This window comes from Lepidochelys olivacea (genome assembly GCF_965140295.1).
Source record: "Lepidochelys olivacea isolate rLepOli2 genome assembly, chromosome: 2".
Classification (NCBI taxonomy): Eukaryota; Metazoa; Chordata; order Testudines; family Cheloniidae; genus Lepidochelys; species Lepidochelys olivacea.
This window is the reverse complement of record NC_140412.1, coordinates 32,029,984-32,174,162: the sequence shown is the minus strand read 5'-3', so window position 1 is coordinate 32,174,162 and position 144,179 is coordinate 32,029,984. Positions and strand designations below refer to the sequence as shown.

The 144,179-nt window shown below is 40.0% G+C and overlaps 1 long non-coding RNA gene across 2 annotated transcripts; it reads left to right on the top strand.

Moving 5' to 3' along the window:
- Window positions 1-48,558: 48,558 nt before the first annotated feature.
- LOC311517132 lies at window positions 48,559-109,595 on the top strand. Of its 2 annotated transcripts, none has more exons than XR_014710606.1 (5): window positions 48,559-48,647; window positions 102,492-102,588; window positions 105,269-105,324; window positions 105,618-105,689; window positions 109,262-109,595. It is a non-coding gene; the product is annotated as an uncharacterized lncRNA (long non-coding RNA). The 2 variants fall into 2 exon arrangements; XR_014710607.1 differs by lacking the exon at window positions 48,559-48,647 and adding an exon at window positions 87,262-87,344.
- Window positions 109,596-144,179: the final 34,584 nt, after the last annotated feature.

Here is a 144,179-nt window from a genome sequence, read left to right as displayed (position 1 = left end):
CAGTGATTGATATATGCCAGTAATAAAGCACTTCTGCCTTTTGTAGGATAGTTCATCGTTTGTGAGCCTGTCCCTGATGTAGGCTGATGTAGAAGAGTGGTGGAGCGCTGGCCATGCCTGCTCTCTATCCTTCCCACTTAGGGAATATCATGCATAGGGCATGCACACTCCCTTCTGAACAAGGAAGACAAGTATGACACGGCTTTCATGGGTGAGAAGTTTCCTTGTGCATCCCTGCCCTCTGACCATGCATATAAGGGGTGGTTGTTGTCTTCAGACATAGTATGAAAAATTGTGACTGTCCCAGCAAAAACTAGGACAGATGATCTCATTATTCTTGTATAATTGGCAGAATTAAGAAGGGCTACCGCAGAGGTATAGCGGTCAAAGTGACTGGAGGCAAAAACTATCAAAGACGTCCTGAAGATACTGAGGTTGACTCACAATGGCTTTGGACTGACCAAACGAGAAAGATAAAGATGGACCCAAATAACTCATTTCTAAATCTAAAGTCTGATCTGGGGAGCTGTACAAGAATGGGACAACACAGCCATTTTGAGATTTCCCTTGTTATACTACAGTTCCCATCCCCCATTTTTAATCTAAATGTGAAGTTTGTTTAGCTTAGGAAAATTATTAAAGTTTAGTTACAGCCATCATCCAAGTCAAGGGGTTAAAAAATAAGGAAAAAATTGTTTATACAACCAAATGACCTGTGATGGGGACAGTAGGCATAGGACAATGGAGGCAGCAGAAGGTGTTACAAGTAGTTGTAATGGGCCACAAAACCATTGTCTTTGTTAAGTCCATGATTTTTAGTGTTTATGTCACTGCTGTAAATAATGCAATGCACATTAATAAAAAAAGCTATCGCCACAAATCCTTTGCATAAAATCTCCCGATTTCTGAACATTAAGCCTCAATGTATGATAGTACCAATTAGGATGGTGACATACTATGATAGTGGTGTCAGCTCTTCAGCTATCCTTTGATGCGAGGATGATGTCTTCCAAGGGGATTCATTGGTGGGTTTTTAAATGGCTGAGAAGCCCAATTTGTGCTCTGCAGATTTTCCCACAGATGTGACACGTGCAATCTTGGAGGAAACACACTTGTTGGCTGGACTGTTGTGCCCTTTCTTGCCTCCTTTGTCGCTTCTCTGCCTCATGAGCACGTCTGTTCTTTTCAAAATGAGCTGTGGCTTGGTCTATGGTGTGGCACCGCTGTGATCTGTTCCGCACTGAGTCCTTTGTTGGGTTGATGCCTCCCTTTTTAATAAAGGGGATGTGCCAACTACTGGTGGGATGTAGTTAAGCAGAGCAGCTAACACAATCCTAAGGGTCTGAATGTGTCCACTGGGTATACACATGGACTCCACTGGTGTGGAAGAAAGTGCTAATGCAACACATACATGATCTTTGTTCATGAAGTCCACCATTGAATAAAGCTGTCTTCTTACTGAGATGTTTCAGTCCTGAGCAATAACATATTGTTTTGGCTTGCAGAACAATCAGACATTTTCAACAGTAGCAATTCCTTGCTACTGTTCATCAACTGAATGTGAATGCTAAGTTAGCCTGACTGTTCTTTTTTCCTCATCATAAATGTTACTTGAGCTACGTGTTGCATTAAAAATACAAAAGATATAAGATTTTGTGGGCTGATAAAAGATCATCCAAGGCTTAGAGAGAATAACCAAACAATAACTTACTTCAATGGTATTTTTGGTTTACGATCTGCAAAGTTGGAAATATTGGAACATTTCAGCTACACTTCATGATTCATAGGCAGCGTACTGGTGGGAAGGCCTCAGTAAGAAGTGATATACTTTGAATGTTGTTGTATTGTTTTAAATTCAGAACTAAGCTATGACCCTGTTGTAGATGTAAGACTTGAATTTTTTTCAGAGATCATCCCATTTACTTTAAATCTGAACTATTTTAGCCTGTGTGATCATTTGGTAAAGGTCATTTAAATGTTACTTTCCTCTTGCTCTTTCAGGTTTTCGTTTGTTTGTTTTTGTTCTAAATAATTTGTACAACAAATCACATAGTATCTTTTTCAGTTCAACCCAAATGGACAGTTTCTATTTAAAAAAAGGGAGTTTGTACAAATGATGGATGAGGCTCTATAATTATGATATTTAAATAATTTACATAGCTGACTCACTAATTTTATAAAGAAAATGTGTTTATTTCTATCTGCCAACCTTGCAGATTCAGCCCGAGGTCTTAAAGCAAAGCTATGACCTTTCTGGCTCAAGCATCCTCACAAATAAAAAACTGTCTGCAAGTCAAACTCTGCGCAGGTTTCAACTGTCCTCACCAGTGGAACTCTATTGCCTAGGGTGCTGAACAGGTATAATCAAGGGCCTAATTTACAGAAAACAGGCTTTAAAGATGGCCCTGGAATTTGAACTTAATTAAAAAATATGTTGATTATGCACAAGCCAAAAGAGATCAATCTATTCTCCCAGAGTTGCACTGTGTCTGCAGAGTTGACATTTTCTTTTAATGGTTAAATGAAGCAGAGATGACTGTGAATACACATAGGAAACTGACCTGTTGAGCACTCCCATTTTCACAATCTAGTACTGCAGTTCAACTTTGCATTTCCTGACTTGTGAGAGCATAAACACCTTAATGTTGAAGTAATACTAGTTTTTGGCCTGAAATACATATGTAGTACATATTTAAAATAAACATTTTTATGACAACTGGAGGGAAGATTCCTATTTACATAGTAACAGAAGACTGTGTGAAAGATTCACATCAAACCTCAAAGCTAGATGAAACCAGGTGTAAGCACCAACTGGTTCCCACAAATTGTCCTCCTTCTCACAGGCATCCCCAACATATAACTGTAGGCTCTCCCCCGAAGTGTGACTCAAGCCTGCTCCCTGGTGCTTGCTATTTGGAGTAGCTTCTCCCCTCTCCTCGCATAGGTTGGATCCTGGCTTCTTTTTTGTTACATCTGGGGCCTCTACCTCTGGAGGTCTTTGACGGGTCATGTAATAAATGATTTATCACTGAGTTAAACAAGCTCCAAGCCAAATGCAGGTGTTTATTGGACTAGGACATAATTAATGCAGAAGGAAGAAGTAATTCTGACTAAATTTGACATAACCAATGAGAGACCTGGAATGCTGTACAATCGCTGATCAACAGCTGGGTGGTTGTTTCCCAGTACAGTAACTCCTGGTTGTTTCCCAGTACAGATAATGTCATCCTAGTTAACATTGTTTTGCTGTTACGTTGCTGATCAATTAGAGAACATGCTCGTTTAAATTTGAGCAAAGCTCCCTTATAATGTTGTTTGGAAGCTACCTGCTTTGTCCACTGTGTGCAGAAAGAGCAGCCTGTTGGAGCTAGCTGGTGGGGGCTTTGAACCAGGGTGGGCCAGGAGCCCCCCTATCAGCTCCCCTAAGTTCCCTGTGTGGCAGCCACCCAGCAGGCTATCAATTGCTGTGCAGTTCAGGTGTCCCTCCCTGCACTGCTGTGTGCTGCTCCTGCCGTCTGCCTTGGAGCTGCACCGAGGAGCCTCCTGCTTGCTGTGCAGAAGGGCGGGGGGAGGGGGGAAAGAGGGGTGCTAATGTCAGGGTGTCCCCCTCCCCCTGCTCCTGCCCCCCCTGCTCCTTTACCCCATTCTACAGAGCCGGGGTGGGGGGTGGACACAACAGGGCTCAGGACGGAGGGAGCTTGCTGGTAGAAACTGCTGTCTCAACTTGCTGATCTACTTAAAAAGTCAACAAGGAGTCCTTGTGGTACCTTAGAGACCTACACATTTATTTGGGTATAACCTTTCATGGGCTATAGCCCACTTCATCAGATGCATGGAGTGGAAAATACAGTAGCAGGTATAAATATACAGCACATGAAAAAATGGGAGTTGCCTTACCAAGTGGGGGATCAGTGCTAACGAGGCCAATTCAATTCAATTAAAATCCCATATTTAATCACTCATACCTTTTGAAATATTCATCCTTCTGTCTGAAAGTTTCCAAGCTTAGCCTCTGTCTGAAGACAGTATTTTTGGAAAGGATATGAAGAAACACTTCAGTTGTTTTTCAGTGAGAAGGGAAAATAAAAATACACTTCTCTCTTTGGGAGGCAAACCCTTCCCGTGCCTCCCCTCCCCGCCAAAAGAAAACCTTGCAAACTTTGAAAGTCCTACAGACCACCAAACAGCTAAGACTTGGAAGTATCAATGTATGGCCTTGTCCTGGAGGAATGCTTTTTTAACTTGATAGAGTTAAGAATATTTGAAAATCAAGTACAGAAACATGTACATTTTTCTTTTTCCTAAACTCACTAAGTGCACTGTTAAGAAGGATGCAGTGCGTGACTCACAATGGTGCTACAGCACTGGCCTTCATAATTATCTGAATTCTATAACTCTTCTTTAATAATAACTAATTACATTTGGACTCCTCACGAATTGATCTCAAATCACGTTGATAAGCAAATCAATTCTCTACTAGTATGTGTGTGGCAGGAGGAAGGGGAGAAATGAAGAGGATTGTGACTCAGAATCATATTTTCTCCTTGGTCTGCTCATATAGCTTATAGATACTCACTGCCCCTTACTCAGGCAGACTGCAAAGTGACATTTTAGTCCTAAATCTATAGACCATAATTGCCGATAATGGTCAAGGTTTTCACGGGCATGTAGGGCAAAATATATTCTTGTCCAGGGTTATTATAGAGAGTTAGAAAGAGAGATAACTTCTAAATGGTAGAAAGAGCTGAGCCAATAAAGATATTTTGGACAGATATGACACAAAATACAAGATATTACACATATATTTAAGTGGAAAAAATATTAGTTTATATCATTGGAGAAAGGAAAAAGTATGTGATCATATAATGAAAGACTATCATAATGCTTATGCATCCTGGGACAGAGTTATGCAGTTTAAATTTTGCATTTCCTGACTTCTGAGTGCTTAAATTTGTGATATTAAACTCAGATTATGTTATCCTTATGCATATTGAGCACTACTTTCCTCCAGATGTTGTCCCATTAACTTCAAACATTTAAGTGTGGCAGAATTTGGTCTTAAATAGAAACCTGTTACTTTCCAATTGTGAAAGGTGAGCTTTATGAATATTATCAGAAACTGTAACTGATCATCAACCCTTCTAGAAAAATAATTTCTAGACGATGCCCAGTAATGTGGATCCACTACAGTTCTTACAGGAGAAGCAAATTAATATTGTAAACCAATTCCTGACAGGGCAGTATAGGGGTGCCTGTTTTCTCCATTGCTTGGGGCAATGCCATCTCCAGAACTGTCCATAGCAGTATTAAATCCTCTTGAAATCTTCTGTACAACAGTAAAAAGAAAAGGAGTACTAGTGGCACAAATAAATTGGTTAGTCTCTAAGGTGCCACAAGTCCTCCTTTTCTTTTTGTGAATACAGACTAACACGGCTGCTACTCTGAAACCTGTACAATAGTAAGAAAGTTTCAGTTTTTCAGTCAAGGAGGGAATACCATTTTAAATAAAAAATCTTCTGATATCACTAAACTGGCAGTTGTGCTTTTTGTCTGATGTCAAAGAAAAATATATACATAGATGATTTAGAGGATTTTTAATTACAGCACAGCCATTTTTTACAATTCATTTGGTATGTTTGCTGTAATTATGCATCTGCTTTTCCCCCACTCACTGGCTAATACAACATCTTTGATCCCTCCCTCCCACCCAGCACTGCTGCACAAAGGTAAAGAAAATCTAGCCCTTAGGAAGAATGACTGTAATTGCCAGCTACAGAGTCCATACAGTGTCTGCAATGGAGCTTGAAAACAATGCCTCTTCCTTTCCCTCACTCCCTGTTTATGCATGAATATGCACTCTGGTTTCAATACATTTTCCCACTGTGCAAATACATTGCTCCAGAGCACTTAGGGCAGGTCTACACTACAAACTCGTGCCAGCATAGCTGCTATGTTGGCCAAAGGCGTCATAAGGTGTCTCATAAATATAAAGGGAAGGGTAAACCCCTTTGAAATCCCTCCTGGCCAGAGGAAAAACTCCTCTCACCTGTAAAGGGTTAAGAAGCTAAAGGTAACCTCGCTGGCACCTGACCAAAATGACCAATGAGGAGACAAGATACTTTCAAAAGCTGGGAGGAGGGAGAGAAACAAAGGGTCTCTGTCTGTCTATATGCTGTTTCTGCCGGGGATAGACCAGGAATGGAGTCTTAGAACTTTTAGTAAGTAATCTAGCTAGGTATGCGTTAGATTATGATTTCTTTAAATGGCTGAGAAAAGAATTGTGCTGAATAGAATAACTATTTCTGTCTGTGTATCTTTTTTGTAACTTAAGGTTTTGCTTAGAGGGGTTCTCTATGTTTTGAATCTAATTACCCTGTAAGGTATCTACCATCCTGATTTTACAGAGGTGATTTCTTTACTTCTATTTACTTCTATTTCTATTAAAAGTCTTCTTGTAAGAAAACTGAATGCTTTTTCATTGTTCTCAGATCCAAGGGTTTGGGTCTGTGGTCACCTATGCAAATTGGTGAGGCTTTTTATCCAACATTTCCCAGGAAAGGGGGGGTGCAAGTGTTGGGAGGATTGTTCATTGTTCTTAAGATCCAAGGGTCTGGGTCTGTAGGCACCAAGGCAAATTGGTGAGGCTTTTTACCAAACCTTGTCCAGGAAGTGGGGTGCAAGGTTTTGGGAAGTATTTTGGGGGGAAAGACGTTTCCAAACAGCTCTTCCCCAGTAAGCAGTATTAGTTTGGTGGTGGTAGCGGCCAATCCAAGGACAAAGGGTGGAATATTTTATACCTTGGGGAAGTTTTGACCTAAGCTGGTAAAGATAAGGTTTTTCATGCAGGTCCCCACATCTGTACCCTAGCGTTCAGAGTGGGGAAGGAGTCTTGACAAGGTGTAATTTGTGACCGACATAGCTGTGCCAGCAAAAGCTCCTAGTGTAGATGCAATTATACTGGCAAAACTGTGTTTTTGCTGGTATAGCTTATTTTGCTCGGAGGGGCTGGAATAAACAATAATGGCAAAAGCACAGTTCTGCTGGAATAAATTGCATCCACTCTAGGGGCGCTTTGCCAGTAGAGTAGATCAATGCAGCTACACCGGCAAAGCCTTCCAAAAGTAGCTCTAGCCTTGTAATGGATAGTCCTTTGTTAGTTCTGATGCACCTAGGGTGACCAGGTAGGAAATGTGAAAAATCAGAACACTTTTTTTTCTGGAGGGCAGGGTATAGTTGCATATATAAGACAAAGTCGCTTATATCGGGATGTCTGGTCACTCTAGATGCATCCCAGAACAGCAATCCCAAAACACAAGGAAATTGAAGCAAGACAGGCTGGTAGATGGTCAATCAAAACATATAACAACACATGAACTAGTTAAGTTAGTCACCGGCTGAACAAAACGTAACAGTCCAAAAGTAGCAACAAGCCCTGAGTAACTGTACACACCCAATGCTATATACACACACACTCAAACACTAAGTTCAGGAACCAGAAAACAAACAGGGTAAGAGAAAAGGAAGCAATACGCAGGAAGGCAACACACACAAACCAGTCATCACATCCAATAAAACTGGACTAAATTAATCCTTGGCAGAACTCTAGTGTCGTCTTTGAAGTTCCACCAGGGATGAATTTAGACCTCTGTGATTAAATGTGTGTACTTTTTCTCTGACATCCCAATAACTTTTTTCACAGATACAGCCGTAAACATAGGCAGCATAGTATCAGATTATGAAACTGGGAAGAAAGATCTCATAATAAGAGCGTTAAAATGTGATAACGTTTTAGTCTTTGATCTAAAGAGTTAGCTCTACCGTGCTGCTTCTTGAAGATACACCTGGCACGAAGGTTGAGTATTATCTGAAAGAACTAAGAATTTATACACATCTGGCCTCTAGTGCATTGCTATTTAAAACCTCTTTTAGCACTAAAATGACTAAGGATGCAGTTGGAGAGAGAGACAGCCAGCTCTAGTTGGACAAGTTAATATTGTTCTAAACTAAGCCCAGCAGAAAACAGGGGTAGTGAAGAAAAATAATTGTTTAATGGAAGGATTCTGATGCTCAGTTCTTCTTTTCAGGGCAGATTCTTATTCTCTTACACACACTGAATTTCATCTTGCTCCAGGAATAGTCTCATTACTCCAGGAGCACTTCCACTGAAGTCAACCTGTCCTTCAAAGTGAATAAGTCTGTTGGAATCTGGCCCTTTACTGGTAACTAAGATAGATAGGGATGCCTCATTTACTTTTTCCCAAGGAAGGTATTTTTAAACATAATAAAGAAGACTGATCATCTTCAGCAGAGAAAATCCTCACGCTCACCCTTGTAATTCTGTCATAGTCTGGCTTGGGTGCTGAAATACTTGATTTCTAGAAAAAACGCCTAGTAGGCACAATCATATTTTCCATGCATGTTTTTAACTAAGCTCCTCAGCAGTATTGCTAGCTCAAGAGAAAGAGCAGCTTTAATACTCCTCTGTACTTCTACACAGTTTCCTTTAATAAATGTAGTGAATAATTAATTTCATTCTTTTGATATCTCCAAAGAGATAGTATGAAAGATTTCATAACTTTGCTGTAAAGGACCGCCTTAGGTCTGAAGAGCTATTTTAGTAATTAATGCTTAACTGAAGCTGAACATATTTCAACATACCTTTTAATTATGTACTTCAGATAAATATTGTTGATAATATCAGCGATTATTCAGTGTTATAACGATGTGTCCTTTTGTATTTCAACTTTCAAAGTGAACTTAAACTGCTCTTATTGGAGCTACATAAGGGAAAGTGTGACTTGTATATCAGGTAGAGGGCAACAATACTATGTAGAACTGTCTCCAAAGCAAAACTGAAACCATCACAATGATATATTTTTACCTCCAGGGCTGAAGTCCCATTATTATAATGATATAGGATCCATTCCAGGGCAACCTTCACAGAAATGTATGGATGCAGTTTGGCTTTCCAAATACAGTTTCCTTCAGTGGGAAGATTTAATTCTGTCTTTCATCATGTTGCTGATATAATTGTTTCCTGGGTAGAATTCTTAACCTAACATTAAATAGCTTTACCTCCCAAGGAGGAGATGCTTTCTTGACCTAATCTTCATTGTTGTAGAAATACACAGTCTTTTGTTTCTTGGGTAGAGTTCATAGGCATCAATAACCTAGCTTTTTTTCAAGGTAAATAATTTTTTCTAGGTAGAATACCTACCATCACAATAATAGAGCACTGTTTGGCAGGGAAGGATTCCCAGCATGGTAATTACAGATGTGCCAAGAGTACAATACACATCTGAACTGAAATGGAATGATAATATATTTTGCTCATGGTTTAACTCTGGTACCTGAATTGTTTTAGATACCAAGTATCCAATATAACATTTTTACGGGATAAGGGTGTTCTGACAATGCTTTAAAATAAACAGGTTCCTAAAAGTATACTTTTGAAAAAAATTATCTTTATATTGAGGTGTTGTAGCTTTGTTTTATGGTGGAATTCCAGATATCAACTTCACCCGTGATGCAGGAACCACCTTCTTGGAAGAATCCTCTTCATCACCATGATGTAATTTAGCCTCCAAGATTAAATTCTAATCTTTGCTTTGCTTGCAAAAACAAGCACTGCCTCCAGGGCAGAGCTCTTTTCTGTGTATTCACAGCACTCTGCCCCCAAGGAAGCTTAATGCTTTCAGGACACAGCTTCTAACGTACCAGCTTTGTAGATTCCTTTCCAGGGTAAAGAAGATCTGACTTCTTAGGCAGAATTCATAGTATCAACATGTGATTTTTCTTAGCATACAGAGCTAAAGGAGCTTTCTGCCAAAAAGATAGTTAATGTCCAAAAAGCTTATTAATATAGGAATTATATGACTTAGCATCTCGTCCTCGGAATTCTTAACCTCATAAAAAGAAAAGGTCACCTGTGAAGGATGCATTGTGCATTAGTGATCTAAACCTCATGCATCTGTGACCTTATTTTTGAAGTACAAGATTCTGGGAGATATTAAAGATTCTTACATTTTCAGGCTGGCAGTTGTCATTCAAGGGACACAGGACTTCTGAGAGAGTACTCACATCATCAGATACCATCTCAGTAAACCACCTGTGCAGCCGAATGATGATAATGCTGAGATGGGCTCTAGGGGTACTCAGAATTGGCAGTTGGTGAACCAGTGCAAAAAATTTAAGACCGCCCTTGCCACACAAATATCTACTAATCTGCTAAAGTGAACCAAAATTTTAGAAAGCTCGGAAATAGTCAGTTGACTTTTTCTTTCCCTTATTTTCCAAGCCTTTGCTTCTGGGCCTAGCCAGGTGGAAACATGTGGTACTGTAATACTGTACAGTAGTAATGACTAGTTTTGCAACTTTTCCATCTTGATTAGAAGCAGTAAGCTTTATTGATTATTTATGGGCATTGAAGTCTCCAGGTACTACTCAATCTGGATTCAGGACCCCATTTCTCTAGGCCTTGCACACACACAGACAGACAGACAGACACACACACACAATTAAAATAATGTTCTTTTCCCCAAACAGCTGAAAGATTAAGTAAGTACTGTGACTTAGAATATACAAATTTAACATCTGTTTGCAGATATGCTTAATGGTGTATGAGCTAATGGTGATCCATTCTTAGAACTTGCTATGTGCAAGTTGCTTTTGTGACCTCTATTGATAAGATATAATATAAAAACAAAAATATTTACTCACCTTTGGGGATTACAGAAGCCTCTCAGCTGTTATACTTATGTGTGATAGAATGGACAAACCCCACTGTGAGCAACATGGTATTAAGGAACTACTCTGGGCCCAGCCAGCCCCACGGTACCACACCTGTAGGAAATGCTACAACTGGAGGAGGAGTTAAAGGCAGAGGAGCAGCTCATTTGGTGGCAGCCCAGGGAAGAGAGCAGGCCTGCAACCAGCAGAGGGGAGCTGAGGGAAGGCAGAAATCTTTCCCTAAGACTGTGGTTCTCAACCTATTTACCATTTTGAGCTGCATATGCATCTCTCTACGTGTTATGAGGGCCACATCCGCACTATATATATGTGTATATATATATATATATATACTATCTGTATGGCCCTGAGAATGTCACAGGGGCCACACGTGTGTGCTGATTGGGCCGCAAGCGGCTCACAGGCAGACATGCCAAACTCATGAAAGAAAAACACAGAAATTGGTCTTGTTTTTAGCTTAATTGGCTTGGGGGTTGCTTGTTGGCTAGTTTTTGGCTTGTAGCTTGTTGCTTGTTTGACTTGTCCCTTGTTGCTTCTTTTATTTGATCATCTCCTGGCAAGCAGGGGCAAGGGGCAAGCAGGGACAAAGGAGGGGAGACAGTCAGGGGTGCACAGTGGACCCACCACACTCCCAGACTGCATGCTGTGGGGATCTAGTCACGTAGAGTGTTGGGGTTCGTAGGGATTGGCTTGATTTGAGATGGGATTAGCTTGATTTTGGGCTTATTGTGAAAGTCGGGGTGCTTATTTACTGCGTGAAAGTTGGCAACTGTGCCCACAGGCTGCAGGTTGAGAACCACTGCCTTAAGACAACTGCCCAAAGGTCCCTCCCTGAGGGAGGGGAGGGGCTGCCACAGAGACAACCCAAGAGGGAAGCATTACCTTCTCCCCCTCATCTGAACTCTGGACTTTGGTAATCCCCTCTATTTTTTGTTTGGACTCGTCTCCTGCACTGGAGGAAAGCCCTTGAACTGAATTGGCCCAGGAGGCTGGGCCATACCACAGGAGGAGGCAGTTGCCATCTGAGAAAGGGAGCTACCATGCTGCACACCACCACCAGAAGGTGCCAATGGTGAGCGGGCACCCTTTGCACCACCTCAGCCAGGATGGTGACTATTGGGACAATTACAAGGGGGGTGGAGACAGGAGGTGGCCCAGGAAGGGCAGCCTTAAGCAGCCTCAGCTGTCAGATCACGAATAGCCTTCAAAAGGCCCTGAGTTGGTGGAGTGGGAGGGCCTAGGCTCATCTACCAACAACCCCACTGCAGGTCTCAGGCCTTAGCCCTGACCACTAGGCAACACTACCTGACCAACCAACCCCTGAATTAGGAGTGTCACATTATGAAATGCATTTTTCTTTGGAAGCAATTTCCAAGACTTGGGACTATATTATGTCCCATTAAAATATTTTGGACAAATGTTTTTGGCATGGGCTGAACCTGTTTATTGAGAATGATTAACTCCCGTGGATTACTAGCTGTTCCTGTGTAACCAACCTTAGTTACTTCTCTCCTGCTCTTCAAAGACATCTGGCAGCTAGTGACTAACAGTCAAACACAAGTTCAAACAAAACTGCATGACTGCCAACTGCCACTTCTGAACTGTCTGGAGAATATGATGGAAGCCAGCTGCTTAACTTGTCTGTCCTTCTGGGGATACAAGGAATTGTGGGAAGGCATTGGAAAACTGTCAGCATTTGAGTGATTTAGCCTGCATCCTCACTGCAAAGTCAGCTGGTTACCATCCCAAGTGAAAGCAGAATCCAGGCTCTAATCTATGTCCTAGCCATGCCAGCTAGCCTGGGTTGAAAGCACAGCTAAACTTGGGTGAGAGGTTTCTGTGTGCAGTTGGATGGGGCTTGGGGAAACACTGAGAGCCCAAGCTAACTTTGAGGTGAAGATATTATTTTACACTAGTGTAAACTAGAATTAGCTCCATTGAAGTCAATGAAGCCAAAGCCCTGGGAGAGCTCATCTATATATTCTCACCAGCCTAATGTAGAGAAATACTGGGGAAGAGTTCACCATGATAACTGTGTAAGCATCAGTGTTTCTATGAGGCAAGCCAGAGGTGAAGCAAGAGAAACATACACACACAGTCATACTCTACATTGGCTCTGTGTGCCAAGAGAGGAAATACTTGGGAATATATAATATAGACACAGAGAAAGAGAGAGAGTTTCAGTATATTTTGATGTTTTCCTTCAATTACAATTAAATATAAAAATATGCCTTTGTGAGTCTGCTGCCTGTCCTGGTAGAATGGAAAATATATTGTAACTATACCATACCAAATGTTTAATATCTATTTGCTGAGAGCAGTTCAGAAGTAAAACAGGGCAGTAGATACACCTGCTTCCTGTACGTTTGTTTTCAAAAAGGTTTGGCAGCAGAATAATATTTAATAAAGTCAGTTACAACTGTTCATGCTTGTATTTATTTTAGACGCAGATTATAGTTAATGTCCAAGGTTTTGCTCACTTCTGCAGGAAACTGGTGTAAATGTGGAGTAACTACACTAATTTTAGTTGAGTTATTCGGATTTATAGTGTTGTAAATGAGAACAGACTGTGCTCCAATATCTGTATTTTGGTAGCTTGGCAAACATCCTTATTTTGTATGACTGTTATCCTAAGTACCAAAGATGCTAGGGATGCGTGAACCTCATGGACTTCAAAGATCTGTGAATCGCTCAAATTGTTTTGAGATTCATCAGGTTTACAAAATGAGCTTGAATTCAAAAACCTTTTCATCTGTAATGTAAATCTTCCTTTTTAAGGGTGATTTAATCACACCAACATTCAAACCAACCATGTTTTTTCTAGCTAAAGTGAAGTCTCTGGTATACTTTCAATTGACATAGAAGAGTGTGGCACAAGTGGGTGCCCTGTGTATGGTGTACATATAATGAATTTTAGTCCCTTTGGGACTACTTTGCACTATGAACAAGTTAGACCCACTCCAACTTGTGTTCTAATTAGCTGCTTAGGCTGCTGACTTTTGTTCTTTCGAATTGGCCCAAGGATTCAGAGGCTCCAAAGGTTACCCATCTTTGGTGCCCATCCTCTGGTCTTGCACAACATACAGTATGGCCAGACTAGATGTTTTGGCCCTATGTATCTATTTTTATTCCCATTACAATTTTTTCTCTTTCCCCTTCATTGCTTCTTTTCCATAGTTGCTCTATACTTGCCCAATTTTTCAACCTAACTGGATTTTTCCTGAATATTTACATGCTGTGTTTGAAGGACATTTTAAAACTAGGGCTGTCGATTAATCACAGTTAACGCATCTGATTAACTTAAAAAAATTAATCACGATTTAAAAAATTAATCACGATTCATCGCACTCTTAAGCAACAGAATACCAATTGAAATTTATTAAATATTTTTGATGTTTTTCTATATTTTCAAATATAGTGATTTCAATTACAACACAGAATATAAACTTTACAGTACTCACTTTATATTATTTTTATTTCAGATATTTGCTCTGTAAAAATAATAATCAAAAGTAATAGTATTTTTCAATTCACCTCACACAAGTACTATAAGGCAATCTCTTTATTGTAAAAACACAACTTACAAAAGTAGATTTTTTTTGTTACATATCTGCACTAAAAACAACACAATTATAAAACTTCAGAGCCTACAAATCCACTCAGTCCTACTTCTTGTTCAGCAAATTGCTAAGAGAAACAAGTTTGTTTACATTTACAGGAGATAATGCTGCCTTCTTATTTACAATGTCACCTGAAAGTCAGAACAGATGTTTGTGTGGCACTTTTGAGGCTGGCATTGCAAGGTACTTATATGCCAAATATGCTAAACATTCGCATGCCCCTTCATGCTACTGCCACCATTCCAGAGGACATGCTTCCGTGCTGATGATGCTCGTTAAAAAAATAATGTGTTAATTAAATTTTTGACTGAATTCCTGGGGGGAGAATTGTATGTCTACTGCTCTGTTTTACCTGCATTCTGCCATATATTTCATGCTATAGCAGTCTCAGTTAATGACCCAGCATGTTGTTCATTTTAAGAACACTTTCAGTGCAGATTTGACAAAATGCAAAGAAGGTACCAATGTGAGATTTCTAAAGATAGTTACAGCACTCGACCCAAAGTTTAAGAATCTGAAAGGCCTTCCAAAAACTGAGAGGAGTGGGGTGAATGGAGCATGCTTTCAGAAGTCTTAAAAGAGCAATACTCCGATGTGGAAATTACAGAACCTGACCCACCAAAAGAGAAAATCAACCTACTGGTGGCATCTGACTCAGATGATGAAAATGAACATGCGTTGGTCTGCACTGCTTTGAATTGTTATTGAGCAGAACCCATCATCAGCATGGACGCATGTCCTCTGGAATGGTGGTTGAAACATGAAGGGACATATGAATCTTTAGCGCATGTGGCACGTAAATATCTTGCAACACCGGCTACAACAGTGCCATGAGAATGCCTGTTCTCACTTTCAAGTAACATTATAAACGAGAAGCAGATAGCATTAGCTCCTGCAAATGTAAACAAACTTGTTTGTTTGAGCAACTGGCTGAATAAGAAGTAGGACTGAGTGGACTTGTAGGTCTACAAAGTTTTACATTGTTTTATTTTTTAATGTATTTTTTTACACAATTCTACATTTGTAAGTTGAACTTTCATGATAAAGAGATTGCACTACAGTACTTAGTATTTTTTCAATACACTTAATACATTTCTTTTTTACAGGGCAAATATTTATAATAAAAATAAATATAAAGTGAGCACTGTACACTTTGTATTCTGTGTTGTAATTGAAATAAATATATTTGAAAATGTGGAAAATATCCAAAAACACTTATATAAATAGTATTCTATTATTGTTTCACAGCGTGATTATTCACAATTAATTTTTTTAATCACTTGACAGCCCTATTTTAAACCCACAAAATTCAAGCTCCTTCGGTATTCTACTCTGTCAGACACTTGGGTTTGATATAAAATGCCTGAAACCATTTCAATGTGAATGCTTTTCCCCACATAATGGGATCCTTCAACTTTATCTATTCTCACTAATCTGAGAATCCTAAACATTAGCCATAAGTCTGTGTAATATATATATATATATATATATATATATATTTAGATCTCTAGTTCTTAGAGAGATAAATGTCCTCTTCCTTTACTCTGTCAAAGAGAAACATGATGAAAAGTGTGGTGGGCCTTAGAAGTGAGAATAGTTAGGATTTTGGGCTATGAAGCTTCTATCTTGCGGATTTGATCATATCACTTGCTATCCTAGTTATGCTGTGTACTGAAAATGGGTAATGAATACTTCAGGAGATTTACTTGAAATGTCACTCTCTGTAATGACTTTCTCTGTTCACAATATATCATTACAGAAATAATATACAGAATACATACTTCCTGGCAGAATTTTGGGCTCAACTTGCATTGAGCAGTATTTATGTGAGTACTCTGACTGAGTTCAGCATGAGAGCCTTATGTGATCAAAAAATGGGAATCTTCATAACCATATTTGGATCACTGACTTTTGTGTGACCATCATAATCCCTCTTTTATTATCATAGTTTGGTATTTATGCAGGGCAAAATTCCACTCAGAGCACAAACCCACTGAAATAGTTGGAAATCCATAATATGCAAAAATTTCAAAAGGTCACAATAAAGACTTAAAAAGTACATTATTGCAGATAAGTCTTTTAATGAGTTAAAAAGAAGTCCCTAAATGAATGGTAAGACTCCAAGCAGAGAGAAGGCACAAGAGAGCAAAAGGGATGCTTTCCTTTTAAACAGTGGCTTGCAAAAAAAATGTAAATGTTTGAATCAGCATAAATGAACTTTTATTTATTATTTTCCATTTGTCATCTAATGACCACACAACATATTTAAAAACAAAATAAAAATGTTCCTTGTTCTTGGCCTCTGAATGCCACTGTCTGCTAATTATGTGAGCTGAAAAGACCTCATAATATTTGTTACTTAATAAGAATATTTTTAATACTATATAAAAGATATTTCACTCACAACCTTGTCTTCAGAAGAAAAAAATGACTGCAGCAGTTCCATGACATGTTGAGCAGATTTTACAGTTAGAGTACAGTAACTATCTTCTAAATCAGTACAAACTTTTCAAGGTCAAAAGGAATGGGACAGACAGTTGGTTGCAGACAGAGTGAACAGATTAACCAGCGCGGACAGAATTCCTTGATTAAAAAACATTGAAGACTAAAATAATGTAAAGTGAGCAAAGTATGCGGTTCTAAGAGGAAAATAATAATTATGTATATACATTGTAGAAACAAACTGCCCAAAATCTTGAAAACAATTTTTCTTTCGGTAAATTAGACAGAAACAAAAGTTCAGGAGTCCAGGAAACCATTTTTTTTCTTTTTGAAAAACTACCAGACAGAAAAATTAGAAGGAAACAAAATGCTCACAGTTCTTCACATTCTGTTCCCCTAGCTATCTCCTGTAAGGAAAAAATAACAATTTTGACTCTTTTGGGGTAGATTTGCAAAAACATAGGGTATATCTTTTTTAACTGCTGAGTAGGTCTATTAACCACCCCTATTAATGTAAAATGTGAAGTGATGCAAATGTTAATAATTAAGGTTTAAATATTTCACCCAGTAGCATTATTTTATTAAAGGAATGGAGGAATTATAGTAAAAACTTTATGAAGATATCACAATATATACACTTACAAGTATAACACTTATTAAATTAATACACATTAATCTATAATCTCTCTCTGTGTGTATATACACACCTCTTACCCTGTCCCTCTTACCCTGTCATTGTTCTCTCTTTCATTCAAAGAGAGAACAATGACAGGGTAAGAGGTGTGTATATACACACAGAGAGAGATTATAGATTAATGTGTATTAATTTAATAAGTATTATACTTGTAAGTGTATATATTGTGATATCTTCATAAAGTTTTTTCATTCATATGAATGAAAGAGAGAACGACAGGGTAACAGGTAATATATGCAATTGTATGCAAATACAAGAGGTATTAAGTACTATTTAGCCCTTATAAAAGGCCTGATTCAAAGCCAACTGAAGTCAATGAGATTTTTCATTTACAATTCTGTCACAGCTTCACAGTTCATAGCGTATCTCTATAAGACAATGAGAAGACTACAACTAGTATAAAACTTTCAGTTCTGTATATCTCTATTCCAGAGTTTTGTTGGTAAATTAGAGAGAACTTGGAGAAGAACAATAAAAAAATTACTAAATCAGTGAAGTGAGTAGTGAAGTTGGAAAATGTTTACCATCTTTCCTAAATGGTTAGTCATTTGGGGTGTCTCAATTTAAATTAATTTTAATTCAGGAACATTTATGGCCTGGGTTAGATAGCAGGTCAGATAAGATGATTTCAATGGTCTTTTCGGGCCTCATGATCTATGCATTTTGGGGTGTCCAACTCGTGAGAGAGAAATTAAAAGAATATGTGATTTTTCAGAGTGTGGGCGCTTTCTGAACATGATTCTTCTTTAAGATGTGGCAAGGTGGACACCCCAATACAAAGAAACCCAAAATCACAAGCTCCTTTAGAAAATTTAGACCTAAAATAATCTTATTTATATTTAGCAGTTTTACCCAAACAACTAAGGAGTGAAGATTAGGTGTCATGTACTTCAACATCAACAATGTCATAGTGCAGAAGCTACTGTCTCATTCTCACAAGAAGGACGAATTAACCTCATACTTTTCAGGAAAAATGTTGCAGCATGCAAAGAGTTGCCCAAAGAATTTCATTGTCACATGGTTTAATGAAGCTGCTGTCTTGCATTGTTCAGTGGTGTTTCTTCATAATACAGATGAAGAGGCTGAGACTAAAATTACCTTGCGTGCTATCAGTGCCACAGAGAGAGGTACTACTAAACTCAGGATTTTTGCACAAAACACAGACGTTCTAGTACTTTCTCTTAGATGCTACTCAAGAATTCGGTAAGATTTTGTTTTTCTGCCTGGTACTGTGGAACAGAATTGCTGTATAGTCCCCATTTCAGGACCTGTTCCTCACACTTGGATCAGGTTTCCATTCCCTTTCAGGCTCTGAAGCTACTGTAAAGTTGTCTGGAAAGACCAATGAAGGCATTTGATTCAACCTCTGAAGACTCCTCACTCTGATTGCTTGGAACAGCTGAGACAGTCACTAATGAGGTCATAAATGCACTGGAGGAGTTCATATGCTAAGTTTACCATTTGAAGACCAACATTACAACACTTGCAGAGCTACGCTTGTGGATCTTTTCAAGAAGCAGATAAATGTAGAAAAAAATATTCCTGCTGTCAAGATAGCAAACTACCAAGCAATGAAATGATTCTAGGATGATAGTTTGTATCCAAAACTACCAGGGGTGCTTGAATGATTTGTACAGTGGGGGTGCGGAGAGCCATTGAACCAAACTGCAAAACCTGTATATGATGGAAACTTCTTCAAGTCAGGGGGTGCAGTAGCACCCCAGAACCCGTAATTCCAGCACTTATGAAAACTACCCTCCCCTATCAGACATGGATGGGTCTTAGAGGATGGAGTCTTCATACCAGTTGTGTATGAAATACTATGCACTCCCAGATCAATTCTTCAGTTAATCAAATGCTCATGCAAAGACCAGATGCTCACCACTCTGCAAACATTTGGCCAGCACCCTGCCTTGTATGGAGATGTGTGAGTGCATGCAAATGAGGAGCAGTGTGACAATGTGTGGCATAGTAGGGCCCTAGATGGAAATGACACTGACGATGACTTTGATGAATACATGTTTTCTATCCTACATGTCAAGGCTACTTCACTAGGATTAGCCAAGATCAACGTCTTTTTGATGTAAGAAATGCCTCCTTGGGTTAAAGTATATATTTTTTTAAAAAGTTGATTTTTTAAAACATTTTCTTGAATATATATCTACACAATTGTTCTAGGCTTGTCATGCCTGGTACCACTGTGTTTCAGAGAGAGAGAGAGAGAGAGTGTGCTTGGGAATGTTATCCAACTCAAACCATTTCTGCCAACATTGTACTATCAAAATTTCTACCAACCGGAGGACCTGGAGCTGGGAGTGGGCAGCAAGTCCACTCTGCTGTGCTACAGACAGTGAAACCATTGAAATTATGATTCTGTAGATGTTTATTAATCAAATGACACCTCCCTTAGCTTTCTATCACTATCTTGTCCACGAAATGAGATTTTACTACATTATGCTCTGAGACTATAAGAAGAAGAAGGATTTAGATGTTACATCTGTTTTATAAGTGAGGGGATGATACTGAGGAAAAGAAAATGTAATACTATGTTGGAAGTAATAAATGTTGTGCCCTTTTTTATCAACGTTCATTTAAGGAGCTCAATGTCCTTTACAAATATAATTTCAGCTTCACAGCAGTGACAGCACATCTGTTACATTTTATTAGAGCTGTGCAAATAACTGATTTTTAGATTCACGAGCAGTTCTGGGGTGGGGGGATCTTTTTTGGGGGTCAAACTGAAACTGTTTTTTTTTTCAGTTAACAGAAAAAGTTAGAAAAATTTCATTGCAGTTCAGTTGAGAGAGACGCCCTGCCCAATAGCCTAGTGGTCAGGGCTCTAGGAAGGGGGCAGAGGTGAAAGTAACTTAAAGGACTTACCGGTACTCCAGTGTTCTGAGCAGGAGGTGGGGCCTTGACCGGAAGGGCCCGTGACCTCAACCAGAAGAGGCGGGGCTTCTAGAACCCCAGGCCCTTTAAATGGCCACCTGAGCTCTGCTGCCGGAGCCCTGGGGTAGCGGCAGTGGGGTTCTGGCGGTGATTTAAAGGGATGGGGGCTCCAGCCGCCGCTACTGCAGCAGAGCGCCGGGCTCTTTAAATCACCCCCGGAGCCCCGGGGGTTCTAGCCACCTCAGTGGTTTGAGCATTAGCCTGCTAAACCCAGGGTTGTGAGTTCAATCCTTGAGGGGTCGATTTAGGGATGTGGGGCAAAAATTGGGGATTGGTCCTGCTTTGAGCAGGGGGTTGGACTAGATGACCTCCTGAGGTCCCTTCCAACCCTGATATTCTATTCTACCTGGGGGCTCCAGCAGCAGGGCTCTGATGGCAATTTAAAGGGCCTGGGGCTCCAGCTGCTGGAAGCCCCAGGAAGCTGGTCAGGTAAGGTGTACTGGCTCTTGCCGGTATGCCATACCAGGGAGTACCAGCTTACTTTCACCTCTGGAAGGGGGAGACCTGTTTTCAAGTCCCTTTGCAGAGCAGAGATTCAAATCTGAATCTCCCACAGCCAAGTGGGTGCTCTAACCACTGACAAATAGGGTATGGATGGGGTGGTAGTGGGGGATATTAGCACCTTCCCCTTTGGCTTTGTGAATGATACCTAAATCCCCTAGTGAATCTAGCCCAAAAAACCAAAATGCTTCATTTTGATAACGTAGAAGGGAATCATTTCAACACTTTCTTTTTTGTTTCAACTGAAATAGTTAATCAAAATGGACACAAATTCAGAAAATATTTTTGGCAAGCCAAATCTGCATTTTTCAGCAAAAAAAAATTTGTCCAGCTCTACTTATTATTACTCTTATTTAATAATTGGAGAAACCAAGGAATAGTAGTGTGAAGTCATTTGCTGATGACTGCACATTAAATTAGTTACTGAGCCTCAAACTGTAACTACTCAGCGTGAAAAATGTGGTAGAATGTGATCCATATAGTTGCATAAAAACATTATCCTGAAAGAGGAAGAAACGTTAAAAAGGAGAAACAGCCATGTTCACATGTAAGTTTTAAGACTATCTGCAAACACCATTTATATTATATAACATCCTGTCTCAATGCTTTTGGGGCATATAGTAAGCACCATGTTCAAATCATTAGCCTGCTTCTCAATAGCTGTTTTTGTTTTTTTTTTTAATCTTGGTTCTGGTAAAATATTGTTTTCAGCTAGCATGTTGCTAGTGGCAATTCTTTGTAGTTGTCTTCACATTTCTACTTTAAAAATGGTTTCACAAGGTAGAGTTTTTGTAATGTGCTACATATCTCAGTTCTAGGACGTGCTCAGGAAAGGAAGAGCATTCAGAGACATATGCTGTTATTTAGTGATAATAAAAATAAAATGGTATCTTTTCAAGTGACAGATTATTAAAATAATAGCATCAGCTGATATGATGCTGGTACTAACCTATCAAAATGACAGAACAATCATACCCAAGTCTCTCAACAGCTTGATATAGACATGAAATAGCTAGTCTCCAATATCATCCCCAAAATGTCAAGTATCAGAGTGGTAGCTGTGTTAGTCTGGATCTGTAAAAGTGGCAAAGAGTCCTGTGGCACCTTATAGACTAACAGATGTATTGGAGCATAAGCTTTCGTGGGTGAATACCCACTTCGTCAGATGTACGTAGTGGAAATTTACGGAGGCAGGTATAAATGTACAAGCAAGAATCAGGCTAGGGATAACGAGGTTAGTTCAATCAGGGAGGATGAGGCCCTCTTTTAGCAGTTGAGGTGTCTCTTCCTCCCTGATTGAACCAACCTCGTTATCCCTAGCCTGATTCTTGCTTGCATATTTATACCTGCCTCTGGAAATTTCCACTACGTGCATCTGACGAAGTGGGTATTCACCCACGAAAGCTTATGCTCCAATACGTCTGTTAGTCGATAAGGTACCACAGGACTCTTTGCCGCTTTTACATCCCCAAAATGGTGTTTGCAATGTGTCCTAGTTTTGTTCTTTTTCATTCAATTTCCTAGTGCAGTAGTTAGTTCTCAAGATAGAATTAAACATTAATAGAAATGTCCAACAAAAGGCCAGGCACAATCTTGATACAATAACGTTAGGTTTTATCATGGGCCTAATTCAGTAGACTGGTATATATTAAATTCATAAGATATACATTTGTATGCAGTTTGGCTTAAGAATTATTTTGCACAAGGCTATTATATCAGAGGTGTGGCAGAGCTTTAATATTCTCTTTCTTCATGTATTGTATGCAATCTAATCCTCACTATTTGCATATATATTTTCTAGTTGCAGTTAATAACTTCCATTGTACTAGTCATAATAAATTGTGTTTTAGATTGTTTCACATAATTTAAAATTTGAGACAATGTGAGACATTATACTAGGACACAATGCATACAAAATTTGAAATTAAAATACAGTTTTACAGTTTCATGTTTCTGTTATCAACTGCATTTTATATAGAAAATAACCATTTCCAATTTTATATGACTAAGGATGTATATTATTTATGTAACTTAATCATCAAGGTACTCTGGCTATCTCTAATATCCTTATGAAATTACCCAATATCAATTCTCCATTTAAAACTAAAAGATACATCCCAGTTTTCTAAGTAATATTGGACAATTATTAGAAGAAAATGGCAGAAATTTCAAGTTCATATTATTACCTACATTAATTTTACCCGCTGTTGATGATTTGTCTCTTTGCTTATCAGATTTCCAGTCCTGCTGGCTGTAAAAAAAGTCTAGTGCTTCTATAGTGGACAAATGACATGAACATTTTTGGGAAGTCTTACCTAAGGAGAAAATTACTAATCTTAATAATGTCTTCTATGATAGAGATTTGGATAAATGGCTTTTTTTTTTAATACTTAGGGTATAACAGCGTGACTTGCCCCTTTAAGGGAAGATGTATCCAGCCCCAGTTGTTACATGCACAGTGCACCTCCACAGGTGGAGAAAATGAGCAAAGTGATGTGACAGATGGACTATATGGCTAAATCAGGCTGGGGGAGGGGAAGGAGAAAAGAGAAGTCTGGGGAGAGAGAGAGACTGACTCTAGGCATGAACACCTAGGAGTTGTTATTTGGTGGAGAGGAGAGAAAGACATAGAGTCTATACAGAGAATCTCCTTCTAGGTCCCAGGTAGAGGGCTTGGCAGTGCAAGCTAGGAAGGCTGTAGTGTGGATAGCAAGTCTGCTAGAGAAAAGCCTCCGTGAGGAGATGACTAAGAACCCGGCCGCAAGGTTTGAGATCTACCTAGGAAGGCTGGGCAGGCGTTTTTATGTTTTCTCGTGAATCTTGTCAATAAACCCAGAAGGGGGTGGATTGGTTTTCCAATCATCTTTCTAGGACTTTGTGTTATGTGAATGGGCCAAATTCAGAGATGAAGGGTGTTAGCCGACGGCCAAGGATGTTTGGTGAGGTGCCAGCTATGCCCGTTTATACCATCCGTGACTTTAACCGCTAGGACGCACTGTCCCTTCGCGGCGGGCAGCCCGGGCTAGGCTGACGGATGCCCCAAGGTCCTAACCACCCGTGACTTTAACTGCTAGAACTCAGAGCTCCTTCGCAGCGGGCAGTCAATACTGACTGACAGGTGCCCCAATGGCAGCACTAAGAGCCTCTCCACACCCGTGACTTTAACTGCTAGAGCTCAGAGCTCCTTCGCAGCGGGCAGCCAGGGTTGACTGACAGGTGCCCCAAGAGTTTGCCCCGTGGAGGCAGCACAACTCAACGCTAGGCTCTTAGTACTCTCACCTTATGGCCAGGCTTTAGAGCCAAAACGGCTGAAGTTCTTTAATTGTGTTGGCTGCTTTACAGTAAACCAGAGAAAACAAGTCAGGCTTATGCACAAATGGTTACCAAAATTTATTAAGCTAGATTCTAATCATGTGGTTACAAAATTGCTAGTGCCTACTTATTTAAATGTAGAGATGTTACACACACAAACAAGTTACAAAACTGAAGCCACAATCCCAAAGAAAGAAAACAAAGTATAGAGCTCTATTTCAAAATATGTGTACACTTTTAAAGATAGGAGATCAGGTGTGGGTGCTTCTTACCCTCCTTGCATCTCTCGATTCCAGCGGTGCCAAGCCAGGATCGGTCACTCAATTCCGCGGAAAGACGAATAAGGGACAAGGCTTAGGGACCCTCTTAGCTGCAGAAGCCTTGGGAGGCTGTCACTTATCTGACCAGCAGATAGATAGTGAAAAGCACTCAAAAATCATGGTGCTGTAGGTCCCCTACTTATACCTCTGTACTCCTTTATTCTCTTTCTCCTTTCTTATGCCAAATTGAGGCTGGTCTGTCGGGGTGCCGCCAGCTTTCGCAAGAGTAGTTTACACTTGCAAGGGAGAGAAACAATAAGTGTCGACTACTGGACATTTCTTTTATTAGGGTAAATATTTTCCCACCTAGGATGTTGGTGTGTGTGCATCACGCTATTTAGTAGGGGCTAAGAGCCATGTCTGTCACAGGGCCTCTGCCTGCTGTGAGCTTAATCGTCCTATCTGTTCCCAGAGGCACATTGTAGCAGCACACTTGTGCTTTCACAGCTTCAAAGGCTGTGCTGGAATATATGTTAAGTGCCCTGTTCCGGATCCTCCTGTGTTTCCAGCAATGCTGGTCTGAGAGGGGGAGGGGGGGGCTGGCTGTCTGGCTACAAAGGGTAGCATGATTATCAAGTCTATATCCATTACAGTTTGTGGTGTCCCAACAAGCTGTATTGCATGTGAAAGATTGGTCTTGAAGAAGTAGGATGTAGGCATTCTGACTGTGTTGAGGTCAAATCACCAAAGAACAGAACCACTCTATTAGTTAACCATATATGGAAAAAATGGAGTACAAGTCAATGTTGCTATCTGGGAAATTGTGATTGCTTAGGAAAAATCTAAAGTACCTTTGGGTTATGAATCTCTGTGGTTTTGAGCAGAAATTCCATCCTTGTCCTTACTGATGAATTTTGTGTCAATACAAATACACTGCCACTACAAGTCCTGGTTTTGATGTATCTGCATTTTCTGAGAAAAGATGCATTTTATTGAAAAATTCCTGACCAGCGCTAATTAAAACTCTATGACCTGTGGGACCCATTATCTGTTCAGTCCTGAGTGCCCTCTGCTACACGTTTGGATGTCATTGCAGTCTAAGCTTGCTCATTTGACATCTTTAGTGTTTGACCAAATTCCATATCTGAGCCGGTGGACAGTCCTGACATCTTTCCTTGCTCTGGTCAGCAGCATAACTTCCTGGGAGAAGTTCCAAGAGACTGTTGAGTGAGGTTCTGTAGACACTCTGTAGCCAAACTTGCAGGAATCATATGTAGGTTAGGCTGAAAAACATTAAATAACTTTGTTATATTAGACAGAATTTGTCTTGATAGAAATTAAGAGAAGTTCTCTAGTTACTGGACTCATTCTTTGTAGGGCTCCGTATTCATTCTGACAGAAAAGAATAAATATGAGAGCAGCATGGAAGGGGGGAAAAGCTAGTCCCATATTCTTTTTTTCTAATATCAATCACTCAGAGGCACTGAGACTGCAGCAAACACCAGTCATTAATGCTGTAAAAGTACACTGCTGAAATGCCTTTGGAAGCCCTGCGGTTTCAGGTGGGAGGACTCCATGCTGATATATCAGACTCTTTCTCAAAGTGAGAAAGTCATGCAGAAGTCAGGAGTACTTACTATTTCAACTGTTTCAAGAAGAAAAGTTACCATAGCAACAGCTTCAGGAACAGTGTGTGCTATCAACATTTCTGACAGACTTAAGGTCATTTGCAGACATCTTTAACTCTGCCCGATCCATTTTCATACAGTCCACTGACAAACTGGAGTATTGTTCAGAGTGTTCACAAGAGGGTCTTTGGGCCACGGGAAAGGAAATCTCAGCTTTCATTTTAAAAAAGCAGATTTATTGTACTTTTCATTTATAAATGTACTGACAAAAAAAGGAATTGGTTTTTAGCATGAAGGCTGCCCAGTGACATCTTGTGCCCTTCCAGAATGTCGAGTTCAGCAAAACTCAAGCCTCTGGAAACTTCCCAGGAGCAGAGGCCTATGAGGGAAGGAGTGAAGCTTCCAAGGGGAGTTGACAATAGTTTTCAGGTGCAGAGGGCACAAGGGAATGAGCAGCTGTGCTGATCCATTTTTTCATAGGCTGGGGGGGGGGAGGAGGGAGCCCTTTAGCTCTAAGTCCTTCTTTCGTGGGGAGGAGAAGGGGAACGGAAGTAAGGAGCATGGACACGCAGCGGAAAGAGCAGGGATGGTGCAATAGCCGCATCAGTTCCAATGTATGGAGAATCAGCCAGCGCTGAGGGAAGGATGCTGGCCTGTTTTATGGTACAATATGCCTGGTCATATTTATGTGCAATTGGAGCCCCTGATACAGAACATGCTGCACAGATTTGTCATGAGCAGTAATGAATCATAGGTAGCTCACGTCCACTGATATGGATAGCGCAAGAAGAGAGATGAAAAGATACAGTGACATTAGGAATAAAACATAGATAAATGAAGCTTACATGAAAAAGATCTTGGATAATTTTAAACTGAGAAAATTCAAAGGCAAATCTGAAAGGAAAGACATGTCAAGATATAATAGCTGCAGTCTTGTCCTACATTTAAAAACTGTTAGGAATTCCTAAGAAATTATAAGAAAATATATGTTCAATTTCTCTAATAAACCATTGTTATTCCCTTTATTGTCAGGGTTGCCAACAAATGCAGATGGGTATTTGGCTATAATGGGTTCACAGAATAGTAATTCTCCACATTCAAGAAGGTGTCAATGGAGAGAGTTTCTATTCTTTATGTGACTGGTGCCTAGAATGGACCACAATGAGATGCCACACTCAGGGCAGACTTCAAGAAACAGGGCAGGCACACCCCAAAAACTAGATTCACCAAACCAGTAACAAAATGAGCTTCTGAAGCACCACACTAGTTAACAAGAAGCCAAAATACAATCCCCTTTAGGCATTCCAGGCCCTGATTCTCATCCAGACAAATTGGTCTAGTATAGTGAAAGGTTACTGAAAACCCTATTCACTCTATGTGAGGTTCTACCAATCCCAAAGGATCAGATATTTGCCCCTAGGACAATATATATTTCAGATCCAAACATCACACAATCAGCCTTAGTAAAGTAACTAATAATTTTTTAATAATAAAAAAAGAAAAGAAGGCAGTTATTGAATGGATAAAAGATCATATACATTGTAAATGATTGCAAAGTCCTTAAATCAGATTTTTAGCAGTGATGGATGAGTCTGCTGGTCTGCAAATATCTCTCTGGAAACTTCCAAAATATTGGAAAGTCCTCAGTCCATTGTTCAAAAAACTCCTTTTGTTAGAAATGCACAATCCAGAGAACTGGTGCAGGAAAATGGAGACATTTCAGCTGCAACTTATACTCTCACATGTGCCTGGAAAGTTACTGACCGAAAAAATGCCTGCAGCCCATGTGCATGGTAAGTTACTGGCAAAGATGGAGTCTTAGGTCACATGTCCACATCACACATCCTTACATGTTTTGTTGAATCATAGGGAGAACCATTGGCTCCATGCTGTCTGAGGCATCTTCAGGAAGAGCTCATTGAATAGTTGATTCCCTTGAATGGCCCATCAACACAGGACTTGGGGGAAGGATAGCTCAGTGGTTTGAGCATTGGCCTGCTAAACCCAGGGTTCTGAGTTCAATCCTTGAGGGGGCCATTTAGGGATCTGGGGCAAAAATTGGGGACTGGTCCTGCTTTGAGCAGGGGGTTGGACTAGATGACCTCCTGAGGTCCCTTCCAACCCTGATATTCTATGATTCTGTGACGGGCTAGACTAGATGTAAATCTACTTTGTGGGTATCACCCAAGAACAAAACATGTTTGAGGTTACATATCAAATATTCAAAACTTCATATACAAAGATGATACATGTATATAAATGTGATGTCATAGTTAGCAGATCACAACTTTTCCATTGATACCTTACACAACATACTTTGCATTTAGTGGACTTGTGGAACAGTGGTAGCAACAATGATATAAATGGTCATCTTCCTTTTCATACACCAACACAACTTATTTTAGAATAGATGAGATATTCTTAAAAGTATCCTGGATCTGGCATCAAGTTCTCTTGGCACAGTACTTACTTCTTTAAAGCATGAGTGGTTCAGTGACACCTACAGCTCAAGTACCTTTGAGACTTAACCAGCAAAGGAGAAGGAGACTTATTTTAGCATGTTAGGGAATTTGGAATACATTAACCTATTCTGAGAATTTTGCATGTTGTTGAGTTTATCCCTACAGCTACTTGCTTTAGCTTCTAGAAATCATTTTAGCATAGAGGGATGATAGTTATTTGAAGTGATCCTCTCAGCACACTTAATAGTATTAAAGCAAACAGGAAATATATATTTTACATGCTAAATTCTGAGAACTGATGTTTACTATTTTGATTTTCTGTCCCTACATATTCAGATTTTTAATTTGGGAATAAGTATTTTCTATGGTGTAAATAGAAAATTATGGTGCACTGTACATTTTAATTGGTATTTCATCCATTTTTTCTTGGGTTTGTAAGGGTTTTAATTGATATTACAGTATTTGAACAGGAAAGTACCCTTAAAGACCCAATTATCTAACCCCTATTTTTAATCCCAGCAGCCAAACTTCCCTTTCTAATGAAATGCCTCTTCTCCTTTTTCTGTTTACTCCCTGTCTGCTGCACCCAATTACCTCAACTCCTGATTATCAAAGCATATTTGGTGTTGCCCATTGATATCTAATAATTGAAATTCTTCTGTTTGTATATTTTTAGACTTTTTTCTTTCAGATAGATATCTGTTGCTTAGATATAAAAACTAAAAAAAAATCCCAAACCTCAAGAGATTCATTGAAGCTATGACACTGCTAAATAAAGGGTAATGGTCAGGATTCAGAATTGCATCCATAAGGTCAGATCTACTTGTAACAGGGTGAGCTGAAGAGCCTGGACCAAATCAACCCTGATTACAGAATGAGCCCTACCTGAGGGGAATCAGACAATTTCCTATGAAGAGGAGAAGATAACTGTAGCAAGATGGGAAGTGGTTGTGATGAGATTAGTGCCTATAGGCAAGACCCCAACACGAGAGGAATTGCTCCAGATAGGAAGGGTGGGGGGTAGTCCGCTAGGGCAGTAAGGACTATAACCAGACCAGGGGAGTTTGGGCTGTAGCTGGCTGGAGGGAAGATTTTTATTTTCATTTCTGAACTTTAAGTTAATAGATCAGACCCTAAGGAGGGCTGTTGTGACTGGACTGGAAAAACCCTATGCGGTGTTGATTTGGAGATCCAAGAAGGGAAACTGAAGTGAGGGGCTGTGTGCAGGGCTGCCTTGAGACCACTAGGGGGCATTGTGAGGACGCCACTTGTCTACACTACCCATGAATGTTTTTAGATTACCATTGTGACACGCTATACCTCAGGGGAGAGCTCTGTAACCCCCATATTTCTCATTGATATATAATTGTGATCGTGCATATAAAGCATGTCATGTAAGGTATCAGGGGAAAGTTAAGATGTGCTGAAAGTCATTTTTCTATCTAAATATGTATATCATCATTGCATATGAAATTAAAGAATTGTGTTGTATGGTTTTCACTAAACTGTCTGTGGGTTTGGGAAGCACCCAGATACTAGCTCTCCAGAGACAATGAAAAGGGAAGAGGTAACCAACGCCTGGATGGGTGCTGAACAGACATCACCAGTCATTGTCCAGCAGAGGAATTACAATTCAATGACTCACTCACAGGAGACACCCAGGGGTACTGATTCATCTTGTGACTCAGCAATGCCCTCCAGAAATGCCTGGACTTGTGTTCTCCAAGCACATGGATTCCTGGTATAAAATAGGACACCAGGGCTCATTGCTTGGCCTTTCTCCTTTCCCCACCTGAACTGCAAGCAACAAGGACACTCAGAAGACTGAAGACTCCAACAGAGGGGACTGTGCCAGGTTTCAAGGGTGAAATCTGTGAACTATGAACTGCAATATCCAGTGGGGTGGGAAAAACTGCTTAATCTAGATGTTACCCAGTCTAATAGGGTTGAGAGTTTAGACTGCGTGCTTATATTTTATTTTAATTTGGTAAGCACTCTGACTTTTTGCCTATCACTTATAATCACTTAAAATCTATCTTTTATGGTCAATCTTTTGTTTAACTGTTTATCTTTACCAGTGAGTTTGCCTGAAATGTTTTGTGAATCTGCTCAGGTTTACAAAGGCTAGTGTATATCCACTTTCCATTGATGAAGTGATGAACCAATTAACAAAATTGCACTGCTCATCTTGAGCAGTGCAAGGTGGTATATTCCTAAGGTACAAGGTTGGGAGCTGGGGAGATTTGGCTGGTGCCTTTTTCTGTGTGATTCATGAGTGGCTCTGAGAGCATTCATGCAATCTAGCTGGGTGTGGGGCTCCACAAGTTGTAGTGCTGAGTGATCACTGTGCCTGGAGGGTTTAGCAAAACATTGTGACAGACAGCCCGGGTTGGAGAGTTAAGGGGGCACAGCAGTCCCAGGCTGCACCCCAGTGATCCTGTCTCAACCATTTTAGATCTCATTTAATTAAAATTATAATTAATCAGGATAGAGCGATCTTTCCAGAGTGGAAAATGGGGGTAGTGAGGGGAAAATGGGGGAAAATGAGTGGAAAATGGTCACATGGCATATTCAGTGTCTCTCAGTCAATAGGCATGTGGGGTTTGGTATTTAATATAATTTTGCTCTACACTATATTTATAGTGAATCCAGGGTGCATAAAATAATTCAGGTGATGTCTTAGAAATACATCAATAGGGTATTCTGTTCATCATTTTCAATCAAGTGTCGATGTCTGGTGTAGAACACTGAAGGATATGAAGCTCTTTGAAGCCAAATCTTAAGAAAAGATACAAACTGTTACCTTGTGTTAAGCCTGCTTATGGCTGAGCTCCAGTGGAACAAAGGGAGATTCAGAAAATGTTTTTGATTAAATAGGCAATGATTTAATAGATTAAACCATTGCCTCAGCATGATGCTGGGGTTTTGAATGAGACCTAAAATATGAGTTCCTGAACCACTGTGCTCATCAAAGATACCATGGCCCTTTTCATGAGAGTAGAATCCTAGCATGGTGTCCAGGCTCAAGTCTGAGATGGGTTATTAATGTATATTCCGAATCCCCAGATTCTGTCTGAAGTTTTTCTTCAGTATTTGTTTGGTTAAATTTATTGAACCTATTAACAATCTCTGGGGGATGAAATTTACCCCTCTCCCTTCATTTCCTGCTCCATTTCTCAGTGGTGGCTGCAGTGATTGGGAGTTATGGTGCGACTCATTATGATAGCTATACTCTGGGGAGCCCAGGATTGCTGTGTCTGTGTGCTCGTGGGGATGTTAATTTCCCTTTACAAGGCTGGACTGTGGGCATGTGGTGCCGTGGCGCCTCCACTTCTGCATCCAGCTGTGGAGCTGATTGGGTGTACAGAGGGATGCAGCATGTGTGCTCTCCAGGTGCACCTGGAGCTCTGGGACAGATTATGCTTCCTAAGGGAAAACCTCTCTTAGAACTTCTCCCGGAGCAGTGCAGAGCCACCCCACCCCATAGTGAGATGTCCCTATCTAAACCTGCCTATATCAGACATAAACATGGGCGTAGCTTCAAAGACTGTTAGCTCTGAACATTGCTGAATTTGTTTTACCCTCCTCTAGGGTCCGTGTGCAAGTAAACAATGCCCCTGGGTTCTCTGTAAAGCACACATCTGGTGCTTGCTGCAGTTCTTCAAGGAATTAATCCTGCAAGCTGCCAAGCGTCTTAAACTTGTAGGAACTCACTTGTACCTTGAACAGTTGAGTACTAAAGCCTTGTCTACAGACAGTTTTGTACTGTACAAGTATATGTTTGTTTTCCAAGCTGATATAATTATAACCGTACAACCCCCCCCCCCCAATGTGGTGTAGTTTTACTGGTATAAAGGTTTCTGTGCTAGTACGGATTATTTACCTTCTCCAACAGCAGAGGTGGTGAATGTACAATTCCCGGGTCAGATCCTGTTAATTGCTTAATTTCATCTGGCCCCTGGCAAGTCTTGGCACACGCTTGTGAGGATGGAGCCGCAAGCGCTGGCTCACCCTGCCACGGGAAGCCCCGAGCCTTGCCCCACCCCATGGGCCTGGAGCTGTGAGCGCAGGAAGCCCCAAGCCTTGGCGCCCGCCCAGGTGGATGAGTTGAATGTTTTATATTTCTCTCTCAAAAAACCCCTAAATTAAGTTGCTTTTTACTTGTGTGTGGCCCACGATTGATTTTTTTCTGTGGGCCAATGGCCTGTGATAGAAAAAAGGATCCCCACCCGTGTCTTACTGGAATAAGCTAGTATAAACCCCTTTTATATAGCATCCATTCTAGGCATGTTGTTACACTTTAACTATCCTGGTGTAGAACTACACACTTTTGTGTGCAGGCAAGCATTAAGTAATACAAACACAATGAAATAGGGTTGTTGGGGGTGAGAATGACTGACCAAATACTTTTGGTCAAAGAGTGTCACAACCCAAACCCAGGAGATATTTCTATTCCTCTGCCCCTTCTATGGCCACTCATATTGAAAATTCTGGGCCTAGTTCTCTCTGCCTTGTACCTCGTTCAGTCACTCACCCTGTGAACAATGGGTGATATTGTTAAATGCTTCCAGATCTGAATGGCTGTTTTGCACTCATGATGTCATCACTTACTCTTGTGCAAAATGAGCAAAAATTATCCTTCTGGTTTGGTAGGATTTACCAAGCACCCTACAAGGTGTACGGTGCAGGATCATTATTGTCTTGTATTTTCTCTTTCACTTCATACCGAGGTGATGCACTGAGTCCAAGGGATTGTGTAGCTTCTACAAGATACAACTAAACCTTTTCTGGTCCTTGCCGTGCCTCACTTTGAAAATACGACCACACTGTGCAGTGCCCTATGGGATTCAAAATGGGCTTCTTTTTAAAAAGTGGTCTGCCATGTGATAGTATAATTACTGTATTTTGGGAATACTGGTGTAAAACTAATATACATTGGGACCCACCATAGTAGCTGAAATACTTCTTTTGTCATGAAAACAACTCTTCACAGACTCAATTTAGATTCTTGTGATTATTTCCTGTACTGGATGGGATTGGTTTCTATAAATGTGATTAAAATGGTTTTGGCTCACCTGTGAAACATAATGATGGAACTACAGGAGAGCAATTGACCATAGATATCTGAGACCTCACAATAGGTGCAGTGCTGCTTACGGTTTAACTCTAGTTAGCACTACAAGAGGAGTTATGATCTGTCCATGGTCATCACACTAAAGGTATAACTCTTTGGCAAACATAGACAATTTCCTCATGAAAACTTATTTCAAGCCAAAAAAATCTTGCCGAAAGATTTATCTGATGTCACATCAGGATAAAAGATCTGCTCTGAAGATTTTGGAAGACAGATGGATCCTTTCAGACTAGCACCAGTCCCCTTGTGGTCTAAAGGTAAATGTGACTGTATTCTTTGTGTCGTCACTGAATCGCTGTCCCCAGAAAGACATTGCTCTACACTGAAGAGTACATAGTTTAGTAATGGCTAGAGAATTAAATGGCACCATGTTTTAGCAATGTGTCAAAAAGCACCTCAAAAATTATTTTCCCCAACCTGAAAATGTCATATTTTTTTTTAGTTAAAGGGCAGATTTCCAGTGCACTTTCTTGCAGAACTGTGACATTTCTTGAATTTACAGTAAGGTTATATTTTGCTACAGCATTTTTTTTTCTTTATTTTAAGCACCATGAGTAAGATTGAGATTTATGCTGTATTGGATCACTGTTAGATGTTCTGAAACATTTGTGTCTCCAGAAACTTTTGCAGTCTGCAGCTTTAAATCATGACCAAACAACCTACATAGCACATTTCTTATTGTAGATACTGTGGTCACTACATAGAGCCTCCTCTCATGTGGTTTCAGACTTTGGAAGTTCACCTGGTCGTGAAAATCAAGTCTGTATCCAGATTGTCTGTACTTTATCATTTACCATGAGGTTACTACATGAGTTTCAGCAGCAGAGTATAACTTTCTTAATTTTGTTCTTTTACTCTGTATGCATGAAAGCTGACCACTTATTGGCCATAAAAACCTCTGTTTATTCAGCTATTCAATACAGTTAAGCAAATGCCTATCATACTGTAATTACAATTTAACATGTGCTTTTTTGATTGCTTTATCATTTCGTTTGGTTCAACAAATTTATTTTTAGATAAGTGTCCAATCACTTACCATATCGAATATCAACAGGACATTTCAGTTATTCTAGAGATCATTAAATGTGATATCCCAAATGAAAATGGTGATTGTGAGAGTACTTTAAGCCATTTGAATTGTAGTTGCATTTTCCTTACCTTTAATGATACATGCTATGGTGGATTATAGAAATGTATTGATGAAAGGCGGAATGGTGAAGTAGTTTAAGATTCAGATTCTTGTATTAATTTCCTGGCTTATTGCAATCAGTTTTCAAGTGAATCCCAGCATGCTAGATGAGACTTCATTTAAAAAATACTTTATAGGTCACAACCATTTTCATTTGTCAAAAGGAAAATTGTAAACTACTTAAAATGTAACTTCTATTCACAAAAACACAAAGCATCCCTACTCCTATTTATTGAAGATAATGCCAAGAAGACAAAAAGTTGATTAGAGTGGCACAGTCACACCACTGCAGAGTAAATAAGTAAATAAGTGTTTGCCAGCATTTGCTTGTTAAATTGGCCATAAATGAGATTGAAGATTGGTATACAAGCTCCTAGGCCAAAAGAAAGCATTTCTCTCTCTCACCTCTCCCCCCGAACAAATAACAAAGTTAGAGGAAAGAACAGCTATATAGGACTAGCCAGATCACTATTAGAGATTACTGAGAACACTAATATTTCTTATCATGTGGGTGAATCGACTACTCAAATCTTCCAGTTGGGCACATGGCTAGACTACCTAACCACATATTGCCATCCTTGTTGCTCTTGTTCTCCTCCCCCAACACCATTCCCTTTGATTCTTTTTTTGTTACCATCACGGGGTGCATCTTGTTTTAAATTTGTAGGGTGGGATTTTCAAAAGTGTTCAATGTCAGTGTAACTCTGCTCCCATTAATGTCAATGGTCAAACTCCACTGATGTCAGTGGGAGCAGTTATGCTAACGCTGAGCATTTCTGAAAAATTCTACCTGTCAGGTCTTTGGGGGAGTGACTGTCTTACTATCATCTTTGTACAGTGAAAAGCACAATGGGGCCCTGATTCTGATTGGGGCCTCTAGGCCCTGCCGTATTTGATACCTACTTTTTACTTAGGGGGTCTTGCTCATGCATGCACAAGTGCGGGAGATAGGGGTCCACTGATTGACTTATGTTGAAGCTAGATATATAACAGTTGCACTCATAGAATCATAGAATCATAGAATATCAGGGTTGGAAGGGACCCCAGAAGGTCATCTAGTCCAACCCCCTGCTCGAAGCAGGACCAATTCCCAGTTAAATCATCCCAGCCAGGGCTTTGTCAAGCCTGACCTTAAAAACCTCTAAGGAAGGAGATTCTACCACCTCCCTAGGTAACGCATTCCAGTGTTTCACCACCCTCCTAGTGAAAAAGTTTTTCCTAATATCCAACCTAAACCTCCCCCACTGCAACTTGAGACCATTACTCCTCGTTCTGTCATCTGCTACCATTGAGAACAGTCTAGCTCCATCCTCTTTGGAACCCCCTTTCAGGTAGTTGAAAGCAGCTATCAAATCCCCCCTCATTCTTCTCTTCTGCAGGCTAAACAATCCCAGCTCCCTCAGCCTCTCCTCATAACTCATGTGTTCCAGTCCCCTAATCAGACTCCTGTAAATATAAATGATATTGTGGAGTGGATAGTTTATATTATTGGCAATGGATTGAGGAATGTTATATCACCGGGAAACTTGCTCCAATTTGGCTTAGTTTATTATTGACCAAAGTCATTACCACTACCAGGCTGTTTGGTAGCTATGTTGTTTGAAATGGATTGCTGATAGGGCTCGAACTGAGTTAATACAGGTGGTACATTCCATGTGTGATTACATATCTACACTAATGCCTTTCTCTAATTGGCTGGGGCTAGCAGGGGTATGCCTTAGGGTATCAGAGAGCCACGGTATGAATAAATACTGCAAGTCTGTGTTTTTGTGGATAATGGGTTAAAGTCATCTTTGGTGGAACTACTGTTTAACCAGGCATGAATTTAACCCAACATTGTAACTTTCTAAATTTTATTTTTCACTATTGCTATCCTCCCTGCCTCCTCCATCCTGAGTTCTTTCAGCAGTGAGAGAGTCTAAAGAGTATGTAAGATTCTTCAGGCTATAATATATATTAACACTGCTATAATTAACACTGGTTTGTGTTGGCAGATGTCCATTTCACAAAACCAAGATATGAAAGTCACTTCAGCGTAGAGTCACCTTGTGCAAGACTCAGGTTCCTCGTAAGAACTCCAAACTAGAGCTCAAGTTCATCCTATTAGAATATTTTATTTTCACTCTCAGCAGCATTTCCAAGAACACCATTGGTAGACACTGATCTGTCCTAACACTAGATGTATTTCCTCCAAGTCAGAACTGAAGTACAGGGTTAGTATAAAGAAATCTGCTCTTCCTCTGCTTGTGCCATACCTGTTTGGCATCAAACTGGGGGGAACACAGGGACCATTATGTTACATTTTAACTATCATGCATAGGTTGCCTGCTTACTGAAATATTTATAAATTGAAGATAAATACCATATCTTTATAACAAAGGACAGGTTTTTTTACTCAAAGTCTAGATTCATCCACTACTCTTGTTTGTGTACACTTCAAGGATTTTTCTAGTTCACTGAAGTACAGTATAATAGTGAGAGTGTGAACACTGAATGTTCCCAATTTTTCATAACTAGAGAGACATATACTAAATGATTTGGAGGTAAATGACTTTTCATAGTGTTTAATTATACTTGGTGTTTCTTAGTTCCTGCAATTATTTAATGGTTATCATTGTGCTGAAGTATAACGAATGAAGAGACACAAGTTCAAGACTATTTTAATTCTGCATATCACTTGGAGTATGGCTGAACCTGATGATATCTGGGTTTGAATTTCATCCGCTAAAGGTGGTAAATCCAAACTTTTCCCCTGTTCCAAATAGCATTGTGCAAAAGTTGTCAGGCTTTGTCATCTGTGGTTCATGCAAAACAATATTTTGGATTTGTTTCATGGGGGATTGCTCTGAGACTAGCGTTCTAATGAATCCCAAAACTCAGCTGGCACTTCTGCATTTCACTTGACTTCATGGCAATAAGGTGTTGAAGCTGGACACAGATCAGACCAGGTTCACTCAGAAGGCTCATGATCATGAGCTCTGGTGTTATAAAGAAATTGAGTCCAGGTTGATTTTTATGTCACCTCATAAGTTACATATAGCTCCTGTCTTATAGCTCTTCTCAAACACTGGTACCACACAATTGCAGTTGCTGATGTCAGTGTCACATGTCACAATGCTATGTTTGCTAAACCTGAATTATTGTTTTCCCCCAAAACCATTCCTCCAGCTCTATTTTGTATTCTTGTCTGCAAGGGTAACTTGTGCTTCTTTTCTTTTACTTGTTCACTGCTTTGTCCCCTTGAATTCCTGTGTACCATATTTAAGAGCCTAATAGTTACAAAGTTTCATTCACATGGAGGCACTATACAGATTATCAATAATAATTAGGAATGGGTTCATTAGAGTCTTAGTTTTTGGAAACACTTTGCAGTATTTTTGCAGGTTTGATAAGAGTTTTCCCTGGGATTTCCCACACCCATCCACTAAAAGTTAGATTGGCACAAGCGGCCATACATACTGTCCCATACAATGTATGTAATGTGGCCTTTTTATTAGAATTTTTCTCACTATTTTTCCTCTTCCACCCACACCACTCACTCTCCCTTTGTCTTGTCACTCTACCCCCTTCTTTAACCCTATATTTTCTCTCTGCCTCTTTCTGTTCACTTCTCAGTTTTTCCACATCCCCTGGGAGATTTACCCAATGTGGGGGGAGGACTCACACCCATTTCCTCTGGCAAACTCCAATGGGATGATGTCACAGGATCACCAGAGCCTCTTCCTATAGATTTGACTGAGGGTGTAAGATGGTCTATCCCACTGACTTCAGTTATCTTATTATTTAATTTACATCATTGTGAAAAGCAATTCTTTATTGCGACTCTTTGATTCATAGTTCTGTATTTAATCCAGGCAAGCACTTTGTGTCTTACCCACAGTTAGTTACTTCTTCTCTTAATATCTTCTGAAGAACCTTATAAAAGCTTTAAGAAATCCCACATAAATTGTATATACTTGGTCACTTTTATCTCCTAACTTATTTCTTTACCTTGACAGAAGCAAATCTTTATATCCCGCTTAGACTCTCTCAGTAAAACTGATTAAATCTTGTCTGAATTCATGGTAGTTATAATTAAAGTGAACATTAATGGAATAGACATTAACACTGTGTGTGGTCAATACTAAACTTAATCTGCTCTGTAGGAGTTACAGAATACATTCATACATACTAAAATGGCATGAAATCATGCAAGCTTTTATTGTCTTTCTTTTTAAAAAAGTGTAACATGTAGTGCCAGGTTTCCGACCAGCGACTTTTATAATTAAAATCACTTATCTTTAAAAAAACTGTGAAAAATTGGTAAATAACTTATTAATGAAAGATAAATGCTATAGAACGAAATACCTCTGTTGTTAAATCATTATAGCCATGTTTGTAGCAGGTATTAAAACCTCAGGGGAAGAAATTTCTTTACAAGGAACAGTCACCTTCCTCTTGCTCAAGGGTTGACAATAAATGTCATAAACTCATAGAATCATATGGTTAGAAGTGACTGCAAGGGTCATCTAATCTAACCCCCTGCCAAAGTGCAGGATTTTTTGTGTCTAAACCAACCAAGACAGATGGCTATCCAGCCTCCTTTTGAAAACCTCCAGTGACGGAGCTTCCTCAACCTCCCTAGGAAGTCTTTTCCATTGTCCTACTGTTTTTACAGTTAGGAAGTTTGTCCTCAGATTTACTGTAAATCTGCTATTCTGCAGTTTGATCCCATTGCTTCTTGTCCTGCCCTTGCTGGGAAGAGAGAACAACTTTTCTCCAACTTTTTTATGGCAGCCTTTTGAGTATTTGAAGGCTGCATGTCTCTCCCAGTCAGTGGTGGGACAGTTGAAAGGAAAAACCTTAAGTAAACAGAAGAAGGCAAGTGGGATTTCTGTTGTTGTTGTTGTTGTTGTTGTTGTTTTTAAGTCACCAACAAAGGTCTAAAAACAATGGAACTACTAAAATATTTGCCGACTATCACTCTGATCACTTTGTCTGTACACTGAATTCTTTTCTTCTGCTCTTAGCCTTTTGGAGTCAAGGGCTTGTTGTAGTATGTTCTTGTACTGCTGTGACTTTTCTTGGTCCATTATGGCACTGATGTTAATACGAGGACATCCCTTTACTTTAGATCTGTGTATTTTCTTTGGTTGAAGTTTGACCTTGCTGCATACCACAGAGTGTGGTCTGTGTCACAAACAGTACTTTGATAACTGTGGGTAATGAGGATGCTGTTAAGGTTGGCATGCCTTGTGATGATAAGATCCAGTTGATGCCAGTGGCCAGATCTGGGATGTTTCCAAGACACGTGTTACAGCTTTGTCTGGAAGAATGAGTTTGTTACATGGAGATCGTAATAGGAACAAAACTCTAGGCATCTCTTACTGTTTCCATTCATTTTACAAGTTTTGTGTTGACTGAGACAGTTAATTATAGAATCATAGAATATCAGGGTTGGAAGGGACCTCAGGAGGTCCAACCCCCTGCTCAAAGCAGGACTAATCCCGAACTAAGTCATCCCAGCTAGGGCTTTGTCAAGCCTAACCTTAAAAACCTCAAAGGAAGGAGATTCCACCACCTCCCTAGGTAACGCATTCCGATGCTTCACCACCTGCCTAGTGAAAAAGTTTTTCCTAATATCCAACTTAAAAATCCCCCACTGCAACTTGAGACCATTACTCCTTGTTCTGTAATCTTCCACCACTGAGAACAGCCTAACTCCATCCTCTTTGGAACCCACCTTCAGGTAGTTGAAGGTTGCTATCAAATTCCGCCCCCCCCACTCTTCTCTTCTGAAGACTAAATAAGCCCAGTTCCCTCAGCCTCACCTTGAAAGTCATGTGTTCTAGTCCCCTAATAATTTTTGTTGTCCTCCGCTGCACGCTTTCCAATTTTTCCACATCCTTCTAGTAGTGTGGGGCGGAAAACTGGACACAGTACTCCAGATGTAGGGGTAAAGGAGCCCAGGAGAGCTGGCTGTATTTTAAAGAATCCTTATTGAAGTTACAGGGACAAACCATCCCAATGTATAGAAAGAATAGTAAATATGACAAGCGACCAGCTTGGCTTAACACTGAAATCCTTGCTGATCTTAAAAACAAAAAAGAAGCTTACAAGAAGTGGAAGATTGGACAAATGACCAGGGAAGAGTATAAAAATATTGCTCAGGCATGCAGGAGTGAAATCAAGAAGGCCAAATCACACTTGGAGTTGCAGCTAGCAAGAGATGTTAAGAGTAACAAGAAGGGTTTCTTCAAATATAATAGCAACAAGAAGAAAGTCAAGGAAAGTGTGGGCCCCTTACTGACTGAGGGAGGCAACCTAGTGACAGAGGATGTGGAAAAAGCTAATGTACTCAATGCTTTTTTTGCCTCTGTCTTCACAAACAAGGTCAGCTTCCAGACTACTGCACTGGGCAGCACAGCATGGGGAGGAGGTGACCAGCCCTCTGTGGAGAAAGAAGTGGTTTGGGACTATTTAGAAAAGCTGGACATGCAAAAGTCCATGGGGCCGGATGCGCTGCATCCAAGAGTGCTAAAGGAGTTGGCGGATGTGATTGCAGAGCCATTGGCCATTATCTTTGAAAACTCATGGCTATGGGGGGAGGTCCCGGATGACTGGAAAAATGCTAATATAGTGCCCATCTTTAAAAAAAGGGAAGAAGGAGGATCCGGGGAACTACAGGCCAGTCAGCCTCACCTCAATTCCTGGAAAAATCATGGAACAGGTCCTCAAGGAATCAATTCTGAAGCACTTAGAGGAGAGGAAAGTGATCAGGAACAGTCAGCATGGATTCACCATGGGCAAGTCATGGCTGACTAATCTAATTGTCTTCTATGACAAGATAACTGGCTCTGTGGATGGGGGAAAGCAGTGGACGTGTTATTCCTTGACTTTAGCAAAGCTTTTGACACCGTCTCCCACAGTATTCTTGCCAGCAAGTTAAAGAAGTATGGGATGGATGAATGGACTATAAGGTGGACAGAAAGCTGGCTAGATTGTCAGGCTCAACAGGTAGTGATCAATGGCTCCATGTCTAGTTGGCAGCCAGTATCAAGTGGAGTGCCCCAAGGGTCGGTCCTGGTGCCAATTTTGTTCAATATCTTCATTAATGATCTGGAGGATGGTGTGGATTGCACCCTCAGCAAGTTTGCAGATGACACTAAACTGGGAGGAGTGGTAGATACGCTGGAGGGTAGGGATAGGATACAGAGGGACCTAAATAAATTAGAGTATTGGGCCAAAAGAAATCTGATGAGGTTGAACAAGGACAAGTGCAGAGTCCTGCACTTAGGATGGAAGAATCCCATGCACTGCTACAGACTAGGGACCGAATGGCTAGGCAGCAGTTCTGCAGAAAAGGTCCTAGGGGTTACAGTGGGAAAGAAGTTGGATATGAGTCAACAGTGTGCCGTTGTTGCCAAGAAGGCCAATGGCATTTTGGGCTGTATAAGTAGGGGCATTGCCAGCAGATCGAGGGACGTGATCGTTCCCCTCTATTCGGCATTGGTGAGGCCTCATCTGGAGTACTGTGTCCAGTTTTGGGCCCCACGCTACAAGAAGGATGTGAAAAAACTGGAAAGCGTCCCGTGGAGGGCAACAAAAATGATTAGGGGACTGGAACACATAACTTACGAGGAGAGGCTGAGGGAACTGGGAACTTTGGCTTAACAGTGAAATCCTTGCTGACCTTAAAAACAAACAAAAATATTTTAAACTGCCACTTTATAGTGCACTACAAGGAGTCAGAGTCTATCTCCCAAAACAGCATCCATAGGACTCTTTGTATGTATAATGTATATCCTGCTGCCACACTGTTCAAAAACTTGCTCCTATCTTTAAAGGTTTCACTCTTGGCAAGTGCTGGAGCACAAAATTCAAAGGCTAAAAGGAACAATGGAGCAAAGGAAAAAATAAGATCACAGATAAAGATTTTCTGTGATCTTTGGAGCTGACAACACCCTAGTGGATTGGCAGAAAGGTATTGTAACTATGGTTATCCTCAGAGTCTGAAAATGGAACACTTAACATCCAATAAAATTATATTGATTTTATGCATCTAGAAGACCTCCAGCACTGTGCTAACTTGATGCTGTCTTTAATATCTGGAGGCACAGAAAGTGAAATACTTCTACATGTCACTCAAATTTTCAAAACTAAAGTGCTGGCAAAAATATATCGATGCTTCTGACCAAGAGGAGTCACCCACCATTTCTAGCTAGGTTTTTGGTGTGGGAATCTTATTAGATTGTTACTGTAGGGACTTATGAAAGGCAGGGATCCTCTGCTGGTCCTTTGCACAGGGGTGACTGTCCCCCATAGAGAGCACAGTACACCTGTGCTCAGTAATCTACACTCACTGCAGCTTCCAGGTGTTAGTTTAAGGCTCTCATTGGTTGGAACCGGCCTAGCTGAGAGACCGCTCTTCTCCCCAGCCAGTACTACTCCGGTTCTAATAAGCAGAAATGTTCAAGCTAACCGCTCCCTGATTTAAAAGGAAGAAGGGCGGAGGCAGAGCGTTCTTTGAGAATACTTGCTCCACCCTGGCTCATAGTGCTGGACTTTCAGGGCATGCTGCAGTGCATGCTGGCGGTGGTTGAGGAGACGATGGAGTGAGGAGTAGACGGAAGAGAATGGAGAGAAATGATGATTATTGCAGGAGAATATTATCGTTGTTCTGCATGGTGACTAAGGATGCATTGATACTTTCTGCGGTTTGAATTATAGAACTTTTTAGTTGTTTTAAAACTGCCTGGAGCTAGAATAGACCCTTCCAATTAAATCTAAAGAATTACAATAAATAAAGACAACAGAATAAGAGTATTTATAGCTATGCAAAACAGTCATTATAATATTTCTTACAGCATATTCCCAACAAATTCCTCAGGTGATCTAGGAAAGAGCAAACATTTTTATTTATTATTTTCCAGTAAAATCCTGTGTGGCATATGTGTAGCACATAATGCTAAAACCTGATACAAAAAGCCATCCACCTTTCTGCAAAACTGAACAGCAGCATCCGGTGGCTACAGCTACATGCCAAACTTGGAACTGTAAGAAGATCTAGCACAAAGGCAACTCCCACTGAAGTACGGTCAGCAGCGGTGGTTTAACCTTTTCTGCTGCCCTCAGCTGAAACTAAAAATGGTTTTTCCCTAGTGCATTCCACTTAAGTACGGAAGGTAGGGGGGAAAAGAGCTTGTTCTTGCCCCCGCTCCCCACCCCTCACTGTAAGCTACTTCGGTTGCTGGTGACAATTTTGGCAAACAGGCAAAACGGCAAGCGTATGTGACAACGAACTGGGCAGAAATAATCCCTGCAATAATTCCATTGAAATCAATGGAGGTAAATCAGAAATTAAGTTAGTCCAGTATCCAAGGGATTAGGGACCCATTTTCCCTAATTTTCCATTTTGGTTTTGATTTGATTCAGTCATGTTCTTTGCTATAAATCACTGAATGGGTCCATAGCAAAGAACAAGACTGAATCAAATCAAAACCAAAATGGAAAATTTACAAAAAACAACATGTTTTTATTCCTCTTTCTCTCCCCACAGGATACCTAGCTGCATCTCTAGGCCCCTAAATACTTTGGCCTTTATTGTATTGCATAGGGCCTGTACACTGGGGTAAACTTCACCCATAGAGAAAATATGCTATGAATTAAATTAAATTAAATTTCTCTATTCAGAGAGCTGGTTCTCAGAAATTTAAAATACTTTTCTGAGGGTTTCTATACTACCCTATATTTTTGATGTGACTGGTACTACTACCTTAGACTGGAGAGCCAAAGACACCAACCTCACTGCAAGGAATAGAAAATAAATGGTGGAGATGGGTAAGTATATGCATAATATGCAATAATATATATTCTTCAGCCACTAAATGTCTTTTTGTGATGCACAGAGTCCCTGGTAAAAAAGGGAGAGAATGCTGGAACTCGGGCTGTGTATAAGGCCATGTCTACACTGTCCTGCAGTTCAGACTATGCAAGTGCAAATAGCAGTGCTGAAGTGCTGTGCTGTAATTCCCCTATGTGAACGCTGTGGATGTGAACTAAAAGGTTCCTAGTTTGCACTAATGTAGTCTTGTGTCAAGAAGACTCTGTTAAAGTGAACTAGGAACCTTTTTGTTTGTTCCCACAACATGTATATGGGGGAGTTACAGAGCAACAATATATTCATACTGCTTTTCACCTCCCTGTAGTCTGAACTGTGGGGCAGCGTAGACAAGCTCTAAGTCTATTTGTATGTGTTTACAGTTTCTAGTTTTCATTAATAAGCACTTCCTGTTTAAGAAGAGCTCTGATTCCATATATCATGATGGGAATCAGACTATAGTTTAGGAATATTTCCTTTTCAGATGCTCTCTGTAAACGAAGACCACTAAACTAGGGAGGAGTTTTAGGCAGTCATTGTGCTGGTGTGAATGTTTATATGGAGGATATATTAAAATGTCCACTTTTAGAGAGATTATGGGACTCAGAGATATTTCCTGTTGCTAAAATGGAAATATCACTACAAATGGTAATATCTCTAGAACCTCAATGAACTGTCTAATTGCATCCAATTAATTACTGGATATGCACATATTCTGTTTAATGGATAGGGAAACAACAGCTATAAAACAAAACAATTGTTTGTTAGAATAAGAAAGCTCCTTTCCCCCCAATTAGATAGTTGGAAGGCTTTTCCCTTTAAAACTAAAGAAGTTGAAATTGTTTGTGACTTTAAGAAAGGAGAGCCAGTCAGAGCCCACAATAACTCCTGGGGTCTGATTCAGGTCTCATGTACACTGTGTATCTCCATTTGATTTTAGTAGAGTGAAGTGACTAGAATTACACTAGTCCTTACGTCTGTTGTAGTCAACAGACCTACCCCCGCCTCTCTAGCTATAGTGACAACAACCTTTTAAATACAAGTAGTAGAATACCTGGAAGGAATACAATAGCACATCTGCTAGTGCACACTGGCTGGTGTGTGATGGAAACAGACATAAATGATTCCCTATAAAATCTAATTTTCAGTAGTTTATGTGGTGCATATCTCTGCTTTTCAACCATACTCGTGGCTGAAATGTGAAAGCCCCATGTTCAGATCTTACAAGGTATCTTGTCAGTACTTACTGTACTGACATTTTTCTTCTAAACTTTGCAAAGCATCTGATCTCTATTTTTCATTAGTGCATAAGCCACCTACTATGTCCTGTTAAATGTACCACAAAACAGAAACATACAAAGCTATAGAAAAAGGCTTTCACCTCCTCTCACCTGTTGTTTGAATAGTGTGAGTATCCCAAGAAGTTCAAAGGACTTATGTCATTCAATACTGCAGTGTACTAATAGAATGTTAGGTTTTTTTCCACCTCTTAATTCTGACTATACTTGTCCTAGCAATAATCTCCTTAGTTCTCTCAGTACAAGGCAGCTGACACATAACCTGTGTCCAAGGGATGAAGGACAAGAAGTCTCATGAAAAGCTATTGCCCATAGGCATTTCTGAGTGTCCAGAAAAAGCTGAATTATTCAAGGCAGAGCCTGTTAGGTACTGATACTGTGGGTCAGTGCAGTACAATCTGCAAGATCAGTGCTAATTATAACTTTATGGTGTAGTCTGTGGACAGTCAGCTAGCAATACAAAATATTATGGTATCTCGAATAATCATGTTCATTTTAATGTTTGGATAGTTCCAGAAGATTTTTCAGTAAAGCTCCATGGATGATGATGGTTTAATTAGCATTATTATAGCAATTTCTATTTATTTATTTAAGGCTAATATTGTACCTAAGCCTGATGCAGCAGTGCAGAAGCTAGAGGAGACTCCTCCACACACAGTCAGCATGAGAACAAGGGACAACTACAGCTCTGAGACCTAGAGAAGCAGCTCAGTGGAGAGTGAGTAGGGTGGAGTAGGGTGGTGCTGTCTATACACCAGCCAGCTGATATAACTGATGCTGTGCAGAGTGTATAGGGGAGTATGCCACACACTTTAAATGGCAGTGATAATTTATCCTCCCTTTCCTCCCAGTGCAATGGGGGGCCTTAGGAGGGGTTGTGCCTGGGATCGTGCATTTATGCACTATTCCTTACTATGGTGCACGTGCATAATATGTAGTCTGGCCCCTAACTGATGTAATTCCTTTCTTATTTTCTTTCAAAAATTGTTATAATACCCTCAGAAAGGAAAGGCTAATGAATGTCCCTATGTAGCAAAAAAATAAAAAACAACAAATTAAGGCTTGTTTGTTAATTGCTAGAGAGGGAATGGGGTGCTGCACCAGCTAGAGCAAATCAGATGGGAATTAAAAGTAGAGAAGGGGAAATAAAAAAAGGGAGGAAGCAAGCGAGTGTAGACAACCTGCTGGGAGAAAAGATCAAAACTCAAAAAATACCCTCCATGAAGGAGCCTTGAAAAAAAATCTAGGAGTGTTTTAATGAGAAGCTTTTTCAGCTCAGAGATTCCAGTTGCTAGGTGTCTGAAAGAGTGTGATAATGAAAAAACAACAACAACAAAAGCACATCAAGCCTTTTCAATATTTTTTTGCACTAGGATACAGGAAACACCCAAGGACTACGTATTTATCCACTGAAATGCACTGTTATGCACTTTGGGTTTACAGAAGCAATACATAAATGAAAGCATGATCTTCAAGGGATCCTACTTAAGTGGCACTGTTTCTAATTGTTAAGGAAGATAGGGTTATTATAACGAGAATCAGCTCTGAGGGATACCAATTATTACTAAATTAAGATTTCCTGAGGACATTTGGTTTAATCTGTTTTAGACTGCCCTGCTTTGGCAAAATAACCCTGAGTTGGAAAAGCTAATACTCTGTACTGGCACTCCGATCCCGTGATTTTTATAAACAAATAGATAATATGTATCATGACCCTGATGCTGCAGCTGTTACTCACAGTTCCATTGACTTCAGTGGAATTGTTTGTGTTAGTAAATATTCCGATGAATTGGGTTGCAGAACTGGGTCAATAGATTTCTACTTAAAATTCCATCTCTTGTTTTTTTAATAGCACAATGGTTGAGCACTCTCAGAGCATGATCCAAGAGTCATGATTTAGCTGCACAAAATTGTTACAACATGACAGACCTGACTGGCTTAGGCCTGGATAAAACTCACAGTCACAAGAAGACGCTATGCTTGGGCTCTGAGGGGACTGTGGCAATCTGGATGGTCCTACATATGGTGCTAGAAAAGCTGAATATTAAAACTGTCTCTCAGGCATCCTGAGACCTCACAACAGCAACTAGCAATTACAAATGTCAGCATCCCACAAGGAAAGTTTTCCTGGCTAACTGCTAATAGGCCCTGGATTCCAGTACATAAATCCAGCAGGAAGGGGGCTGGCAGACACTAAGCGGTTCGTTCCAGGAGGCAAGAGAGTTGTGCTAAATAACTCATTCCTACCATTGACCACTAGCTGCTGGGGTCTGATACTCTGAAGCCCCAGAAAACTTCTGCTTTTATTTATTTGGCCTCAGTTTCAAAAACCTGTGATTTAGACTTTGCCCTTGGTTGCTATGGTGAAGATGCCAAGTAATTTCATTGATGTTCCTAGTTTATGGTTAACTTCAGTCAGAAGGATCTGTCATCTTACCCTGAGGGCCAAAAATGAGGTGGGGAGAGCCTTTCCTCTAGTGAAAGCAGCTGCCACCCACACTGCCCCATTAGAGTGACGGAAGCTGCCATATTACTGTATTTGTTCCTAAAGTAGGTGGAAATATTACTAATTATTACCTTGTTGCTTCAGACCTAAAATGTTATGCTAGTGTAGGGGGGGGAGAGGGGGGAGGGCAGGTATTTGTAGCTGACTTTGCATCCGTTGACTTTGCACTGGACTAACTCTAAATTGTAAACTATTGTAAAGCACATGCTATTACTTCTAGCATACGGTTACTTGTGTCACATATCTCGTGGTCTGTTACAATACTGCTGAAGATGCCTCTGGGCAGGAGGAGAGGGGAAAGTGGTGTGAGAGAGTGCAGATTTTAATCTAGTGGATACAGAAGGGTGTGACTCAGCACTGTTTCATTTTGACTTCAATGTTCCTTAGTCTGGCGCTATCCATGTGATTAAACTAGTAACCATTAATTCTGCTTGATGGAACAACAGTATTGAACTTCGGATCCCGCACCATCAGTCTGATGCTCAAGTTTTAATTCTGCTTACAATGAAAGCAAGTGAAATTGCACTGGACAAGACATAGTCATTAATTAAATCCATATTCCCAGTCGATGTAAATCAGCATAACCCCACTGAAATCACTGATTATTACTATATTACTTAAACTACGAACTACACTTGTTTCTTCCCAGTAATCAGAGTGCCTCACAAATATTGACAAATGTATTCTCACAACACCACTGTGAAGTAAGGAAATGCTGTTGTTCCCATTTTACAGATAGGGAACTGAAGCACAGAGTTTAATAGCTTGATCCAACTCCATTGACTCAGTCTTTAAAGGGCCATATTTTCAAAGGAATATAGGCACTTAAGGCATCTAATGGGATTTTCAAATGTGCTATCTGCATCTTTAAGTGACTAAATTATTTAAAAATCTCTGAAAATCGTAAGTGATTTGCCTAAAGTAAAAAAGGAAATCTGTGGTAGAGCAGGAAACTGAACCGAGGGCTCCGAACTACAATATCACCCTTCCCTTTCCCTGTCAGAGCAGTTCCAAGTAAAAGGGGTTGCAAATCAGGCCCTTGATTGTTTTAAGAAGGGATAAACGTTTTTTTAAGAAGCACTTTAGCAGGAGACTGGTCCCTTTCAAAGTAATAAATAAGGAACACCTGAGAGTTTCCCACTAAAATCTGCACAATTGTAGCTATAATATACTTCATTGTGACAAGAACAATGGAGAAGAAAATTTCAAGATGATGGAACACATTTAAAACCTATGCTCCAAGAGCTGGCATCTGGCCATGTGAGAAAAGAACCAATAAGAAAAGAACAGAAGCAACTGGAAAAAAAGATTGATAGTTACATAGCAGAATTTAAAAAAAAATCAATAATCATGTCTGATAACTGTCTTCATGTGACTTCCCAAATGCAAATACTTTTATCATAAATGTACTTAAATGATAGTATATAAGAATGCACTCAATAGATGAAAAAAAGTAATACTGATTCAATACAATTGAACTACAATACAAATTCAATAGAAATCAAAAGCCAAATTGAAAGAGCTGATTTGGAAAATGCACGTTTTTCTTATTCAGTAATTCAGATATTAGTGGCTGCCCTTGGGATGCCTCTGTTGATTGTAGCTGGTATCTACAGCAATGTTTTAAAAGAAAAACAAAATATTATCCCCAGAGATGGCTCTTTGTTGTTGTCCTTTTAAGCAATACAAGAAACTCAGACTATAAACATTTTAATTAATCCCCAGACACATTCTCCTCTTTTCAAGATTTAGATCACAGGCATGATACTGATGCCACTCCAAGGAAAGTGTGTGCTGGGAGTGAGGAAGTAATGGATACAAGTGACTGGATGACTGAATCATAGGAGCAAATTTAGGCATATTATGGCCAGTTTTTTGTTAGCAGATGGACCTGTCAGTACAGTGTATAATTTCTACTTTCAGGATTCTCATCAAAGACTTTAGTGGATGTTAGGCCACCATCCCTGCCCAAACAACCTCCTGCCTTCATATTCTTTCCATGTTTCATACAGGCCCCAAATGTTCCTTATGTGTTTCTTTTTCCTCTTCTGCTCCTCCTGCAATAGACTTCCTTATCCCCCAGTATGATTCACTGCATGGCACCATCAGCATCATGACCAGGGGCATCTGCACAATTCATGAGGCTGGGCAATGCATAGTAAAGTCTATGCAACCTACCTAAGAGTCAATCAGAATTCCAGGGCCTTCTCCCAGGAGGATGCAGAGAGTGCTCTGTCTTGGTGACACAAAGATGAGTGGGGTGGGAGTAGAGGCAGAGTGATGGAGTGGCTACACTTCCCTCCCCAATGCACAGAAAAGCAGTATAAGGGCATTTGCAGCTGTGTTCCAAAAGCATTGGGAGACATTCTGCCTCCTTAGGGCAAAATGTCTCCTGGTGCTTGTTAGGATATAGATATTCAGGCCTGTCTGTAAAGGCCTATACTCTAAGAATGTAGGTGTATTCTTATCACTTGGCTAGTTATAGACGTATAAAAGAAAGAATCAAAATCACTGTCTGCCGGTGTAAGGGCCTTCTCTTACTGTGACAGTCTGAGGCCCTGTGGTTAGGCTAAGGCCTTTGGCTAAGCAGCAGAGGCAGCCATAAGCTAGGAAGCAAACAGTCACATCCTCACATTCCAAACTAGTCACATTGAAATCAGGTGCTATTGGGCTGTTAGGAATACAATCCTGTCCTGATAATGCCTATCGCCTCCAGAGAAAGAGAAGTGCCTAGAAAATGCAAAAGGAAACTTAGTTTGATAGCATCCTGTCTGGCAAGAACTCACTCATCAATAGCTGGGATGTGAAATCCTCACTTCTGTATGGTCTTGTCATTAAAGTTCCCACTTTGCTATTGTTTGTATAATCTCTGTCTGGTTCTGTGATTGTTCCTGTCTGTTGTATAATTAATTTTGCTGGGTGTAAACTATTTAAGGTGGTGGGATATAATTGGTTACATAATCATGTTACAATATGTTAGGATTGGTTAGTTAAATTTCAGGAAAATGATTGGTTAAGGTATAGCTAAGCAGAACTCAAGTTTTACTGGTTTCAGAGTAACAGCCGTGTTAGTCTGTATTCGCAAAAAGAAATTGGTTAGTCTCTAAGGTGCCACAAGTACTCCTTTTCAAGTTTTACTATATAGCCTGCAGTCAATGAGGAAGTGAGTGGGAGTGGGTGGGTGGGTGTGTGTGGGGGAGATGGGAACAGGGAATGCGGGTAAGGAAATTGGAATCATGTTTTGCTAAAGGGGGAGATGGGAACAGGGAATGGGAGTGGGGAAACTGGAATCATGTTTGGCTAAGGGCAGGAATGGGAACAGGGACACAGGTGTAAGGCTCTGTGGTGTCAGAGCTGGGAAGGAGGATACTAAGGAAGGAAACTGGAATCATGCTTGCTGGAAGTTCACCCCAATAAACATCGAATTGTTTGCACCTTTGGACTTCAGGTATTGTTGCTCTCTGTTCATGCGAGAAGGACCAGGGAAGTAAGTGGGTGAAGGAATAAGCTCCCTAACAGTGCTCACCCCGAAGTGGCTCCACAGCACTTCTTACTATGGGCATTGTCTTCCAGGCAGCTCCAGAATCCAGTTTTCACTCAGTTCTTGCTCAGGAAAACTTGCACCGAGATCACTTTTTCAAGACTCTTCTGTTGCCTCATTAACTTGGAATAACTTCCAAAGCCCCTGCTAATATACACCAAACTCCTTCTACCTGCAATTTGTGAAGAAATAAAGCAAACCCCCCACAATTTGTGTGCCGCATTAGAGCTCTTTTCTTCATGCCATTCTCTGTATACTCTGTCTTGTTCTTTGTCTGTTTCCATGGCATCTTTAAATTGTAAACTTATTGGGTCAGAAGACTATTATTAGTTTCGGATGGAGCTCTTACCATAGAGCAGACTACACTTACAATAGTTTATTAATGATTAATAATTGGAATTAAAAAAATTGCATGTAATGACTGCTGCTACAATCTAGTGGGGAAATAAAGCATATCTTTTAAGATGGATCACACATCAGTATTTTCATTTTCTTTTAAATATGAGGCATGCATACCCACATTCACTTTATTTGTTTTTTTTACATGACAAAGCTGGCTCAAATACACAATTACCCAAAAATGAAGTACCCCAGGTGAAAGTACGCTATTCCAGTTGAAAACATTAAAGATATTTTAATTGCTACAGACCTCCATGGGAACTCTGATTGGGTCACTTCTGATATCATATGAGATGCAATAACTAGATGTAATGGGTTTAGGTAAGCCTTATTTTTGAATTTCTTTGTTTTTGTCAACTCTACATTGTCATTAATATTTTTCAACATCTCTTTGTGTGTGTGTGTGTATGTGTGTGTGTGTATGTGTGAATATAGCAGGTGGAATGGATTAAATCAAGGCAGTTTAAATCAGTGATTTAAATCACCAAGTGGAAAGCCTTCATTTAAATTATCAGTTTTAATCAACTTTTCCATTTGTACATCGCTTATTTTTTGAAGAAAGGTGCATTCTCATTGGTTGATACAACAATTTAAACATGTTGATTTACAACTAAATACAACATTTGAACTAGATTTAGTAAATTTTTTGCTACCTATGGGGGTACACTTTAACTATACACATTTAAGAAATTATATGGCTTAATATTTTCAGCTTCTTATTAATTGTACATTTTAGTATGTTAGAAAATGGTGAATGATATATTGGGGGTTATTTACTAGATAATTAACATGTCAAGTGTATTATCATGGTAACTGGAATTTAATAAAACACACAAAACAGCATATACAAATAATTTTCTTGCTAAACACAACAATCTTAAATGTTTTGGATACTTTGACGGGGTATACAAACCCCACATGGGGCAGGAAGAGGTTAAGGGATTACATTGGGTCCAGCCAGCACTGTCCTGCCACACCTACAGCCAGGGTTTCATCTGGTGGAGGAATTAAAGCCCTGTCTATATATGCAGTGCTGCAGTGACGCAGCTGTACTGATACAGGGGAGTCGCAGCAGTGCGTCTGCTGAAGATGCTGCATGCAGACGGGAGAGAGCTCTCCCATCGGCATGAAAAAGCCCACCTCTGTGAACGGCAGAAGCTATGTTGGCAGGAGAAGCTCTCCCACCGACGTAACACCATGCACACGAGTGCATAAGTCAGTGTAACTTATGTCACTTGGGGAGAAGAGGGGAATAGTCACATCCCTGAGCAACATAAGTTTTGCTGACATAGGCTGTAGTCAGACTACTGTACCCCTTTCAGGAGGCTGGTTTGTCTTGCATACTCCCGATTTTCACTTCACTTAAAAACTACTTGCTTACAAAATAAGACGTAAAAATACAAAAGTGTCACAGAACACTATTACTGAAAAATTGCTTGCTTTCTCATTTTTACTATATAATTATAAAATAAATCAATTGGAATATAAATATTGTACTAAAATTTCAGTGTATAGTTTATAGATCAGTATAAATAACCAATTGTCTGGCATGAAATTTTAGTTTGTACTGACTTTCCTAGTGCTTTTTATGTAGCCTGTTGTAAAACTAGGTAATAACTAAAGCAGTTGATGTTCCCCCTAGAAGACCTCTGCATACCCCCAGGGGTACATGTACCCCGAGTTCAGAACCGCTGGGCTAAAAGACAGGGAAACAGCTTATTTGGTGGCAGACCTGGAAGAGAGCAGACATGCAACCAGCGGCTCCAGCAGCGCAGAGCAGAAGGAAGGCTGACATCTCTAGGGCCCTCACTGAGGGCAGGGAAGACCCACCCCAGAAACAGTTAGAGAGGGCAGCATTCCCCTCTCCCCTACATATGAACCATGGACATTGGAAATCCCTTTTTACTTTCTTGATGTGGACTACTCCAGCTGGGGAAAGTCTGGGACTGAGCTGGCCCTAGGAAGTAGGGTGAGGAGATAAGAAGTGGCCCAGGTAGAGCAGCCTTAAGCATCCTTGGTTCCAGATCACTGGTAGCCCCAAAGGGCCCTGGGTCAGAACGCAGTGGAGTAGGAGGGCCAAGGCTCCCCTACCAACAGCTCCCTGCCAGTCTTGCCAGCCATGCCCAATTAGTCATTGATTATTTCAGGTCAGCATGAGAAAAATTTTAAATATGCCTAAGTGAAAGTGACTGGCTCTTAAAGTTCCTATTTGCTTAAGTCTCTTGAAGATGATACAATGGTCTCCTAAGTTACTTACACTGTCCTTCAAATGTTTAAAACTAACAGATCTCATCTCCTCCCTCCTCATTTTTATGCACAGACAGGAAGAGAAAGAAATGTTTTCCTGCTTCTTCAACTCCCAAATGATTTCTGAACTTTTACTGAAGTCGTCCAAATGAAGGAAATATTCTTTCCTTGCCTGCAGAAGAGGCTACTGCTGTCAAAAGCTGGTTTAGCACTTCAACAAACTCAGGTTCCAGAATGCTTAGCTTAGCTAGTGACTTCCACCCATTCACTGTGGTGTGACTTTCTTTAAAGCCTCATCAGCAAACATGTACAGCTCGAATAGTTCACTTCCAGCTCTGAAATTTATTATGGTTGGTATGATTGATGAGTTGCCAATGTCATAGCAGCTACAGCAGCAGCAGCATCTTCAGCAGTTAGGCATCTACCCTGGTTCTTTGGGTTGGAAATATTGGCAAGAAAATGAAGTGGAGTAATGATCCACCCACTTCTTTACTGCCCACAATTTAACTTTGCTGTTTGATATTTCTTCAGTGTCTCTTGATGTTTTTTCCAAATTTCAATAGCATCAGCAATAGGCAGCAAACTGAAGGCATTGCAGATGATGGATGTTCAGAATCCCTTACTGGACTGTGAAAAAAAAGTCCCCACTCTGAATCACCATTACTCAGTGCACTGCTTTAAAAAAAAATGAGATTGTAAACGAAAGATTCCTCTTATTTCAGCTGTTTGTCCCACTGTTTACATTGTATTATTTTATTCTAAACCAAGTTTCACAAGGCAAATTATTAACAAACCATAAGGATTATATACATTTATTTAAAACTTTATCTCTAGCAATATACCAAACAGCTTGACTTTTTATGTTAAAATTCATGAATACTTAATACAGTTTTACTTTTAAACAGGAAATCTTCACCAAGGATGTCTGATTATAGTGAGCAATAAAAAAATTTCAGAAGTTCAGCAGTAACTGTAAAAATGTAATTGATATATACTCCCACAACATAATGATATTTTGAAAAAAATATGAAATTAATAAGTAATCCACCAAAAATACAAATTTATGACAATAATCTAAGTCATCATTTACTAGCATACTGTGACATGGTAAGCAGGCCATAAGAATGGTGCAAAACCAAGTTCACTAACCAGTTGAACCAGATTGTTCAGACATGTCCACATTATCTTCTTCAAAGACTCTGCCTTTTGAGAAGCATTTTTCATAATGTTGTTTCATTCTGATAACCAGGCCTTAAATCTCTTTGTTGCACTGATCATACTTCTAATGTGTTCCTTTTTGTCTCAGAGGTACAGGAATTTCTTGAAAATATTCTCAAATAGGGCTTTAAGAAAAACCCAACACAACCTATAGCCATGCCCCCTCCAGTTCCCAGTTGTTGAAGTCAATATTAGAGGTTCCACTCTCAAGAATATTGTTCCTTCCTCCACAGTGTCCTGCTTTGACACCAGTGTTATTCCTTTCTGGTTCCACATTCTGTTCCATCTCTCTTGCTACATAACTTCCCCATCCCCAGAAAAACAAAAGAACTCACAACCCAAGGCATTTGCTTGTGTAATCTGCATGCCTTTTGTGCTGCAGCATTTTATTTGTTTAGGGACAGAGAGGGAGGCAGTTGAGAAATTAACAGATTTCTGTTTGTTTGTATCTCTGTCCGTGTACACATACAAGGAGACAGAGCAAGGCTATTTACCCGAAGTGCCCAGAACCATCCAGAAGCAAGGGCTGCTGGTTACAGAGCACATCAGTGTTTTTCCATGAGGTGGAGAGTAGGTTTCCATGGTGGATGGAGTCATAAATATTCATAATTTGATAACTGAGCCAATCAGAGCCCAGGTAGGGAGAAGGTATAAAATAGGAGTACTAGACCACCAAGGGTGTGCTTAGTCCATGACCTGATGAGATACATAATGGTGTCTCCTGGAGTCAGAGGCTGAGTCCCAATGCCTGGGATGATGTTGCCAGTCTCTTGTACCCAATAGCATAGTCTCTGGGTCCACCACAGGATCAAGCCCTTAATACAATATATGATCTATTGTGCCATATTTATAAAGCTTGACCTCAATAGTTAGATGTTTTCCCCTAATTCTTTTTTCATATAGAAAATCAGCCTTTAACTCAAAGTTTTTGGTAGAGCTTCAGTTGTGGATTCAACATTTTTTTTTTATTTAAATGTTTTAATAGATTAAAATAAATTTAAACCTTAATATATTTTGTATTAAATTAAGGTTTTATTTTAAACTGATTTTTTAAAAAGAAAAAGTTTATTTTGTTAGTTGAATTATACTATCTGAATTTTTATTCCGCCCCCCCAAAATATTTTTTTTATCCATCCATGGATAAAGGTTCCATTTACATGGAAACTTTGGGTTGGCTAAAGTGAATTTACTGCCCTTCTCCTAGTACTTAAAAACAATTTCCATAGAAAAGCACAAGGAGACCCAGAATTTAGTCATTGAAGATTTTCAGCAAGGATTGCACAGGTTAACCTCTACACATTCAAGTCCAAAAAGAACAAGAGGAATTAACTTTTATAAAGATAAAGAAACAACAAAAAATAACAATAATTTCTACAATATCACATGGCTACTTAATAATCCACATACATTATCTTCACACATATACATGAACATACATAAAGAAAATAAATTAAATCTAGATAGGTCAGTCCCCACATAAACACAGTGAGAAGTAACTCAGAGTTCCCAAAAGCTTAAGTTGTGTTCACCTGAGTCTGAGTTATAGTCTTCAATCAGCAAAATCTATACAGTTTGTTGCATCAAAAACACTGCAACACTCTTGCTTGTAGAAACCTCCAACTGCAATCCATGGAGACTCTTCCTCCTCTGCTGAAATCACTTAGTTAGCTAGTTCGCTAACTAATTAACCAACCAGTCAATTTAAGTATATAGATTTAAAAAAAAAAACTGTTACAAGAAAAACACAAAAACTGATCATAGCAAAATATAAATGACTCTTTCCCCATCATCACATTTAAATAAGAGAAGAGATGATGAACCATACTGGTTGCCACAGGTTAACTAAAACAGTTTGGCTAAAACCAAACAACATTCAGAGTATACAATTAAAATAAAAAAAAAATAGTTTTCCCTCCCAATTTCCCCTTTCTCTACAGATCTCTTCAAGAGATATCTCCCTATTAGACACATGGGTTACATACACTGTACCAACTACCTGATCTTCAAAATAAATCAAAGCATCCAGTTAATAAATCCACTTTGCATTAGCATTGTACTGTAATAATATCCTCCAGATGAAATTAAATAAATATTGCCTAAGACTTGTTCCTTACAGGGAATCTGTGGATTAATATTATGTTGCATGGACAACGAGGAGGAGGAGAAGGGTCATTCAAAGCATTTCCACCTTTAAAGAATATTTACTGGCCTATTTAAAAAGGAAAAATGCTGTTATTATAGGAGGAAAGAAATGTATTATAATAATCTTTCCACGGTATATCATAAGGTGCTGGTTTATATTTGGCTAACTCAGTTTTGCTAATTGATACAATGAAGCTTTCATAAATAAGATTAGACTTCAAGGTATTATCTTGGTAACAATGTCATATCTACTCATTCCAGCTCACTTGCAATAATGCCTGTGAGCACAAGGGTATGATTCATATTTTCATATTTGTGAATAATGCCTCTGCATATTCAGCATGACTTTCATTACATTTATTGAAACTGCATAGGAGGGTGACTTTTGCACTGAATGTCAAGAGCATGTTGTGCAACTATTTTTTGTCAAAAACTCTGCCTACTTCTTAACATTTTAAACCAGCAACACTGTACAAATATTAGGGAGGTTTCAAAATTAACATAATACCCTGGCCGCAGGTACAGAGAACTTATCATTTTCTGGGCCTCAATTCTCTATTTCCTTGAATCTTGGGAACTCATTTATTCCCTTGAAAAGTGAGTTCCCAGTGGGCATATTTGGGAATTGAGGGCACACAGAATCTCACAGGATTGGGACTTTTTTCCATATGGTGTTAGAGATTGTCTACATGAGTCTGAGAATCTTTGAGGAGACTGAAAGTGTATGGCAGACAGTTAACACCTCTGCATGGTTATAGAGGAGGACATAATACAGTGAAATATTACAATATGTGTGATGAGGTATTTACCTCACAAAGGTGATGTAAGGGTTAAGGTGAGCCTGAGGCCAATTAACCTACCTGGATGATCCTGGAGAGTGGGCCATCCCCAATTAAAGATGAAGCCCAGCTGGGGAAGAGTTGGGTGATGCTATAAAGAGAGAAGGTCTAGGTCAGAAGGGAGCTGCAGAGAGAGGGAAGAACTCCTTAGTTACTCCCCTGGTAGTAAAGAGACCTGTGGTGAATAGGAAGTCTCCTGTAGGCCAGTAAGGAAACCTGTGGCAAGGAAGGTACTTGGAAGGTACAGGTTGGAGCAAGCTCCTGTGGCTGATCCTGATGCAAGGGAAGAAACTGGACTTCAGCGGCAAAGCCCTGGGAGGTCATGATTGTTACAAAGATCCCAGGAAGGAACTGGGGGAAAAATCCTGAAGAAAGGGTAGTAGTAGGAAAACATCCATCAAAGTAGTGGCAAGGTGCCTGAAGGAGCAAACCTTGGCGGCTCATCATAGGGTGCCTGGACTGGAAAGCAATGTAGAGGATGGGTCTGCGTTCCCATAGCAGCAACTGGATAGGTGTCATGAAGCCCCCTAATAGAAGGGAATGAGGACAGTTTAAATTTCGGAGAGAAGGATGTTAGGACCCCACAGAGCTAAGCATTGAGGCTGAGGAACAGATGTAAGGACATCAGATTGTACTTTCTGTTACTCTGGAAGGGGAGGAACTAAAATATGTCCCAATTGGAGAGCTGAGTTGTGAGGAGACTGTCCTGGGACTGTAAGCAGGAATTGCTAGAGAGGAAAGAGTTGCAAAGGCATGCCTAGTCATGAGGAGGGTGCACAAGAGGTGAATCCACTCTCCTACAGTAGGATGAGGACAGAGACTAACCTTCTTTTATTAAGAACATGCTGGTTTTCACCCACAAACACATGCACTGGAGCTATTTCTCAAAGCATGCACAGTGAGCTCAATTGTTACATGTTGTAGTATCTAGGATTTTGTTCATACTGTTGCAAAGTCCAGATTTGATGCTCCACTTGTCAACTCATGGTGGATAGTCTGTTTGGCCTGTGCCTTTGGGAGTGTTGGATGTATGTCATTTCTGTCTTTTCTGATTTGCAGCTCTGCCTTCAACTTCTGTTTATCTTAAGTTCCTACCATGGTGGCCCTATCACAGGACTTATTATTCTAACCTTGTCTTCCTATTTTTTTCTTTCTTATGTACATTTTTCTGTACACTCAGTTCATCAAACAGATTTTGAAATGTGAAAAAAAATGTATCTAATTCTGGGATACAGATTTAGGCTTCCTGGAGTCCTGCTTCCCTGAGGAAGATAAGGTAGGAAGGAAATATGGCTACAAGGACATTTTGGGGGGCTTAATTTAAGGGTCAGACTGGCCAGGTATGCTAAATAGGAGATTAATTATGCTGCTAATTAGCTGTGCCTGCAGAAAAAATGTGCCCTCCACAGATGAAAAAGAATAGACAATTAGTACCTGTAGCATAACCGCACTTACCATATAGCACATGCTTTACCCTAGGCCACCACTAACTATATCTGCTTGCAGCTACAAACCTTGCTGTTTTGGTACTGTATATGAAAATGCTTTAGGAGATGGTCGTATGCCATGGTGTTGTAGCCATGTCAGTCCCAGGATATTAGAGAAACAAGTGGGTGTGGACATACCCTTTTATTGGACCAACTTCTGTTGATGAGAGAGAGAGAAGCTTTTGAGCTTACACAAAAATCCTTTTCTCCCTATGACTGGTCGGGTGTTAACAGGCCACTTCACCTTGAATGGTTCCTTGAAATATGTGTTAACTACTGTCATAAAAATAAAGGGAAGGGTAACCACATTTCTGTATACAGTGCTATAAAATCCCTCCTGGCCAGAGGCAAAACCCTTTCATCTGTAAAGGGTTAAGAAGCTAAGATAACCTCGCTGGCACCTGTCTCAGAAACTCTGTTAAGTTAGTAAGTAATCTAGCTAGAAATGCGTTAGATTTCCTTTTGTTTAATGGCTGGTAAAATACGCTGTGCTGAATGGAATGTATATTCCTGTTTTTCTGTCTTTTTGTAACTTAAGGTTTTGCCTAGAGGGATTCTCTGTTTTGAATCTGATTACCCTGTAAGGTATTTACCATCCTGATTTTACAGAGGTGATTCTTTTATCTTTCTTCTTTTAAGAACCTGATTGATTTTTCATTGTTCTTAAGATCCAAGCGTTTGGGTCTGTGTTCATCTGTACAAATTAGTGAGGATTTTTTATCAAGCCTTCCCCAGGAAAGGCGGTGTAGGGCTTGGGGGGATATTTTGGGGGAAGATATCTCCAAGTGGGCTCTTTCCCTGTTTTTTGTTTAACACGCTTGGTGGTGGCAGCATAGGTGGCAGGGTTCAAGGACAAGGCAAAGTTTGTACCTTGGGGAAGTTTTTAACCTAAGCTGGTAAGAATAAGCTTAGGAGTCTTTCATGCAGGTCCCCACATCTGTACCCTAGAGTTCAGAGTGGGGAAGGAACCTTGACAACTACTTATGCTAAACAATCTGTTCCACCTTGTATTTAGGTGTGACACTCTGAGGCTATCACTACACTACAGCTTAGTTGACATAAATTATGTCACTCAGATGTGTGAATTAACCACCCCATGAGTGATCTAACGTATGCTGATTTAAGCGCCAGTGTGAACTGCGCTATGTTGGTGGGAGAGCTTCTCCCGCCGACATAGCTACAGCCATTTGTGGGGGCTGGAGTAATTATAGAGTGGCTACACAGAGTACAGCTGTGCCACTGTAAACTCTCTAGAGTAGCCATAGCCTGAGTAAGTGTCCCACACCTGAAGAAGAGATTTGTGTAAGCGCTAAAGCTTGTCTCTCTCACCAACAGAAGTTAGTCCAATAAAAAAATATTACCTCACCCACCTTAGGATATGATTGAGCATTTATCTTGTGGGTACAGAATTAGGTCAGCAGGTGACCTGTATCTGTGTATGGTGCTTCCCTTAGTCTCTGTGGATCAGATCCACAGCTGGTGTAAATCAAGTTAACGTCATTGTTTTTAGTGGAGCTATGCTGATTTACAATAGCTAAGGATCTGGCCCTGGAAGTTGGAAGGTGGATGACTGAAGGTGTGAGATGTAGCTATTACTAGTCATTTGGGTGGCTTGGAAAAGATTTGAGGCCAAAAGATTTCTCTGTCCATGTACACTTAAAAGACCATAGTACCAACCTTGCCATATTAAATATCACATGCCTGTTTTATACTATAGTGCTATGGATGGTATCCTATGGTGACAAATCAAAAACATTGTTTACACTGCAACAGGGTGACCCTCACCTCTGGTGTTATTGTGCCAGATTCAGGAAGAAAGACAAGATATGATGGATGTGGCTTAATTGGGCAGTGACTTTATTAATTTAACTCAGTTGAAAACTATTGAATGCAATAAGGCATTCCATGCTGGTTATGATTCCTTTCTTAATTGTTTCCACCTGGTGGAGGGCTGCTGTCAGCTCCCCACCCTTCCCCAGCTGCTAACCAGACCATTGCTTGGAACTCTTCATATGATGGTTAAAGGGCTGGGCTAATGAGGCTATCTTCTTACTATATCAGACATCAGGAGCTCTCACCCCATTCCCCAGCGTTGGTAGATGATGTTCCTCTAAGTCCACTTCCAAATCCATTTTATCAGGGAATCAGACACCCTATGGAACTAGTACCTGCACTGGACACTTAGCCACTTGCTAAGCTCTGATAACTTTCATCCTTATATCCTGACTTATCCCACTGTGCCCTGGAACTGCTGTGGGGAAAGCTAAAAAAGACAACCACATCCCAGCCACTCTGATGGTGAGGGGAAAAATTCCTTCCCAGTCCCTAAAAAGATCACTAGTGCAATTCCCACAGCAGACCACAAAACCTTGTCTTATGCTAATGCCAGTGGTGGGAGGGTGAGAGCTGCTAATAAGATCTGAGTGGGGACTCAGGCTGGAGGGATAGGGTTTGCATACCCTCCCATACGTACATGGGGGTCAATGGTTTATCTGAACCCCACAGGTCCACCCACCCACTCAGGTGATGCCTTTCCCACCCCATGGGTGAACCTTCTCTCCCAGTCCCTCATGGGGGGACTGTTAAAGGAGCCACTCTCCCCTTTTGCCATCCCTGTACCAGTGTAGACTGGATGAAGGGGTTGCAGTATATTTTTCCAAGGAGAGCCTGCTGTGCTTTTTAAACTGTGCTGTTTGAATTGTTACATCTAACTTGCTTGGCATGCAACTCCGGTCCAATGACAATTCACTTAAAACACAAGGGCTGTTAAAATGCTTGTGCTGAATCCAGTGGGGATTCCACTAATCCAGCTCTATGCAGAGCAACCACTCAGCACCATGGCGAGAGCCGGCCAAGTCTCCTGATTTTTTATATTTTGCAATGCACCCCACACAGTGAGTACTGAGAACTGCAAACATGGATTCAAAACAGGCAATTAGGGTAGCATGAGTAACCTTTAGAGGATAGCTATTATTAAGCATCCAAAGGATTGTGATGTTGTTTCAGCCAAATATCCAGAGCAACATTATAATATGTATTCTACTGGACTGTGCATGCAACAATGTGTCCTTGTTATGAAATTTTTTGCTGTGGGCCCTGATCCAAAGTATATGAAGCCAATGAAAGATTTCCGTTGGCTTTAATGTGCTTTCAACCAGGCTATTCATCATTTAAAGCTTTAGTTTTGCTTAAAGATAGGTTTTGCCGACAAATCACTGAATAATGGGAATATATTTACTTTAAATTATTTTACATATCAGTATCTTGTTCCACACCTGGTACTGATGTCCAGGGGAAGGGCATGACACTGCTGGACTTTTGAAAATGTGGGCCCTTTTGCTAGGTTTGAGGCCAGTTTGGTCAGGGTCTAAAGCGTATCAGGTAGTTTAATTAATATGGTTATTTCTCTGACTTCTTAAATCATTAATGCTAAGTAAAGAAGTGTCACAGTTTCAGCACTCTGGTGCATATGGCATATTGGATTTACTATTATTATTCATATAGTATTGTGCACTCTATACAGTCTGTCCAGCACTTAGTCCAGTGGGGCCCTGTTACACTGCTGTAATAGATGTAACAAATTCACATTACTTGGCTCCTGTTCTGCAAGGCCTGGGTCCTGCAACTGATGGCATTAGGAAAGTCAATAGGGATCTCTGCAGGTGCAGCAATCCACCTGCATGGAGCCCCAGTGGCTTGTTGCATACTATCAGTTGCAGGGTTGAAGTCTAGTTTTACTGTAGATGTAACATAGTGATTGAGAATAACAAACTGCTTCAGGAAGGGGTATAGAAAGTGAAGGGTTGAAATAATAACATGCAGCTTGTCAATTTTAGCATGTGGATGTCTTTTTTTTTATGCCATTAATTTGTGATTTTCATTTGTTTTCCCCTTTCCCCCCACTTCACAAAAGATAATTCACTTCTTGTGAGTAACACAGTATACATGAAGCTTTAGGGAGGATGGTAATGAGGAAAAATATTCACTAGTTATAAAGGGACATATATTGCAGATTTTTTTTTTGAAGGTTTACAAATCCTTTAGTTTGCTTAAAGGATCTTTCGGATTAAACATTGTACATCAGTAAAGGGAGTGTAAACTAGCACTTTCCAATTGTCCTCTTTGAAAGGACTAGTCAGATAAGTACCAAAACTACACAATATCTCTCAAATGTATTGTCTAACTTCTTGTGTTGAGAGAAAAACACACCACAAATTGATATTTTTATGGAACAAGTTTGTGGTTTTTTTTCTTCATCACTTTATAAAAAATTCTGCTCTTCAAATTATACTTATTCCAAATTTGATTTCCATGTTATCTGCAGCATTTCTCACCATAGGTCAAATTCTGATCCATGTTGAATGTGGTGTCCTTTTTCATCAAACCTCAAAAATTATATGATTACATTTAATGAAAACCAACACATCAGCTTAAATAATGTATTGCCCCAACATTCTTGGGGTGTTAGTTTGAAAGAAGAGGATTAAAGTTATTCTGGTTATATGCTGAGAAATCATGCTCCTTTGTATAATTAGAATGCTAAGCATATTTCTATAGGGAGCAATTTAATATGAAAAGATAGATGCAAAGCCTTCAAACCACGCTGTATCTGAATAAGCCTCAGACTTTGCAGTCTCATCCAAATATTTTAAAAGGGCCAGAATGGATGCAGGAAATCTATATTACTTTCATTTATTAGCTCTGTGATATCCTTGTTATGCCACAAGTGTTCTCTCTGAGAATTACATTTTCCTTTTTGTTCTAATTGCTTTTTGATCCTAAATAAATGACACACATCTGTGGTACTTTCCTCCACTCACAAACTGTTTCAGTATTCAGTACATCAGAAGTAACATACAGTATGCTGTGCTACAAATACTTACAAATAAAATTCTTGTATAAAATTTTAGCAAATTCTAAATGAATTTGTCAGCAAACGTAATAAATACAACAATATACCTATCTTAACTAGACCTTTGGAAAGTGTCTGTCTCATAGAATTTGGGCCTGCAGTCTCCACTGCAGTCCATGGCAAAGCTCCCATTGTGTATAAAGGGACTATGATTTGACCCTTCATGTGGAGTAGGCATGGTATAAGAACCAGAATAGTACAGAATAGAAATGTAGTCAAGGCAAGATTCGTATCTGGTTAGTCACCATTTCCACGTGGTTACTGAAAACAGCAGAGAACACTCTAAAAAAATATGAATTGTAATTTGAAATGGGAAAAAATGTGATAGGAATGCTAAACATTAAAGAACTCTCAATAACCTCTTCAACAGCCAGTTTCAATTATTGCCATTGTTCAAAAAGCAAGAGATTCATCTTATTCCTTATGGCTTAAAACAACTAATGTTAGATGTTCAGGTTTAAGCTGGTGATCCAATTGATTGCTTCAGGTGTTGCAGAGTGGATGGCAGACATACCACCAGGATATGATTGTTTGGAACATTAGTTAACAAGATTTTCCACAGTTTGAAATCTGTTTCTTCAGCCACAAATAGGATTGTGTTTCAGTACCTCTTTTATGGAGGAGGTAGCCACATCTGCCATGTGATGTGTGGGTACAGTTCAAAGTAGATTATATTTTCCTTGGGAGGGAATAAGCATTGGGTTTTGCAGTTGGGTCAATCATGAAAAGTTTGTTTGGAATGTTAGCATCCATCCACCTTTCTTGCCATTGACCTTCAGAGGGCAAACCCGGAGTCTTTGAACTCTTGCACTGAAAGCCAAAAAGTATTCTAGATTTGAGTGGGAATCTCAGTATTATTTAGGTCTTCATGTATTGGGAGATCCTTGCTCCCTCAAATAGTATGGAGTTTCATAACCAGAATGTATCAATTGTAAATATTTTGATAGACTAAACAGGGAAAATGGGAGTCGATAGAGGATTCTGCAATCACTTGGAATAGAGTATTTGTTCATACTCCTGATTGTAATTGGTGATAGATGGAAATTGCTAAAATCATTTACTTGTGATAGTTATAGGCAATGCGATATCATAAAAAACTTCTGTTAACTTTACAAAACTATAATATTTTAACAAGTGGTAGGCACTGACAGAAGAACTTCCATGCATGTGAAGGTTTTTTAGTTCATGGGTGAAATCCTGGTTTCTTTGAAGTCAGTAGGAGAACCCCTGTTGACTTCAGTAAATCAGGATTTCATCCCATATCTTTAAATTCCATACACATGGGAGAAAAAGCAATATGCAACAAATATGGAACCATATCATTGTTAATTAGATAATAATTGTACTGCGTTTCCAAATATGTAGAGTAGTTTAGTGTCCTAAAATGGGAAGGGGCAGATGCTGTGTTGTGGTTCCAAAGCTTTAGCCAGCCATGGGGGAATTATCCCAGCAAAGAAGGATCCTCCAATGGTGTAGAGATGTTATAGCAACTCTCATGCCATTCCCTCCCAAGGCTACTCTGTAGGCAAGGGCTACAGCAAAGGGGGAATGGCTGGAAATTCCGTTTTGCCCTGGTAACTCCCAGTTACTGTGTCAACCTCTTTAGGGTGTTGACAGTAGTTGATGGAGTCATATGTAACCTGTTTATATTCTCCACAGCTCCTCTCCCTCTTTACTGTACTAAAATAGAAATGTCTTGTAAACCCATTAGCATTCTAATTCCTGCCATTAGGTTTTTAATCGTTTATACATATATGAGAAATTCACAGTCCCTTTCTAATGCTGTCACAAAAAGCAGACCGTACTGTGGGCTCAATTCTACTTGTGCTGAAGCCAATGGGAGCTTTGCCATTGACTTACATTGAATAAAGATCAGGCCCAAGATCTATTATTAAAAGAACAGAGTGGGGAATTAAGAAAGGCAGTGGAATCGTCAACTCATTAGTACAGCAATAACCCAATTCTAAATTAATTGACTGGATATGCCAGCACACCACCTATATTGATGTTCACATTAGTTAAGACTTCTAGAATAAAACTGCTTATTAGCACAGTTGTAACTTTTAATATTCATAGAGCAGTAATTTTTTGCGCACTCTTTAATAGTTTTAATTCCAACGGGAGTCATTCAGCAGTCCTTATTCAAGCAGGCTCTTTCCCACCATTAGTTTTTAATTGGAGTTTTAACACAATTAAGAATTGAAGAATTTGACCCAGTATGGCTTAATTTTCACAAACATCATGTTAATTAATATCAAGTAAAATACTGTGAGCATTCACACAAAGAACATCATTCAAGCAAGCAGAGAATCTCTAAAGAAATGTGCAGCTTTATTGGAGAAGATACTAACATACTATGGCCTAATAGACAGAAATGAAACCAGCCAGCTGACCAAGTACAGAATGTGAGATATTGGTATAGATATAGAAATACTTGGTGTTTTTTTCTTAAGCAGCAATGAAAATTTTGTACCCACCTTTTTTCCCCTGCAAAGGCAAGTCTACCCTGCTAATTTTCTGTTTCTAGTGCTTGTCATAGCACTAACGGTGGTGTCAGGAGATCTCTGATTCTGGAATGAACAAACATCGGGCCTTATTTGCTAGAGTTTCAACCTGTACCACTCAGTGAGATTCTGCAAATTCTGGAAGAGCTCAAGGTTATACTAACTAACAGTTGGACCCATATCCATCCTTACATAAAGGTAAGGCAGTGGATCCAAACTCTGGTTAGGAGCTGTGTTCATATTTGAATATTGTACAGCCCCAATACATTGTTGAAAATAAATAAATAAATACATACTGAGTATTTTCAATTTCTGCCTTCATGAGGAGAGTCTTGTTTCTAGAATTGGGAAAATCCTTATTATTTTATTTTTTGCCCTGGGCGGGGAGGGGGGCAGGGAGGAAGAGATAGTAAAAACAAAAAATGTTTGTCTTTTTGTTTTCAGGTTTTCATTGAAAAACTATTTTTTCTGGTTTATGCTTATTCAACCTCCCCCACTCCATCCCCCAAAATCAATCAAACATTTTCTACAAAAAATTTCCATGTAGCTGAACAAATCAATTAAAAAAATGTTTTGGTAAAAATTTTTCAGTCAGATCAACCATTTTCTCTGGGAGAAACAATGCCTAGGCCTTTGGCAAGAAAGTAGTAAAAAAAAACCCAGCATCAAAACAAGTTGTTTTTTTCTAGTTTCTCCTCTTTCTAGAGAATGTTGAAGAGAAAGTGATGTCATCCAACCCTAGCAATAGCTCAGATTTCCTTGAACCCAGTCAGTTGAAGGTTTAGTCATAGGGTTTAAGGCAAGATGGAAACACCAGATCACAAATGTGGTATTTGGCATTCACTGGAGATGTTGGCTGATCATGTACTGTCTGCAATAGAGGAAAATTAGGGGCATCATATGCTATGTGGGCTGCACTCTGATTTGGTGGTATTTTACATCCACTTTGCACAGGTTTTAAATGATTATACAAGATGCCAGTAAAGAATTGGGCCCCAATTGTCTACAACTGATTCCTTAGTTGCTTTTCAGTACCATGACCCTGAAGTGTCATTGGCATAGTTCTTCCTTCTCTGAGATGATACCCAGAGTTGGAGTTGAGTGGTTATTCATCTTCCTCTGGGATCTGGCTGGGTTCTGTTCTGTCATCCCTCTTGGTCAACATGTTTGTGAGGGAATGAAGAGAGAGTATGGGATAGTAAGCCAGTAGTGACTGTGGTGCCTCCAATAGGTTGAAATTACTTATTTCAGCATCTGTACTTCATTGAATTATGCTAATACAGTTGGCTGGTTTAACCAGTGTTTTGTCCAATTCAGGGTGAAGATGAGGGTGAATTCTCAGAAACTCAGTGATTTCCTCTCCCTGGATATCGGGCATTATATTTATTAGTATCAAGTACCCCTTCTTTGCCTGTAGCTTTCATTGTGCTGATCTCTATTGGCTGCTTTGCAGTCTGGTTATGCCTGTCTGCCTGTTTGTACACCTTTAGTTTGCATATAATTTGCTAATTTGGCCTCATATACATTTACACAGAAGAAATGCCCAACAAAGGAAGATACACAGAGTAGTGGCTTTGGTTTGTTTGATTTCAGTTTGGTTGGTAAAAAGGCCTCTGGATGCACAACAAGGACTACGCTGTGGATCAACTAGGAGAAAGCCTCAGTGTTCACTCGTGGGACAGAAGACTACATGGAAGTTCTCTGTAGCTCAATAGTGGCTCATGGGCTGAAGTGTGAGAACCACAGCTCTATGTCACCAAGTCCTCCACCCCAAAAAGTTATTTCTGTATATAACCTGGAGGATTATTATACTTGAAAGCTGAAAAAATTGGTTCAATCCTCAACTTCTTTCTGCATGTGGTTTTAACTGAATCATTAGAGATTCTTGTCCAAAATACATACATTAGAATGGGCTAACATGTTTTACAGTGCCCCTATATTGTCAGCATGTTGTCTTACCTGTAATCTGCATCTGATCCTTGCTATTACAACATCTATCTTTAGCAGAGAAGAATATATCATCATTTTGATTTCTTCTTTTATAATATATGTTGGGGAAAAAAATTGAAGCAATTCATTCTAGCACCATGTGCACACTTCACATTTAGATAAAAAAAATTGAGCAGGCAGTATATGGAAGATGCCAGTTTTCTAAATACTAGCCTCCTTAAGCATTATTTAATAGCTTTCCGATGAAAGATTTATAATAGAATGGGCTGTTGACAAGGGACCAAAACTGCTTTCTACTACACTGGTTGATTTAGATGAGTGTGGAAGGAGTTACTTCTTCATACACAAGTAGACATGTCGGATACCATTAAAAGGCTCATTTCTGTGAGATGCTGAGTGCCTCCTGAGGAGTATTGAGCACCCTCAGCTTCCATATGCTGCATGACTGGAGATGCCCTTGTGTGCAAACCATGAAACTTTTGGGAGGCATGATGTGAGGTCAATGCATTAGTCAGGCATACCTCTCTGTTAAAGCCTTTTCTTTCTATGAACTGAATTAATGATTCTGCGTTAACCTGCAATGGTTCAGCTCCTGTTGCTACAGTTTCAAGCTCAGGGTGAAAATCATCTGTAGTGCTTTTCTCAAATGTAGAGGCTCCAGTAACACATGGACACCAAGTACAGTGGCCACATCCACAATCCCAAGTATAAAGTCTTACCCATACTAATAGTTTTATTTAGGAAATGACTAAAGTTACAATTATCCATGCCTGTATAAATCCTACAAAAACTTTTGAAATGGTTAATACTGTTAACTTTTGAAATGGTTAAATACGGAACTGCTATTAAGGGGGAAAATTGCACTTTCAAAATTTGACCCTTACTGGTTTCTACAGCAACTGTAACCCTCAGAAAAAGTAAAAAACACTACGTATTATAGAAGTTTAATGGTGAGATAAATAAGAAGACGTGAAAGAAATATAGCTGCAACTTCCTCCTCCCCAACACACCCTCTTCCTTCTCCCTTCTCACCACTGTTGATACTTTGCATCTCCCCTTCTCCAACACTCTCACTTCTCTCAGTGATCTCACCCTGACTCCTCTTGCCCCACTCACAGACCTTCTTTTTCTTTACCTTTTAATCTCTCACTCTCTTCTGATACTGTCCCTCACAATACAAGCATGAGCAGGTCTCCTCCATCCTCATTCATAAATCACTCAATCAGTCAACCAATCCCCTGACCCTAACTGCAGTTCTAGTTACTGCCCATCACATTTTTTCAACCAGCTTTACTGGAGATAAAATAATATATTTATATATGTGGGCATGGTAATTGTGAAGCACTTTTTTATTTGAAGTGTTTATAGAAAACATTATTAAGAATGTTATTAAAATGATTTTGAACATTTTTCATTTACCAAAACCCATATTTTTAAAATAAATAGTGGGGGTAGGAGTGGGTGGGAGGAGGTGAGGCATGATTTCCTTTTGTGAAAAGGAAAGATTTTGTCTATATCAATAGTTTTTGACAAAAATAATTTTGTATTTCTAAAAAGGTCATTGACTATGGAAAAGCCTTTTTATTTGAAAAAAATGTATAATTCCAACACTAATCTCCAGACTCAATTGAGCCAACTGCAATTGTTGCCTTAGTTTCCACGTCTAACACCTTTCTTTCTGGTTTTTGCCTTTTTCATTCCAAATAAACTATCCCACTAGGGTCTCCAATCATCCCTTCCTGCTAAAATGTAAGATTCACTACTCCATTCTCATTGATCTCTACCCCAAGTATGGCCACATCAGTCATACCTCCCTTCTTGACATCTTGTCTTCCCCAGGCTTTCATGACTCCTTCTTCTCTTGGCTCTCCTCCTATCTCTCTGGTTCATCCTTTTTAGTAAGTTATCTGCCTCCCCTCTCTCAGGTCTGCACACAGGATACGATATCTTATCTGTTCACCTGCCTTCAATTACCATCTTGTGTTAATGGCTCACAAATCTATCTTTAAAAAAAGAAAAGGAGTACTTGTGGCACCTTAGAGACTAACCAATTTATTAGAGCATAAGCTTTCGTGAGCTACAGCTCACTTCCTCAGATGCATATCGTGGAAACTGCAGCAGGCTTTATATATACACAGAGAATATGAACCAATACCTCCTCCCACCCCACTGTCCTGCTGGTAATAGCTTATCTAAAGTGATCATCAGATGGGCCATTTCCAGCACAAATCCAGGTTTTCTCACCCTCCACCCCCCCCCCCACAAATTCACTCTCCTGCTGGTGATAGCCCATCCAAAGTGACAACTCTTTACACAATGTGCATGACAATCAAGTTGGGCTATTTCCTGCACAAATCCAGGTTTTCTCACATCCCTGGATTTGTGCAGGAAATAGCCCACCTGATGATCACTTTAGATAAGCTATTACCAGCAGGACAGTGGGGTGGGAGGAGGTATTGGTTCATATTCTCTGTGTATATATAAAGCCTGCTGCAGTTTCCACGATATGCATCTGAGGAAGTGAGCTGTAGCTCACGAAAGCTTATGCTCTAATAAATTGGTTAGTCTCTAAGGTGCCACAAGTACTCCTTTTCTTTTTGCGAATACAGACTAACACGGCTGTTACTCTGAAATCTATCTTTGTGCCCCAGGATGGTCTTCCTCCATCCACTCCTGCATCTCCGCCTGTTTCTCTGACATTTCTTTCTGGACATTGCCCCTTCAGCTTACACTAAAACTGAACTTAAAAAATCAAGTCTTTCAACCCTAGCAATAGCTTTTATAACTAATATATCTAGGCATTACTTGTACTGACTAAAACTGAGTGAATAACTGATTTTTCCAGGAAAGATCCTGGGGTGTTTGTTTCAAACTGGTACTGAAATTCTCTAATTTTTCTTGCTGGAAAAAAACAAACAAGGAAAACATTTCCGGTTGAACAAAATCTCTTGTTCAACCTGTTCAACCTTTCATTTCTTTACACTTTGTATGTGTATTTTGTCCTTTTAAAACAAAATTTCAAACAAATCTAGCTAACTTTTGAAATCCTTTTCAAAATGAAAAGTCAAAACACTACATTTAGGAAATGTCAAAATGAACCATTTTTTGCCTGGGTTTTGAACTTTTTCTCATTTTGTATTTGGCCAAAACTATTTGCCAATTTTGAGCTGAATTTATGATAGTTTTAATCTCCCTGAAACTGCACTTGTTGGTGAATTAAAAAATTTCATGATTTTCTAGTACTGACTAAATATAATAGTTTCTGAAAATTCTGCTTTTGCATGTGCAGCTGCTTGAGATGAAAGTGTTGATGGGTCTATAATAGGATCAAAGTAAGCATGGTTAGGATTAAAAAATAAAACAGAACCTTGCTGCTCTTTTAGCAATGATGGCTCACAATAGTCCTTGAAAGTGCTTTCGTTTGTATTTATTTTCTGGCATTTCCAAGGTGCTCATCCCCACAGCGCATCCTAGTGATAACACTTTCTGAAAAGCACAATCACAGTTTCCTGAAGCCTGAAAGAATTAAATAGTTCAGGCACTAAATGTCAACATATACTTAAAGAAAAATTGTTCTCCCTGCTGGGGCATGCAAGTGACCTTCACAGTTTAGTTTTTCCCTCTGTAGTAAGGATCTATTAAAGTTAGACTTTCAATCTAAAGAATGAGGAGATAAAAACCCAACACGGAGAAGTGATCTCCCTACCTGTTGTCAGTTGTTTTATTGACATCTTTCCGCTGTCACTGAATTTAATTTGAATACTGTTGACAAAAGGAGAAGAACTCAATACTTTCTCTTGAAATAAAATTGTATGTAACTCTTCAATGGCATAGAGAAAAAAAAAGTATGTATACACTAATCTCTTTTGGGGCTATTATGTGAGCTCAAATCTTTACTAAAATCATTAAGTTCAATGTATGCTGCAAAAAATCTTCCCATTTCATCCAGAAATTGTAAAATGCCTAAATATCCCTTTCAGGCAAAAGCCTTGATCCCTAGGTCTTATTAGTACAAATTATAAGGAAATATAGCAATGGATGTTAAAACACTGAGAAAATTTTCCAGTATGCTTGCAGGTTTAAGATTAGAGAGAGAATTCAGATTGCTCAGAGTCAAAATTAGAGCTTCCCTTTTCAATCCATATAGGACACTTCCCCTTAAAGAAGTACTTCTACTGTAAATGTTTTAGCCATTTTGTTACACATCTTTTCATATGTGGAGCACAGATATAGTAGTTTAATTTTGTCATTTTACTTTAATCCATAATGATTAACTCACATCTTTGATCCAATATTTTAGTTTTCCTTCATATCAGATATTATAAATTATTGAACAACGGGACACTGAACAAAGGACAGAAGAAATTCCCATTTGGTTACATTACTGCCTGTTTTTATCAGCTGTTCAATATAGTGACTATAAATACACTGGCTCTATAGAAAGCCACACAGGATGTTGAAGTAAATGTTACATAATCTATGAAGCATCAATGAAAAAAAGGGGAAACTTAAGAAGAGATTCTCAACAGAATGACAAAAGATAAATACCATCTGAAAGATTTGAACAAAGTTCCAATAGCCCCACATTTTATTAAATGTGTCAAAACCAAAAAAAAAATAAAATTAAATATATCATTACAAAATCTCTTGACACTGCCCCATCTCTGATCCAGTAGCAAAAAAGATAATGTTAATTCAAAACAAAACCAGAAAATATTTTATAGATTGGTTGTGAGAAAGTCCATATAAATCATACTTTTTATCCAGGAATTGACTCATCGAAGATCATACCATGTAATTTGTTTTTAAGCAGAATTCTCTGTGAAGTCTGCTAGAAAATGCTTAAAAATTCATGGCATAAAATAACCCTTGAAACGATCTCTTCACAAAGCAAAATCCCTTGAAGTATTTAAGGCATGTTCATATTTCATGGTTTCAATATAAATTTCCCCACATTACTCAATCATAAATGTTTTCTGGATGCAGATCTAACTAATTCTACTCCTTTGGGGTTTGTGCTCAGGGGGATATGTTGCTCTACAGGGAGAGTGAGAGTTCTCCCACAATATTTACCATGGTGCACCATGCATTCTTTCATGGCCAGCCAGTTCTGAAAGACATTGCGGGAGTGGGAGATTCTAATGCCAGTGGCTGCTAATAGAGTACGGGGAGCGGTGGTGTTCATAGACTGAAGTTGCCCAAGGCTTCTCTGTGGGTGACATAAGAGCTGCTGTAATTGGGCCTACAGATTTGCCCTAATTGTGAGCTCAACAGTGAAAACTGAGCAAAAGTTTTTTAAAAAGTCACAATAACCAATAACAATAAATGCTGAGGGTGGGGGAGTGGAAAAGGGAGACAGACTGAATTAGCAATATAATATAATTAAAATACTACTAATATAATTAAAAAACTGTTAAAATCATGCCTGGTAAACAAAAAAAAAAAAAAAAAAGGGTGGGATTGGATGTCAATGAACCAAAATTGGTGCCTCAGAAATTAGGCCTAATTGGGGAACAAAATCATGAGAAGATGGACTATTCTGCCTGTCACTCCTTTTTGGGGTCCTGAAGAAGAGAGAGTGTGGGGAAAGCTGGCTAGTGTGACACTGACTGACTGAAAGACAAGAGAAGGGGAAGCTTTTCATAGCTGCACCACTGCCACTTCTCCACACCTTCTTCATCCTAATCTTGAGAGATGTTCCAACCAGACCAGACCAGAGAAAAGAACACATATGACACCACCACCTGTATTGGATCCAGCTAAATCCCAACCATCCCCTGCTCCATGTGTCCTTTCCTTTTCTACCTCATTTCTTTTCTTTCCTGCCTCTCTCCTGTTTCCTTCTATTTAGTGTCTGGTTTAGCTGGCCAAGACTGTATATTTTGCAACAGTGTCATAATCAGGTGACCAGAAAGGGCACTGCATTTAGCTGCCCAAACATCTTGATGCTGATACAAGTTTGCCAGGCTTCGGAGTGGCGGATAAGACTGTGTGCTGTGCATGTGTTTTGCCAGCCCTGAGGTTGCAGGTGAGAGTGAACACCAAAGAGAGAAGTTGCATATTCTGTCTTTGCTGTTCTTTTCTTTCCCTTCCTGTGCATGTTTGTTTTGTCTTCTAGAAAACAGGATTGGACTTCAACAACAAAAGCCACAATGACAGCTCCAGGCTGTTTCAACTAACTCTTCCCCTTTTTTCCCCAAAACGACAGTTATCATATAAGACAGTGTCAGAAAAGGTTGTGTTTTTTCCCGCCTTCTAAAAGTTCTCTACAGCTAAAGGGGACAAGGAATGTTGTTCGAATACTTAACAATTTACATCTTAAATGTTTTAACTGTCTTTTTCTTTTATGTGTTTTTAATAAAACATTTATAAGTATTTCAATACTGTTTGCCATGGTACTAAGCAGGCTGAGGTCTCTGTATACCAAACTGTTTAATATTGGACAGGAACAGGGTCATATTAACCCCTTTGACTGTTTGCATCCCTTTTTTCCATCTAAATTAATATAACATGGCCAAGGACCAGGTTCAGTCTGTCCCTAGGTGCATGTAAATAATAAAATAACTCTAACAAGGATGAAAGGAAATATTTAAATGGAACAAGAGGGACTTTATTCTCTGGATAGAATTGTAATATGTTGGAACTGACTGACTTCCACATGTATACCATAGATATCCCTAATTCAATAGGACAAATATCAAATGCATAAGCCAGCAATAAAGTTATGAGAAAATATATCAAGCCTCAGTTTAGTGAGGCACATGCTTAATTTTAGGTACATGAGTGGACCATTGAAGTCAGTGGGATATTCACTATGCTTAAAGTTAGGACTATATTTCAGTACTTTATTGAATCAGGGCCTATGCGACCATCCAAGATATAACTCCTGAATATTAGAATGGATGTCTTAATCTTCCAGTTCATGTCTCTCATCTCCACTTCAGTCCTATCCATCAACCAACATTGAATAAAGAAGTCAATTGCCATAATTTATTTTACTACAGATGTCCGTAATTCTATTGGTATCACATGCCTCAGCCAAAAAATAGGTTCTTGAGCCTTTATTCATGTTTCTGAAGTACAAACAGAAGCTGGAATAGTTATACAGTTAGACATATTGCAAGTTGTGTATTTTAAAGGAATGTCAGAAAAGTGAAAGCATTCTTGAAGAATGTCTTGTTAAAGGTCAAAGCAATTACAGCACATTAAGAACTTCACTGCTCAAAGAAAAAGGCTCAAGAGTTCATTGTTAATAAGAACCACTTCAGTAAGAGGTATAAAATTATCTATTAATCTAATGTCACTGAGAAGCATAATTTTGCCCCTTTTTGACCTGAGTGGCTGGTCAAAGTTTCAGAGCCCTGGGGATGTTACAGTTAGAAGTAGAAATTGATAGAGTCTGGTATTTTTCTTTGATTCAGTTTAGTTTACTTACAAAGAATGTACAAAGTTCTGTGCCTCTGAGCAGAGAAGAAATCAATTAGCAAGAAACAGCTTCTTTTGCTCACAGTGCTAAGAATCCTCTTTGCAGCCTGCATCCTGACACAAAAATTGTCCCCAGGTTTCTTCCAGAGTCAGCCACTGTGCTTTCAGCTTGCTCCTTTGGGCTGTCTCTCCCTGTCTCACTTTCCCAGTTTTTTCTGTACTGCCCTCCCACATACACTTACTGAATCCCATACTCATGGGCAGGTTCTGTTGTATTAATTTACATGGACTAGAGGGGCCAAAGATGTTACCATAACCCAGTCATTGTCCAACATTAAACAGTGTTCAACAAGGTCCACGGTTTTTTATACAGAGACCTCAGTCTGCTGCGGGACATGGCAAACACACCATTAAAAATCCTTTTAACCTTGTATTGAAAATAAAGAAAAGATGGAAAAACAGTTCAAGCATTTGAAGTGTAAAGTATTAAGTAAGGCTTTCATTTTAACAATTTCCCTTGTTCCCTATCTCTTTAGCTGGAGCTAGTTTTAGAGGGAAAATTTAAAAAAAAAACACCTTCGACAGTCTCTTATCAAAGGTGGTAATAATGGTCCTTTTGGGGAAACGAGAAGACGTTAGCTGAGATGGGCTGGAACTGTTGTTGCAGTTGTTGTTAAAGTCCCATCCAGTTTCATCCCACGTGGTGTTTGGGATTCAGCTAGAGCTAGTAGAGGTGGCAATGGCATCTGGGTCCCTCTCGCTGGCCCAGTCTGTTCAGGAGATCTCTCAGGATCAGGATGATGAAGGCCTGGGATGCCAGGAGATGACAGGGGTGGCAGCAATGATGGTGAAACTTGCTCCAGTAGCCAGTTTATCTCCCCAAGTCTGTCCTTAAGGACCCCAAAGGGGAGTGGTGGGTGGAATCCCTCATGCCCACATAATTTTGTCCATCAATTAGACCTAGTTTCTGACACACCAGTTTTGATTCATTAATTTTTGAATCCACATTTCTTGTTTAACACGCATGACCTTAACACTGCCCTTGAGTTGTATCAGTAGGCCTTTTTTTTGGACTAATTCAGTTTTTCTTACTTGCATTATACCTTTCCTGATCAACTTTTATTACAGGTTATTCCGTCATCTTACGAATTCCCCTCACTTCTTATAGTGGAGCTCACAAGCAAGGAAAATCTGTAGGCCCAATTATTACAGCAGTTCATGTGCTCCTTTTTTCTTAGGTGGGGGTTTTCATTCAACTCATAACAAGGTTCCACCCAGTTCATAGCAATATAATAGAAATTACACATGACAGTGACTGAAATAATAGTTTATAATAGTATTACCTCCTTCACCAGTAAAATAGTAGGATTGGGAGGGAAAAGATTGAGAAGATATATTAAAGGAAAAATCCTGCAAACTTCTATTCATATGTGTAGTTCTTGTTCATACAAGTAGTTGCATTCACCTCAGTGGATTGAGTAAGAGTGTGAAGACTGGACCAAATATGACATGAATCATTATATTGCTGCGTATTTGTAAGTTAAGTACAAGACCAGTAGAGCCCAAAATATTGCAGCTATGATAAAACAGAACTTTTCCATATTTTATGTTTTTTAAAAAGTTTAATATTATTCACTTTCATCATAGTCTACTTCAGATTTGATAGCTAGAAGGGAGTAGGACTAGAATGTTTCTGACATAGTCTGCATCATGTCATATCAATGACATCATATCATGTCGAAAGACACTGATAAATTGGAGGGGGTTCAGAGAAGAGCCATGAGAATGATTAAAGAATTAGAAAACATGCCTTATAGTGATAGACTTGAAGAGCTCAATCTATTTAGCTTAACAAAGAGAAGATTAAGCGGTGACTTGATTTATAAGTATTTACATGGGGAATAAATATTTAGTAATGGGATCTTCAATCTTGCAGAAAAAGCTGAAGATAGATAAATTCAGACTGGAAATATGGTGTAAATAGTGAGAGTAATTGGTGTAAATGATGACAGTAATTAACCAATGGAACATCTTACCAAGGGTTGTGGTGGATTCTGCATCACTGACAATTTTAAAATCATTGGATTTTTTGGATTGGATGTTTTTCTAAAATATATGCTTCCTGAATTATTGTTGTGGAAGTTCTATAGCCCTTACTATACCGGAGGTCAGACTACATGATCACAATGGTCTCTCCTGGCCTTGGATGAATCTATAACATAGACCATTAAATTTGTGAAAAGCTCAATAAGGGGATGTTTCTATGCAAATAGTAACCAAACAATTTAGTAAAAAGCAAATTACGGTGCTTAGTTTGGTCTCACATTGGTGTAAATCTGGAGTAACTACACCAACGTCAATGTTATTAACTTGGTGTAAGAATGAAGAGAATCAGGTGGCAGATTAGTTTAGAAAACACTATTTGGTTAAAAGTCATATAGATTATTCTTAAAAATCAAATTTCCTTATCTAAATTGCTGTGATGATTTTTATGATTTGTCTATGTACAGATAGTGAATTCTGGTTAAAGCTACAGCATGTGGCAGGAGAAATTCTTGTTCCTGGAACAGGGCCAAGTGAAGAGTTATTAAACTTTAATGATAGTCCATTAAATAGAACATCCGTGGACACAGAGATGGCTGCCACTTGGGGCAAATCAATGTTTGAAGTCTGAACTCCAGGTGGGAGATAACTAAGCAATGGATCGCCTGCTGAGGGACTTTGATAACCTGACAAAAGAGACAGGAGGTTGTTGAAGGGCACATGACTGACTCCATGACTCAGAGGAGAAGCCATGAGCTGCAGGAGAATCATCCTGGACACCCTAGGGGATTCTGACCTAAGTGAAGAGTGGTGAGGAAACTGAGTAAGGGAAATGCATGTAGGTTTTATTATTTTTTGTTTGGATCTTTATCTCTTTAGTGCTATTCAAAATACAGAGTAAATGTGTTTAGAAAGCTTTGTAAGACTATAGTTACACCTATCAAGTGTCCCTGAAGATGTAATCCAGAGTGCCCACAATGTTGGAGCTCTGGGAAGAGTGTATTTAAAGCAACTGGTATATCAGGGTCTAGTTCTGTGGACTTCAAGATCTTAACTCTCAGGAAAGGGTGCTAGACAGTGGATCTGTCTATAAACCCCCAGCCAGAGGCAGGGCCTGGACTCCACGCAGACTCTGAAAACTTAAAACACTTGGGGCCCAACATTGTGAAATCCAAACCCAGAAGCCTGGTGAGTGTCCAGGAAGGGGAGATTTACCAGGGCTGTGTGGCAATTACTAATAAGATTTTTAAGACATGGGACCTGTGAATATTTTTAGCTCCATGAAATGCTTGTAAACACTTTCTTTCCCAGTATTCATTATGGGGCATTCAGACAGTGCTGATTAGTTTTGATTGGTGAGTAACGTCTCATATTAAGAGAATGAGGAGTACTTGTGGCACCTTAGAGACTAACATATTTATTTGGGCATAAGCTTTCATGGGCTAAAACCCACTTCATCAGATGCATGCAGTGGAAAATACAGTAGGAAGAGATATATATATATATATATATATATATACAGAGAACATGAAAAAATGGTATTGCCATACCAACTATAAAAAGAGTAATCAATTAAGGTGGGCTATTATCAGCGGGAGGAAAAAAAAACATTTGTAGTGATAATCAGGATGGCCCATTTCCAACACTTGACAAGAAGGTGTGAGTAACAGTAGGGGAAAATTAGCATGGGGAAATAGTTTTTACTTTGTGTAATGACCCATCCACTCCCAGCCTTTATTAAAGCCTAATTTAATGGTGTCCAGTTTGCAAATTAATTCCAATTCTGCAATTTCTCATTGGAGTGACCAGGGAGGTTGACGTGTTGGCCGACTGGTTTTTGAATGTTATAATTCTTGACATCTGATTTGTGTCCATTTATTCTTTTGCATAGAGACTGTCCGGTTTGGCCAATGTACATGGCAGAGGGGCATTGCTGGCACATGATGGCATATATCACATTGGTAGATGTGCAGGTGAACGAGCCTCTGATGGTGTGGCTGATGTGATTAGGTCCTATGATGGTGTCCCTTGAATAGATATATGGACAGAGTTGGCAACGGGCTTTGTTGTAAGGATAGGTTCCTGGGTTAGTGTTTTTGTTGTTGGTGTGTGGTTGCTGGTGAGTATTTGCTTCAGGTTGTGGGGCTGTCTGTAAGCGAGTACTGGCTTGTCTCCCAAGATCTGTGAGAGTGAGGGATCGTCCTTCAGGATAGGTTGTAGATCCTTGATGATGTGCTGGAGAGGTTTTAGTTGGGGGCTGAAGGTGATGGCTAGTGGTGCTCTGTTACTTTCTTTGTTGGGCCTTTCCTGGAGTAGATGACATCTGAGTATTCTTCTGGCTCTGTCAATCTGTTTCTTCACTTCAGCGGGTGGGTATTGTAGTTTTAAGAATGCTTGATAGAGATCTCATAGGTGTTTGTCTCTGTCTGAGGGACTGGAGCAAATGTGGTTGTATCTTAAAGCTTGGCTGTAGACAATGAATTGTGTGATGTGGTCTGGATGAAAGCTGGAGAGATGTAGGTAAGTATAGCGGTCAGTAGGTTTCCGGTATAGGATGGTGTTTATGTGACCATTGCTTATTAGTGTCCAGGAAGTGGATCTCTTGTGTGGACTTGACCAGGCTGAAGTTGATGGTGGGATGGAAATTGTTGAAATCATGGTGGAATTCCTCAAGGGCTTCTTTTCCATGTGTCCAGATGATGAAGATGTCATCAATGTAGCGCAAGTAGAGTAGGGGCGTTAGGGGACGAGAGCTGAGGAAGCGTTGTTCTAAGTCAGCCATAAAAATGTTGGCATACTGTGGGTCCATGCGAGTACCATAGCCGTGCTCATACTAGTGTTTCTATTCCCTGACAGAACCTGTGTATGTGTGTGATTCTAAAATTAGATTTCTTCAAATCTTTCATATGCTTGGAAATTTACTTTATGAAGTAGAAAAGTGAATATGAAAGGTGTTTGGACCAAATGTATTTAAAAATCCAAACAAGTACTTATGGAATAATTTAAGTTATTCACACAGCAATACTGAAAACAACAAATATTTTTGAACATGGGGTTTGGGGGAAGCATTACTGGAGGCATCCAAGATAAAGCTAAGCTCACTTTAAGTTAGTCAGATGGGAAATAAGTGAATCTTATTCAGAGATGGGAAACTCCAAACTATTTTTAACCTAACAATGGCTTTAATTTGTAATTCTGGAAGACTGGATGAAAAGGAAAATATTCCTTGACAAATTCATAGCATTCAGTGCATATATCCACACTTACATAGAACAACTACTTATATATGGACTATTGTTTTCATTTAGAATAAATGTTTTTTTTCCTTTCAGCATCAACTGAAACAGTTACAAAATGTTTTGAAAAGCTTGTAGAAAAATAATTATTTTCTGTCTCCTATCCTGTGTTAAGAAAAAAAATGGGTTAAACCATTATTATTACTATTTAGAAAGGTCAGCATGATTAATAGCATTGCATGCCTGTTTATAGTCTCTTTGTATAGAAGATTAATTTAAAACACAGACAAGCAAGTTGCTGCTATCAGAAACTTCAGTTTATGGTATTTATTCATCTATATCAATAAACACAACCAGAACAGAGGACAGAATGAAACCTCTCTGAGAGCTAGACCAAACAAGGACTTAACCTTTCTTAAGTCTTGTCTACAGTGCCCTGCAGTTTGAACTAAAGGGGTATGAATAGCAGTGTGCGCAGAAGTGCTGCACTGTTACTCCCTTATGTGAATAGTGCAGGTGTGAACTAAAAGGTTCCTAGTTTGCATTAGCACAGTTCTCTTCAAACAGCCATTTCTCTACAATGCACCTAAGTGTTAACAGCTCGCACAGTTCACTGTTGTATTTAGTCTTGCCAATGGATGGTTTACATATTGAACCTGATACTGCTCCAGGTCAGTCTATATGACTTTTGCCATTCACCTTAATAGAATCACAGAATATCAGGATTGGAAGAGACCTCAGGAGGTCATCTAGTCCAATCCCCTGTTCAAAACAGGACCAACCCCAATTAAATCATCCCAGCCAGGGCTTTGTCAAGCTGGGCCCTAAAAACCTCTAAGGATGGAGGGTCCACCACCTCCCTAGGTAACGCATTCCAGTGCTTCACCACCTCCTAGTGAATTAGTTTTTCCTAATATCCAACCTAGACCTCCGCGACTGCAACTTGCTCTTTGTTCTGTCATCTGCCACGACTGAGAAAAGCCTAACTCCATCCTCTTTGGAAACCCCCTTCAGGTAGTTGAAGGCTGCTATCAAATTCCCTCCTCCCCCACTCTTCTCTTCTGCAGACCAAATAAGCCCATTTCCCTCAACCTCTCCTCTAAAGTCATGTGCCCCAGCCCCCTGATCATTTTTGCTACCTTCTGCTGGACTCTCTCCAAATTGTCCACATCCTTTCTGTAGTGGGGGGCCCAAAACTGGACACAGTACTACACATGTGGCTTCACTAGTGCCGAACAGAGGGGAATAATCACTTCCCTCGATCTGCTGGCAATGCTCCTATCAATGCAGCACAAATGTGTTAGCCTTCTTGGCAACAAGGGCACACTGTTGACTCTTATGCAGCTTCTCATCCACTGTAATCCCCAGGTCCTTTTCTGCAGAACTACCACTTAGCCAGTCGGTCCCCAGCCTGTAGCGGTGCATGGGATTCTTCCGTCCTAAGTGCAGGACTCTGCACTTGTCCTTGTTGAACCTCATCAGATTTCTTTTGGCCCAATCCTCCAATCAGGGGCAGCAGGTTTGTATAATTTTTGGTGATGCCCAGAATGGATCCAAGTCCTGCCCCGCCCCCGCACCTGCCTAAGGCTCTGGGAGGGAGTTTGGGTGTGGGAGGGGTTCAGGCTCTGGGATGGGGCGGTAGGTTGGGGTTCAGGAGGGCGTGTGGGGTGGGGTGTGGAAGGGGGTTTGGGTGCTGCATGCAGATTCTGGGCTGGGACAGAGCGTTGGGGTGCAGGAGGGGGTGTAGGTTTGGGCCAGGGATAAGGAGTTTGGGGTGCAGCAGGCAGGCTGCCCCGGAGCTGGCGAGGGGGCCAGAGAGGAGGGCTCCTCCCAGCCCTGTCCCCACCAGCAACAGCGAGCTTTGGGGGACGGTGGACCCTTCCCCTCCCACGGCACAACACTCACCCAAGTCCTCCCCACCCCCCATCAGGGTGCTACTCAGGAGGTCGAGCCAGGATAAGCCCCCCACCCTCGGAGTTGACTTGGAGTCACCTGCTGGGGGGGGAGGGCTGCTCTGTGCCTCCTTCCCTCCTCCCTCCGCAAGCACAGCAGCTGCCTCAGCCTGCCCCCTGGCACCTCCCCTTGTAACGGGCAGCAGCTGGTGAGGGAGCGCACCTAGGGAAGGCAGAGACGCTCAGAGGAGTTGCAGAGGGGCGGCAGGCAGGGCCAGGGGAGAGACCCGGCCCAGAACATTGGTGGATCCAGGCTCCCTGGGCTGTAAATTTGCTCAAACCTGGGCATCACGGGCCATACAACTCGCCGCCCCTGCCTCCAATTTGTCGAGGTCACTCTGGAGCCTATCCCTATCCTCCAGCGTATCTACCTCTCCCCTCAGCTTAGTGTCATCTGCAAACTTGTTGAGGGTGCAATCCATCCCATCATCCAAATCATTAATGAAGATGTTGAACAAAACCAGCCCAAGGACTGACCCCTGGGGCACTCCACTTAATACCAGCTGCCAACTAGACTTTGAGCCATTGATCACTAGCCATTGAGCCCGATGATCTGGCCAGCTTTCTGTCCACCTTATAGTCCAATCATCCAATTCATGCTTTTTTAACTTGCTGGCAAGAATACTGTGGGAGACCGTATCAAAAGCTTTGCTAAAGTCAAGATATCCTATGTCCATCACAATACAAGGGTTGGAAATAATCATCTCCCATGCATCAGCATTACAAGCTAATGATCACTGCTAGGGTCAAGAAGGATTCCTTTCTCCACCCTAGTACCTCCCAAAGAGAAGTATAATGCTTCAGGAGTGGCATTCCCTCTTTCCATGTATACATGTTGGATTTGTGCAGTTTATGTAGTCTCTGCTTCCTGTGATTGAGAGGTTGAATGCAGGGGGGTTGGCCTACGATTTTACTTTTTAAAACCTCTCTGACAGAAAATCAGATTGGTTGCAGTAGTTAGAATCATAGGACTAGAATGGACCCCAAGAGGTCATTTAGTCCAGTCCTCAGCACTCATGTCAGAACTAAGTATTATTTAGACTATCGCTTGGCAGAGCTTTCTGTACTGATCTCCCCTCTTTTGTAAGAGAATGATTTCGGGCTAGATTCTGGCCAGCCCTTATACAGATGTGCAGCAGGAAACGAGGCAGGAAGGCACTTCTCTGCCCTTAGTGAGATCAGATTTGCATTTCCTGTGCTCAGATGACTAGAACTCTTGAGATGCTCCCCAAAGGGACGGAGCAGGGGTGAGAAAAAACAGAGCCCCTTCTCCCCCAAGCTCCCAGTGTACTATCAAGCTTTGGTTAAAGGGGTGTAGTATGTTGTACTCAACCCAACACACCAGGGAGTTCAGAGGGAATGCCCCCCAGTGCTTTCCTTATGGCAGAGGTTCTCAAACTGTGGTCCACAAGTTCCATTCTGGTGCTCCGTGGATAGTTCTCTCTAAGGTGCACAAAGTCATGGTTCCACAAATTAGGTTCCTGTACCCTGGAGAAGACACACATGTAAGGTGAGGTGGTGGCCTTGGCCTCAGTTCTGTGGCTGCTGTGGTGGGGGAGAGAGGGCACATCCATTGCTTTAGAAAGGTAAGACTACTGAGATTAAAATATCAGTTGTGTGCTTTTATTTGTAGAACAAAAAAGTTCATTATTATTAAGTTTTTTTATGAAGTACTTCTATTCAAAGTGCTTTACAATAGTTAGCTAATGGTACAAATGACATTTGGAAAGATCATTAAGTGGTCCGCCGAGAACCTCAGCAATTTTCAGCTGGTCCGTGGAAAAAAAAGTTTGAGAACCACTGCCTTCTGGTACACCTCTGCGCACCCTTAACAGAGACCTGTCTCCTATGGCATAGCCTCCACCAGTATACCTGACTCTGAAAGCTTTGTTTTACTTATTTGAATAAGAACCTCAAATTTATTTGAATATAGTGGGAGGGTGGGGAAGAGTTCTTCCCTTTTCAAAACTTACTTTAATAGCATAATTTGAAAAGGTTTAGCTGTGGGATTTATTCATTAAATGATTCTTTCAGACAGACAATACAACAACAAGAGTGCACTTCAAACAAACATCAAACAAAGATATTACCAGCAAAAAAAAAAAAAAAATTCCCAATAGAACTGTAGCATGGAGTTGGTTTTAGAACAGTTAAATACCCTGGAGGGAGGAAAGATCAAACAGTAAGGCCAACATTCATGAAGAAATTTTAAAAAAAAAGATAGAAATCTTAAATTCTAACAGCTTAACACACATATCAGGACTCTGGTCTTTGATCCATACAGGAATTTTGCTTGTAGTAAAATCAAATACAGACAACCCAAGGAAGTTCCACCCTAACAAATCCCGGAAGGATATCATATGGGTAGCTTTGAGTTCCTTTAATGACTATGCAATCAGCAGCCTTACCACCTTGCCAAACACAGTACTTTTGATCCCTTGATAATATTAAATAACAACAGCTTGCTTTGGAAAAATTCAAGTTTGGCTGTCTTCCCTCATTGTCTCTGTGACACTGCACCCCGTATTCTTCATAGGGATATTATTATGATATGATTATGGCATAATGATGATGCATTTTGTACAAAACAGGTGATGTGAGGTGTCTTTGGAAAAGTTATGATTTGCTAAATACGATTATCCTATTTGTATGCATGTATCATTTTTGTATCTAAAGTTAGGAATATTGACTGTGTATCTGTATTTCAATCCTGCTTACTCTGGTTGACACCCACAACTAGCCTTTCTGGTACAACAGTGAAAAAGCCAGACAGTGCTGATGGGCCATCAGCAAAGACAATGGACCCTGGAAGAACTTAACCTTCCTGTGAACATTCCAGACAGCCTGTAAGTAATGACTGCTATGACTCAGCCAGGTATGCAAGGGCATGTAACCAAGCCACATGATTCTGGACTCCATCTTGGGATGTCAGTGTTTTTCCACACACTGAGTTTGGGACAAAGGGTTCCCACCATATGCTAAAGCTATATAAGGCAGGGTGTGACATCATCTGTTGTTCTTCACTCCCCACACAAGAGGACTCCTGGAAACACCTGAGGAACAAGGACTGAACTGGGGGAAGTGCTGGACGCAGGCTAAAGGGGTTTCTATCCTGAGTATGAAAGACTTGGGGATTCCAAGCTGTAAAGCAAGTGCAGCTTGTCCCTTAAGAATCTTCAGCCTGCTTGCATCATCAATCAGGGTGAGAGATTGTTAATTCAATTCCTATCTTTCTTGTATGTTAAACTTAGTTTGCCTCTTTGTTTATTTACAAGGTAATCTGCTTTGATCCATTTGCTATCCCTTATAATCACTTAAAATCTATCTTTTGTACGTAATATACCTGTTTTATGTTTTAAATTAAACCTAGTGTGCCTTTAAGTGAGGTTTCTGAGGAAAAAAATCTCAATTTAATTTAGCACAGGTTTGGTGTATTTCCTCTCCACATTGAGGGAGAGGTGAACTCTATGAGCTTACACTGTAAAGTTTCCTGTGCAGTGAAGGACAGTATAATTTTGGGTACTCCAGAGGGGGTGCATGCCTGGGGAGCTGGACGTTATCTTGGTTGTAGCCTTTCTATTGTTGGTTCATGCAGTGGCTGGTCAGAGAGCCTGCATGTAACTGCAGTTGGGTGTGACCCTACCTGTGTGGATCCTGGTGGAAGTGTAGGACCGGGATCAGGTCTGCAGCTTGTCACAGCAGCACAGCGTGAGAGGAAGCCCAGGCTCATTGGTTGGGGGGCTCAGTGGTACCCCAGTTTCAGCTGGCACCCTGGGGGAGAACCTGTCATAGTTGCCTCCACCAACATTTTTGAATAACTTTATTTTTGAGTAAAGTTGTTAATTTTATAAATAATCCTATTATTTAAAATAAGTGAGTCTTCTCATATCCATGGGAAATAGATGAAAAGAATAATATTTATTTATTGATGTTACTGATTCCAACTTTAGTAGTAAGCTATGTACAAATACTGAAAAATAATAACAGTTGAATAGAACCTGCCTTGAAAGGATAAAGATGATACACTTTAGTACACAGAGGAATACTAAGCACTTAAATGATATCTAAATCTCTGTTGGATAACAAACTGAATATGATATTTTAAATCCTAAGATTTTTGTTTTGAGAATTTGTGATGCTCCTTCTTAGGCAGTAATCAGTTGTAAAGTGGATGGGTGGATGTACTGATAGATAGTTGGAATCAGCAGTCCATCCCACAGCTTGACCCATTAACTCCCTGGCAACAACTGACCACTTTACCTAAATCTGTTTTCAAACTCATTTGAATGATAGGGCTGAATTCCATGTTTTATTACAATTGAGGGCTGTTATATAAATGCAGGTATATATACTCCCCACAATGCATAATGGATGTTCCATTAACATCAGTAGGGGATTTAAATTTAGAGTGATATGACTGATACCACTGGTCTTGTGACCCCCAAAATCAGACTCAAGACACCCTCACAAAAGCCTGTCTATATCAGCAGTGACTTGTCAATTTGTCTGTTTTGGTAGGTGAAAGGTAGGCCACACCAGAGGAATTGCCAGAATTTAATTAAGTGTTTCACTCTAACCCTTGGAAAACTTCCCCAGGATAGACTAACTCTGTTGTCTTTTGGGAGGACATGTATACACTTTTGTAATTGAAAGATTGACACTCAGACAGTAATTCTTTGAAAAACAAAATAATCTTTATTCAATATACCAATATTCTCTGATACAATAAACCTTAAAAGCATATAAAGAAACAAATATAAATTCCATTTGAACAGGTATGCATATCAAAATACCCAATACTGCAATACTATACAGTTGGAAATAGCTTTTAAATGGTTACATTCTACATACAAAAAAAGAAAGGAGTACTTGTGGCACCTTAGAGACCAAGAAATTTATTTGATCATAAGCTTTCGTGAGCTACAGCTCACTTCATAGGATGCATGCGAAGTGAAGTGAGCTGTAGCTCACAAAAGCTTATGCTCAGATAAATTTCTTAGTCTATAAGGTGCCACAAGTACTCCTTTTCTTTTTGCAGATACAGATGAACACGGCTGCTACTCTGAATCCATTCTACATACAGTGATCAGTCCCATGTAGGATGCTGACAGCAAATTCTTAAACATTAAAACTGTACAGTTAGTAATAACACACACACACACACACACACACACAAAAACATCCAACTTTATTATCCCAGGCATCCATACACATACTTCCTATTGGTTCCTCATACTGTGACCATGATGTTCACTTCTCTGCCATCTTCTTTTCCCTCTGCTCTGTCAAATGGTCTTTCTATTCTGTCATGTCACTTCTTAGCTGTTGCTGCTGCCACAGTTCCTACCTTCTTCAGTTATTTCAGCTCTCTTCTAATCTTTTTTCTTCATCTCCTATTTCTCCACCTGTTCTTATCTTGACTGACTCAAGCCAGTCAGTTCTCTGCCTTATATACAGTTTTGACCTATTCTGATTGGTTATTTCCTCAATCCTTTTCATTAGCATACCCATCCACCAATCATCTTTAAGCCTTCCTTGATTAGTCTGTTCTTATGAACCAATCACAGCTGCTGAACTCCTCTGTCAATCAAAGCTGAACCTGACTGAAAACCTGCACCACGCTCGAGTGACCCCTCCCTTCAGGTTTTGGAGTGACCTTTATCACTCCTTAACCTGCCTGTTTTCAATAGGCCGGATTATTCCACAACCACCATCTTGTTATTTCTAGCTGTGACCACTTTAAACTGTCTTTATTAGTTATTAAATCCTTATAACTTATAAACAATTGCACATTTATATGTATCTTAACATTAGGACTCAGCATCACCGCTCCATTTTTACTAATTTAGATAAGTTTAATTTCAATCTTTCCCTGGCTTCAACGAGTGGTTGGTGGGGCAATGTTCTTAATGCTGTATTCCTGACAGAACAGAGGAGCTGAAAAAGCTCTTGTATCAGCCTAAGTAGTCAGCCCTCCAACCACACACCAGTTAAGCCCAAGTTTTTGGTTCCACTTAGAGTTAATCAGAAAACAACTTTCATCAATTTCCTCTCTGTTCTTCTTCTAAATCTAATTTTGACAAAACATTTTGAACAGTACCACTTTCCCTCCCCCTGAAGGGTCCATACAGACTAACTAAATGATTTTTCTTCTTCTGTCAGAAAATCTGCCGGACCATACCTCCTACCAATTGTTTTGACATCTGGCATGCAGCCAGCATGACCTTCTCGGACAGGAATTTACTCAACCATATGGCAGCCCTCCACTTCTCTCATGGATCTTAGTGATCCACATAATGCAATGCCCTGCCCTACCTTGTCTCCACAAATCCCTCCTATTACAAAGCAGGAGCAGAGACCTTGTGGGGAGGTAGAGTGTAGGACTTACAGTGGAGTTTTCCCTTTCAGCAGGTTCAATTTCAGAACAGAAACATCTGGCCCTTAATTTTAAGACAAAATCCTTGGAGACAAAGTTCTGTTATTATCTATTTAAGAATATACAAGGATAAAGAAATGATTCAGAAAAATCTGAACAACCTCCTACTTTTAATATGAGAAGTATTCAAAAATTCAGTGATATTTCACTGGTCTCTAAGCATGTTTTTATGGGGGCATTGGCAGCCACAAAGCAAATACGGGTCTTTCTCCATTTTTCAGGGTTTAGAATTGATAAAGACAATAAAATATGTTTTGCTCTTAATCAGTCAAATTCAGATCTGTGTCTGCAACTCTGTGGCCTGCCCTTGTTTTCTACTAGCCATGTACTGTGAAAATGATTGAATCTGTTAAAATCATTTAAAAATAGATAGCTTTGTAAAAAGTCAGAAAGAAAAAGAAACCCACCGTTATTATTTGTGTATGTAACACATAACTCCTAAAATAAAATTATGTAATAGAAGAACATTATCAGCATGTTAAAAAAATCTTATTAATTGTCTGTTAAGAAACTATGACCTCATATCAGCTCTTTCCAGATAGGAGCCTTTGACATTCATAGCTTCTGGTTCCTTAATTTTATCAAATCTATTTACTCGCTTATGTAATTCAGAAATACGCTTTCCAGCTATGTCTAAAATGAAATGTATGCACTTATTCCTAGATCATACACGATATTCACAATAATTCTAAGTATTTTAAATGAATGTCTCGCTTGAATAATTTTTAATGTGAGACTTTGCAAGTGGTACATTGAGTGAAACCATGGCCCCACTGAAGTCATTGCTGACTCTCATGGACTTCAACAGGGCAAGGATTTCCTCTCTTGCTTGTATTTTCACTGGAGCCATTTGAAACAGCAAAACCCTTCTGAAAAATAAAATGTGGCAGTTGCTAAGACAAGTGTCAGTGATCAGTGAAAAATAGAAATAAAAACTTTGAGTCAAGATTCTCAAACATTTGAATTTTTAGTAAAAATACAGGAAGAAATGTCAAGTTTTTCAAAATCCGTTCATCTTCAAGGAAACAGCAAGGACTTTAGGGGGTTTTTAAATGTCTATTATATTTTGTTGACATCTTGTTCTCCTTTATCAGGGCATCAGAAATGTGTCATGTTCTGTGGTGTTTTCCTTTCCCCCCCTCTTCCAAATCAGAAATGCTTCTACATTTTTCCAGTGACTCAGAGTTAAAAGCTTCAGTTCAATCAGTTGCCAGCAACATTGCCTGGAAGTTAGGAAACCTTTCTTAGGAGAGGTCGCCACTTGTAGTTACTCATGTTTTCAATGCCTGTAAGCTGATGTCCTACCTTGGAAGCTTCTGAAATCTGTGGCCTTTGTCTTAAAATTAGACCCTTTCCCTGAGCCAACATGTTTTCAGTTAGGATCAATGCTAGAACAAAAGGAAGACAAGTACCACATGGGCAAGATTCAAAGTGGGCCAGTAAACCATACTGCCCAATTTTCTGCTGACAGCCTGGTCCAGCTCATGCTGATCCCATTCAGGCACACTGAGTGCAGAACTGACCAGAAGAGGGCACACCGCTATGTCTCTTGATACCAGAATGGGGGAGCAGAACTTTGAATTCCTACAAGAGGTGCAGCATAACTGACTCCCTCTCTGAGAAAGAAAAAGTAGCTTGGCGCTACCAAGCAGCCGGCAGTTTCCATTGCTTCTTCCGCTCCCCATACAGAGAGCTCAATTCACCTTAAATTCTAAAGAAGTGTCTCTCCTCTCATTTATATCAGTATTAATCAGGAGTAACTCCACTGAAACTAGTAGAATTACAGCACTGTAAAAGTGATGTGAGAAAAAATCAGGCTTTATGGGTATGTCCACACTGCAGTTAAAACTCAGGGCTGGCCTCTGCCAGCTGACTCTGCCTAGGGCTGAGGGGCTGTTTAATTGCAGTGTAGAGGCTCAGGCTGGAATATGGGCTCTAGGACTCTGTGAGGTGGGATGGTCCCAGAGCATAGGCTGCAGCCCAAGCCCAAATGTCTATAGTACAAGTAAACAGTCCCGTATCCCTAGCCTGTGTTAGCTGGCATGGGCCAGCCATGAGTTTTTAATTGCAGTGTAGATATACCCTGACCCTCCAGTTTTGACACAGAACCAAAAATATAAACCTGGAGAATTATAGCATTGTAATACTGTCCAAGTGAATAAATGTGCTATAATACATTCTGGCTTTGGTAACATGTAAACAAACAAAATACATCTCGGGTGATCACTTGCAAGCAGCATATCAGCTGCACACACTTTAAAAGACTGGACTTATAAAACCTCATACCAAATTAGGGCTTGTGATGGAAAAATGTCCCTGAGATGGTGGGATTTATGGAGAGCACAATAACTTTTAATGCATGTATTTTATGGAGAATCCAGAATTATGTCTGTATATTTCACATGTGAAAGGCCTTTAAATAGCTTGTTTGGTACTAGCACCTACAGAGCATGGCATTTCTGTTCTTTCTTGGTGTTACTATGAATGATCAAACAACAACAACAAAAAAATACCACCAGCACCTAATTATCTCTATCCTAGTATCATTTTTTAAATAACCACAGTGTGCAAAAATACTTTTCTTGAAAGGATCTGATATTAAGTCACAATGACCTTTATATCAATAATGCTATATAATAGCATGGACATGTATTAGGACCTGTTATGGTAACTCCTGTTTTACCATCCATTCCAAAACCAGTGCTTGGGATGTTAACATTGTTGGGGTTCCCACCAACACTTCTTCCACTTGGCTTATCCAGAACATCTTGTCTAGTTCTGGGAGAAAATTTCACCTAGTTCTCTGGGATCCAAAAACTCAGTTTGACTCCAGATTTCATCACTCGGGTTCCTTTACTTGGCACACAGAAACACCACACTATGTTGATCAGACTCAAGTGTAGGGGGCAGGCATACCACAGACCCAAAATTATACAGAAACCCTCTCCCATTATATACATTTACACATCTCATTGCATTTACTATGCATTAAATCACAAATTTTTGGATTGGCTTGGTTACTTTGCAGGTACCAATCCCTGTGCAATATGCTCTGTCCATATACTGTCCATGCTCAACCTACCCTTTACCTCATCTCTACATTCCTAATTTACCATGTCCATTTGTCAATAAATGGTTACCTGGATGTTCTCCCTCTTATCTTAGCTGGCTCAGACATTGTCTTTTTTCAAACTAATGATCTGTTTACCTTCCTAATATTATCCTTCAAGAAATGAGGTCTCCCTCCATGTGTTAATTACTCATGTCATGCCAGGTCAGGCCTCAGCTACATACAATTTATATTTGAATGATTCACAAGTAGATGCTTAAGGCCAAATGTATTTCTTAAACTTTATTTTGATTTATGGATGTGTGAATCTGAAAGTGAGTGTGTTTCTCCAAAAATGCTGTTCTCCATCCCATCTATCCTCAGTAGTATATATTGACCATGCTTTTAGCAACATATCTTAGAAAAGGGGTCTCTGTTTTTTGTTTTTTTGAGTAAAAGTTAGCATAATTGCTAAATGATTGAAGTTTGCAGTATACTATTGTCCATCTAAGGTGGATCTAGATAAATTTTCAGACATTTACTACTCTTTTTTTTTTCCGGTGTATGAACTAACCAGTGTTTTCAGACCTCATGTCTTTTGCCAATACAAATAGTCTTTTGTCTGTCTCCTTTTGATTTAAATCTGTATGCATTTATAAGGATGAAAGTTTGTGGATGTGATTTCATAGAATCTTCTTATGGAAACTACTTAGTGTAGCGTCTCTCCTTATAATAGCTGTGAAAGTTATGGTATGTTTCTTTAACTTTATGAATAGATTATCCTGCTCAATCTGTAAATGATCTGTTCTTGATCCTCAGTTCTCCATTCTCCTTCACTTTTTGACAACACAATCTGTGAAAGAACACATCAGAATGGAAATTGCTCCTGCAAAACTTTGTAATAAATATATATCAGGTGAATGGTATAGAAAGTGTTTGTTTATTTTTGACTCAAAACAAATTATTAGCACACGAGAACATTTGAACACTTTCAGTATCTTTCATTTTCACCTTTGTTAGGCAAGAGTGTATCATGTTATTTATATTTCCTTTGTAGTTCACAAAAGAAAAAAGACTGCTCTGACAGGAGCAGCATCTCATGAAGAAAACATGTGTTGGCTGTCAGAGTTTGATGTGAATGTTATTGATATTAAAATGTAGCATTATGGTTACAATGTGTTAATTTAGTAAAAAAGTATTTAAAACATTATCTAAATGCAATGACAGGAATATTTTATTTTTGAACTTTTTCTTCTTCAGGGGATTTTTTTTGTTTTATATCTTAAAGAGAGTTTTCAAAAGCTATAATTCAAAACCTTCATGCTGGCATATTATTTCTATGAAGTGCCATCTACTTACTAATTACTTACTTCAGAGTGGTAGCTGTGTTAGTCTGTATCAGCAAAAAAACCCAAGGAGTACTTGTGGCAACTTAGAGACTAACAAATTTAATTGGGCATAAGCTTTCGTGGGCTAAAACCCACTTCATCAGATCCATGCAGTGAAAAATACAGTAGGACGATAGATATACACAAAGAACATGAAAAAATGGGTGTTGCCATACCAACTGTAATGAGACCAATCAATTAAGGTGGGCTATTATGAGCGGGAGAAAAAAAAGCTTTTGTAGTGATAATCAGGATGGCCCATTTCAAACAGTTGACAAGAAGGTGTGAGTAACAGTAGGGGGAAATAATTAGCATGGGAAAATAGTTTTTACTTTGTGTAATGACCCATCTACTCCCAATCTTTATTCAAGCCTAATTTAATGATGTCCAGTTTACAAATTAATTCCGAATCTACAGTTTCTCATTGGAGTCTGTTTTTGAAGTTTTTTGTTGGAGAACTGTGACAGACCTAAACGTCCCCAGGGACAGCACAAGCAGCAGCTGGTGCAGCTGGCCCCAGGGACTGCTTCAGCAGTGGTCCTGGTGGACGGGGGTGGTGGCTGGAGTAGGTGCTGCTCAGCGGCCCCCAGCAGTGGTCCTGAGGCTGCCCTGGGCATCTGGTGCCGCTGGCCTTGCCCCCACCGCAGCAGTTCCCTGGTCCCCCACCCCAATCAGTAGCCCCCCTCACTCCTCCAGCAGTGGTCCTGGGGGGCGGCTGGAGCAGCTGCTGCTCGGCAGCCCCCGGCGGTGATCCTGGGATGGCCCCCAACAGCAGGTGCCACTGACCCCACCCCCCTGGAGCAGCGGCTCCCCAGGGTATAAATCAGGGGTATTTATAATATAAGTCATAGACAGGTCAGGGGCCCATGAATTTTGTTTCTTGTCCATGACTTTTACTAAAAATACTCATGACTGACTCATAGCCTTACTTATTACATATAGTAGAACCTCAGAGTTACAAGCAGGAGAATTACGAACTGACCAGCCTATCACACACCTCATTTGGAACCAGACGTATGCAATCAGGCAGCAGCAGAGACAAAAAACAAACAAAAAAACCAAAACAAATAGAGTAGAGTACTGTGTTAAACATAAACTATTAAAAAATAAAGGAAAAGTAGAATTTTTCTTCTGCATAGTAAAGTTTCGAAGCTGTATTAAGTCAATGTTCAGTTGTAAACTTTTGAAAGAACAACCATGACATCTTGTTCAGAGTTACGAACAACTTCCATTCCCAAGATGTTAGTAACTCTGAAGTTCTACTGTAGGTCGTAATGGTCAATGGTTTCATTTGCCAGTGGGTTTCTCTTCCAAACTGAGGGTTTTGGGTGGCTCAATTTGCCCTTTGTTGTCAGATATTTTTTACACCACGTGATACAGGTGTAATTTGCCTGATCCTTGTCAGATAGAGATAGGTCTCACAGGATTATCCTTAAAGCAGTTGTAGTGTTAAGATCAGTAGATGAATCAGTGTCCACTAGTCATTCCTCTCTAAATGCTAAAACTCCTATTATTAAAACTGGCCTCAGTTTTCAAATACGGGTATCTCTTTTAGCTCCAAAGTGATCATAGAATCATAGAATCATAGAATATCAGGGTTGGAAGGGACCCCAGAAGGTCATCTAGTCCAACCCCCTGCTCGAAGCAGGACCAATTCCCAGTTAAATCATCCCAGCCAGGGCTTTGTCAAGCCTGACCTTAAAAACCTCTAAGGAAGGAGATTCTACCACCTCCCTAGGTAACGCATTCCAGTGTTTCACCACCCTCTTAGTGAAAAAGTTTTTCCTAATATCCAATCTAAACCTCCCCCACTGCAACTTGAGACCATTACTCCTCGTTCTGTCATCTGCTACCATTGAGAACAGTCTAGAGCCATCCTCTTTGGAACCCCCTTTCAGGTAGTTGAAAGCAGCTATCAAATCCCCCCTCATTCTTCTCTTCTGCAGGCTAAACAATCCCAGCTCCCTCAGCTTCTCCTCATAACTCATATGTTCTAGACCCCTAATCATTTTTGTTGCCCTTCGCTGGACTGTCTCCAATTTATCCACATCCTTCTTGTAGTGTGGGGCCCAAAACTGGACACGGTACTCCAGATGAGGCCTCACCAATGTCGAATAGAGGGGAACGATCACGTCCCTCGATTTGCTCGCTATGCCCCTACTTATACATCCCAAAATGCCATTGGCCTTCTTGGCAACAAGGGCACACTGCTGACTCATATCCAGCTTCTCGTCCACTGTCACCCCTAGGTCCTTTTCTGCAGAACTGCTGCCTAGCCATTCGGTCCCTAGTCTGTAGCGGTGCATTGGATTCTTTCGTCCTAAGTGCAGGACCCTGCACTTATCCTTATTGAACCTCATCAGATTTCTTTTGGCCCAATCCTCCAATTTGTCTAGGTCCTTCTGTATCCTATCCCTCCCCTCCAGCGTATCTACCACTCCTCCCAGTTTAGTATCATCCCCAAATTTGCTGAGAATGCAATCCACACCATCCTCCAGATCATTTATGAAGATATTGAACAAAACCGGCCCCAGGACTGACCCTTGGGGACTCCACTTGATACCGGCTGCCAACTAGACATGGAGCCATTGATCACTACCCGTTGAGCCCGACAATCTAGCCAGCTTTCTACCCACCTTATAGTGCATTCATCCAGCCCATACTTCCTTAACTTGCTGACAAGAATACTGTGGGAGACCGTGTCAAAGCTTTGCTAAAGTCAAGAAACAATACATCCACTGCTTTCCCTTCATCCACAGAACCAGTAATCTCATCATAAAAGGCGATTAGATTAGTCAGGCATGACCTTCCCTTGGTGAATCCATGCTGGCTTTTCCTGATCACTTTCCTCTCATGCAAGTGCATCAGGATTGATTCTTTGAGGACCTGCTCCATGATTTTTCCAGGGACTGAGGTGAGGCTGACTGGCCTGTAGGTCCCAGGATCCTCCTTCTTCCCTTTTTTAAAGATTGGCACTACATTAGCCTTTTTCCAGTCATCAGGGACTTCCCCGGTTCGCCACGAGTTTTCAAAGATAATGGCCAATGGCTCTGCAATCACAGCCGCCAATTCCTTCAGCACTCTCGGATGCAACTCGTCCAGCCCCATGGACTTGTGCATGTCCAGCTTTTCTAAATAGTCCCTAACCACCTCTATCTCCACCGAGGGCTGGCCATCTCTTCCCCATTTTGTGATGCCCAGCGCAGCAGTCTGGGAGCTGACCTTGTTAGTGAAAACAGAGGCAAAAAAAGCATTGAGTACATTAGCTTTTTCCACATCCTCTGTCACTAGGTTGCCTCCCTCATTCAGTAAGGGGCCCACACTTTCCTTGGCTTTCTTCTTGTTGCCAACATACCTGAAGAAACCCTTCTTGTTACTCTTGACATCTCTTGCTAGCTGCAGCTCCAGGTGCGATTTGGCCCTCCTGATATCATTCCTACATGCCCGAGCAATATTTTTATACTCTTCCCTGGTCATATGTCCAACCTTCCACTTCTTGTGAACTTCTTTTTTATGTTTAAGATCCGCTAGGATTTCACCATTAAGCCAAGCTGGTCGCCTGCCATATTTACTATTCTTTCGACTCATCGGGATGGTTTGTCCCTGTAACCTCAACAGGGATTCCTTGAAATACAGCCAGCTCTCCTGGACTCCTTTCCCCTTCAAGTTAGTCTGCCAGGGGATTCTGGCCATCCGTTCCCTGAGGGAGTCGAAGTCTGCTTTCCTGAAGTCCAGGGTCCGTATCCTGCTGCTTACCTTTCTTCCCTGCGTCAGGATCCTGAACTCAACCAACTCATAATTAATCACATGTTGTAAACTGGGATTTAGGGCCTTGTCAAAAGCCTACTGAAGTCAGTGGAAGCCTTTCATGGGCTTTGGATCAGGTCTTTAGTTTAGCTGTTCTGTTTCAGTGCTGTTTTTGGTTATTGTATGTTTGCTTTTTAAATTGAAAGCCATTGGGCCTGATTCTTCACTTAAACCTCTTTCATACCCAGGTGAGAGCAGAATCAGGCTTCTTGGTCTGAGGTCTCACATGCCATAGATGTATAGCCAATGATGCCATCAGGCACAGATCTGTTAGAATGTTATTGAGACTTTTGGTTATGCGCTGGGTATATTTTATTGTGTATTTTGTCTATCCAGCTTTGCTTTCGGTTGGTGGGTGCTATCATGTTGGATGCCGACTGTGACTAAGTAGAGCACTTCCCTTGTAATTTGCCATCTCAGGAAAGGCACCAGAGGGATGGATAGTGGCATTTTACTCTATGTTCAGTGTGAACTACGCTGAACTTGGGGACTTTTTACCAAGAGTAGGTGATCTTGTTTTCTGGTTACAGTTTTCCTTTGCTAGCTCATACACAGAATCTTTTTCAATTACTATTACAAAAAAATCTATCAGGAGTTAAAGATGATAAACCTGTGGATTTTACAAGAAAAAGGAAGTGCTGAGAATGTTCTGAACTTTGTGAGACCTCTCAGTCTGGGGCATGGTGAAGGGTGCAGGGATGTAGCCAATCAACACTCATTATGTGATTTGTTTTTTAATCTCTTTTCACTTGCAGTCCTAACAGATACTTTCCGATGAAATGAGCTGTAGCTCACAAAAGCTTATGCTCAAATAAATTGGTTAGTTTATAAGGTGCCACTAGTACTCCTTCTCTTTTTCCTTTCTGGTATGCCTACATTATCCCTGCCTATCTCCAGCTATTCACTTGCAGTCAGGAGCTCGTTCTTAATAGTTTATTTTTTGAAAGTGAGCTCATCTCTTGAAGTATTCCTTGCTTTATTTTTGTGGGTGCATAGTTGTCATTTAAAGGGAGGATTTTCCAGCAGCAGTCATTAAAACACTTGAGTTTGGATTCTAGGGAAATGTGCCTTGTGTTTAGTGCTTTTTTAAATTTCCACTTTTGTTTTTCCTGTCTTCCTCACCTTTTTTTTCTATTTGAAGTCCTTTACTGTAGTAAAGAAGTAAGTACCATGATTTGGCTCTCAGTGAGAAAAGCTGTAAAAAACATAAATTATCTTAAATTTTATAAACAGATTTAAAGACTTGCTTTATACACATCTATGTAGCATATCCTATTTAATAATTTAGAACTTAAAATATCATGCATAAACTCATGTAGATTACTTGTTCACATACTTTTTTGTATATTAAGTGATATACCACTCTGGCCTTTGACCCTAGAAGGTGATGGCATTAGCCATAAAAATAACACATGGCATTATGCCTCCCTTATGGGAAAACAATGTATAACTGTGTGGAAAAATATCTGTACTGAAACCTCATTCCAATTATGAAGATATAGAATTTATATTCTCAGCAACAGACACATCAGGAGCCCTTCAAGGTCCTCTATTTCTAAACATAGCAATCTTTGAGACACCTCAGAGAATTGTTCACCTGTTTCAAGTGTAAAAAAGAGGTCTATAGTATACAGGAACAATGTACCACAGAGGACTAAAGGTTAAAATGTATATTGGGAGCTACCAAGTGATATGTTACCTACATATCACTTATGGAAAAGTTCTATCAAATGTAATAGGGATAAAACAGATAGGATTCTATAGTAATTTGAGTAAAACCTAGAGAACTGAAATTGATTTCCTAAAACGTCTCAGGTAAGCTAAAGTATATATGTTTTAAGACCTGCCAAACAATTTCCTTAAATAGGAACTTTGTCCATCTGTGTCCATTTTGGATTGTAATATCTACTTTGATGTATTTTTAAGGTTGTTAACCTAATAAAGAACTCTGAAAAGTTTATGGGAAATATTCTAGCATACAGTGCACTAATTAGGATTGTCAAATACACAAGTCAAAAGCAGACACAAGCTATCCCACAAAGTATGGTATATTTAGCCATGCAATTCTTATATCTTCGTTTTCTGCATACTTTACCTTTTAAAGTTCTTTAGGCTAATCTTGACAGAGAGACAGGTATTGATTTCATGTTCAATTTATTACTTACTGTTCCACAGGAGACTTGCATACAGTGTGTGTTCTTATAGTTACTGATCTAAAGCCCACTGAAGTCAATGGGAGTCTTTCTCTTGGCTTCAGTGCACTTTGGAACATCCCCATGGAGTTTTTACTTATGTTCTTTCTTGCTTTGATAATTTTTCTTACTCTAAATTCTGATTGAGAAAATCTGTTTGCTGTTAGTGTTTGGAAAAGCATGATAAAAATAAATAGAGAGGTATTGATGACTCAATCAATCAGAAAGAAGGACTGTTACTCATTACTTCCAATACAAATTTAGGATGATCTGAGATTAGCTCAAAATAAGAAAGCAGTTGTTGCTTCAAACCAACACTTTCATTTAGATGAAGGATAGAGGTAGGGATTATTATTCCTTCCTTCCCTTCCACCCATATAATCTCATGTTCTCTTACTCTCACTGACAAAGCATCATGAACAAAAGAGGTAAACACTAAAATATCAAAAAGAATATCCCTACCCCAAGCAGAGTTCTTATCCCCCAAAAGGGAAAGTGACAGAGACTCCTTGAAGCCCACTGGAGACTTCACTATTGCTGTTGATTGTATGTGGAATATGCTCAGATAATATGGTGATGGACGGCACTATTCAATTTTACACAGATATTCTGGCAGATGGAAATAAAAAGGAAATTAACCTGTTCCATATCCCTAACATTCAGGTTGCATTAGTTTAAATGTAAATTGTCTCTTCTGATTTGTTTCATGGTTTTGTTGTGAACTGATATTCTGTGGAAATCATATCCCCAAAGATAGAATCTTAAGCATTTAAAGTCTCTCTTTTTTGCTCTCCACTCCATTGCTTTCCATTTCAGCTTTCCCCATGTTCATTCAAGCATTAATTGTGACTCTTCCAGCTAGGAAGATGGGGAATCTAGTCAGTTTATGAAACCTAGGGCCTGCACATCAGGCTCTCCAGGTTGGATGTGTGACTTTTAGGCTTATTTTTCTCTGTGTATAGATAAAATTATCCCATCACCCTGTACACTAACCTTAGGTCTACCCAAGGAGGTAGTATGGCCTACTGTTTATACCAAGGCACTGGTACTCCTGGTTTCTATCTAGCTCTGCCATTGACTTTGTACAACCTCTCTATCTCTGTTTATTCATTTAATCCTAGGGAGGAGGAATGGTCCAGTGGTTATGATAGTAGCCTGCATGGTGAAAGACCTGAATTCAGTTCTCTGTTCTACCCCAGACTTCCTGTGTAACCTAGGGTAAGTTAATTTGGTGACTTAAAAACTTTAGGCAACTAACTCCTAGAATCAGGTCTCAATGGGATTCCCAAAGCCCCCAGTAAGCTGCTCCCACATTCTGTAGGTGCCTAAAGATGCTTGGTGCCTACATTTTTGCAGCAACACTTCCCTAGGCACCTATGTTTCTGCCTCTCAGCATGCACACTGCAGCCCCTTCTCCTGTTGAAGCTGTTTCACAGTGGATAAATAATGCACAAAACTTTAGATCAGAGAGAGAGATAATGCAAGCATGAGACTCTGTAGCCTGATGGTTAGAGCACTTCCATAGGTGGTGGAGACCACTGGGGCAGGAAGACTGAATTCTTGAACTGTTTAAATTCGCCATCGGAATATCTCATATCCCTGTGGGTAGAGCACTCACTTGAGAGGTGGCAGGTCTACGTTCACATCTTGTCTCCCCCTCATGTGGGAGGAGGGAATTGAATTGGGGGGGGCAGGTCTCCCATATTCCAGGTAAGCACCCTAACTATTGGGATAAAAGATATATGGGAGGTGCTCTTCCTTCTACTCGCACCTAGCTTCTTGCCAGAATGATGTAGGCACCTAATGCCAAGAAAGGGTTTGATACTGAGAATCCCAAACAGAGGGAGGTGCCTCTCTGTGGCAGGCCCCTTCTTAGACATACACAAGGTATGTGGCTGCATCGGGCACCTGAAAATTTGAGGCAACCCTGGGTCTTAGTGTCCACCCTTCCACCTCTTCCTATCCCTGTTCTGACCCTTCCTGCAGGCTCCCACCACAGCTAGCTACTGCAGCCTGGCAAGTCTTCCTCCAGAGGGGATCTAGTACTTAAAAGTGAAAAAGGCTTCCAGCCTGCCAGACCTATTAGAACAACACTGAAACTGTTAAAGAGCCAATGAAGCCATTTAACAGGCATTTGCCAATCCCCAGGTATATACTATCAGTTTCTGAATTTACTGACAAAAACAGCAGTGCATTACTATCATATTTACTCAGAACATGTTAGTCTACAGAACCTTAGTTTAAAATTTGCTTTAAAAATATTTCATTAGTGTGTTGCTGAAGATTATAAAATCACATCTCTAAAAAATCCTTGCATACATTTTTAGATGCACAAACTGAGTATTCATCTTTAGCCTTAAATGCTTGGATCTTCAGACATACTTTTTAAAATAAATCTTTCAAAAGACCACCCTAATCTAAAATACACACGTGAGCCCAGGCTGCCATCAGGCATAGGGGCACCAGTTTAATAATACTGCATAGGGCCCCATTAATCCTTAGGACAGACCTGCCCTGTGGAATGGTCTTTGTTGCCTGTTTCTGTGAGAGGGTGGGGCTGAGTGCACATCCCTTGGTTTAGCATCTCCCCACTGGGTAGCTAAAGTGAGGAGCTGCTTAGCATGCTGGCTTTTGTGAATCCTATTCTGAAGTTCCTATCTCTCTCCATACGTTGTATTGGACCCAAAGTGCCAAATTCAGACTTGGTGAATCCCAGTGATTTTCTAGTCACTTAGAAGTTAGATGTGGAAACATACAGGGTCACCATGCCCAGGTTTCTTTGTGAATCTAGCTCTTTATCTCTCTCTGACTCACATCGCCATGTGGATAATAGCACTCTCCTACCTCACAGAGTATTGTGAGGCTAAATCAAATAAGATTGTGATGGGCTCAAATATTACAGTAATGGGGCCCATACAATTAGTGTATATCCATCTGTAAAAGGTGTACGGTAGGACTTATCTACTTTACCTCAAACTCATATTGTGATGTTTAACTAATGGTTGTAAAGGACCTTGAGGTCCCTGGAGAAAAGGCACTAGAAAAGTGTATACTGTTATTGTAATTATTCTCCATTTAGCAGTTGGACTGGGTTCCCATAGAGCCCTGCTAATCCTGTGCCTGATTAGACGGTATAACTCATTGTTCTCTCTGACAAGCTTCAGATCTTCCAGATCTCCTCAATAGAGATGCATGAGAGAGGGAGAGTAAACTTAAAAAGAAAAGGAGTACTAGTGGCACCTTAGAGACTAACCAATTTATTTGAGCATAAGCTTTCGTGAGCTACAGCTCACTTCATTGGATGCATTCAGTGGAAAATACAGTGAGGAGATTTATATACACACAGAACATGAAAGAATGGGTGTTACCATACACATTGTAAGGAGAGTGATCACTTAAGATGAGCTATTACCAGCAGGGGGGTGGGGGGTAGAAAACCTTTTGTAGTGATAATCAAAGTGGGCCATTGCCAGCAGTTAACAGGAACGTCTGAGGAGCAGTGTGGCGGGGGGGGGGGAATAAACGTGGGGAAATAGTTATACTTTGTGTAATGACACATCCACTCCCAGTCTTAAGTGATCACTCTCCTTACAATGTGTATGATAACACCCATTTTTTCATGTTCTATGTGTATATAAATCTCCTCACTGTATTTTCCACTGAATGCATCCGATGAAGTGAGCTGTAGCTCATGAAAGCTTATGCTCAAATAAATTGGTTAGTGTCTAAGGTGCCACTAGTACTCCTTTTCTTTTTGCGAATACAGACTAACACCGCTGCTAGTGTAAATTTGTATCTGGTTAGTTTTTAAAATGTAGAATGTATTTGAAATGATGCAGTTTCTCTTCATGATTTTACAAATTAAATGTTTGGTAACAAACAGATCCTTATCTCTTAGGAAACTGACAGTTGTCTTTCTGCTACATATCATGGCTCTGAACTACACCGTGACAGGTGAGTTGTAACTGATTCTGCTGCTACGAAAGCATAGTGTGCTACAAAATAAAAATAAAGTCAGATGTTAGTAATATAGGATATATGACAAACAACTGAGGACAATAGTACACAAAAGCACTGACCAATTCATGTCACTATAATCCTTTTTTCTCTCACTGGAAAATATAAAATCATTAACCAACATTATTCATAAATAATACTGATACTCTTAAAATGGGAATAGCACATCTGCAACATTGTGAAAATATACTTCTCTGTTTCTAATGATTTTTCATTTCTTTGACTGCAAGTTAGGCTACTTGTAACCACAAATACAACTAATTACAACTGTGGATCTGAAAGCATCATTCTTTGATGATGAGGTGAGCAAGAAGAGAGTAACTTAATATATGCTGACTATTTCACTTAGTGGTGCCCTGATGCAAGAAATCATCCTAATTCATGATTAATCTTAAACACATGTGCAAGTGCTTTCCTGAACTATGGACAAACTAACTCAGGAGATGAGGTAAACATAGTACTTTTTTTTTTTTTTTTGGGTGGGCGGGGGAGAGTAAATTTTTCTTCGGACCAAAATTCCTTACATAGGAAACATCATCACAAATCAAAGTTAGTATCTGTGCCTCTTGTGGTGATATGAAAAACACACGACAATACATTGTGAAATTTTAAAAGGAAATTTCACCTTATTTCAGTTGTCAGAACCTAGGGAAGTCTATGTGGATGGTTTTGCTAGAGCAATGCATGAGATGGATGTAGTTCATCATCAACAAAAAAGTGAAACTGACTACAGGAAAAAAGGTGACTTCAAATATGCAACTACACAGGAAAAATGGAGAAAAATATATTTACTGATCTACTATTTACTATTTACAGTCTTTCTGCTCTGGTGATTTTAGGAGTTACTAACAAAAGCAGCTATAAAATTTTTTGATTAGAAGCTGATACTCCAGTTGATGTTGTCAATTTAAAACCAGAATTTCTGTAAATAGTCATGATTACATACTGAAAATTCACGTTCTATGAATATATTGTACTAATCACTTACAATTAGCTGTGTTGCGGAACATTCCTGCCAGTTTGATAATTGCTTGAATGAAATTTCTGAAAAGTGAACACAAGGACCATGAACAGAAGTGAGGCAACTGGTTTTAATGAGAACAAAAACTCATAGGAAATATTTTCATGAGCAGCCCAGCCACAGTCCGGTGTAGTTTTTGTGAGCTCTGAGCTCACAACACTTTACTACATGCCTCCAAAGTTACAATCCTACAAATGAGGAAGATGACAATATTGGTTTAAAAAATTATCTGGGTTAGAGGGGAAAAGGGAAAATAGATCATGTCAGACTAACCTAATATATTTTTTATGAGATGATTAGTTTGGCTGATGAAGGTAATAGTGCTGATATAACATATTTAGACTTCTTTTATGAGGCATTTGTCTTGGTACAGCACAACATTTTGATAAACTAGAATAGTGTATAATCAACATGGAACACACTGAATGGATTAAAAGCTAGCTAATTTATGGGTCTCAATATAATTGTATATGGGGGATCGTCATTGAGTGAAACGAAAAGGAGTACTTGTGGCACCTTAGAGACTAACAAATTTATCTGAGCATAAGCTTTCATAAGCTACAGCTCACTTAATTGGATGCATACTCAGTGAGTGAGTATGTTTCTAGCGGGTTCATACAGGAATTGGTTTGCTTGGACCTGTGCTATTTGACATTTTTATCAATGACTTGGAAAAAAACATAAAACCATCACTGGTAAAGTTGTCAGAATGTTACCTGATCTATGGATTGTGTATCAATTATATTGTTCACGGAAGAATTCCCAGTTATTACTCTGAGGTCTGACAAGTTCTTGTTCCAAGAGCAGGCCCAGTATTATTAAAATTACTCTTCAGTTGGGAACCCAATGTGCACAGTTACCACACTCACACTTTGCGAACCCTTCTGTATTTGCAATAGTGTTATTAATAGGTTTAGCAAAGTCACAAACATTGCAACCCAGCAAAGTAGATAGAGATAGTAGAGAATGTTCATCTGAACATCCAATTACTCACACTATCCTTGAAAAACAGCCTGAAATGTTAGCCATTATCTTCCTCATCACCTATGCCAGTAGCCATCATTCTGGCATACACACGCACCCTGCCCCGCACCCCTGAGCTATATTTTTCCCTCCTCAAGTCCAGAGGCTGGGATACAACTTTTATAATAGGTTACACCGACACCATTATGCCTAATGCCTATTAAGTAGGAGTTTCTCCCCTCTTCCTTATTTGTATTTCCTCACCCTACTAATGTAGGGCTGCTCTTCTCCTGTAGATTAGTATTTTAATGAACACAATTTATTATCATATACATCAATTAGTTACCATCTTACTCTTGTGTTCTGACATCTGCAGATGTTTCTATACTAAAATATCCAAAAGCTGGTGGTAGTTAATATTTCTGTGGTTGCCTGCTGTCATTATGTACAAACTTCTCTTAAACTCTATTCCCAGTTCCCCAAAACTTAGGAGCATTGTGTCTTTTATCTGTGCCAAAGTTCATAGGTCTCAAGCCTTATGGTGACTGCTGAAGACAATGTCTCAGAGGGATACAGAACTGTAGTTTCCTTCTGTTGCTGCTAAATAAAATAAATGCAAAAGTTATCTCTATTGGGTACAAGAAGATCCAAAAAATGGGGGAGCAGTTAATAATGAAGAGAACAGCCCACTGATAGAGTGATCTGTATCACTTGGCAAGTTGAATGCAAGCAAACAATACATTACATTTAGCCATATTGAAAATAAATACATCTAGGAACAAAGAATGTAGGCCATACTCACAGGATGGGGGACACAATCCATGGAAGTAATAACTTTGTAAAAGATTGGGGTGTATGTGTCAGAATCAGGTGGACATGAACTCTCAGTGTGATATTGTGGCCAAAATGGATAATGCAATCCTTGTATGAATAAACAGGTAAATTTTGAATAGGAGAAGAGAGGTTATTTTGCTTTTGTCTTTGGTTCTTGTGCAACTGCTGCTGGAAGAGTATGTCCAGCTCTGGTGTCAACAATTCAAGAAGAATGTTGATAAACTGGAGAAGATTTAGAGAAGAGCCACGAGAGTGATTAAAGCATTAGAACATGCCTTATTGTGATGGACTCAAAGAGCTCAATCTATTTAACTTGACAAAGAGGTTAAGGATGACTTGATTACAGTCTATAAGTACCTATATTAGGAACACATATTTAATAATGGGCCCTTTAGTGTAGCAGAGAAAGGTATAAAATGATCCAATGGCTGGAAGTTGAAACTAGATAAATTCAGAATGGAAATAAGGTGTACATTTTTAACTGAGAGGACAATTAACATTGGGACAACTTACCAAAGGTCATGGTGGATTCTCCATCAATGACAATTTTTAAATCAAGATTGGATTTTTTTTCTAAAATATATGCTGTAGGAATTATTCTGGGGAAGTCCTATGGCTTCTGTTACATATGAGGTCAGACTAGATGATCACAGTGGTCCCTTTTGGCCTTGGAATGTGTTCTGTAAGACAAATCACATACTTATAATCACACATACAGTGGAACTGCAATAAAGCATAATCTTTTTCTGGAAAAGACAGAAATTACTTACATTATGGCAATAAAATGGTTTGAACTGTGAAATAATAACTACAACTATGATTTTCATAAATTTTCCCCACACATTTTGAAGTGAGTGTCAAAACTTATTTATTCAGCATTTTACTCTATAGCCTGACATGTTTTGCCTAGAATAGCAGTGCTATATGAAGCACAACAAGAGAAAGGCATTCTGCAGCATTGAAAGTGCCCATGTACTTTTAAAAATAAATGGACTATATATTTGTTTTTCATGGTAACCTTTAAAAGCTTTGTAATCAACTGTCTCTTTTTTACAGCTCTCATCTGCATGCTGTTGAACTCCTTCAGGATGTCATGGAGTTCTGAATAGAGAGATTCATAAGGTCATTTTCTGCCTTGCAGCTTACACTTAAAAGCTTCTCAATCTCCGCATTTGGAAAATGCAAAGCATTTTGTCCAGAATAATTTCTTGTGGAATGACAATTCATATCTATGCAAAGTGTAGCTTTAATTCATGTGATAAAAGTGATTCTGAGTAAAATAGTTGAAGCTTAGAGAAGCATATTAAATTTCTTGCAGAAAACAGGAATAGCTGATTTGGGGATGGGAACCTGCCTCACAAAATATTTCTAAAATTGATCCCAGCTGCTGAATTTTTTAAAATTTCTTTAATGCATTTTATTATCTAAGGCTCTAAGACTGTGTGACAGAGTGAGTCCATATTAAAATAGTTTGGTTTGAAAAGAATTCCATTTGGGAAGTAAAAACAATGCTGTGTTTGTGTTTTGTAGCTTCTTTTTTTTTTCAGAATTGCTATTTTTTGCTATTCGAGGATTTACTTTATTGTTGTTATTTACTATTTATAATGCAGTGTTACCTAGAGCTTGCAACCAAGATCAGGGTGTCATTGTGCTAGGCCCTGTACAAACACATAGTAAGAGACACTCCCTCCGGTCAAAGAGGTTTAAATAGGTGATGCAAAGAATGGGAGGGGAAACTGAAGTACATAAAGCGAATTGCTTTGCTCAAGGTCACACATGGGATCAGTAGCCAAACCAGGAATGCAACCCATGTCTCCTCTTCCCCTATTATCCTACCAATGAAACAAGCTTTTATCTTGGGACATGGAAAGTTGTGAATTCTAGAGTAATTCTACTGGTGTGATAAGGTTACTGGTGAGGGATGAGGGAAGTGATTTAGGTAGAAAAAGTGTAAAAGGGAACAAAGGAAGTGTGAAGCCAGCAACAGAGTGGAAACAGAATAAGTGTGTGAATACATATTAAAAAGAAAGAGAGGTTAGGTCTAAATATACTGTCTGCATGCCAATTCTGCTCCTGTTTGACCAGTCTCTCATGCCAGTTGGACATACGCTCCAGTAAATAGAGTTTTGGTGTCTGAGAGCTCCATTGTGATCACTATTGCCACTCTGGTGTCATCTGGACAGGCCTGCATGAGGCTGAGTGGAGAATCAGGAAGTGAAGAATCATGTACTTTTTTCTCTTGTCCTTTAAACAAGAAGTTTCATTTTTCAGTCCATGTTACTCGGTGTCAGAGGCAGAGTGCTCCTGTGATCAGTTTTTCTTTCAGTCCACTTCAGATTAACAGTAAGTTGAGTGGCAAATTCTCTGAGCACTAAGTGTGCTTGTAAGGAATGGGAAGAATCCCATAATGACCTCACAAAACAATGCTGATAGCCTACTGGGAGTGGTTTTCCTCTCATAGATCAATCTTCATTAGACCACTGTGGAACACAGGGAGCAATCAGAGTTTAAAGAAACTGCAGAGGAGCTTTATGATTTTTAGTTTACATCATTTGTCTCCACAGACAATGACGAGGAAATATCTACCTGGGGGTTACACTGTTCAGGCAATGAAGATGAGCTACTGTCAGAGTTAGCGGTATCACAAATTCCACTGATGGAACAGCTCAAGAAACTAAATTACAAAAAAAATCATCAGTAACAGGAGATATTCACCTGAGGCTTCAGAAGGAACTAAACAGTGAAGTAGCTGAGCCATTGATAAAAACAGGTAACTTATTATTAAAAAGCAGCTGCTACTCTGAAGGACTTTTCACCTACCTTTTAAAAGGTAGTTAGAGGACCTCAGGACTGTAGACTGCTTCACCACACTTCAGCACCAAGCAATATTTTGGGGTATATCAACTTCTAAAGCCCTTAGTTAAATATAATAAGCAATGGTATTTTTAGGGACATCTGAGTGTTGTATTCATATGCCTGGGACTAGTAAAAATTCTACAGAGATCCCAGAAAAACTCACTAGTATAGCTCAGTGAATAACTGGTTTTCTGGTTTGGCCAGCAAACAAAAATTAGGGAAAATATTCAGTTTGGTTCAAAAAATGTTTGGAATTTTTTAGCAAACAACTACAAAAAAAATGGAGGCAACAAAAAAAAAAGGTCTATCATTGACATGATTTCACTGAGACAACTAAAAGAGAAATGAAGAGAACCAAAAAGCCCCTTTACATAGCCTTCATCGATCTCACAAAGGCTTTTGACCTCATCAGTAGAAGTGGACTATTTGTGTCTAGAAAAGATTGGACTTCCCCCCAAGCTCTTCAGCATGATTTGATCCTTCTATGAAAACATATATGGGACAGTTCAATACAACAACTCAGTCTCGAGGTTTTCCGGATTCATAGAGGTGTTAAACAAGGCCGTGTATTTGCCCTAATTCTGTTTGAGATCTTCTTCCCCTTGCTACTGAAACAAGCTTTTGGTTCCTCAGCTGAGGGAATCTACTTGTACACAAGGTCTGATAGAAAACTGTTCAATCTTGCAAGACTCAGATATAAAACCAAGACTCAGGAGGCCCTTATGCAACACCTCCTCTTTGCTGATGATGCAGCAGTGACAACACACACAGAAGCTCATCTCCAAAACCTCATGCACAGTTTTCCCAAAGCCTGCCAAGACTTCGGGCTTATGATAAACCTAAATAAGTCTAACAGTGTGCCAAGGAGTTGAGGAACTTGAAGTGGTGAACGAGTTCACATACCTGGGGTCAACTATCACAGTCAATCTTGAAACAGAACTCAACATCCGCATTGGAAAAGCCACCATAACAATATCTAGACTGAGCAAGAGGGTCTGGCAAAGCAACAAAGTGACAGAACACACAAAGATCTGTGTGTATCGTGCATGTGTTACTATCACACTTTTGTATGGGAGCAAGACATGGACCTTATACTTATCAGGAAAAGAGGCTCAACAGCTTTCATATGTGTTACCTTCATCGAATCTTTGGCATCTCATGGAGGGACAGAGTCACCAATACTGAGATGCTCAAGTGGGCCAGCATACCCAGCATGCAAGCACTCCTCAAACAGAGATGCCTCTGCTGGCTTGGCATGTGTGCTGAATCAATGATGGGCACACCCCAAAGGACATCCTCTACTGCGAATTGGCCTCTGGAAAAAGATCAAAAGAATGCCCAAAATTGTGTTTCAAGGATGTGTGCAAGCAAGACCTCAAAGAAATGCACATGGATGTGAACAACTGGGAAGGTCACACTCAAGACCGCAGCCTTTGGAAACAAGAGCTTAACAAAGGTCTCTGGAGTTATGAGAGGAAGCAGTCCAGCTTCACAGAGGAGAAAAAAGCTCTCAGAAGGCAGAGTGCAAAGGGTCAAAACATCACCTTTAAATGTGACAGATATGGCAGACATCGTCTCTCTCAAGTGTGTCTCTTCAGCCACAGCCATGGCTGCCATAAAACCAACTGAATAAATTCTTTACCTCTCAGGGGCAGATACCCATGGTCTCTCGAGATTGAAGGATGCCTACTACCTGAGATACATCAATGATATTTTCATCCCCTAGACAGACATCTTAAACTTCCTCATAGATTTCCACCACAACTTCAACCACTACCACCACCTACTAATTTGTAACCCGCTAAACCCCCTTTTTGTCTTACACTGCAGTGGTGTTAAAAGGGCCACTCTACCTTGAACGGTCCTTTGGATTTTGTGCTAACTATTTATGCTAAATAATCTGTTCCATCTTTCATTTAGCTGCGACCCTCAGAGTACATTTCCTAGACCTGAAGAAAAGCTCTGTGTGACTTGGATGCTTGTCTCTCTCACCACCAGAAGTTGGTCCAACAAAAGATATTGCCTCACCCACCTCTTCTCTCTAATATCATGAGACCAATATCTTAGAACTACACTGCATAAAACAATATAAGTATGAAGTGTTATTTATTATTAAAACAAACAAAGCCTTATATATGAATGAACACTTTCCTAATTAATATTCTCTGAAGGTTATGGTGACTTTCTTTTAGTCTTCTCTGTTAGGATCACATTCATAGGTGATAACTTTTGGTTTTGCTGGTGGGTGCCCCACACCAGCTCCTCCCCATCTCTGGAGCACCTCTCACCCTCTGCTCGCTCCTTTCTTGCCCCGTCCTGCCTTGAGACGAAGAGGAGGCAGAGAAGAATGGGTGGCCCCACTCAACAGTTGATGGGCGGTGGGGCAGCAGCCCTGGCCAGTCCTTTAGGTGCTGAGCACCCCCTATTTTTTGTTTGAGGGTGCTTCAGCCCCTGAACACCCATGGAGTCAGCACCTATGATCCCATTAGCATACATATTTGTGTGATTTTCCTCACTAGGATTATCATTAGCTCACACAAAAATAAAAATTTTTCTCTCAGAATGTAAGTGAAAGATGGACAAAGCCTAAGAGGAATGCAAAAAAGGGGATTTTTTAAAAAAGCAAATAAATCTAAGAAGTTATTTTAATACCCTCCCACCTCTGTCGCTAGCATCTAACACTGATTTTTGTTTAACTCAAGTAGTAGAGCTCTATGCTGTCAAGTGCTATGTAGGTAGAAATCAATACATTATATATGAACCAGAAACAAACAGGCAGTCACTACAGACAGGAGAACTGGTATAAGAGCTGAGCACCCTTTTTTGGGAGGGCAAATAGTAAATATGTCAAAAAATATTTTCCAGGGGCACAAAACCTGTTTGCCAAATTCAGGTTTGAATTCAGGGAATTCATCCAAAAAGAACAACAAAACCCCTGGAAAACAAATTTCAGAAATGTCGAAATGGTTAGTTTTGGAAATGTCAAAACAAACCATTTCAGCATTTAGTTTTGAATTTTCTAAATGAAGTGCTATTTCAAACTAACATTCAAAACATTTTGTTTCATCAGAATGAGTTTTTTGTTTGTTTGTTTCAGCAAGAAAAACTGGAGGAAAATAGTTTTGGAGGCGGGGTAGGGGTGGATTTTTTGTTTTGGCCATCAAACCTAAAAAGCAAATATTCACTCAGCTCTAACTGGTATCTTGTACTTCCATGGATACACAATTTACCACATGAGCCATCAATTTCTGAAGTAGCTAAAGTTTCCAGATTGACTGAAAGGGTGAAATTCAGATTTCAATGAAGTCAATGGAAGTTTTGCCCCCGTGTAGAGCTCATTAAAGTAGTTCTATCTATAGGTGACCAAACTATGGTTCTTCTTCAAGTAGTGACCCTATGGGTGCTCCACTATAGATGTGCTGCTTGAGTCCCTGCACTGCTGATTGGAGAGCTTCAATAGCATTGTCTGTTAGGCCTGCACATGCGCTGCCTCTCCTCATGCCCTGCCCTGAGGCTAATCAGCGTGTGCAGGCTCACCTCCTTTACCTTTTCAGCTGTCCCTGGCTAGAGATGGCACTATTAGTGATACATTAATAACTATTGCATCATACTTTCTTTGAAGTCTAGAGCCAAGTTTTTAGTAGTAGTTAGTCTAGTATCTTCTATTTTTATCCTTATATTTCAAAAAATAAAACACAAAATATACTTAGTGTACTTTCTTTCTACCCTTCTCGTTGTGAGCTCTTTCACGCCCTCCCTCCACCAGGGCAAGTCTGGTTCTCCCGGCTTCAAGAAGTGCCTCATCTGCAATGAGGCTATCACCCTTGCAGACATGCAGTCACGGTACATTCATTGCCTCAGGAAAGGACATGTTCCTCAAAAGTGCACTCTCTGCCAGCAGCTTAGACCTTGGTCTCTCCAGGACAGAGAGCTGAGGCAAAAGATTATATTCATGGAGGCAGCTCTCAGACCTTCTCCGGACCCACACTAAGAGTTTCCATGAAGATGTGAGTCTTCCCACAGCCCATAATATCCAAGGGCCAGGGGGTGAAGAAATCAGATGCTCACCCCTCTCACAAATCAAAAAGAAAATGAGACGTTCGCACAGTGAACCAAGAGCCATTTACAAATGATCCCCTGCACGCTTGGTATCCTTCATACCATTGGCACTGAGACAGGCCTAGCCTGGTACCATGGCTCAAGGAAGACTACAGTGGCAGGTACTGCTGTTGTGTCCACCCTATGGGCATAAGCACCAAGTCAACGGCACCTAGGGAAAAGGATGGGAGCAAACACTCCCAGGTGCCACCGGTACGCAAAGTCCCATCTGTACCAACTCCTCATCTGGTACCTGAACAACTGGTGTGGACGAGATCTTCATCCTGCCCCCCTCTCTCCTCCACCCACCGTGGCTCCGAGCTAGTCAGCACTGCCAGTATTCTGGCACTCAAGGGACCACCGTGTAACTGAGGTCCTACTAATGCATGACATCGCTGGGGACTCCACCTCCAATGCCATCTTTAGCTCCACAGTTCTGTCATCTGTAACTGACCCAACTCGGAAATCCCATCCTTCCAGAGGGGATACTGCTCAGGACTCACCTACCGTGGAGCATCCATAGGGATATTACTTGAAGAAGAAGTTATTCACCTTGTGGAGTAATGATGGTTCTTGGAGATGTGTCCCCTATGGGTGCTCCTCAACCACCCTTCTCCTGTCTACTTGAGAGGACTTCTTGTCAATGACTCTGCAGTAGAGAACGGGGTGGGGAAGGTTGGGGGGGGGGGTTAGCCTGCACACACTGACTAGCCTCATGGCAGGGTATGAGGAGAGACAGCGCATTTATAGGCCTAATGGACACACTGCTACTGAAGTTCTCTGCCCACGAGTTCAGTGATGCAAGCATACGTACAGTGGAGCACTCATAGACACATACATCTCAAACCATCATTATTGCACAAAATGAATAACTTCTTAATCCACGAGTGGCCCTAGCCATTTTGCAGGCCAGATATAAAATGTTTTTGGTTCCCTCACCCCAGGGCAGAAACAGCTGGCCAATCTGAGGGGAACAAAAAAGAACCCTACCAACAGCCAACCAATCTGATGGGGAAGGAAAAAAAAGAAAAGAAAGAAGAAGCCAGCCAACATAGTGAAATGGCGGCCCCTGGAAGGGACTGCCCTGCTCATCTGACCCTAGAACCGCCTCTGTATGGATTATGGTAGCAAGGGGTACTTCTTGGGAAATTTCTAGTCCTCTCCTATATGGTTAATTAATGATAATCCTGCTTCTGGTCTGAACAGAAAGTACCTTTAATTATATAAGGCAACTGGCAAGTTTTAAGAATGACCACTGCACCCAATTAATTATAGTCCCATTGGGAGAATGGTAGAGGGAAGGCATAGTTTTGCACAAGTTGAGACATTTTTATCCTATTTCCTACTAATGCATGTTCTTCTGGTTCTCGCTTAGGTATAAAATAACTTCACATTAAAAGTTCATTTTGATTGAGAGAATTAATCTAGCCTATAGGGAGAGTAACAGATGGGCAGTAGCCTCCTTGGAGGTGTTGCCACAGGGAAGGTGGCTGGATACATGTCTCCAAACATTAGCACGCAAGCTACTTCTGTGGGTTTGGGAATTCTCCAAAGATTTAGATCTATGTAATTTATTTTAGGCAGTTTGGGACAGGTATCATCCTAATCTCATAATCTAAAGGAAACCTGTACATATTTACCTTGCCAACACAGAGAAAATTCCAATAATGATAATCACTTCTCCAAATAACTGTAATATATATTACTTATTTAGAAATATCTTTAAGAATTTGATTTTGAAAGAAGCATAATGAGTCTTTTAAAAAAAGACATCTTATATAAACAACATAGAAAAACATAAGAAAATGAAAACTGTGTATGCAAAATATGAGGGAGAGAAGATGGCTATGGTAATATATTTTATTAGGCCAACTTCTGTTGGTGGAAGAAACAAGCTTTTGAGCTTCTCAGAGCTCTTCTTCAGAAATTTATGCAAAATTTAGCAAAGGGTTACAGCACTTATATCATGAAGCATGAATGTCAGTCCAAGAACAGGCATGTCACACCCTTGCCTTTCAGCTGTAGCATGGCTGAAAAAGAAACACGTTTGATATATACAACCATTAGTGTACACCCAGGCTGTCAGCCACAAATACATGTGTGCATCCCAAATACTTTATTTTGGAGTATACTCTTAGAAAGAGTAAACATAACTTGAAGTAAGGATTACAAGATCTTTAACACTTGTTGACAATGTTATTGGGACAATGTATTATAGCCACAGAAAGAAAGAAGAGAAGGAACACAGACACCGGAGGAATAAGAGGAAGATAAGTACAAGTGTAATCGAGATTTGTGACAAAGGGCTAAGAAAAGAGCAGACAAAACAAGTGAGCAGAGATGGGAAAGGGAAATGGTATTTCCCACTATTTTCTGTAATAGAATTTGATTCTAAACTGGGAGGAGTGGTAGATACACTGGAGGGTAGGGATAGGATACAGAGGGACCTAGACAAATTGGAGGATTGGGTCAAAAGAAATCTGATGATGTTCAACAAGGACAAGTGCAGAGTCCTGCACTTAAAACGGAAGAATCCAATGCACCGCTACAGACTAGGGACCGAATGGCTTGGCAGCAGTTCTGCTGAAAAGGACCTAGGGGTTACAGTGGACAAGAAGTTGGATATGAGTCAACAGTGTGCCCTTGTTGCCAAGAAGGCCAATGGAATTTTGGGCTGTATAAGTAGGGCATTGTCAGCAGATCGAGGGACGTGATGGTTACCCTCTATTTGACATTGGTGAGGCCTCATCTGGAGTACTGTGTCCAGTTTTGGGCCCCACACTACAAGAAGGATGTGGAAAAATTGGAAAGAGTCCAGTGGAGGGCAACAAAAATGATTAGGGGACTGGAACACATGACTTATGAGGAGAGGCTATGGGAACTGGGGATGTTTAGTCTTCAGAAGAGAAGAATGAGGGGGGATTTGATAGCTGCTTTCAACTACCTGAAAGGGGGTTCCAAAGAGGATGGCTCTAGACTGTTCTCAGTGGTAGCAGATGACAGAACAAGGAGTAACGGTCTCAAGTTGCAGTGGGGGAGATTTAGGTTGGATATTAGGAAAAACTTTTTCACTAGGAGGGTGTTGAAACACTGGAATGCGTTACCTAGGGAGGTGGTGGAATCTCCTTCCCTAGAAGTTTTTAAGGTCAGGCTTGACAAAGCCCTGGCTGGGATGATTTAGTCAGGGATCGGTCCTGCTTTGAGCAGGGGGTTGGACTAGATGACTTCCTGAGGTCCCTTCCAACCCTGATATTCTATGATTCTATGATTATTTGGAAGCTCTTTGGACAGCAGACTATTTGCCAAATTTTCAAACTGTTCAGGACCCAGCCACTCCAATTTGATCTTATATTGTCTTTCCTCTCTAAAGCATTAAAGTCCTGAGCCAGCTCCCATTGCAATCAAAAGAAAATTTCCCATTGGTTTCATTTAAGAGTTGGATAAGGCCTCTAGCCCAGTAGTGGTGTTATTCAGATGCTAAACAAGGATGATGCCTAATTCAGTAAGTGATCAGCTACACTGAGGGGAGCGGGGATTTATCATACATCTATTGATGTCAATGGGAGTTTTGTAATGGACTTCAGTGGGTGCAGGATCCATCCATACGTGATGAACTCTCTCTAAATGTGAAGGCATTTTCAATTAGAACAAATAGTTAATATACCAATGAGTGATTTTTTTTCAAAAGAATATTTTTCACTCTTTGTTATTAATTGTAGTCACCATGCAGCCTATTTCAATGTGAAGTGCATTCTTTTTATATAGCAAGATATATTTCAGTAGATAATGTATCAATTTCTGTATGTGCCATCCACAAATCTTTCAGAATTATGAAATGAACTGCTCCCCATATTTGTTGAAGTGGTTCTGGAAGATGAGAAGGTGAAATTAAAATCTCTTATATAAGATAATATTTAACATTCTATCCATCCACCTTTATTCAGCCAAACCTTCCACTGAATTTCAGAGGAGTCTGAGTAAAGAGTACAGGCTTGCCCTTTTGTGTAGCTTGTTTGTACGTGAAGCTAATCTCACCACAAACCAAACAATCAATGAGTTATGGCAGAAATTCATCCATACCCTTTGTTCAGTACAACATCAACATAATTCACAAAGCCCTTTAAATAAATAAACAAAAATCAACAGTGTGCACTGTAGGTCATTTTTCTTGTCTAGAGTGTATAGATTGGACAGAGAGATGGAGATTCACTGTACAAAATGAGCTGGTATAAAACTGTTAATTGAGAAAACACAGACATAGACAAATGGTCATGTTTTGGTTGAGAGGTAGCTTTTTTCACTCTGGTATTAATTTTCTGTGGTGCATTAAGCAGGTAAATGAATCCAAAGAGTCTCCTCCCAAACTTGTTTCTGGGAATACCACTCTCAGAGGAAAGAATGTCTAGCCTAAGTAGCCAGGCTGAGTGCTTGGGAGATGTACAGGGAAAGCAGGAGAGGAATTCTCCCCTGCAAGTTGTGAATTGGCTGCAGAGCCACTTGAGAAGTGCTATTTCATTCCAGCACCTGTTTATATACTGTGACAAAGTTCTGTCCTTGCCTCCGTGGGTCCCGTGTTTCCTGGTGGATTTCGCTAGCCTCAGAGGCTCACTGTGACCCTCCAAGTAACTCTTCTCTCTCTAGAGACAAGGGTCCCAGTCTACTGAGCCATTTTCATCATAAGCCAGCAAGGGAGGTGAGGAGAAGTTATCTGTCCTTGCACAGTCTCTGTTGTCTCCCAGTCTCAGTGATTAATCAGGGTGCAAAGGGTTGGGGGCCCACCCTCTACTCTGGGCTCCAGCCCAGGGACCCTAATAGTATCAGCTATGGTAGCTGACCTTTTAGAAACATGACATGTACAATTCCCTGGGCTACTTCCCCCACAGCAGCCCTCAATTCCTTAAGCTTCACTTCACCCTTACCTCAGGGCCTCCTTCCTTGTGCCTGATATGGTGTGTACTACTCAGTCTCTCCAACAGCAAGGCTTCCTCCCACAGCTTCTGACATGGACACCCACCTGACTAACTGGGAGGCTTTTAACTAGTTTCAGCCAGCCCCTGATTGGCTTCAGGTATCACAATCAACCTAGCATTCTCCCTGCCTTCTGGAAAGTTCTTAATTGGTCCCAGGTGTCTTAATTGACCTGGAGCAGCTGCCATTTCACTTATCCTGGTACCAGGGATTTGTTTAGCCTGGAGCTAATATATCTATCTCCCACTACTTTTCTATATCCATCTGGCCTTGCCCCATCAACAATACCTTCCTATGTCTTTTATACAGCTGTCTAGCAGAGGGCAGATATGAGGATCTGTGTAATGGTGGATGCCCCATCCCTTCCCATTTCCCAGCCTGCCCTTGCTCTGCACCTTGTTTGCTGCTATTCAGGGAGTGTGCATCCCCTGCTTGGTCATCTCACTTCAAGATCTTCTTTGCAAGTAGAATCACACCAGTTCCATTCCAAATGGCACTTTCACAATCACACAGGATGGGGAAGGAGTTGCCCTTAAAGGCGTAAGTCTGATGATCTTTCAAAAACACACTTAGGCCTGTATTCAGCCTGATTTATAAACAAGTCATTGAAAGCTTTTGAGTTTTAGTTAAGTTTCCAGGAAGTAACTAATGTCACTGGGTGGCAGCTTTATCACTACAGCAATTTTGATTTGTATCTGGATATAGTTACAAATTCTAATGTGATACTGAGTATTGTTGGCATTGCCTGTGGTGATGGTTTTTAACCACAAGTAGAATAGCACCTGCATAATATTTAGTGGGTAGCTTATTCTGAGTTTCTTTATATTCTTTGATGTTGTTTAATAATAATCCTAGGAGTTTGTAAATAACACTTTTGATAGGGTGCATCAATGTCTGATTCCCTGTAAGTAATTTTAGTGAACAGGATTGTCAGTGCCATGTAACTGGGTGAGCATGTATCATTTGTATCAGCATTCTGAATTTATGTCTGAAACCAAGTTTATTGGGCACGCAGTGAGAATTTTTGAAGTATGGAAAGCTAGTGTCTGACCATTTCACTATTGCTATTTTTCCAGAACAAGCAGCACAACTATACATTAAGCAAAGTCTTTCTCATTTTCAGATTTTGACAATAATAAGTTAAGTTTCCAGTTTGCTCATGATTGAAATACTGACTAATACAACCAGGTTAAAAGGAATACAGGGAGCAGCAACATACTTCTTCATGCTCTGCAAAATACACTGACTTGGTTTCAGGCTTCATGCAGGCCCAGATCCTCCAAGCTCCTGAAGCCATAATCAGCAGTACATAATAATGTTTAGTATCAGAGGGGTAGCCATATTAGTCTGGATCTGTAAAAGCGGCAAAGAGTCCTGTGGCACCTTATAGACTAACAGATGTATTGGAGCATAAGCTTTCGTGGGTGAATACCCACTTTGTTGGATGCATGTAGTGGAAATTTTCAGAGGCAGGTATAAATATGGAAGCAAGAATCAGGCTAGGGATAACGAGGTTAGTTCCAATCAGGGAGGATGAGATCTCTTCTAGCAGTTCAGGTGGGAACACCAAGGGAGGAGAAACTGCTTTTGTAGTTGGCTAGCCATTCACAGTCTTTCAATGGGAAGGCATCCCTTAACATTATGGAAAACCAAAGGGCATATCTCTTTCTTTTAAAAAAAAGGTCCACTGGCTCATCCAGGAAGAAGCACCAGGAAGGTTAATTTTTATTGGCAAAAATACAACTTTTGTTAATATTTACTAGCGTATTCAGTTACAATGAAGGTTTATATCCATGTTAACCATGCACACATGCTTGTCTGAGATCAATGATGTGATTCTCCCTTCAATTACACCACCTTTAATCAAGAATAACTGTACTGACCTTAATGGTGTTACAGTGGTGTAAAACTTGTATAAGTGAAAGAATAACTGGTTTTCAAAATCTAAAAAAATCCTGCATTGACAGGGAGATAGATTTGATAGATGAGTTTGCTTAGTTCCTTTGCACAACTCTGACCTGTCCTACCTCTGCTGCCTTGAAGAACTGAAGGAATCTTCCTGGATCCCACTTCCCAGACAAATGCTGCTTCCTTCTGTTAGTGAAACTGGGTCCTGAAAGAACATGATCATGAGATCCCGTATGAGGATCGAAAGAATCTGACTTGCATGTCACAATATTTTTTACAAACATATCTGAGCTATGGATTTTCCCTGAACTCATCAAAATGAGTATTCACACATTTTATTCAAATACTCAGAATTCATTTTACAGCTCTGAGAATGATCTCCTTGCTGGAATGAAATAGGCCTAGACTGGAAATGTTTTCACAGGAACATTTGTATGTCCAGAATTTCACTCACACCAAGGTTTGTGAACAGTTAACGGTAGTATGCCCATCAGTTTGAGTATTGCTCATTACAGTCTCCCAGTACGCTGGTTGCACTTGCTGAAGGACATGCTCAAGGCAATAGAAATCTAATTAGAAGTAAACCATGGACAATTTATTATTTACAAAGCAAAACAAAGAAGAACACCTGTGTAGCTGAAGCTGCACAGACTTTTAATTATTTTAAACCAACTAATAATATGAATTTCTGTGGAGGTGGAATGATAGTTCATGGTACCAGATGTATCTGTAAATCAGATGAACAGAGAATCCATTGCTAAACATAGCTAGAAAAACAAACCAATACAAACTTCCAATCTGCTTTAATCAATGCAAGTTTCAGTGTCTCAAAAATCAAAATTCCAGACTCCCATATTACGGGTAGTGGCTGTGAGGAATGATAAGGTGATCTTCATTCTTTCACTATTAGAGTAATTTTTGTAGAATATCATCCAAACATTAATGGTTTTTACTTTTGCTAAGGAACAAAAGCTTCTCTTAAAAACACATCCAATAATGTCAAGTATCAGGGGGTAGCCGTGTTAGTCTGTATCCATAAAAACAACAAGGAGTCCGGTGGCACCTTAAAGACTAACAGATTTATTTGAGCATAAGATTTTGTGGGTAAAAACCTCACTTCTTCAGATGCATGAAGTGAAAGTTACAGATGCAGACATAAATACACTGACACATGAAGAGAAGGGAGTTACCTCACAAGTGGAGAACCAGTGTTGACAAGGGCCAATTCGATCAGGGTGGATGTAGTCCAATCCCAGCAATAGATGAGGAGGTGTCAATTCCAGGAGAGGGAAAGCTGCTTCTGTAATGAGCCAGCCACTCCCAGTCCCTATTCAAGCCCAAATTAATGGTGTTAAATTTGCAAATGAATTTTAGTTCTGCTGTTTCTCTTTGAAGTCTGTTTCTGAAGTTTTTTTGTTCAAGTATAGCTACTTTCAAACCTGTTATAGAATCTCCAGGAAGATTGAAGTGTTCTCCCACTGGCTTTTATGCGTTACTGTTCCTGATGTCCGATTTGTGTCCATTTATTCTTTTACATAGGGACTGTCTGGTTTGGCCAATGTACATGGCAGAGGGGCATTGCTGGCACATGATGTCATATATAACATTAGTAGACCTGCAGGTTAATGAGCCTCTGATGGTGTGGCTGATGTGGCTGGGTACTCTGATGGTGTCACTAGAGTAGATATGGGGACAGAGCAGGCAATGAGGTTTGCTACAGGGATTGGTTCCTGGGTTAATGTTTCTGTGGTGTGGTGATATTTGCTTCAGGTTGGGTGGTCTGTCTGTAAGCGAGAACTGGCCCGTCTCCCAAGGTCTGTGAGAGTGAGGGATCATTTTCCAGGATAGGTTGTAGATCGTTGATAATGTGCTGGAGAGGTTTTAGCTGGGGGCTGTACGTGATGGCCAATGGTGTTCTGTTATTTTCCTTGTGGGGCCTGTCCTATAGTAGGTGATTTCTGGGTACCTGTCTCACTCTGTCAATCTGTTTCCTCACTTCCCCACGTGGGGTATTGTAGTTTTAAGAATTCTTGATAAAGATCTTGTAGGTGTTTGTCTCTGTCTGAGGGATTGGAGCAAATTTGGTTGTATCTTAGGTCTTGGCTGTAGACAATGGATTGTGTCATGTGTCCTGGATGGAAGCTGGAGGCATTAGATAAGTATAGCGGTCAGTAGGTTTCTGGTATAGGGTGGTATTTATGTGACCATCACTTATTTGCATTGTTGTGTCCAGGAAGTGGATCTCTTGTGTGGACTGGTTCAGGCTGAGGTGGATGATGGGGTGGAAACTGTTGAAATCCAGGTGGAATTCTTCAAGTGCCTCCTTCCCGGGGGTCAATATGATGAAGCTGTCATCAATGTAGCTCAAGTAGAGGAGGGGTGCTAGCGGACGAGAGCTAAGGAAGTGTTGCTCTAAGTCAGCCATAAAGATATTGGCATACTGTGTGGCCATGCGGGTACCCATAGCAGTGCCACTGACTTGAAGGTATAAGTTGTCCCCAAATCTGAAATGGTTGTGGGTGACGACAAAGTCACAAAGCTCAGCCACCAGGTGTGCCATGGCCTCATCAGGGATACTGTTTTCGACAGCTAGTAGTCCATCCTCATGTGGAATATTGGTATAAAGAGCTTCTACATCCATGGTGGCCAGGATGGTGTTTTCAGAAAAATCACCAATGCGTTGTAGTTTCCTCAGAAAGTCGGTGGTGTCTCGAAGATAGCTAGGAGTGCTGGTAGCGTAGGGTCTGAGGAGAGAGTCCAAATAGCCAGATAATCCTGCTGTAAGAGTGCTGATGACTGAGATGATGGGGTGTCCAGGGTTTCCAGGTTTATGGAACTTGGGTAGCAGATAGAATACCCCTGGTCGGGGCTCTGGGGGTATGTCCGTGTAGATTTGTTCCCGTGCTGTAGCAGGGAGTTTCTTGAGCAGATGGCGTAGTTTCTTTTGGTACTCCTCAGTGGGCTCAGAGGATAGTTGCCTGCAGAATGTGGTGTTGGAGAGTTTCCTGGCAGCCTCCTGTTCATAATCCGACCTGTTCATTATGACTACAGCTCCTCCTTTGTCAGCCCCTTTGATTATAATGTCAGAGTTGTTTCTGAGGCTGTGGATGGCGTTGCGTTCTGTACGGCTGAGGTTATGGGGCAAGTAATGCTGTTTGTTCACAATTTCAGCCTGTGCATGTCTGCGGAAGCTCTCTATGTAGAAGTCCAGTCTGTCATTTCGACCGTCAGGAGGAGTCCACACAGAATTCTTCTTCTTGTAGTGTTGGTAGGAGGGTTCCTGTGGGTCAGTGCACTGTTCAGTGGGTGTGTTAAAAATATTCCTTAAGTCGGAGAGGATGAAAGTAGGCTTCCAGATCACCAGAGAACTGTGTCATATTCTTAGGGGTGGTGGGGCAGAAAGAGTCCCCGAGATAGGACAGACTCTTCTGCTGGTCTAAGTGTGTGGTTGAATAGAGTAACATTATTGTTAGGTGAGTTGAGGGTACCACTGTTGTAGCTCCCTGTGCATATAGGAGTTTTGATAGTTTTCTGTCCTTTTTCCTCTGTAGAGAAGTGAAGTGTGTGTTGTAAATGGCTTTTCTAGTTTTTGTAAAGTCCAGCCGCGTGGAAGTTTGTGAGGAAGGTTGGTTTTGTATGAGAGTCTCCAGTTTTGAGAGCTCATTCTTGATCTTCTCCTGTCTGCTGCGCAGATGCTGATCAGGTGGTTCCTCAGTTTCTTTGAGAGTGTGTGGCACAGTCTCTCACCATAGCCAGTGCAGTATGTTGATTGCAATGGATTTTTTACCTTCAGTCCGTTTGGTACAATGTCCATCTGTTTGCACTTGGAGAGGACGATGATGTCTGTCCGTATCTGTGCGAGTTTTTGTTGAGGTTGATGGGATTTCCACACCATACGGCTAAATTTAGTGCCTTGCATGGTATCAAGTGTCAGGGGGTAGCCGTATTAGTCTGTATCCACAAAAACATCCAATAGTGACAGTCACTGTAAATTCTCCAATTTAAGTCTATGAAAAGCCTTGTCTTCATTACAGGATGTTGTTATTGGATCTATTTTTGCTTTTGAGTTTCCCATGTTATATGTGTCTGTTTATATATACAGCAGTCAGCTATTTTCTGTGAGGTTTTCTACCATAAATCACACTTGGTCTGGGTTTATTGTTTATTATAATGGTTATATTTAGTCTAGTAGTGATCTTTTAGTCTTTAGTTTTCAAACATGTTGGGGTATTACCTGGATTTTAATATAAAGGACTCATGAAGGAAGATAATATTGCTGTATAATTTCTGTATGTGGAGTATAATATTTGAATATTCTGATTAATTCTTCCACTATTCAGCCTTACACTGGGGATTTCCTATTTTTAGGTATTTTGAGATATCTATAATATTCCTTTATATTTTTATGTTTAGTTCAATGTAGTTTGTCTGCTCTGGAGAGTTTGCGTTATTTTTTCCCCTGTGCTGATGTTAAAAAATAAATTTTCAAAGAAGATTTTGTTTCTTTGAGATTCTGATCTATCTATCTATCTAGATAGATAGATTGTAGAATGAGAGAGGAAGTGCTGATCTATCTATGTGGGTCTGTTGACAGAAGTCTTATTTTGGTATATTTGAAGCATTTGTAGTTTTATATTTACGTGGTTTCTGTTCTAATAGTTTGCCTATTTCTTGATTCAGATTGGGCTTGTTTTAACCTAAGTTTTTTGTCCTCTTTCTGCATTTCTGGCAAGTTCTAGTCAGGATGAACTCCAATATCCAGTATATTCAGATAATAAAGCATCTTGGCCCTTAGTACTTAAAGGTTCAGAACCAAAACTTCCCATACACAACAACTCTGAAAAACAGTATCTCTCATAAGGTAACTTGGTATTATGCTCAATTTATTTAGAGCACATTATGCTCTCCTTTGGAATTAAACAGCAAATTCTTTCAAAAGGGAAGAAAAAGGGAGAGAGAGAAAGTGTACCCGTTTAAAAGAATCAGCAAGAATGAAATAAAGGAGCTCAGATGTTATCCCTGCCAAATGTGCTTTGTGATTGTAAAGGATATAATGGTCATTTAGGTCCTAGTCCTGCAATGTGCTGAGCCTCCTCCACTTCCATAGAAAAAGCTCAGAACATGACAGGATTGGGTTCTAACTCAGTGCTTTGAGACATAATCTGTTTTGCAAGAGGTGCTGCAATAAATACTTGGTGTGAAAAATTCTTGATCTCTTTAGGGGCTGTCATATAGATTGATAAACACTGTTATTCGTTTTAGGTGGTCATTTAGCTCCTCTGAACTTGAAGGCCTTTTCTTGTGGCAGGTGGAAGAAAAAAGATAAATAGGTTAAACTTCTTTTGTGCCCAAAAGTACACAGTATATGGAATGAAAAGCCTTATCTGACATCAAAGCCATGCTCTTAACTCCTGTGTCATTTGCCTGTTTAGAAGTGGAATTGCTGGTATGTGTGACGAATGCAAGGTCTTGGAAATGTGGATAGACTATTATATTGCATTGTGCCCACAGGGTTTAGTCATAAACTTTTGTATCTATAAATGTTATATGTATCTTTGTGGTCTTGGGAGTGTGGGGATGTAATCTAATCCCATGTGGGGGTGGGAGTGGGGGGTACTGAGCTTCCCTAAAAACTAAAATCAGTGTGTGTGGGGTGGGAACTTTCTGCAGATCCTGGGCAAGGTAAACAATTTCAGCAAAGTACTGCCCCTGGTTGAGATCAAATTCAAGAGGTGAGAAGACAAAAAGAGAGAGCTTGTGGTATAAAGAGTCATCCTGAAATGGCTGAATGTCCCTCATGATCCAAATGCTGACATGGGACTGTAACCAAGATGGCAAAACCTGCAGGAAGGTGGTGAAGGAGTGGAACCAGCCAGGATTTCCACATGGAAGATGGGTGACACCTGATAAGCTTAGCATATGTGTAGATTGTTGTTTTTTGATAGATTTTCTCTAATGTTTTTGCCCTAAAAATAAATATACTGTGTTCTGTGAAAATAGGCTGGTCACTGACAAATGCTGTCACTGTCTTTTGAGAAAGAGCAAATAGAACGTGATGGATTAAGGCCAGATCTGCAGGGATAATCACAGTGAATTGCAAACTTAAATCCTCGGTCTGAAGGGAGAAGGACACAGCTCCCTGCCATTAGAGAGGTGATGGCTGGAGGGTGAGTCCCAAAGAGGTGCCCTTGAGTAGACTGCACAGGGGCAGAGGTGCAGTTCACCCCAGAACTGTGGCAGTTCAGTTCCCTTATATCTAACCTTTGGAATGAACTATTTTGAATATTACTTTTGCTGAAATAATGTTACTGTGACTTAGCGAGATATCCACCATGTTCCATTGGCTATGGTAATTAATAGCAAAATGTGGGTGAGATTGTGGTTCACCACATGTGCCTGAACAGGGTACTCCTACAATAGTAAGATAATCATCCTCTTCCACCTTCCCAGGCAGGTGTGTGGGGAGAGGGGTAGGCAGGAGTGATGACTGAGCCAAGCCCTGACTCCATATGCCAAATATCTTGGCTAGCAGAGTGCTGCTGGTGTGGAGATAGAACTAGACTCCACCAGGTGAATGGATGACAAAGATTACTTCCCCCTTTGGAGCAAGGGAGACAGGAACGGAATTGTTCTGAGTTGCAATTCAGTCCCTTATCTGCTTGTGGAGCAGCACAACTACGTGCTGTCTCATACTCGGGGTGTGTGGTTAACCCCACAATGGCACCTGTAGAAAAGGTCAAATGACTCCTATATTATAAGAATATATTATAATTCTTAATTGTCAAAGTCGTGTTCCAGGATGTAACACTATGAGTCAATGCTTTAGGAAATGTCTCCAAACTGTTTTGTACTCTGAAGGTACAGTACCTCAGAATTTCCTACCAAAAAGATAAGTAAAGTCCCATGATCCTTTTTTTAACGTATGAGTAGACCCAATAATAGACTTTATAGTCCTGGTATAGAACATGCAGTCTTCACAATTCAGTTTGAATATAATTAAAATAATAGGGGTGTTGTAACTGCCTTAATGCCTAATTAACATCCAGTGTATCACTTATTGAAGAGCTAAAATTCAATTAATTTAACAAACATAGTTCAACATTTGTAAACAAAAGGGTAAAATGTATTAATTAAAAATGTGATGGTTTCTTTTTTTCTGAATATTGGAGCTCTGTAACACTGAAATGGCATTACACTGTGATTAATTTATTCAGAATGTTTCCTAGTTAAAGTAATTATATTCAATCAAGGTCTGTCAATACAAATTGCTGTCAATTGTCACTTTATATCAAGTATAATGGGTTCAGGTGCATATAAACTAATTGTCATTTGAAATATTGTTATGTTATTTTCCCCTCTGACAGGAAAACACAACTATTATTGTTTAACATTTCATTTAATTTGATGGTTAATTTTATTATAATTGCCTTTAATGCTGTATTTTGATTGAAATAAATATTCTAACATAGACCTGCCCTATTGTATTTGCATACTATTCTGTGTTGTGGGGAAACTCTCAAATGATAAAATCTATAATGCTGAAATTAGAGGAGCAACCTATGTACCTATCAAAGGTACTCACATGGCCCTCAGTGTATACAACCTGAGCACCTCACAGTCTCTAATATTTTTATCTTCATAATATCACTGTGAACTAGAAAGTATAGTTATTCCCATTTTACAGATGGGAACTTCATGCCCAGATCCACAAAGGTATTTAGGCTCCTAACTTCCACAGACATCAGTAGAAGTTAGGAGCCTAATTACCTTTGTGGATCAGGGCCTAAGAGACCAAGTGACTTGTTCAAGGTTACACAGGAAATGTATGGTGGAGGAAGGAACCAAACCAAGGTCTTCTAAATCCCAAATTAGTACTCTAAACCACTGGGTTAACCTTCCTCTCCTTGTACCTTATACCCATGTCTTACTGCCACATATGCCATAATTAAAGGTACTTTGGTACTCCTGAGAAGCTTTTCTTAATAGCTTCTGAATCTTTGTAATTCACTCCTTGTCTTGGTCCACAATAGGCCTAATCTTTCAATTTTAGGACCACCCCTTAAACTCTATATCTAGCTATGCTTTTTGAGTGGGGGAGGGGAGTTGAGGAATGAGATGGATATGTTGAGGGCTGAGATCATTGGCTGGAATAGGAGTCTTTTCTCTCCTTTTTGGATTAGAGAAGCTGCTTTGCTTATTTTTGTTGTCTAGATGCTCAATCCTGCTCCCATGGAAGTCAATGGAAATTTTGCCATTGTCTTCTGTGGGCCATAATAAGTTGATTTGCATTTTCTAGATACATTAAAGGTGCCTGGAACCCTTTAAAATCCAAATATACCTTGTAAAACACAAATACACAAATTATCCACAGTGTTTGGATACATACTTTACTACCTACACTTGAAAACAAACTTCTGCCATATAACCTGCAGATGTGCAGAGGAGGAATATGAGGAGAATTTTATAGATGAGCTGCACTTTCTAAAAACCTCACTTTTAACAGATGATGGAGGTAATAGGATCCCCAGTTCTCAATAAAACATTGAAATCACTGGAGTTATACAAGCCAAAAAGTGAAAAATCCAGTGATGATGCAAATCCTTTGAATTTTTTTATTCACCCATTGTTATGGTTCAGCAAACAGTTTGTGCAAAAAAATTCCCACCTGACCTGTTCACTTTATCTATCCATTATTAGAAGTGTGGGTTTGGTCACTTATCACACTGTCTTTTTCTGATTATACAATTGAAACATTTGAGACAGTTCTGATTTTTTTTTAAATTTTCCTCTTTTCCATGCAGAAATGCTCTGTCCACATGAGATTATTGGTATTCGTATGAAGAGCAACATTTAACACTTATGCAAATGGAAACTTTCGTCTGAACATTCCCAAATATTGAATAAAGAAGGAAAACTAACCTAATTGAAGCAAACAGTCTTAAGAATCTGAACACTATAATGTTCTAAAATTATTTTAAATAGTAAATGGGTGAAATGTATTAACTAATTAATTAAAACAAATGTGAATTGTTACTTTGGAGCATTGTTATGATGGCATGTTCACCCAAAACATGCTTTTAAAGGGTTAACACTGAGATGCCAATTAATCAGCCTCTGCACACCTGGAGGGTTGGCCAGGATTAGTTACTGATAAAACCCATATACGTTCCCCTTAAAGTATATCAAATTATGAAGGAGAATGTATATGTTCCTTATCCATTGGTTTTGGGACTAACTACCTATCCTTCATAATATCCCATCAAAATGTCAAGTCCACTGAGTAGTTTTAATTACTATTTCTGTCCTTGTGACAAAATAGTCCTGAAAAACCAAGGATGTCAGGATGTTACATGGCAGTTAGGAGATTGATTAAGACAATTAACTCTCCTAAATCCCAAAAGGATTTTTTCTGTAAATGGAGAAGGATTAAATTACTGTGAATTTAAGTCCACTTCTCTGGAATGAAAGCATCCATATGGGGATTAATGAGCTTTAATCTATGAATATTGACTTCACACCTTACATTGATTCACCTTAACTTTCCTGAGTGTTTCCACATAGACATGCCCTCATGAGTTCTGCCCCAGTGAATCAGAAGTGAAGACAGATGGGAAACTTAACACCATAGCAAGCATTTGTGGGGCTAGTGAAAGATTCTATTAGATGTGAGGTTTTGTTATATGTATATATATATATTATATGTTTTGTGATATATTTCTTTAATATTCCTTGTAATAACTTCTCTGAAGAAACAAACTACAAGAGGAGACTTAAATATTTTGTGCTTGTTTGTTCATAAACTCTTTTAAAGCATTTTTTCTCATTAAATGGTTTTAACTTTATGTTCCTATCATTTTATGTAATTGGATCCTACATTTATTAAGACAACAATGCATGCATAATTTTATGACACACTCTGGTTCAATCATTCAAAAAAGTTCTGTCTGAAGTTAACTTTCTCAACAACTTGCTTAAATAGCCATAGCTTAAGAAAAGGAGATCTGAGTGTATTTATTTGTAATGTTTGAAGGCCCGATTTTTCACTGTCTTGCACCTTGTAGCTTTATTTACACCTGGGCAAATCAGAATGGCAGCATTTTACACACAGTTTGCATAGGTGAAAATGAGAACCCAAGATCCAAGGCAGTGGAGAATGAAGACCAAAGTATAACAGAAGCTACTGGACTTGAATTGGCTTTCAATTGGAGTTACGCACCTAACCTGCTTAAGCACTTCTATAAATCCTATTAGACACCATTCTGCATATTTAGGTAACGAAATATCTTCGCAAAGCTGTCTCTTTGTGTATATTGACCCCTTCCATCTGATAGGGCTATACATTTTGTAACCCTAATGCATATCATGTGGATGGGGTCAAGAAGTAAAGGATTACTTTTGTGTATCCGGATTCTCTGGCATCAGTGATTTCAGTACTGATTTCTGCCATGCAGTAGATACAGAGCCCTTTGTAGGTCATGTGATTGGGGCCAAGAATTAAAGAGCAATCTCTTACTAGCACCGTTGTGTGTCACACCTTTATAACACTGGAGACCTGATTCTGTTCACACTTACCCTGGCGTAAATGGAGTAATAGAACCACAGTGGTGTAAATCTAGTGTAATGAGATCAGAATCTGTCCAGTATGATTGAATTACACAAGGGAAGCAAGTGCCAGGGGGACACAGAGGAGCAGCAACAGGAGGAGGTTAAGGGAGGAGAAGGACTGTGATTAGAGTCTTAACCTGGAAATCCGGACTCTTGACTCTGCCACTGTGTGGACTCCCTGTGTGACTTTGAACAAGCTGTTATCCTTGCTGGGGCTCACTTTATACATTTGTGAAAAAAGAGTATGGTAAATAATGCAATTCTTCTCAGGAGTGTTGTGCGATTTTTTTTGCATAACACCCTGAAAGTCTCTGCAGAAAAGCTGAGATATATGAAATTAAAGGTGTTTGTGATTTACAGAATATTGATTAATATGGGCGAGGAAGATAAAACTATGATTTTTACCTGTTGGTTTAATTTAAGATGGTGGTTGTAGTATTTCTATTTACAGACATGTTCTGCATTAGAAAGAGAGGCTTGTGCCAGCAAACTTGATCATTGATCTAAATGAAAAACAAAACTTCAGTTAGTTGCCTTTTCCTGTTGTAGCTCACTGATCAGTCAAAGTTTCCTGCAAAAAGGAAATGATAAAAACAGGTTACAAGGACATGTTCCAGTTCCTGACTCTGAAGTTGGTAAATCACAGCATGCTTTGAAATAGTCTAAACTGCAGGAAACCAGTCTGACCATTAGGCGCATTAATAAACAGTACCATGTCTGTTTCGTTATTAATTTAAACACAGTTGGATATAATCATGACTAATATAAAACCTCTGAGGCCATTACTGTTAAATAAGAGGTCACACCATACATTTACAACTTATCTGTGGTATAAGCAAGCTGTATTAAGCAGCTGAACAAATTAAATGTGGAAATGTGTGAATAGTAACTAACAAAATTTCTTATACCAAAGTACAGCCAAACACCATATTAACATACTGAGGATTTCTCCAGTGACCTCTCAACTTCTTCCTATGACCAAATGTCCCAAAGCTCACTGCATGCCTTAAAATATTCAGTTTGTGGTAAGCCAGATCAGTTTGTGAAAATGACAGAACTTCTGGGCTCAGGGCAGGATCTGGAAAGATAAGGGAGCTGATTGGGTGGAGTTTGCCAGGCCATAGGAAAACATTATGAGGTGACTTGTGGGGGGACTTTCAGGGAGGTAAGGAGAAGGATATGAAGACTGTGGGGAGGGAGGGAGGGATTTTTTTTTTTGGCCAAAAACTTGTGAATTCACCAAATGGTTTTGGATGGGGGAAAAAAAATGAAATGTTCCATGTTCATTTTTTATTAGTAGAAAAGATTTTCATTTCAAACTCTACTTCAATTTTATTTAAAAAAAAAACAAAAAATATACCACCACTCAACCAAAAGGAAACATTTTGTTTCGGGTTAAACAAAATGTTGTTTGACCTGAAATTATTACTTTTTGTTTTGGTTCGCCAAAAATGTGTTCGGGTTCACTGATACAAATTTTTGTGTCTTTTTTGTCGGTTTGGTCAGCAAACTGAAAAATCATTTTATTTGCACAGCTCTAGTTAGGAGTAGAGAGATCTTTATTCCATCCAATGTGAAAAGGTTACCAGCTTTATTTGGGCCTCTTAGAACATCAGAAAGTGGAAAATTGGCATGTTGGACAGATAGTTTACTCTTCGGTTTCCATTTGAAATAATATCAATGCATAGGTACAGGCTTTCATTTTTTAAATAGTTATTCATAATGTAACTGCAGGGCTAATGGTTTATCATTATGTTAAGCCATGCTGTCCCACTAAGCAACCGGCTTCCCTCTTGTGTTTGAGCACATAGCAGTTGAATTTAAGAAACAGAAGATATTATAGCAAAAAATCTGGCAGACGATTGTTACGCTGATTCTAGAATATTGATTTATATTAGTGGTTTCCAGGGACAAATGCATTTCTGACAACATTTTATACATTTGTGTCAACTGAAACAACATTATTTTGGGGTTCTAATGAAACATACAATGGACCTTAGCTGTAAATAGGATTGAATGTAATCATAGCTAAGATATTCTCCTTCTATTTTAGCATAGAAATATGTATTAATGTGAAAGCTTCTGCATTGATGGTCCTCTGTTTGCCCATAAAACAGATGTGGCATAGACAGTGGAGAACACAAGCTTCATGCTGACCCACCGCCATGCCTTAACCTAAACCTAAGAGAACTACCTCTGAGTGGAGATTCTAGTTCATACACTATGCTCATTGAAGCTGTGGATTATCCAATGAGACTGACAGCAAGGTCCTGTTGTACTTTTTGTGTTCTGGATACTTCACCTGTTTATTTGGAACGGGCATCAAGATCACCAATAATTATTGTCACTGGCCACCAAACAGCCTTTAGTCATTAGCGAGTTACCCACTACTTCAGCTGATATTTTAAGAGTGCAACAGTCTATAGACCATAATGTGATCAATATCCCAACAAATTCTCCTTTAATTTTAGTGTGGTCTGATGAATTAGCTAATGAACTTAAAATTGTCATTATAAATATTACTACAAATATATGACTCACTCTATCTGGTCAATCATTGCATACAGAACAGTGGTTTTCAGCATATGAAATATAAAAAGTACGTGGGTTTTCACTTTTCACTGATATCACACTTTGAAATGACTTGGGTCATTAGGGCTGTAAAATTCTTATTGATATCCCCTATCTACTTCCTGTAGTCTTTGTTATCACCCTCTTGTAAAAGTGAAAGATCATTCATGCATTCAACAAATGAAAGTTTAAACTAAATATTGAACATCATAAAAATAGTGGGTAACTGTGTAGTTATTCAGCAGTTTCTGGAGTTGAAAAAGCATACAGAAAACATTTCAAGACTGTTAGTTAGCTAAGACAGACAACAAACAGTAAAAAAATGGGGAATGTAGGATTGTAATATTATAGTAAATATGAATAATCATTCCATGACAGGAAATTAAAAGTGAAACAGTTTCTGGACTGCTCTCTCTGATGTTCAATTTGAGGGGTTTTTTTGTTTTTCTTTTTCCTTTCACTATGCTTTTTCAGGAACAAGTTTCTCATATTTGCATATGCTTTTTTGTTGAAATATCAAATTTAGGACAAACGATCTCCTAAAATATTAAAATGCAATAACTTTCAAACAAAGCTTTTGAAAAATATTGAAATTCAAACACTTAAGAGAATTGAAAATCAAGGATAAGAGACAGCTTTGTTTAAAAAAATATCATAATTAAGAACCTGATCTAGCTCCATGTAAGTGAGTGAAAAAGAGTCCTGTTGACTTCAAGGAGAATTAGATAAGATTTTAATAGTGCTGAGTGAATGATAAATAACATTTCATTCATGAATATATGCTCACGTTTCCAGAGTGAAATTGTTTCAGACATGCTCCAGTCTAGGGGTGATTACTATTTTTCTCTGTCTAAGGGCCAGATTCTGCCTCTTTTACTCACACTGAATAGCTCCTGTCTTCAGTGGAACAACACATAGAGTAAGGTACTACTCAGAACACAACCTGCCTCTTACACATAAGGATTTGTGTGTTCCTTCCATACAGCTACATTTTTGTTCCTTTTATTAAGCTTGGATCATCTGCAAAAAATATCCCTTGTTTTATTTTTGCATAAGAGACAAAATAACAGTCTTGGTCTTTATTATCTTTTGAAATAATATCAGTTACTCTGAACAGAAAGGAATTAAATAGTACACTTAATACCCAGAAATTGTGTTAGAACCTGTCAGTTTTTGTTTTCTCTACCAGGGGCATGGGCCATTTTCTGACAGCTGTGAATTGTAGCTATAATGAATTTTTCCTAGAGACATTTACATGGGTTTTTAAAATAAATTAATTCTTCTTCACAGAAGTTGCCACTTTCTATCTCCAAGTCAAAAGAAAGTTCATAAAAATAGGCCTCTCTTCAGGCAAGGGAGTTCTGCAAGGGCATGTACATGTGTCACATGGAGAAATAACTGAGGAAGAGTTACAAATTCCAGTGAATCAGTTTACATTCTAATGGTACCATGAAGCTTCACCACAAGTTTCAAGGTTCCTTCCCCACTCTGAACTCTAGGGTACAGATGTGGGGACCTGTATGAAAGACCGCCTAAGCTTATTCTTACCAGCTGAGGTTAAAAACTTCCTCAAGGTACAAACTTTACCTTGTCCTTGAACCCGATGCTGCCACCACCACGCGTGTTAAACAAAGAACAGCGAAAGAGCCCACTTGGAGACATCTTGCTCTCCAAAATATCTCCCAAAGCCCTACACCCCCTTTCCTGGGGAAGGCTTGATAAAAATCCTCACCAATTTGTACAGGTGAACACAGACCCAAACCCTTGGATCTTAAGAACAATGAAAAAGCAATCAGGTTCTTAAAAGAAGACTTTTAATTAGAGAAAAAGTAAAAGAATCACCTCTGTAAAATCAGGATAATCAGATTCAAAACATATCCCTCTAGGCAAAACCTTAAGTTACAAAAAGACACAAACCCAGGAATATACATTCCATTCAGCACAGCTATTTTACCAGCCATTAAACAAAAGAAATTGAACGCGTTTCTAGCTAGATTACTTACTAACTTTTTACAGGAGTTCTGAGCTGCTCCTGATCTGTTCCCTGAAAAAGCATCACACAGACAGACAGACCCTTTTTCCCCCCAACCCCTCCATCCTTGAAAGTATCTTGTCTCCTCATTGGTCATTTTGGTCAGGTGCCAGCGAGTAGCTTCTTAACCCTTTACAGGTGAAAGGGTTTTGCCTCTGGCCAGGAGGGATTTTATAGCACTGTGGACAGAAAGGTGGTTACCCTTCCCTTTATATTTATGACAACAAGAAATAAATCCATGTCACATTTGCACTGAGCCTCCCCATCTAATTGGAGATTTGTTACTTGCTTGTAGATTTAACTTGAAAAGAATTCAATTACTTTATTCCTGGGGCCAGACTCACTGATGGATGCGCACTGGCATAAGCCAGAAAAGACAGTTTGGTAGGATGCTAAAGACAGACAAAACGTGCACTGAGAAAGAGGTTGTAGTGGCACAAAGTAAGGGCAAAATCACTTTGACCGAGGGAATCATGGAGCAAAAGTGGGAGGCTCTGGAAAGGAAGGGCATATGCCCAGAGCACTTAGGAGATGCACTGAATCAGCCCATCCCTTTAGTAGCTCCTTTGGAATCCTTTACCAGTTATGTAAAGCTTCCCTGGGCAAACCTGCAGAAGGAAGTCAGGAGCGAGTGAGTTGGGATGAGTTCTTCATGATATATGGAGGTAGGGCAGGGAAAATGGGAATTAACTGCTGCGGGGAGATGTAATTTACACCTTGCAGCAATAATGAGTCTGACCCTCAGAACATAATTAAATTAAATTGCTAAATAAAACCAGCATTGTATTTTCCTGAAAGTTATTTAGCTCAGGATTTTATATTTGTCTTCTGTATATTTTTAAGGTGAGGGCTTGGGGTTACCCTGTCGTGGCTTATGGATCATTTTAGATATTACTTTATCACTCTATTACTTTATCTAAGTTCACAGTTAGGCACCTAAATTAGCAGCCTGATTTCAGTGGCAGCTTTTAGGTGCCCAGCACTCTTCAAATTCCGATCACTGTTTGGCTTAAACATGGATTTAAGAGCTTAACTTTAACTACCTATTTTTGAAATTCTTGCTGAAAATAGGAGGACAAAGAATAGAATCCTTTCTCACCGTGTAAGGTGTAAATTCCCAATAACCACACTGTGATTTCAATCTTCTACTTTATTGACCTGGCTCAGGGGTGAAAGTAAGTCCAGTGACTTACCGGTACTCTGGGGCCAGCTCTGGCCCCCAGAAGGGGCGGGGCCTAGGGCGGAAGGGGTGGGGTTGAGGGGGTCAGAGCCAGCCCCAGCCCACCCTGTAAGGTAAGTGCCCCCCCGACCGGGGTAGCAGCAGCAGCTCGGGGCTCCAGGGGCTATTTAAAGTGTCCGGGGATCCCCTCTTCTATCGCCCTGGCCCTTTAAATAGCCACCGGAGCCCTGGAGTAGTGGTGGCAGGGCTCCAGTGGCTATTTAAAGGGCCCAGGCGGTAGAAGCTGGGGAGCCCTAGGCCCTTTAAATAGCTGCCGGAGCCCTGCAGCCACTACCCCAGGGCTCCAGCAGCAGGGCTCTGGAGGCAATTTAAAGGGCCTGGGGCTCCAGCCACTGCTGGGAGCCCCAGGCCCTTTAAATTGCCCCCTGGGGAAGCCAGGCTGCCCCAGTACGGTTTACCGGCTCTTACTGATACGCAGTACCAGGGCGTACCGGCTTACTTTCACCTCTGACCTGGCTACAGGAAAATTATAAGTTACAAACCAAGCGTTGTCATCTTGAAAGACTACAATTTATTACATGACTGCAAACAAAACATTCTCAGGTTTCTTACAAAACTGCTCATTTTCTTAAATCAATTTCTCAACCAAACACAAAAGAGAAAACAGAAAAAGAGAATAAAGAAAAAAAAATCTCCATTAAACTTAGTGGGGGGTAGTTGTTTGTTTCTTCAGGTCTTAGTGACACTTGTCTTATGCCTCAGAGATCCTGATCCATACATGGGTAAGTAGGAATGGAAGACTGGATCAGAGGTCAGGTCCCGTTGTCAATGTCTCCTCCTCTTCCAGGTGGCAGGAGTTTGTGGAGACAGCATCAACTGTACAGCCAAAGGCTAAATTCAGGATTGACTCCTTTATGACAGGTTTCAGAGTAGCAGCCATGTTAGTCTATATTCACAAAAAGAAAAGGAGTACTTGTGGCACCTTAGAGACTAATAAATTTATTTGAGCATAAGCTTTCGTGAGCTACAGCTCACTTCATCAGATGCATTCAGTGGAAAATACAGTGGGGAGATTTATATACACAGAGAATGTGAAACAATGGGTGTTACCATACACACTGTAATGAGAGTGATCACTTAAGGTGAGCTATTACCAGCAGGAGAGCGGTGGGGGGGAAAAAAAACTTTTGTAGTGATAATCAAGGTGGGCCATTTCCAGCAGTTGACAAGAACGTCTGAGGAACAGTGAGGGTTGGGGGGGAATAAACATGGGGAAATAGTTTTACTTTGTGTAATGATCCATCCACTCCCAGTCTTTATTCAAGCCTAAGTTAATTGTATCCAGTTGCTAATTAATTCCAATTCAGCAGTCTCTCGTTGGAGTCTGTTTTTGAAGTTTTTTTTTTTGTTGAGAATTGCAACTTTTAGGTCTATAATCGAGTGACCAAAGAGATTGAAGTGTTATCCAACTGGTTTTTGAATGTTACAATTCTTGACATCTGATTTGTGTCCATTTATTCTTTTACGTAGAGATTGTCCAGTTTGACCAATGTACATGGTAGAGGGGCATTGCTGGCACATGATGGCTTACATCACATTGGTAAATGTGCAGGTGAATGAGCCTCTGATAGTGTGGCTGATGTGATAGGCCCTATGATGGTGTTCCCTGAATAGATATGTGGATACAGTTGGCAGCGGGCTTTGTTGCAAGGATAGGTTCTGGGTTAGGGTTTTTGTTGTTTGGTGTGTGGTTGCTGGTGAATATTTGCTTCAGGTTGGGGGGCTGTCTGTAAGCAAGGACTGGCCTGTCTCCCAAGATCTGTGAGAGTGATGGGTCGTCCTTCAGGATAGGTTGTAGATCCTTGATGATGCATTGGAGAGGTTTTAGTTGGGGGCTGAAGGTGATGGCTATTGATGTTCTGTTATTTTCTTTGTTGGGCCTGTCCTGTAGTAGGTAACTTCTGGGTACTCTTCTGGCTCTGTCAATCTGTTTCTTCACTTCAGCAGGTGGGTACTGTAGTTGTAAGAATGCTTGATAGAGATCTTGTAGGTGTTTCTCTCTGTCTGAGGGGTTGGAGCAAATGCGGTTGTATCATAGACCTTGGCTGTAGACAATGGATCGTGTGGTCTGGATGAAAGCTGGAGGCATGTAGGTAGGAATAGAGGTCAGTAGGTCTCCGGTATAGGGTGGTGTTTATGTGACCATCGCTTATTAGCACCGTAGTGTCCAGGAAGTGGATCTCTTCTGTGGACTGGTCCAGGCTGAGGTTGATGGTGGGATGGAAATTGTTGAAATCATGGTGGAATTCCTCAAGGGCTTCTTTTCCATGGGTCCAGATGATGAAGATGTCATCAATATAGCGGAAGTAGAGTAGGGGCGTTAGGGGTCGAGAGCTGAGGAAGTGTTGTTCTAAGCCAGCCATAAAAATGTTGGCATACTGTGGGGCCATGCGTGTACCCGTAGCAGTGCCGCTGATTTGAAGGTATGCATTGTCCCCAAATGTGAAATAGTTATGGGTGAGGACAAAGTCTCAAAGTTCAGCCACCAGGTTTGCTGTAACATTATCGGGGATACTGTTCCTGACGGCTTGTAGTCCATCTTTGTGTGGAATGTTGGTGAAGGGAGGGCATCTACATCCATAGTGGCCAGGATGGTGTTTTCAGGAAGATCACCGATGGAGTGTAGTTTCCTCAGGAAGTCAGTGGTGTCTCAAAGGTAGCTGGGAGTGCTGGTAGCATAGGGCTTGAAGAGGGAGTCTACATAGCCAGACAATCCTGCTGTCAGGGTGCCAATGCCTGAGATGATGGGGCATCCAGGATTTCCAGGTTTATGGATATTGGGTAGCAGATAGAATACCCCAGGTTGGGGTTCCAGGGGTGTGTCTGTACAGATTTATTCTTGTGCTTTTTCAGGGAGTTTCTTGAGCAAATGGTGTCGTTTCTTTCAGTAACCCTCAGTGGGATCAGAGGGTAATGGCTTGTAGAAAGTGGTGTTGGAGAGCTGCCGAGCAGCCTCTTGTTCATATTCTGACCTATTCATGATGACGACAGCATCTCCTTTGTCAGCCTTTTTGATTATGATGTCAGAGTTGTTTTTGAGGCTGTGGATGGCATTGTGTTCTGCATGGCTGAGGTTATGGGGCAAGTGATGTTGCTTTTCCACAATTTCAGCCCATGCACGTCGGCGGAAGCACTCTATGTAGAAGTCCAGCCTTTGTTTCGACCTTCAGGAGGAGTCCACCCAGAATCCTTCTTTTTGTAGTGTTGGTAGGAAGGTCTCTGTGGGTTAGTATGTTGTTCAGAGGTGTGTTGGAAATATTCCTTGAGTCGGAGACGTCAAAAATAGGATTCTAGGTCACCACAGAACTGTATCAAGTTCGTGGGGGTGGAGGGGTGGAAGGAGAGGCCTCAACTCTAAAAACACCATAGCCTGAGGTTAAATAGGCTTAACATCCATTAAGCCTGTAGCTTAGGGTGGAAAATAAGCACAGTTAAGATAGCAAAAAAAAAAAAAAACAACAAAAAACCCAATAACAAAATGAAGTAGAGACACACATTTGAACTGGCTGGAAAATCCCATTTTGCAAAAATTGTCAAGGTATTTATTTGTTTACATTCTGTATTTGGAAGAAAAGCAAAACCTTCCAAAAGCTTTTTGTGAACCAGAATTGTGTCAAAACATTCATTTTTTTGGATCAAAGAGTCTTTTTTTTAACTTAAGTCTCTCCTGCTCATGTGTTGACCAGAGTCCACCCTGCAGCTCAGAAATCTTCCATAGAAAATATAGTCAAAATCAATACTTTTCCATGAAACCTTTCAGTTTCAATTAAAAAAAATTTCTGTTTTAAAAAGTTTAATTGAAATTTTCCAAAGCATCTCTGCTATTCATGCTTTTATATTCATTAGAGATGGTTGGAAAAATCCCAATGATATTTTGCAGGGAAATATGCCAGTTAATTACAATAAAAATGTTTTGCAGAGAGTGTTCAACTTCAATGAAATTTCTCTAGGCCCTGCCAGCCACACAGGTTTTGAAACCTGCCTGGTTTCCTGCTAGCACACCCACATGTCTCCTCAGCAGCCCACGTTCCCAGGGCTTTTGAGGTCTGGTGCTCTATACCCTTTCGCAAATATTTTCAAAATGTTTGGTTTTGTTCCAAATATTAATAAAAACAAATTTTGAAATATGAAAATCCTCCATCAGACAGAACTGCCTTTCTCTGTCAAGCTTTAATAGTTGTGTTAGCTAGAGTTTCCTAGTAATCGTTCACCACAGTCTTAATCTTGAAAGTTGGCACCCTTGAACTGAATCTCAGAACGTATAATTAGAATCCACATCCCAAAGCAAATTTTCCAGCATTCACCATGTTCCTCTTAGTATGTATGACCTTGGTTAAGTGATTTTTAGGCCTTCCTCTAAAGTTCAATCCCAAAGTTCAAAGGCCTTAAGTCATTTACAATCTTTCTCCTAAGCCATATTAGTTGGTCTCATTGTCATTACAGTGCTTAATAGGAGGCATTAAAGCATACCTGAATGGGCAAATCGTGCAGCCTTTATTCAGGCAAAACTCTGACTTTTGTGTTAATTTTGTCTGAGTAAGGTCTACAGGGTTAGCCAGTAGGAGCTACTGTATTACAAGAAGTTTCAAGTTTTAAAAGATTTTTGGCATTATCAGCAATTACACTAAAATATCTTGAAATAAAACACCTTTGCAGAGGAAGAAAATCATGTGGAAAAATGCATTACTCTATTTTCTTTATAGAATGCACCAATGACTGGTGAAATCTTTAATCAAGCACATGGCAAGGATACCTTGTGGTACCCCACTTTAACAGTATCTTTCTTTCTCACAATGGTGTTGTTCCTGTTAATCATTTTTTTTTGGCAGTGGTAAATAATAGAGACCCTGAAGCATTTGTATGTGATAAAAGCTATAAAGCTGTTAATGTTCCAGATGCAATGATATTGTGTTTGAACACATGGAAAATAAAGACTTGAAAATGATCTTCCTAGCTATTTTCAATGACCTTTAGTGAGCATGTTTTTAAATGTCTGTCACATGTCTGATCTTGGTAGTTCTAAGCTTTCTTTTATTAACTTAGATGTGAGTCAAACAGACTTTCACAGCAGCCAAAGAAAAACCAGCATTGCATTTGTTGTTGTATCACAATGTAGTAATTTTACATCAATGCACTCATTGCTTAACCTTTAGCATCTGACCCTGACTCTACCTCAGTTTCCCCTTCCTCAGCGTTTAGGAACTTGAATTACATGATCTTTCACATGCCTACCCATGGTAACACTGTGGAAATATATGTTCTCACATTTTATTATATGGCCACATTTTGAACTCTGATTTATCCTTCACTCTTCCATGGAAAGAAATAAGATAATAAAATAATTGTCTTGTGCAAAGAATAAGTACAACACTATGTCTTAACTCTTGACATTTTCAGCCTGTATCAAATTTTAATTTAGAGTGTGATGTATGTTCATAAAAAATAAATTAAACACAGCAAAGCAACATTGTTAAGCAAACAAAGCCCTTCGGTTGAGATGAACATTTTAAAGAGACATAGGGACAGTGCCCCACCAGTCAATGTCTGAGAACCAATCTAAATGGAGTCCAACAGTTTGGAAGGGAAGTACCAAGTGAATAGTGGGAGATAGAGAGATGATGTATGGAGAGCACCTTTGCATCCCTAGTTCTTCCACACCCTAGTTCTTCCAGACCGAGTTCTCCCCACCTACATAT